Source organism: Leopardus geoffroyi, chromosome X (genome assembly GCF_018350155.1).
Source record: "Leopardus geoffroyi isolate Oge1 chromosome X, O.geoffroyi_Oge1_pat1.0, whole genome shotgun sequence".
Lineage (NCBI taxonomy): Eukaryota > Metazoa > Chordata > Mammalia > Carnivora > Felidae > Leopardus > Leopardus geoffroyi.
In genome coordinates, this window is record NC_059343.1 from 121,918,783 (window position 1) to 122,040,678 (window position 121,896).

The 121,896-nt window shown below is 39.6% G+C and overlaps 1 pseudogene; it reads right to left on the reverse strand.

The window, feature by feature from the left end:
* Positions 1-76,172: 76,172 nt before the first annotated feature.
* LOC123594472 lies at positions 76,173-116,653 on the reverse strand (annotated as a pseudogene).
* Positions 116,654-121,896: the final 5,243 nt, after the last annotated feature.

The window sequence follows — 121,896 nt, forward strand, 5'->3', positions numbered from 1 at the left end:
ACTTCCTTGTTTAAAACCCAAAGACATTTTAAAAATGTGTCTAAAAGAACTCCAAAACAGTTTTCTGTGTTGATCTGAACTGGCAAGGTATTAACAAGATCTGTTCAGTCAAAATGCACAATCCAGAGTGCTGGAGTTCCCAGAGACCTTGGGGTCTCAAATTTGCTCAAATAACTTCATCTCTCTGGGTAAGGAAATTGACAGGGGACTTGCCAAAGATCACCCAACTAGATAAGGGTAGAACTGAGGCTTCAGCCTGGATCCATAAATTCCTGATTTTTCTTTCCCTGTTTAGGGGAAAAGTAATCATTTGTAAAAAAGTTTCCTAATACATGAGAAAGTTTCCCATAATCCCATCATCTAACACAATTACAGTATTTTTTTTTTGCCATATTATATTCTATACATAATTTTTACACAATCACAACTGTAACGTACAAGGGAATTCAGGACAGTGTCAGTTTCAAAAGGCATATTCAAAAATTAATAGCTTCCCCATACAAATGTAAAAAAGGAAATCAAAAAGGGGCCCCTGGGTGGCTCAGTTGATTAAGCGTCCAACTTCAGCTCAGGTCATGATCTCACAGTTTGTGGGTTTGAGCCCCGCATCGGGCTCTGTGCTGACAGCTCGGAGCCTGGAGCCTGCTTCTGATTCTGTGTCTCCCTCTCTCTCTGCTCCCCTGCTCATGCTCTGTCTCTCTCTGTCTCTCAAAAATAAATGTAAAAAAAAAATGTTTTTAATAAAAAAAAAAAGGAAATCAAAAAAGTATTAAAAGAAAATATGGGTAAAGAGTCATATTAATATTGGGATGAAAAGATTCCTTCTAAGTACATATAAAAACCATGAAGGAAATGTGCACAAGACTTTACTACATGAAAATGTTCACTTATTTTTGAGGATTAAATAAAGCTATTTCAATAAATATAATAATGTAAAATTGAGATTACAAATGATAACTACAGCAGGCTGAGCATCCAGTATATTTTGTTTTGATTTTAAGGACTCAAGGAAGCTTTAATTCACAAAGATAAGTAGTTACATTAAGTTAATAGTTCTGATGGTTTCTTTATTTTTACAGCCTGCTTTCCCATCCAGAATAGTTTTCTATTAAATTGATCTAGAAGCTAGAAAAGAGAGTGGTAGAAATTGTTTAGACAATACATAACAATAACTCAGAATCTCTAATTACAAATGGTTTTCTTTGAAGAGAGTTAATGAATACGTTCTCAACCAGTCTAAATCTTCATTGTTTAACAGCAAATATTTTTTTCAAACATCTTCAAATACTTTTAGATGTTTAACAATGCCACTTGATAAAATTTCACATTCCTCAGTGGTTGTCTTTATCAAATAGTTCTTCAAAGCTTCAAAAGCATCTAATTCATTTATTTTGATTGTGCCTATTGAATAAAATTTGACATCAGTTTCAACACTGACACTTCATTGCAGTTACAAACACAATAATTCTTCAAGTCTACAATGTTAAACTGAAGTTGTTCCACTCATTAGAAGTTTCACACACACACAAAAAAATACAAGTTGGATTGACCATTTTGTATTTGAGAAAAATTGATTTAATGGAGTTGTCAAAAGGGTAGGGTTTGGGTTCTCTGGGGTTTTGTGGGGAGCGTTTATTTTTTGTGCCTAAATGAAACATTCATACCCTTGGCTCAGTATAGCCAATGAACTTGAGCATGAAAAATAAACTCTGGAACACACTGCCCACATCATTAGGAATCACTGACAAATGCTGGGCACCTGGGTGGCTCAGGTGGTTAAGCGTCCGACTTCTGCTCAGGTCATGATCTCATGGTTCGTGAGTTCGAGCCCCGCGTCAAGCTCTGTGCTGACAGCTCAGAGCCTGGAGCCTGCTTCAGATTCTGTCTCCCTCTCTCTCTGCCCCACCCCTGCTTGCGCTGTCTCTGTCTCTCAAAAATAAATAAATGTTAAAAATTAAAAAAAAAAAAAGAAATCACTGACAAATGTCAAATTAGTCAATGGTGTCATGAAAACAACAAATTATATGCCATGATTTTACATAATTTTGAAACTTATTTGATAGAGAAAACACTTGTGAGGAAACAGAGAGAAGGAGCTGGAGGAGGTAGGGAGAGCCTCCTACCATGATGCAGGTCTGAACCTTATAAAGAAGAGAGGGAAGGAAAGAGAGGTAGGGAGAGTTTAAGAATATAGTCCAGCTCTAGAAAAGTTCTGACGAGACTAATGAGGTGTCCTCTAGCCAAAGCCTTCCATTACAGGAATCCTGCATCTTCGAGGGATGGATCTACCTCAGCATCTTGGCTGTGCTCAGTCATTGCCTGAGAACAGTCATGAGAAGCATGGCCTTGGCATAAACCTAGCAACGGATTTCAGAGCACAGCAGCTGGAACTGTAAATTCTTCTCTCTGCAGCAGGAGATCTCTGAAAGCATTTGCATGACTGCCAAAGTGGTGGCATATAAGGACAGAGAGATAAGAGGGCCAGATCACATAGGTCCATATAGGCTATCGTAAGTACTTTGGTTTTTATTCTCAGTGACATGGGAACCATCGGAGAGTTTTAAGGAGGGTAGTTATGGGATTTAAATTAACAAGTCATTAGTGAAATTAAATTAAATTTAGAGGAGTTACGTGATTTAAATGAACAGGAATATTATGTTATGTTGAAAAGAGAGAAAGGGGATGAAGGAACAAAGGAGGGAGACAAATCAAAAGCTATCTCATGAAGGTGGGAGACTGCAGTGATAGACTATGACTTTAGCAAAAGAAGTAGTGACAAGGGGGTAGAGCCTAGATATGTAATTTAAGTATAGTCAACAGAATTTGCTTATGGATTGGATGTGGAGTGTAAGCAAGAGGAGTCAAGGATAATTCAAAGGGTTTTGGCCTGAGCAACCGGGAAAAGGGAATTTCCATCAACAGAGATAGAGAAGACTGTAGGAGGAGCATATCTGAGGAAGAATTATCAGGTTTTCTGTTGGACTAGGTTAAATTGGAGATATTCAAACAGAGGGGCAAAAGTTAGATATGTGGGTCAGAGGAGAGATCCAGGCCAGAGACCGAAATTTGAAAGTCATGGTTGTGTAATGGTACCTAATGATATGAAACCAGATGGAATCACCAAGGCAATTTAGATAGCCTAAGTGAAGGCCAAGAACTGATCCCTGGGACATTCATCTTAAGAGGCCAATACGATGAGGAAGGACTAAGAAAGTATGATAAGAAGGAGCAAACAGTGAAACTAGAAGAAATGTGGTAACCCAGAAGCCAAGACAAGAAAATGTTCCAAGTGTGCCCAACCATGTCAGATACTACTGCTACGTCAAATAAGAGGACGACAAATTTGAGCACAGATTTCACAACACTGGTGATCTTGACAAGAGCAATTTCAATGAGGGTAAAAGCTTCGGTGGAGTAGATTTAAAAGAAAATGTGAAGAGAAGAATTACAGACCGTACAGAAAACTGTTTTGAAGAGCTTTTCTTCAAATGAGAGAGAGCAAAGAAACGTCCTGGTAGCTGAAGGGCTACGTGGAGTCAAATAAAGGTATCTTTTCCCATATGCTACAGGGTAACATTCTTTAAGTTGTACTTTACACCAGGGGTCAAGAAACTTTTCCTGTACAGAGCCAGATAGTAAATATTTTCAGCTTTACAAGCCATATGGTCTCTGTCACGACTTCTCAGCTCTGCTATTGCAGCGCACAGACAATACACAAATGAATGAGCATGCTGTGTGCCAATAAAACTTTATTTGCAAAATCAGGCAATGGGCCTGATTCGGCCCATGAGCTGGGTAGTTTGCTGACCTCTTGTTTACACAATCTAGCTCTAGTAATTATTTACAATGGTCAAGCTGCAAATATTTATTAAGTCCTTAAAATATGGCAGGTATTTTTCTAATCATTACAGATATAGGGGTAAAGGAGAAACCAGAGGTTCTGCTCCCAAGAGCTTCCGCCTTAGCTGGAAGAGCGTGACACAGAGCTCCAAGGCAAAATACAGGCCCTCACTCCCTAAGCCTCCTCACTCCTCCAGCACCCTGCCCCCAGGCCACATCCAAACTTAGTCAAGTGAGCCCATCCTGAGGCTGCTTTTACCCTTGCCAGGGGTAGACTCAGAGCTCCTTTTCCCACTCATGTTGCCCTTTCCTGAAAGAAACAATTCCCTACCTTCACAAAGCAGCAACTTTTACATAACAACCCTGCGACATCCTTTGCATTTTTAAAGAAATTATGAAAATGTGGCATTTCTTTGTCTCTTCCAGCTCCAGAGACTCTCTCTCACATTACATGAGCACAGGCATCTGTCACTGTACGAATGTGACAGCCCAGCTTGTCTCTTCCGGCTGACCTGCCAGAGCACCTCATTTATCTCCTGTGGCAGCAGGTGCAGCTGTGTCTATAGAATCCAAGTTCTTTGTATGCTTCTAGAGCAGTCTTCCTGAAATTACGTGGTCTCTGGGAGGTCACTCTATGCGGGCAGCGAGTACAAAAGCGTGGCTCTCTCAGAATCAGTTTAAACTGCAAATTGCAGGTTTCAGGGCTGCTTATGACAACTTCAGGAGGGATATTCTCTTTTCCTTCCCCCCCTCTTCCATAATCCCTGAGTCCCCAGTTATGATCCCTGACATTCAATGAAGCTATGGATGTGAAAGCTCTTTGAAAATGGCTGACTTCCACATAAGGTCAAGGTTAGAACCCAGAACATGGCTATAAACCACACATTTTAGGGAAAATGATTCTAATCTTTCGCAAGAGCAACAACAACAAACAAAGCAGGCTTCGCTCACACAATGGAAGAATTTTGAAGTTAAATCTCAGCTCTCATCACTGTGTGACCTTGGGCAAGTCCCTTTAACATCTGATTTTCCATTTCTTCAGTTGTCGAAATAGGACAGAGCCTCCACTAAAGTAGGTAACCTTGGCAAATCCACAGGCCCATAGGAAGACATTCAGTAGGACATCCGTGTATCAATGAGCGAAACAATCAAGGAGAATCTGGTGTGTGGGCTGGTTTAAGTTACAGCTGCCTGCTGAATCAAGAAGTCACCACGATAGCTGCTGGTGCCAGAACCATGTCAGTGGTGCTCCAGTTCTCGCCAGCCAAAACAGATGTCTCACACACTCCTCTCTCCCCCTTACAGCAATCCCAAGTTCAAGTCTCCTGGGAGTACATCTGATTAGCAGAACCTAAATCACATCCAGAACCTCAGCTGCAGAGGGAACGGTACAGGGAAATGTACTCCAAAGAGGCTAGAATGGCTGTCAAATGAGTCAACTCACATTCCATGTGGTATGTTTCCTGCACATTCCATGTGGTAAGCCCAATTTTGACCCCATGACATTTGCCCCCTGGTGTCATGCCTGTGGATACATTACGTTACCTGGCAAAAGGGACTTTACAGATGACCTCAAGGTAAGGAGATGGGCCTGGATTATCTGGGTGGGCCCAATGTAATGATATGAGAGCCCTTAAAGCAGAAGAGGAAGTAGAAAGATGCAGCAGAAGTGGAGTTGAGAGAGATTTAAAGCCTGAGAAGTACTCGACCCACATTGCTGACTGGAAGATGAAAGAGACCATGTGGAAATGGTAAGAAGGAACTGAATTCTTGCCAACTGCCTCAATGAGCTTCAAAGCTGATTTCCCCCACCCGAGAGCCCCAAGACAAAAGCTTAGGTGAGCCACCATTTTGATTTTGCCTTTGTGTTGCCCTAACAGAATGCCTGGTTAAGATTGCCTAGACTTCTGAACTTGTAGAATTGTGATTTTGACAAATGGATGTTGTTTTAAGCTGCTAAATTTGCTATAATTTGTTATGGCAACAATCAAAAACTAATGCATTCTCTATCCCATTGCTGAGCTGCACCGTGTAGTACATCACCTTCTACTGCTCTTTCTTTCTCACCCCCACGAAATATATTCACCACCAAGTCCTTTTAATGCTCCCTGGGGAATGGGTCTCACATTCAGCCTTTCCTATACTCATTCCTACTGCCCTGAGTCAAACATTCTTCTCTTAAGCTATTGGAACAGCCTCTTAACTGCTTGCCCACCACCTGTCTCTCCCAATCTGGTCAAACCGCTCCACAACCACCAGTTATCCTAACAAAGTATTGACATTGCACATTTCTTAATTATTTACTTACATGTTTACAAGACGAATATGTTTCCTTTGTAATTAAAAAATAATAAACTCACATCACTCTGACAGGAAAAAATAAATCAAAAAGCAAAGCAAAAGCCCTGTTCATTTATTCATTCAGCAAACATTTAGTGAGTGTCTATTACTAGGCACTAGAAACACACCAAGAGAGTGGCATACACTGGCTATTCATTATATGCATTTGTCCTACCCCTGGGCTCACAGACATTTCCCAGACTCCCTTGCAGTTAGGTACAGCTACCTGACTGTATTCTGCTCAGTGGAATGTGAGAAGTGCCAAATATCACTTCCAGGCCTGGTCTCAATGTCTATCTTCCCATAAGCTATTTTCCTTGCTCTTTGCCCTTCTGCCAGGGTGATACAAAAGAGCACAGCAATGTTGGAGGCCATGTGTTAAAGATTATGGAGCATCAAGAAGAAAGTCAACACTTGGAGTAGAGTCACCTCTCAATCGGAAGTACAGCTTTGGAATATACGTGAGCAAAAAATAAACTTTTAGTATATTGTGCTCAGACCAGCGTATATTTTGAAATTCACTATAACAGGCAGTGTTAAGAGTATCAGCTGTCCTGGAACTTAACATTCTAAACTTCTTAACATACAAGTCCCTTCACAATCTCGCCCAACCTACCTTTCCATTTATCTCTTCAAACATTCCTCACTATGTACTCTTACCTACCTCAACTGACACAATAGGCCCTTTCCTAACTCCATGCCTTTCTGGATATTGCTCTAGTCCCCTCAAAAAGTCTTCCTTACCTTCGTATCCTGGATAAGCCCTACTCATCATTCAAAATCTGGTTCAAATACTACCTCTTGCCTGCAATCTTTCTTTATTTCCCCAGGCAAAGTTACGTGGTCCTATCGTACATATCTTTCTAATAGCTCGTACATGCTGTACTGTAATTTGTGGTATATAGTAGATACAGTGATCATCTCAGAACAACGTTTTCTTCCTCATTGAGTATCTAGTGCCTGGAATACATTAGGTGATCACTAAATCTTTGTTGATTGGATTTGCTGGAAGTCCTATGTATGATGTATGCCACTAACCACCATGCTTCGTATAGCCAACTTCTTATTCTATACATTAGATGCTTTATGGCATGTCTAGTACCCTGACTCCATGTTCTTCCAAACATGTAAACTGAATTTATTTCATCCCCACATGTCACCTCAATTCTGCCCTGACCCCGGGACAAAACCTGGTCATAGGCATTGAGGTCCTAGAGTGCTCGCTGACTCAGCTACTGGTTCCACTGTGAACTTGAAGCTCCGACCTTGTACTACCTAGGTTCTCCGCCTCATAGACATGTCTCCCAAACATCGGGAACCCTACATTTAACCTGGAACCTTAACGGATAAAATGTCTGCCTTATATCCCAGTCCTCTTGTAACTAAGTCTCTGATATTTGCCATACCTCTCCAACAAATGGCTGAAAACTGAACTTCTACCAATTGCCTGCCACATCTGTCCTTTGGATAGATAGATAACACATATACAGGCTTCCGTTTGGACTCTGCCAAAATATTAGTGCCCTGTGTGTCCTTTCCCATCTGGAATGATCTTGTTTTATAGAATGATGTTTTGTAGATGTCTACAGGCATAGACAGGTAATATATGAGTCAGGGACTGCTGGAAGCTGAGCTATCCCAGCCTGAGTGGCAGGGCCCGGGCCGTGGACGGATTGGTGACTGCGGGGCGGCCCACGGACAGGGAAGCTTCTTGTCCTCCCGCTTTTAGGTAATTCGGCCTTAAAACTACCTGGGGTATTGTCTGTTGGGGAATGGCCCTCGGCAGGCCCCCTGGGAAAAGAACCGTTAGGGAAGAAAATAAGGTTCCGCAAGAAACTGTGCGGCCTTACGTTTAGCCCTTGCCATTCCCTATGGAGACTCCTCTACTTACAGGAAGGATGGCCTCGTGCAGTTGCCAGCAAAGGCGGCCAACGAAGGAGAGACATATGGATCCGAAAGCCCCACTCCGGCAACTAAGGAGTGTATCTGTGGACACAGGCCACTCTGACCCCTGGGCCCACTTGGCCCCCAGGAGGCATTCCAGATGATGATTGAACCTAGTCGGTTAAAGTACAGAATGATTCATTGGTTCCTAGGTGCATTGTCTCTCTGAGAATGTATAAGGCCTGGGTTTCTAAGGACCTCTTGGCCCCCTTCCTGGCACCTCGGACCCAGGTGAACACTTTTGTTCTTCAAAACCACGAATGGTACAGGGAGACAACTAAGAGGTCGTGTCCCTATAACTGTTCCACTTGAGGTGTTGAGAGATAAATGACCTTTCATGAAAACAGCAAAGCAAATACTTTATAGACAAACATAGATACATAATAAAAACAATAAAAGAAATCAGTCAATAAGCAAAGGCCAGGAGGAAACGTTATGACAAAACAATCATGTTACTCCTTATTGAGTGATTATACAAAGGAACAATTTTAGAATTGAGTAATGTTAGAAAAACCTAGATGACGTATGTTACAAGGAAATCACTAGCAAATATAATGCCACGCTTGCTACAATAAATCGGCCAGTTCAACACACTGCTGTTGTCTGTGTCCATTTTTATTTTAGTTTTTATTTTAGCTTTTTATTTTAGTTTTTTATTTTTATTTTTATTTTGTTTTATTTTCACTTTTTCGCCGACGCCGTTCATCCTTCGGGAACCCCTGGTTGCTGGAGCTGGTCTCCGGCAAGGGACATTATGAGACAATAGGAATTCACGGGAATTGGACTCAATGATACCACTATTTGACTATACATTGAACTCGAGTAAGTTGCCCCATCTGGTGTATAGATGATTAGCAATCCTTAAGGCTCTTCAAAGTAAGTAGTCTTCTCTTGAGTAGTATTAATATCTCTAATCAAGCAGTATTTTTCTATTTGATTTTCATTTGAATTAGTAATACTTGTATTATGATGCCTCCCATTAGATTTTCAAAAGTAATATACTTCTTCTCTGATGCATATATTATGAAAAGCTGTCATTCACAGTTCCTAATGCCCAATAACATTTGATAAAGAAACAAATGGCAAAATGAATGAATAAGTAAGAACAAATGTGGCAAATGGTCCACTGAGTCTACTGACTTCCAAAAGTAGTCTTCTGGCCTCTAACCAAAACGAAGCAGTATCATTAATTCTAAAGTGCTTATATTTCTTATCTTCCAATGGCATTTTAAAACATTCTGTCTTTATCCCTCCCTCCCTCTCTCTCTCTCTCACTCACTCTTCCTCTCCCTCTCTCTCTCCCCAGGCACAAAATTTGTGGATACATGAATGAGTAGTTCCTAACTATTGCTTGTTCTGTTCACTGAAAGCTCTTGGGTGGTAGCACTAGTCTGGGAACCAATTAGTATGAAGTTGTGGAATATTAAGCCTGGAGGCCTGGAAAGTTCATTCATGAAATCAATAAATATGAATCGGACATGTACTCACCGTCCAACCTGATCTCTGTCCTGGCCCACAGCCTAGCGAACATGAAACCAGATGGAGAGGTACCATAATAGAGACAGAACCAAAAAGGCCAGGGAAACAGAAAGAAGGAGATTAGACAAATCTGAAACCAGGCCAGAAAAGAGAAAGTAAACTGTATAGGGCCTTTGATCCTGAAGAAAGAACAAAATATATCAAAGAGATTGTATGTTCAAAAGATATCTTAGTAGACCTGATGGATTCTAGTGTCTCTTTGTAGATAAATATTTTAATATAAAGCTGCTATGATCATGATGATTAAACGAATAAACGCCATAGAATTACAGATTTTAAGAACCAGTAAGCATCTTTTTTTTTTTTTTCAACGTTTATTTATTTTTGGGACAGAGAGAGACAGAGCATGAATGGGGGAGGGGCAGAGAGAGAGGGAGACACAGAATCGGAAGCAGGCTCCAGGCTCTGAGCCATCAGCCCAGAGCCCGACGCGGGGCTCGAACTCACGGACCGCGAGATCGTGACCTGGCTGAAGTCGGACGCTTAACCGACTGCGCCACCCAGGCGCCCCAGAACCAGTAAGCATCTTAAAGACTGCCCAAAATTGCTACCCTCACCACCCCTACATCCCCTACCGCTGCCGACACTCCAAATACCCCTTACCTGACTCTACTGCTTTCTCCTTTCTATAGCACTTACCACCTGCTAACATAATATAAACATCGTAATTTATTTATTCTGCTTATTGTTTGTTGTCTGCCTCCCACCTGCAACTAGAGTGGAAAGCCCATGAGGACAGGGTCTTTGCCTGTTTTCTTCACTGATGCAGCCCAAGCACTTATAACAGTACCTGGCACATAACAGCTACTCAACAAGCATCTTTTGATTTTTTTTTTAATTTTTAACATTTATGTATTTTTGAGACAGAGAGAGACAGAGCATGAACGGGGGAGGGTCAGAGAGAGGGAGACACAGAATCTGAAAGAGGCTCCAGGCTCTGAGCGGTCAGCACAGAGCCCGACGCGGGGCCTGAACTCACGGACCGCGAGATCGTGACCTGGCTGAAGTCGGCCGCTTAACCGACTGAGCCACCCAGGCGCCCCAACAAGTATCTTTTGAATGGATCAAACCCAACTAAAAGCCCCACTTTACATTTAAGAAAACAAAGTTCCTAACAAGCTTGTCAACCACAGGGGTATGGCAAGAATCCAGGTCTGGTCCACTTTGATACTACAGTTCTAAATAAAGGAATGGAAATCAGTTTAAGTGGCCCTCATTTGGCCCCCACGTCTCTCCCTCCACATGCACTTTACCTGTGACAGGTAATAGAACTCAAAGGCTTCTTCCCTCCTAAAGAGCCCCTTATATATCATAAAGGCTTGGGTGGTGCTACCATGCATCAAACAAGAAAAAAATGCATTCATATGTTTCCAAACGGAGAGCTTCCTAAATATGGTAAATGACATTTTCGGAAAACCGCACGGTCTCCCTTTGAAACACCCCAAGTAGCACATCATTATGCAAGCTGCCTTACCCAGCTAGTCAGTCACTGTCTCATGGGTCAGGTAGCAAAGCAACTTGTTGGCCAGGCAACTTTCTAAATATGTTTCCTTGCTCTCCTGCACCAGTTTCCGATCCCCTAAAGCATCTATGGCTTTCTTTCAAGGTGAAGAACAAAAGAGTTTGTTTGACATTTTTTTGCTAATGATTTGTAGAGAAATATCCTGTAAACCACAGAGCTGGGAACATCCCCTAATCTAATTGTCAACAGGGATAATATCACAAATTCTCTTTGTTGAAACAATTTCCTGACTCTTCCTGGTGTAATTAGCTTGGGTCTTCTATCAGGGTTTAGCTTTCTAATTGTGGCAATTCTCAGTACATCAAAAATGCATTCACACCTGGGGTTTACTGCCTTACCTGAGTTGCTTTTGCATCTGTTATACAGAAATAAAGCCACATATTTCCTGCACACATTAGGCAAAGAGGAAGTGATATTTTTAGAACTGAAGCAATAGAAATAATTCAGCTCAAATTTCTCCTCTGCATCAGAGTTAGCAGTATAATCTCTGGGCACAAGAGGGAATCATATCTTCCGAAATACTGCTATAGGTGTGTGTTGGGGGGTGGGGAATTGGGGAAAGAGAAAATGCACACAAGAGAACCACTAGGAAACCAGAAAGTGGGGCACAGGCAAAATCCTTACTGGTGACCTCAACTCAGAAGCTGGCTTGAGAATGCATGTGACATCAGCATGTATTTTCAATGATATGAGGTGACAGAAAATACCCACACTTTGAAACCACACTAGTTACGTGCCTGCCAATGAATAAAGGCAGAACAAATCCTCTCCCAATATGCAGACACAGTCTTAGGGGAAAAAATTAATTATGCAAGGTGCCCTTTGAAAATGGGGAGAGCAAGGGATTTTCCTCCGTGTTCACATGCTTGAGCTGGTGGGTTAGGCCTGACCACAAACAATCTGAAATAGCAGCACCATCGAATCCTGTTTCTTGAGATTCTCATCAAAAAATCTCTGTGCGTAGCTTCATGAATGGCCTGGCAATAAGAGCAGTCTTCCTCTCTCAGGATTCTCAGGTATATTCATCTTCCTAGCCAAAATAGTACTCCAAACCCAAAAATAATCATTTACCTGTGTATGGTGCTTACATCTGGCAAACTTCCACGCACCCCCTTCCTCCACTTGACCCATAAAAATCATCTTCAAAATATCTAAAGTCTGACCCCTTCTAACCCCCTGCCCTGCTGCTAACTGGTCCACCTCACCATCATCTCTCACTTGGATTACTGCAATAGCCTCTTCATGACTTTCCCCATGTCTACCCTTGCCCATCTACCATCCATGCTCAAAACCACAGCCCCAGTTATCTCTTTTAAAACTTTGGGGCACCTGGGTGGCTCAGTCGGATAAGCGTCTGACTTCAGCTCAGGTCATGATCTCACCACCTGTGAGTTCGAGCCCCACGTCGGGCTCTGTGTTAACAGCTCGGAGCCTGGAGCCTGCTTCCGATTCTTGGTCTCCCTCTCTCTCTGCCCCTCCCCTGCTCACGGTCTGTCTCTCTCTGTCTCTCAATAATAAATAAATGTTAAAAAAAAAAACAACCACTTAGATTACACTACTCTTTTTTCTTTTTTTCTTTTTTTTTTTTTTTTTTTTTTGCTTATAAGTGACAGAAATTTATTTCTCACAGTTCTGGAGACTGGGAAGTCCAAAGAACCAGGAAATTTGATGTCTGGTGAGAGCTCATTTTCTGGTTCATACATGGCTGTATTTTCAAGGTCCCGACATGGTGGAAGGGGCAAGGTTACTCTATTCTCTTCAAAACTTCCAAAGGCGTCTTGTTTCACCACAACCTATAAATCCCTACATGATCTAGCTCCACCTCCATTACTCCTTAACTTTATCTCCTATTCCTCTCCTTCTCATGCCCTTTACTCTGCAACGGCTTCCCTGTTTTTCCTTGATCATCAAAGTATGCTCCTGCTTTTAAGCCCTTGTTCTAGTTGTCTGTGATAGCAATTATCAATTCTCTTCCTGTATGAGAAATCCCACAACCTTTTCCTTAACCTCGGGGATTCACTAGAAAGAATCGCAATTCAATACCAGGTTTATACTCTGGCTAAGATTAATCACAGAAGAAGATAGGAGTGAAAGTAGCAAAGAAAAAAGATACGTATTGACAGAGTCCAGAGAGATCCAGCATAGGCTTCTGATATCTCTTCTAATCCAAGGCCATCCAGGATGGACTTTCCTCTCTGGCAAAAAACTACAGGGACAAGTGTGGAATGTCTCTACCAAGGGAAACACGCTCGAATCTCAGGGCCTGAGGCTTTTACAGAAAATTGGTCACTAGGCACATCTTGCTAGCAATTGGCCATGGCAACTGAAACTCAGGACCAAAATAATGAAACCAGATGTACATTATCAATCTTAGTATTTGTGCAAAGCTACTGTGGTATGCTTTATATCTCCCAAGTATACACAACCAAATAATCAATTCATCAGCGATACAGAGAACATTCTGAGGGCTATATTTCTATGGATTGGCTAAGAGTAAATCCAAGACACTTGGAGACATTCAAGGAGCAAGCAACCAGCCCTGGCCATGTGAACTCTTTCTTCACACTCCCTAATCCTGCCATGCTTCCCTGTAATGGAATATACAACCTGGCCCCTGACACACTTAAATAACTTATAATTATGTCTTAAGAGAGGAAAATATTTATTTTGTTTGGTTTGGGTTTTTCCTTCAAATTTTTATTTAAATTCTAGTTAGTTAACATATAGTATAATATTGTTTTCAGGAGTTATATTTAGTGATTCCACTTACATGTAACACCCAGTGCTCAAAACAACAAGCATCCTCCTTAATACTCCTCACCCATTTACCCCACCCCACACACACGTCCCTCTTTCAACCCTCAGTTTGTTCTCTATTATAAAGAATCTCTTATGGTTTGTTTCCTTCTCTCTTTTTACCCCTTCCCATATGTTCATATGTTTTGTTTCTTAAATCCCACACATGAGTGAAATCATATGGTATTTGTCTTTCTCTGACTTACTTATTTCACTTAGCATAATGCAATCTGGCTCCATCCACATCACTGCAAATGGCAAGATTCCATTCCTTTTGATGGCTTACTAATATTCCTGTGTGTGTGTGTGTGTGTGTGTGTGTGTGTGTGTGTGTGTGTACCACATCTTCTTTATCCATTCATCAGTCGATAGACATTTGGGATCTCTCCATAGTTTGGCTATTGTTGATAATGCGGTTGTAAACATCAGCATGCATGTACCCCTTTGAATCTGTATTTTTGTACCTCTTGGGTAAATACCTAGTAGTGCAATTACTAGATGGTTGGGGAGCTCTATTTTTAACTTTTTGAGGAACCTCCATACTGTTTTCCAGAGTGGCTGCACCAGTTTGCATTCCCACCAATAGTGCAAGAGGGTTCCCCATTCTCCACATCCAAGAAAGGAAAATATTTAAAACAGTTATGGGAGTGGCTATTGAGCATATAATATGAGCAAAACCTAAGTGTTTGTGCTTGTGGGAGCCTAATATATGTTAGGGTTCCATTTTGCTGCAGCAGAAGCTAATACATTATTCCTTCAAGTCTTTACTCACATCTCATGTCCCTCATTAAGGCCTACCCTGATTATCAAGTTTAATACTGTTACTGGCCCCCATGCCCCCGCTGCAAATGTCTGATTCCTCTTAACCTGTTTTATTTTGTTCTTTAGCATATACCACCTCTTAATATACCATGTAATTTACTCAGTCATTATGTCTCCTTTCCCCACCACTTTCTCCCTGTCACTCCTGCCCTGGCCAGAATGTAATCATCGAGGAGGCAGGAGTCTATTTTGTCCACTAATTTATTCAAAGAACCTGGAATAGTGCCTAAGACATAGTGGGTGCTCAATAAATATTTAGTATTTACTGAATAAGATACATAGAACATATCAAAGATTATTATTTCCATTTTTTAGATAAGGAAATTGAGGCACAGAGAGGTTAGGTGATTCAGGCAAATCATTTACTAAATTCATAGAGCTGAGTCTAAAACCATTCAGTAGAATGACTTAGTAAGTTGTGACCACAGAAAGGACAAATTCAAAGTAATATACAAAATTAAACTGGATATAATTTTAATATCCAAGGAAATTATATGATTCAATAATTATTAAGGATAGCAAGATTCCTCTGAGTTCAAAGATCGTCAAAATTAAACAGAAAAGACAATCTTAAGATACTTCCAGTTCAAAGATCTTTAGAGTTTGAAGGAAAATACATGTGATGATAAATAACAGTTAACGCCTACATAGCCTGTACTATTAGCCAGGGACTATTCAAAGACTTTTACATATATTAACACATTTAGGGGCACCTGGGTGGCTCAGTCAGTTGAACGTCCAACTCTTGATTTGGGCCCAGGTCACGATCTCATGGTTTGTGAGATGAAGCCCTTTGTCCAGCTCTGTGCTGACAGCGCAGAGCCTACTTGGGATTCTCTCTCCCTCTCTCTCTCTGCCCCTGCTCGTGCCCTCTCTCTCAAAATAAATAAATAATTTTTAAACAACACACATTTAATTCTCATGACAATCCCATGAGATGATTTCTAGGATTATCCACACATTACAGATTAGGAAACTGAGGTACAAAGAGTTTAAATTCTTTGTTTAAGATCACACAGTTAGTAAGTGGTAGAGCCAAGATTGAAACCTAGGCAATCTGGCTCCAGCGTCCATCCTTGGGCACTAAGCACTATAACGTATCTCAAGAAGCACCAAATTGTAAGTGATCAACTTGGGTGGGCAGTGGAGGGCTTCTTCGAGAAATAAAAAATTAGGTAATGTGAGTTAGGAGGCCTATTCCCTATTAAGTAGAGTCATCTGAGACATGGTGACTATATAAAAAAGGGCTCAGAATGACAGCACGGGTGGTCCAAAAACCTATATAGCTCCAGGTCCCATACCTGCCAACATCTCTGATTGTAAGTAACCAGGATTTAGAACAGCAACTATTTTCGTTAGTGAGTATAGATATTCTAAATGTGAGAAGATTTGGAATGAATAAAATAAAGGTTTGAGAGAACCAAACTATATTATTATATTTTTGTACATATTTGACATCTATGTACTTGATATTTAAGATAATTTGAACTTTTAGAGTGACAGCCTAGTAAGTCCAATTTAAAATGTGAAACTGAAGAACTGATTATACTTATGATTTTTTAAGTGAAGGCTTTTATTTTTTATTTTTAAAAGTTTATTTGTTTATTTTGTGAGAGAAAGAGAAAGAGAGAGAGAGAGAGAGAGAGAGAGAGAGAGAGAGAGAGGGGTGGGGGAGGGGCAGAGAGAAGGGGAGAGAAAGAATCCCAAGCAGGCTCCACACTGTCACTGCAGAACCCAATGTGGGGCTCAAACTCACAAACCATGAGATCATGACCTGAGCCAAAGTTAGACACTTAACCAACTGAGCCACCCAGGCACCCCTATAGTTACGATTTTAAGTGGAATTCTACTGCATTCTTTAATATTATTGGAGAGAACTTATCTAAGAGAACTTTTGGTTCACTTTATACATAAATTCAACTTATTATGAGAATTTACTTAATATTCAGAGGCTTTGTTTACCAGACAATTAAAAGGCTTAAGAAAGGAAAATGAATACTATATATTAAGTATATAAATGCAGTTTAAAATATTTGAGGATGTTTAATTAACTATGTTGATAAATGCTACTATACATTATTTAAAAGCACTGTGAAAGGTTATTAAAATCTATTAGATTTATAAAGAGAATGATAAGATTTGTATGCAGAACTCAAAAGGGAAGAAAAAACTAGGTTTCGGGATTTATAAGCTTAATAAATTGAATATCAATATTTAAAATCCAAAGAAAACTTCTGAATAGTCTGCCTCAAGAAGACCAAAAATTCCCCTTCAGAAAACCTAGGCTCTCTGAATTGGCACTAATGTCCTCGAGAAATCACCATGTTCCCAGAAATCACACATCACAGCTGTACATTTTCTTTGAGATAGGGAAGGAGAACTTTCTTCACTTCCCAAGCTATTTCCTCACAAAATTAAAGTGGGCAGATTCTTCCCCCATCAGGAAAACTGGTTGTAACCCATCTGTTGTGTAGTACCAGGCCATACTGAGCAGATCTAACTTACGGAGCAAGATGGCATTTTTAGGAAAACCTCTGAGAAACCTCAATGAAATCCAGGAATCTTCAAGGAAACTTCAACCTCAAAGAACTTCAGTGAAATCCAGGAATCTTCAAGGATAAGGACGGTTTATTTATGTTTCTCTTTGCTTCCTTTTCTCAACCTACTCACAATCTACTCTGCCAATAAATTATCTTCATTATCTAGTTAAATGAAAGAATTGCAACCGCTGTAATACAGCCCGTTTTTGTGGCACATTTTTCCTCTGGGGATGAAGTTATTTAAATAATGTCCTCTGGCTCTGGTAATTCATATACTCAACAATCAACACTTTGGACCTCAGTATTGATTCGCTTGAATCTTTGGGCTGTTGTTAATGTCACAATCCCAGGAGGGTTGTTTGTGGCAGAGAAATCTTCTTCCATTAAAACTCTAGGTGTCGGGGCGCCTGGGTGGCGCAGTCGGTTAGGCGTCCGACTTCAGCCAGGTCACGATCTCGCGGTCCGTGAGTTCGAGCCCCGCGTCGGGCTCTGGGCTGATGGCTCGGAGCCTGGAGCCTGTTTCCGATTCTGTGTCTCCCTCTCTCTCTGCCCCTCCCCCATTCATGCTCTGTCTCTCTCTGTCCCAAAAATAAAAATAAAAATAAAAATAAAACCTCTAGGTGTCAATTTACTAAAATAATTTTCTTTTAGATTGCTATTGAATTGAAGGAAAAGTTTTTCTAAGCCCTTTCTAATTGAATCATAAATCTGAAGAACAACCTTCTGAAAGCCATGAAGGATGCTCCCTAAGTGAAGAATATGTCATTCTTTAACCTAAAATCTTGTAAATCAGAATATCCCCCGGTATCTAATGTATAATGAATGTGGAAGGTTATTTAAATTCAGAAAGGTAAAGCTATGTTGCACACATCCTAAGATAAATTTAATTGTGAATCTGTATGTAAGAGCACAGAATTTGACATTTAATAAAATTTATAGCTCAATGCAAAGCCAAAAGTATATGTTTGGTGTCAGGTGAAATTCAAGAATCAAAGAAAATTAAAGATATGTCCTGGGAAGACCTGAACGTGAGAATTAGTCTTTAACTCCTCTTGGGCAAGTCATTTGCCTCTTTGAGTTTCAAACTCCACATTAAAAAAAAAATAGGTGGGGTGGGGGGCACTGTTGAGGGATCCCTCACCTGCCTACCTCCCAAACTTATGAAAATCATATGTTCTCTCTGCACTTGGCCCTAATCTAACTTCTGGCAGTGATTCTGGTTTTGAAGAATATGAAGCCCATTATGATGGATGAAATCTTCCATAGACTAATCTGATATTAGATCACAGAATGACAACATGATGAAAAATAGTAGATTACATGCTGGATTCCATTATCACTTTTTTTGGACAATGGAAATTACTCTTCTCAATTTTCAATTAGCTCTATTTCTATCTCACCAGTCTTTTTTTTTTTTTTTTTTAGCTATCTTACCTAATTGCTCTGTATATGAGACAGAGGCATCAATAACATTCAGATATGATATAGCCCATAATTTAGCAGGACTCAAAAAGATTTGCTAGCACACAAAAACTAATTACACAGAGTTTATAAAAGGGTCTCAGTCTTCATTAAAGGCACAACTATTATTATTTCCCCAGCTACTTTCTAATTGCACTCTTTATTATTGTTGACAAATTCAGAAGCTTAAGACTCAATTATGGAGACAGCCTATTGACTGCAACCCTCTCTCTATTAACTGTTCCTATTATAAGGAATTAGCAAAACTGTCAGATTCTCTCTAATTCATGAGGAATAGTTCTCTTTATAGATTAGAACTTGAACTCTCTGATTAATGGCCTCTTGGAAAGACATTCTCCTAAAATGATTTTCAAGTCATGAACTGACAATCTTCCTGTATTTAGAATTACGACCAATGTAATTCTTTTATTTTTGTATCTTACTCCTGACACTATGATTGAATTCAAGGTTGGTTATGACTTTTGGCATATACTGTAAGACATTCTGCTGGTACAAGAATCAGAGAATCAATAAAAATCAGTTGGCACTGTATATTTTTAAGTTATCATCTCTGTATGTGTAAAAAAGTACTCTGAATTGAGTGAAAGAGATAAAAGAATAGTAAGAGGCATAATGCAAAAATCTGGTAGACGAGGTCCCAGATCCTGAGACTTACACTTGTCTTCTCATCCCAACTTTACCATGAACTTCTACAACTGACATCGTAACCTTGGTTTCTTCTTCTACCAAATGAGAAGTTGAGACTAAGTGATTACAAAGGCCTTTCCAGCTCTATAACTGAATGGTGCTGTACATGTAATGAAAACAAGGTGACACTGTTACAACAAAGTGTTCTTTATCCTTAGCATTCCAAGTCTCCAGTTTGTGACTTCTCCCTAGAACAAATCTGTCTTACAGTCAGTATTTCTTCTTTAATAAGTTTTCATTTTCCCCCCAAAGTCACCAAAAGATCTTTATCATACATTCTAGAAGAATGAACTCAGATTAATAGTCAAAAATAAGCAGCACATTAGATTAAAGCCCACCCAAGTGCATTCAATTTTTCCATCTGTTCCTTCCCAAATCATTAATACTGGCATATACAAATCACATCAACAGGTCTGATAGAAGACAGAATTTGTCCTTCCCATTTCATATAACATAGAAAATGGAGAGTTTCCTAGATCATTCAAGTTCCCTTATACACATAAGTACACACTCACATCCCTTGCTTCAATTACGCAGATATTTCAAGAGAAAATGTGAGCAGAACAGACTCAAAGTTATGTTAAACCTGCTTTCACAGATTAGAAGAATGCTGGAGAGGAGTTTCAAATACTTTAAGGCAGGAATAAGACAGAACTTCAAGGTCTCAGACAGCTCTAGAGTAGTGGACAGCACAGTGGATAAGGAACCAGAATTCCTTAGTTCAAGTGCAAGGTCTGCCCCTTATTAGGTATGCAAAGCTCTTCACTCCTCCAGGTCTGAGTTTATAAAAAGAGGATGGTAACTCTGTCACCCTCACCAAATCAGGCTCAAGGACTGAATGAAATACGTGTCTGTGAGAGCCCTGTGTGCTATAAAAGTGTTATGCAGTATGACCCCAACCCTGAAAATCTAAGAGCCTATGAAAAATCTTTTGCATCTCAACCATATGGAACACCTACACTCTCCTGCCTTTAACACTAAGCAATACAGCTGAGGGGGAAAACTTTGAACTCATAACAACAGAAGACCTAGATTCCATGTCCCACATGGTTCCTCACTAACTATGTTTACTTAGATCTCCTAAGTCTGGTAATATTCCCATTCAACTTCTCCCTTATCCACTAAGAGAAATCCAGAACCAAACAGTGATAACTGGAAACCTACCTAGAAGAAACTTACAGAACGGCTAAAGCAAATTCTAGACTATTGTATTAAATTTAAAGGCCTATAAGAGACTCTTAAAAATTGAGAACAATCTGAGGGTTGATGGGGTGTGGGAGGGAGGGGAGGGGAGGTGATGGGTATTGAGGAGGGCACCTATTGGGATGAGCACTGGATGTTGTATGGAAACCAATTTGACAATAAATTTCGTATTAAATAAATAAATAAATAAATAAATAAATAAATAAAATTTAAAGGCCTATGAATCAGATCTATGGAATGGTGAGTGTGAGTAATCTCTTTAGATATGCTCAGAGCCAGATGGAACAGGAATTGATCTTTAGAATCAATTCTGTTGAGTTAGATCAACAGAAGCATAGGGAAGGATGACTGAGTTGGAAAAGATGAAACTCTCTTCCTTGGAGAGAAACCGCTGATAGCATTTTTGAATTTCATTCAAAATATTTAAGATACAACCTAGTAAACTGCTTTAACTATATAAATGATTGAAGAAACTAAAATTCAATACCTTCTATTCCATTGGTTGTACTAAGGGGGTTGTCCCCTTGAGATCATGTGACAGTAGCTGACTGATTTGACATTTCTTAGTAATAATCATGATACCACCCTTGTATATGTCCACATGGTAGACTGAATAATGGTCCCCAAAACTATCTACATCATAATCCCTGACACTCATACATGTTACTTTATATGGCAAAGGGATTTTGCAGATGTGATTAAGAACCTTGAGATGGGGGCAGTGCGCCTAGGTGGCTCAGTCGGTTAAGCATCTGACTCTTGATTTCAGCCCAGGTCATGATCTCACAGTTCGTGGGTTCAAGCCCCGTGTCAGGCTGTGCACTGGACGTGAAGCCTGCTTGAGATTCTCTCTCCCTTTCCCTCTCCCCCTCCCCCATGCATGCTCTCTCTTTCCAAATGAATAAATACATAAATAAAAAGATAAATAAAAATATTAAAATACTGACAATAAAAACCTCGAGATGGGGAAATTGTCCCAGATTATACAAGTGGTCCCAAAATGTAGTCAGAAGTGTGCTTATGAGAGGGGGAAGCAGAGGGATATTTAACAAGAAGAGAAAGTAGTACACGTGACTATGGAAACAAGAGGTTAAAGTGATGTAGGCAAGAGGCCAAGGAATGCAGACAACTCTGAGAACCAGAAAAAGGCAAGGAAACAGATTCATTCCTTGAGTTTACAGAGGGAGTGTGGTTACCCTGCCAATACCTTGCTTTTAGCCCGGGGAAACCCATTTCAGACTTCTGACTTCCAGAACTGTAAGATAATAAATTCGTGTTGCTTGAGCCTCTACGTTTGTGGTAATTTGTTACAAGGAGCAGAGGAAGCTACTACAATATTCACTCTCGCTATTTCCTTTTGACACACTTGACTCTTGACGGCTGACTTCATTATCACCTGTAGCTACTCTCAGAAAAGCTGGTCAGCATGTGGGCCTCGGATTCTTTCCAAAGAGGCTCAGCTGCTTTCCTTGCAGCAAAGAAAGCCAGCTCCAGCCTATGTATACTTCCTTCCGGTGGGGTCTGTTGACTGCTGAGGCTACTCAGTTGTCTGTGGTTATACCATGGGTTGGAAGCTGAGAAACATGACACTCTATCTTTCAGACACTGTGAGAATAATTTCATTCAAAATATTTAAGATATAACCTAGCAAATTGTTTTAACAGTTACAAATAACTGGAAAAAGTAAAGTTCAATATCTTCTAATCCGGTTGGTTTTACAAAGGGTGCTGACCCCTTGAGATCATATGTGACACTGGCTGACGAACTTGACATTTGTTAGTAATAGTCATGAAGCCACCATCTTATATGTGGAGAGCAATTTACAGTTTGTATATATTTCTTCATCTTCACTATAATCCTTCTGGGGGGAAATATTATTACCCCCATTTTATAGACAAGGAAACAGAGGCTGAGGGAAAGTTTCCCAGTGTGTCAAAACCCAAGGAAGTCCCAGACCATGGACCCCAAACCTGGTGTTGTAACTACAAAGTACACAAACTAGTCACTATCCAAAAAGATAAGTGAGTTGCCCCCAGCATTTCTAGTGGCAGGATGAATAATATTTTATAAATTAATATATACTTGCTTAAGCTACGATATTTTATGAATTCATATGTACTTGCTTCTTTGTTATCTTCACAACTCAAAATCACTTCACTGAAGAGGCACTGTCATGCTCTAGAAAGAAAGCAAAATGTAGAATAAGGCACATTGGCCTTGAGACCTGACTGTGCCTCTTTTTATCTGTATGATCATATGACATCCAAAAGGTCACCTCATCCTCCAGGCTTCAGTTTCCTACAAAGTGTGTAGTATGTGGATAATCAACCCCATTTTACAGATGAAGACATAAACTCAAAGAGGTTATTTCCCCAAGTTCATATAGCTAATAACTAGAAGAGGCGGGACATCAAAACAGGTCTTTTGAAATCATTCGTTTATTAAACAAACCATTAATAAGCATCTATATCAAGGTAGGCCCCGGAAAGACAAAGAGGAAAGGCCAACAATGAAACACCCCTCATAGAGCTTACAGTCTGATAAGAAGGGACATAAAGGCTAACAGGCAATTAGAATGAAGTGTGGTAAGTCACAGAGCCAAAGCATGTGGGAGGACTTCTCAGAAGAAAACACACAGAAATTGAGATGCAGAGAATAAAATGTGACAGGCAAAGTGGGAGAGGGGAGGGAAGGGTTTTCCAGACAATCTGCACATCTTGTGTGCAAAGCCTATACACACTGCCCAGTGCACATTCTGACCTTTCAGCTTAAACAAGTGCTCCTAAACACAGTTTGGGATGGCAAGCAGGGCATTCCCATGAGCCCGTGACGTTTAAAACTGCCAAAATGCGTAGAGCACACAGAAAATCGGTTTGCTAGCTCTAAGTGTCATATATTCTCTTCTTTAAATTTGTTTAATATTTTTGAAAGAGAGAGAGAGAGAGAGAGACAAGAGTGCAAGCTGGGGAGAGATTCTGTGTCTCTGTAGCAGGCTCCAGGCTCTGAGCTGTCAGCACAGAGTCCCACGCAGGGCTCGAACTCACCAACCGCAAGATCATGACCTGAGCTGAAGTCGGATGTTCAACTGACTGAGCCACCCAGGCGCCCCTATATTCTCTTCTTTAAATATTGTTTGTGGGATAGGGATACCAGTTGGCTATCACATTTTGAAGGGATACCACCTTTAAAAATCAATGAAGACTAGTTTTGAAATCAAAGCAGACTTAACACAAACATTCAGAGAATTCATACCAAGAGGGAACAGTTCCTGATTTCTTCAATAGGAAAAGCAATTGTGACTGCTATTCAGGACCACCAGGTGGGCACCTGGGTAGCTCAGTCATTAAGCATCTGACTTCAGCTCAGGTCATGATCTCACAGTTCCTGAGTTTGAGTCCCACTTAGGGTGAGCTCAAGCGCTGCTTCAGTAAAGCCCCCCAGTGAGCCCCGTTTCTCTCTCCATCTCTCTCTCTCTCTGCCCCTTGCTCACTTGTGCCCTCTCTAAAAGACCACCAGAAATATTTTCTACTAAACAAGATGCAATATATAAAAGTATCTGGAAAAGTTAAAGACAGAACTCAATAATTTTCATTTTTCACATGAAGAACACATTTCTCTGCTTTAGACACTTTCCCATCAGATCCAAGACAAAAAATAAATCAACTAAAACACTTTTTTGAAAGGTTTAATGCATCATTCTAGTGGATGCCTTCTTTCATTGTGATCACATTATCCCCTTTTCAGTATGGTGCATATGCCCTCAAATTTCTGAAATATATCTTTAAATTATAAAAGTGTTTTTCCTTTCCATGTAACTGACTTGATTTAAAGATAGCAAATTCTATATTCCAGAGTAACATAAAAAAAAAAGAAAGAATTAGAGCAAAGCAGCACTGATGTGTTCACTTCATTATTCAACCTAATTTCTTGAAAATGAATGATTTTTTTTAATGAAAATGTCCTTTTCCATGACTGAACCCTTTAACAGACTATATTTGACTTTTGAACATGTGCGATCTGAACTGAATATTGAACATCTGTTTAATCTTAGACCAACTGGAAAGCCATCAAAGCCACTCCTCTGTGTCTCTGCTTGCACAGAAAAGAAAATGAATTGTCCTTTTTTGAATACTAAGTGAAATGATCTTTCCTAGATTCTTTCCTATATCTTTCCTGGGTGCAAATGTGAATAGGCCAACAGTGTAATCCAACATTTACCAAGTGCCAGAACAATCTCTGTCCTAATTCTAAAATTAGAAAATCAAACAAACAAAAGACTTGAAGCCTACACAATGCTGATTAAAATATTCATATTTTTTTTTTATCCTCCAATTCAGGGGTAAAACAGTGATGATTGTTACGAAAATGTATAGACCCAACTAAAGAAACATGCCTCATCAGACTCCAGACCACGAGCTGGCAGTTTGAGCAAGTTACAGGCAAGGCGGGTGGTATTTAGATGCAGCTGTTTTGAATGAGCCGTTTTTTTTCTTTTTTGTCTTCCACTTTAACACAATGATTTTGATGCCTGGAACAAACCATTAAACTTTCAGCTTAGAAAAATCACTAAATGCGTGAAGCGGATATCCTCACCTCATTATGTATAGGCTTCTCCTTCTGGCCTACCTCCATCCCAGAACATGAAAGAAGGATGCAGGACGGACTGAATCTCAGAGATGGGGTGAGGTAGGGGACGGAGAAATGCCACACGGGGTAGATATCATGTGGTAGATAACTCACATAAAACCAGGAATCATATGCTTACCGCACATTCACTCCTCGAGTGAAGTGTCATTTATCATTTTAGCAATTTCTTGGAACACAATGGTTTCTGGCATGGTCTGCATCTCACGTTTTCAGATTCTGCCTTTGAAGTTATAATGCTCACATGAAGTTATTTTCTGAATATAGATATGGATATACATATAGAGGTAGGTGTGGAGACAAAGAGAGAAAATCTAGTTGTCCTAATGGAACTATTTATTTGAAAAGATTCCTGAATATGAAATTTTATTGGTCATATGTATGACAGTGGGATAGAAGTAGAAGTAGGAATGAGAAAAGCTATTTGGACCCCAATGTAGTCTCTTATTCTCTGCTCCTGAGGGCACAGGAAATCCTAACATGAAATGTCTACCATTTCTCTCAGTACGCAAATCTCAGCCACAAACTCTTGTCTAGGAGATACAGAATTTTACTTTTCTTCAATTCAAGTTGATTTCTACTTTGCAACTTCCTTCTTCCCAGTTGGTAGAAATTTAATCTCAGTCAGTTCATGAGTCCATCTTCTTTCACCCCTGTCATATCTGAGTTCTATTAGGGACCTCTATTCCCACTCTGCCATAGTGGGGAGTCCCGCTAGTTTTACCAACACATCCCCCAAATATTTTGTTTGTGCCAGGAATATTCTCTTCCCCTAAGACTTAGGCTTTTGTAAACCATAGTCAGTTACCTCCTTTGTTTCTATGGCCCACTGTGTCAAATCCTTCCCCTGAGGCAACTTCATTCAACAAGTATTTACTGAAGTTCCACTACATTCCAAGCACCATTCCAGCAGTGAACAAAATAGGAAAAAATAAATCCTTGCTCTCATAGGGACAAACAGAAACTCTGCACACGACTACACAAAATGCAGTGTCTCAGTTGCAGATGAGGGCTATAAAGAAAAATCAAGCAGGGGAGGGCTGAGGAATGGAGGGTGCAATTTTGTAACTTTAGATGAGCTGGAAGGCTTCACTATCAAAGTGGCTCAACAAAAACCTGAAGAAAGGGAGGGAGTGTGCCCATGTGACTATCTGGTGGAAGTGCATTCCAGACCAGCGACCAGCCAAGTAAAGCCAGGAACAGCAAGGAGAATGGAACAGGTCAGTGAGGCAGCAGAGGACCAGATGGGGGAAGCCATCCGCACAGTATGGTCTTGCCCAGCTCTGTGCAAAACAAGTATAATGCGAGCCAGATATTAAATTGTAAATGTTTTAGTAGCCACATTTTTTGAAAGGGTGGAGGGAGGTGAAATTAATTTCGATACATTTTATTTGATCTACTATATCCAAACTATTTCAACAGGTAAGCAATATAAAGATTATTAAAGAGCTACTTTGCTTTTCATATTAAGGCTTTACGACACAGTATGTGTTTCACACTACTGGCACATCTCAGTTTGGACTAGCCATATTTCAAGTGCCCACTAACCACATGTGGCTTGCAACGATCATATCGAATCGTGCAGTTCTGGATACCTGAACGAGGAGAAGGACAAAAAGGGGAAATATTAGGGGAAGAAAACAATATATCATTGACATCGTCCTGTCTACATACTACTTTCTATTTCCATATTCCTTTATTTTTTTTTAATGTTTATTTATTTTTGAGAGAGAGACAGTGAGAGCCGGGGAGGGACAGAGAGAAAGAGAGAGACAGAGAATCTGAAACAGGCTCCAGGCTCTGAGCTGTCAGCACACAGCCCGAGGCGGGGCTCAAACGCACAAATCATGAGATCATGACCTGAGCTGAAGTCGGACACTTAAGCGACTGAGCCACCCAGGCGCCGCTCCTTTTTCCTTTATGATGCGGGTCTAGAAGGTTAGGAGTACCACATTAGAGGCAGAATTTTCTTAAATCTTTTCCTTTTCTGAGTATAAAAGTCATATGTACCCATAAATATTCAAATAACACAGAAGTGAAAGTGGATATTTGTTCAAATCAGGTAAAGGTTAGGGATGGAATGAGGGTCAGGCAGCTCGCGGCACACATTACACGCTCAGTACCTGCAGCTTGACATGTTGACCCATTGTTTTGGCGTGACAGTTTCAATCCATTTTTTTAAAGTTAAAGTTGAGAGAGCCCAGGTGCTAGGGACAGAAAATCTTTAATGAGAGCATGTAATTTGCCATTACGAAGACATACCTAAGTAACTGCAAACTGATATACTAGAGTATTATCTAGAGATTAAGATAGTATTTGCGTCTCCTCTTTTGCACATCTAATACATTCGGGGCACCTCGGGCTCATGGAGGGGTGGACAGACGCTTAAGGTCGCCATGCCTAGAAGCCGGAGGTGTGTGAGGTGGTCAGGGGAGTCAAGCTGGAACTTCACTGCTCAGGAGCGAGCCCTGGATGCATAACTGACCATCAAATGCCCAGACATGATCCCGCTCTTTTCCTCCAGCAGGCCTGTTTCAAGCCTTCTTCTAGCTCCTCAAACCTTGCATACCCACTCTTCCACACTTAGCTCCACTAGAATTTAAATTCCACAGGGACAGGGATTTTAATCTGTTTCATTCCCTGCATTCCCCAGAGCCTAATGCAGTGCCTGGCACAAAGGTGGTGCTCAAAAATGTGTTAAGTGAATGCACAAAGCAGGTCGCTTTTGGCTTGAACTCCATCATCTTCCCATGGCCAAATCTGCAAACCCACCCACGGCGGCATCCTTTTCTATTTACTGTGGAGACCCTGTCTCCAGTCCTCCCTAAGGTAACACTTCCACTGGGGTTTTGGGTCCCATCCCTCTTCTGGGCTTCTTAAGGCCTGCAAGTCCTTCCCTAACCACCACCACACCCACCCACCCCCCACCCCCACTCTTTCTGGCATCAGTATCTCCCAACTTAATGAAAAACCCCGTCACAACTACATAGTCCTCTCCACCACATGCTCCCAACTTCTCACCTCCCATTTAAAGCTAAAGTCTTCAAAAGATTTGTCTATATTCACTGTCTCCAGTTCTACTCCCATTCTCTCTTTAACCCACTCCTGTCTTTTGCCCACACCAAGGACACCCGGGCTACCACAGATCACCAGTGACATCCATATTGCCTAACCCGAGGGCTATTTCTCTCTACTCATATATCTCCTCAGAATCCCTGACAGAGGGAACCACACTGCTGATTTTCCTTTTATCTCAAGAGCCACTCCATGCTCACATCCACTGGCTCTCCTCCTGCAGAGGTCTCTAGAGGTTGGGGTGCTTCCCCCACCCCCACAGTCATACTTCAGGGCTCTCTTCCTCTCACCACCATGTTCGACCCATTAGCAAGCCCTGTCACCTCTATTCCCAAAACAGACGTAGGTCCCGTCAGTGTCACTCCCTCTTCGCCACCACCCCTGTAGCCCAAGTCACCATCCTCCTCACCTCAATTGCATCCTCCCATCTGTTCTCTCTCTGCTCCCATCCTGGCTCCCACAGTCTATTCTCAGCCTGCATGCAGTGATTTCTTTTAAAATCCAAGCCAGACCAGTCACCATCCCGCTGCGCGGCTTCCAATGACTCCCCGTTATGATAAGAGTAAAATCCAGGGTCTTTACTGTGGCCCCTCCTATCTGCCCAGTCTCATCTCCTACCATTCTTCTCCCCTTGTTCATTGGACCCCAGCCGCACTTGGCATTCTTGCTATTCCTCAGAAACTCTAATCTCTTTCTTGTCTCAGAATTTTTGTATACACTATTCCTTCTGCCTGCAAGTCTCTTCCCATTTTCTCCGTCCGGCTGGCTCCTTGTCTCCTGCAACTCTCGGCACACGTGTTTGCTCTGCAGAGGCCTTGCCTGATAACTTTAACTCCCCTCCACCTTCCAATCTTCCCTCCCGAGCTAAGCTGTTCATGTGTTAACTCCATTGAACTTAAGATAATTCACAATCATGTCACTTGTTTTTTTCTCTGACTCTCCCACTAGACTGTCAGCTCTTTCAGGTCACTATCTCCCAATCTTGTTCACTGCTGTATTCCCAGTGTCTAGCTCAGTACTTGGCTCATTCCATTCTAGGTGCTCAGTAAATGCTTGTCGAATACATGAACAAATGAATGAATGAATGGGCACGTGATGACCTAGAAAGGAACTGGGGGAAAGGGGGCAGAAGGGAAGGGCGCCAAGTTCCAAATTCAAATAGTTGATCTTCATCCCTGAGACTAGCCCTCGCATTTGGACTGTGACAGGAAATGCCAGAGCCAGTGGCTCAGTAGGAAAACTGAAGTGAGCACCTATTAGCTATTCTCAATCAAGAGTAGACACAGTCCACGGGCCCTGCCTTTATCTCAAGCCTGCACCTATAAACTGTCCAGTCATAGTTTGATGGTATTACTAGTCCACTGGTGCTTCCAAGCCTGAGCAACCAGATGTTTAGACACCTGTCAAGACAGTTTCTGCCTTAGGACATTCATAAGCTATTCGAATCAGCAAACGGGACACAAGGGAAAGAGAAATGAGAGAGAGACTGAGACATCCTTAAGCTGGAGGTAAAGGAGATAGGCACACTCCTATCATGATTAAATTTCAAGAGAATGCCCTTTTAGAATAAAAAAGCAAAAGAATGAAGTGTCTAGGTTCACTCAGTAGTCAATCGGTGTTGCCTCTACTTCCCTAATGCATACTCTGCAAAATAGTGGCATTCGCTGACCTTAATATTTGTAATATGGAGTTCATAATAACAAGAGCTACCAAAGTCATGAAGATTGAGGTAATTCATGTAAAACAATTATCGCAGTGTTTGGTACATAACAAATGCTCAATAAAATTTATAATTTTTGATTATTGGTAGTGGTAATGGATACACCAAATGGAACGTTTCTCATAGCATGAGACACAACTAGATGATGAATGTAACTAACCTAACCGAATGCCTACCATGTAGTAAGTGCTCAACAGATGATAATAATCCCTAATAATATTTACTTGTGTATTATTTTATTATTATTACTCTCTCAACAGACATGTGAAGTAGGTACGGGAGGTAATGCCATTTTAGATATGCAGAAACTGAGGCTTAAAAGGGTCACACAGTTAGTAGATGACAGAGCTTGGACATGAGTCCAGGTCTTAAGTCTCTTGGGCCAATGCCATTATGATTACTATGTGACTGTGTCACAGGTTATATCAGTCTGGCTGTCTTGTAAATAAAGTTTGACTAGCACACAGCTACACCCATTTGTTTACATATTACCTACGGCTGCTTTTATGCCACAACTGCAAAGCTGAGTAGTTGTGACAGAGACCATATGGCCCAGACTGCCTAATATATTTACTATCTGGCCCTCTCCACAGAAAGCACAGACCCCTGCTCTTCTAAAGTTTATTGAAAGACACCGTGAACAAACCTATACGTTGTAAACAATCTATACACAATCATTTTGTAAATTACCAATTACAAAATGAAGTATTAGAAATGGATCATCACCTAAATTCAGTCTTTTCCCCAAAGCACAACAGAATGTGATAACATCCCTTGAGGTCAGTGCCTCTTGATGCCAAGCAGGGAGAGCCAAAGCATAAACAACAGCATTTTTCCACGTAGACCTCTCAAGGCTTCTAGCCCTTGGTGACTGGAGGTGCCCTTTGACCCCAGGCATAAGCGGCGCCTGCTGTGAACCTTCTCAGACACACCTTCAGACTAAAATCCACATCATTCCCCCCTCCTTTCATTCTATTCACTTTAACAGCAGTAGTAGTAGTAGTCATCCCAGCTTGCTTGACCCCAGGACTCCCAGTTGGCAGCACTTATCACTTGGCCCCAGCAAAAGAGCAAGAAACAAAGAGCACTGTAATTTGTTGTAATGGTGCTGGTCGCTCGGTCCTAGATGCATAAAATGTTTTTGATTATTAACACAGGGCCCTGTCCCATCTGGAGGTCAAGAAGCCACAATTCAATTAAACGTTCTGAACCCACAGAGACCACACTGTTCCCATCAAAGAAGAGCTTTCCTGGCTTAGTGTAAAACAGACTTGGCCCTTCCTTATACATAGCTGGGATGGAGAAAGCGTCTTATCAATCAAATCTGTAACTTCACCAGCGGCCCTAGACAGCAACTTATGAAGAGGGATCTATAAAGTTACTGAGAATGACTTTAACAAAAGTCATTATGATAAACCCACTGACAGTCAACATACAGCTTGGAGTGTTTGAAGCTGTGATATGCGTCACTGAGAGTGATATCCTTATCACTGTTATCGAGCTTTTCCTTTGGGAACTTCCTGTAATTGTGCTGCACAGGAAGCTATCTTCTTCACTCTAACACTCTAACAATCAACATGCAGTTGATTGTGTAAGGAATATGCGGGCTGGGTGTCTTTCCCCCTAAATAGGTCACTATAAGAGAAAGTTAATCTATTGGTAGTAGGGATGAGAAGGCCTTTTCTTCCTGGGTGAAGGAACATACCGATGTATGAACGCAGTTGAAATTGGAATGTTTACACTGACTTACACTCTGTGTGAGAAATTATTAGTACACTCAGAGAGATACAGACTGAATTCTGTAGAAGGGCCATTCTTGAAAACATAAGAAAAATTAACTCCAAGTAAAAGACAGTATCAGATCCTCAAAGGGGTCATCTTTAAAAAATGCAATGCAGTGAGATATTTTGATTCCTAAATATCACTCATAATCCAGACATGGCACCACTAAGGAAGCAACTGAGTCATATTTTACACTAATTATCTGAGCAACATTCAGGCCTTTGTCATATTTATTTTATCGTACTTCTTGAGGGCTAAATTCCGGTTCAGCTTCTTCCTGCTAAAATGAGATGTCAACCAGAATAACATTCAGGAGCTCATCCACAGTCTCTCTCATCGCCAACTCAGGTCAAGCACCCTCCCCTTTTTCTTATGTGTACAGAGACAAAGACTAACTTAAGAAGCAGCAGCAATGTGGTTTTCTTGGCAAAGACGTGTGCCAAGAATTGATGTTTTAGTCACAATTAACCTTTTGGAAGAAAATACACACTCCATTTAAAGAAACCCAGGTGTCAACAGTGAAACCGTGTGGGAATGCAACAGGCATTCGTCATTCTTTCTGGAAGTCCGGGATATGAACCCCCTTCCGATGTATGCTGGGAGGCAGGGCCCGCCTTTCCCTTAGAGAGGCTGGAAATGCCAGACATTTGTCTTACCAGGCTCCTTGCTGCTGGAGTATGGTCATGTGTCCCGGAAGAGTACTTTGCTAACTAATGATAAGAATCACCTGAAGTTCTGGGCACCTGGGTGGCTCAACCATTCGACTCTTGATTTCAGCTCAGGTCATGATCTCACAGTTTGTAGGTTCGAGCCCCACATCAGGCTCCATGGTAGCAGTGCAGATACTGCTTGGGATTCTCTCTCTGTCTCTCTCTCTCTCTGCCCCCCCCCCCCCCGCTCATGTGTGCACTCTCTCACGCAAAATAAATAAATAAACTTAAAAAAAAAAAAGAATCACCTGATGGGGCACCCGGGTGGCTCAGTCGGGTAAGCGTCCGACATCAGCTCAGGTCATGATCTCACAGTCTGAGAGTTCGAGCCCTGCGTCGGGCTCTGTGCTGACAGCTCAGAGCCTGGAGCCTGCTTCGGATTCTGTGTCTCCCTCTCTCTCTGCCCCTCCCCTGCTCATGCTCTCTCTCTCTCTGTCTCAAAAATAAATAAAAACATTTAAAAATTAAAAAAAAAAAAGAATCACCTGAGGTTCTTGATAATGGCTACATGGGCTCTTGTCATAGAGATTCGGACTTAGTGACTCTGGGATTAGGCCAGGGAATGTTTACCTTAACAAGTACTCAGGAGATTCTTCTAATCAAAAAAGCCTGGTAACCAAACATTGGCGTGAAGTAGACAAGTGGTTCTTTACCTTGAATGCACATTAGATCCACCTGTGAAACTTTTCAAACCTAGGCTTCCTGGACCCCACCCTGGACCAACTGAATCAAAATCATCTGCAGGATGGAGGGGAGGAGAGGGGAGGGGAGAGAAGTGGAGGGGAGGGGGAGACAGGGGTGGAGAAGAGAGTGAGAGAGGGAAGAAGAGAGACACAGAGATGGAGCCAGAGAGACAAAACCGGGGGGGGGGGGCTAGGGAGGGGGAGAGAGAGAAAGAGAGAGAAGCTTCACAGATGAGTCCACTGCACAGTGAAGTTTAAAAAACCCCTATTTTAAACCAATGTCACCAAACAGGTGCTGGGACTTTGCTGTAGGAGTGACTCCAGAGGAGAGTGCGGCTATGAGCAGGGATTAGTAGTGACTGCAGATAAGTGGGTTGCTGAGGTAGCAGGGACAGCAGTGCCAGCGACAGCACCCATCCTCAGTGGTCCTGTGTTTGTGGACCTCAGTGAAAGCGATAGCATTCAGTAATGTCCTCACTCACTCCATTCTTTGGTCTGAATTTGAGTGAGCATTGCTCACGGCTGCATAGTTCTGAGACTCATATTCCAACATTCCTAGTGATTAAATCCCTTCTCCGTCTAAATCTGCCAGAAGTGTTTCTGTTGCTTGCAAATAATGCAAAGTACTGCAAATAGGGGAGGCTCTGACTCTGCAGTAAGGGTACCTGAATTTGAATCCTATGTGACCTCTCTCAGTCTCTGATTTCCTTATCTGTAACATGGAAATGCTACTTAGTCTTACAGAGTAGTTGTGATGATTAAATTAAATGGTAACTCAAAGTATTGTTGGCAGGCCCCAGAATCTCTCTGAGAGGGGCTTAGGAACAGCAATCTGGAAAGGGGGTGAGGGATGTGTCTTGAAACTCTATTTGCACAGCAGACACAATATATTTACTTTGACCATATATTTACCTGCGGTGACTTTGAGGGTGGTTTTTAGAGATTGGTACCCAAAGCCACACCAGAGAACTACCACTGGAAAGAGTTTGGCACAAGCCATTAAACGTTATTTTCCTTCTTTCATTCCTTTATACTTAACCTGCAAATCTAATCAAAGAACTAGATCCTAGGATAGTAGGATTTCAGAACTTGCAGGAAACTACTGTTAGTTACCTAGTCTACTGAACAGTTTTAAGTTACAAAAGTTCCAGTATACTTAAAGAACATAATTTACACACCCCACATATTTTCTCTAATATGCTTAACTATCATCCTATTTCCTATTTATAGCCCTTATTTATGTGATTTAGAATCCAATATGTGGCCAATTTCTTCTAATCAGAAGGCTATATTTTGACATATCAAACGATATTAACTCACTCAATAAGGTCCTGCCATTAGTTGGCTGTTGCTATAGCAAAATGGAAATTAAAACTTGAGAATTCTAAATCTGATATCTGCCAGACGGGTAGGATGCAGACAAAATATATTTCCATTATGATGATGATTTTTTTTGTAACTTGGCTCTCTACTCCCTCTTCTCTCCCCCTCACTCCATATGATCCCCAGCCCCTCCTCACAGGAAGATAAACCACTTTAACCACCTAGAATTTGATCATCCATATTTTTCCCCACTTAGTTCTATACAAACACATGCCTATATATACATCTCATATAGAATTTTTTTTCTGTTGATGATTGTTTCACATAGATAAGATCATCAAAAACATAGTCTTCTGCATCTCGCAATTTTCATTTAATATTACTCTGTGGAAACCCCTTCAAATATTTTTTTCTTCATGGCTGCATAATATTCTATGATTTAGATATACCATATTTTATTCAGCCATTCCCATATTGATAGATGTTTATTTTTCTTCCACCTTTTTACATTATCAAAAAATTCAGTGTTTATGTGTATATATATATATATATATTCATATGTTCATATATTATATATATATATATATATATATATATATATATTCATATGTTCCTATATGTAGAGGTATCTAGTAAACCTAAAAAGCGGGAGTTGTTCAGGAGCTTGACACATCCCACTTCCATGGGGACAGAAGCTCCTATGCTCATGATCCTTCTAGACCTCACCTTATGTACCTCTTCATCTGGCTGTTCATACACATCCTCTATAATAAACTAGTAAACAATCTTGTGCTCAAGATCCTTCTAGATCTCACCTTATGTACCTCTTCATCTGGCATGCATCCTTTATAATAAACTAGTAAACAATCCTGGAAAAGCCCAGGAACTAGAGATGGGAGGTATGACTGGTGGTAGGATGTGGAAAGTTCTGAAAACCAGAAGGATTAATTGAAAGTCTAATTGAGAAACCCTTACATATATTGACTGTGGTAGACTGTGGAGAATCTAGAGAAACTCTGGATTTTTAAACACCAATCAGAGCTAAGGATGGAAACACCAAAAGAGGAGGAGAATTAAGGAAAAGATAGCACCCTGAGCAGAGATACCCCACTATGGCTATCAATGAACAGCTAAGTAGCACCATACACTTGAAGAACATGAAAGGATCATACAAAAAGAATAATAAATTTAGAAGAAAGATGAAGAGGGGCACCCGGGTGTCTCAGTCGGTTAAGTGTCTGTCGACTTTGGCTCAGGTCATGATCTCACAGTTTGTGACTTCAAACCCCACATCAGTCTCTGGGCTGACAGCTCAGAGCCTGGAGCCTGCTTTGGATTCTGTGTCTCCCTCTCTCTATTCCTCTCCCCTGCTTGTGTTCTGTCTCTGTCTCTCTCTCTCTCAAAAATAAATAAATATTAAAAAAAATTTTAAAGGAAGATGAAGAAAAGAATGAATACAGGAAACAATATAAAATTATAAAACAAAAATAGAATCCTATAAGGCATATCCCAAAATAGCTTTAGGAAATTAAAATATGGTAACAGAAAGTTTAACAGTCGATAGAAATACTGGAAGATAAATCTGAGGAAATCTCCCAGAATCTATAACAATAAAGCAAAGACACAGAAAGTAGGCAGTTTTCAGAATATGAGGTTGCAGAAGTTTAATTCCTTCAATAACTTAGGTGAAGCTACCAAGAAGAAATATACCTATCTTTTAAGAGAATATGATGGTATAACAGTGACAGGTATATGAGAGAAGAAAAGATAATTGTTAAATTCATGGAGATTAGAGAGTTACATAAGAAAGGAAATATAATCATAATATACTACATGATTTAACCATCATTAAAATTTCTATGATAATAATAATGTAAATAGGGACTATAAAATTAAATATAATTGTAATATGACCATATTAGAAGGATGGGATAGGAGGTATGTATTAGGCTAGGAAGTCTGCAAGCTATGTAAGAAATTCAAGTCCTTTTATTCATATTTGGAAGAAAACATGTGAAACTTCAGTATAAAGAAATATAAGTAGTACATGTTATTTATACATATGGAGATAAATATGACAAGAAAGAGCTAAAAGAGTTTAAATTAACTACATCTGGGAAATGGTAATGAGGTTTGGGAAATACTGGATAGTTGACTGCTATTTTTATAGAATTTATACAACTATTTGATTTTAAACTATAAGTACATAAAACTTTGATAAAAATAAAATGAATTTTCAAAATAACACTGAAAAGAAACAAACCAAAATGTTAATAGCATATATCTAGGTGGTAAGATTATGAGTATCTTTAATTTTCTTCATTATACTTCTCTGTATTATGAAATTTCTCTTTAATGAAACTGGATTATTATTATAAGCAGATAAAAAAGACTGAGAGAAAAACTGAGGAAACTCAGCAATTACAATTATGAATACCTTACTATTGGGGTTAATATACAAAATATAGTAAGAACTTACACAAGTCAACACCAAACAAACAATCCAATTACAAAACAGGCAGAGGACCCGAACACCTTTCCAAAGAAGACACATAAAAACATGCTCAACATCACTCGTCATCAGGAGAATGCAAATCAAAACCATAATGAGATATCACCTCACACCTCTCAGAATGCCCAGTATCCAAAAAACAAGAAATAACAAGTGTTGGCGAGGATGTGGAGCAAAAGGAACCCTCTTACACTCCTGGTGGGAGCGTTAAGTAGGTGCAGCCACTGTGGAAAACAGTATGGAGGCTCCTCAAAAAATGAAAAAAAGAATTACCATATGATCCAGCAATTCCACTACTGGGTGTTTATCCAAAGAAAACAAAAACACTAATTTAAAAAGAGATATGCACCCCTATGTTTAGTGAAGTATTATTTACACTAGCGAAAATATGAAATATGGAAGCAACCTAAGTGGCCATCTATAGATGAAACGATAAATAATATGTGGCCTACACACACACACACACACACACACACACACACACACACATACACACACACACTGGAATATTGTGCACCCATAAAAAAGAATGAGATCTTGCCATTTGTGACAACATGGAGGGAATTAGAGGGTATTATGCTAAGTGAAATAAGTCAGATAAAGACAAATATCTTATTATTTCACTTATGTGTGGAATCTAAAAACCAAGACAAATGAACAAACAAAGCACATAGACCCATAAATACAGAGAACAAATGGTGGCTGCCAGATGGGAGGTGGGGGGATGGGCAAAATGGGTGAAGCAGAATGGGAGGTAGAGCTTCTAGTTGTGAAATGAGTAAATCATGAGGATTAAAGGTACAGTGTGGGAAATAGGGTCAATGATACTGTTACAACATTATATGGTGACAGATAGTAGCTACACTTGTGGCAAGCATAATATAACCTATACAGTTGTTGAATCACCATGTTGTACCCCTGAAGCCAGCATAACACTGTATGTAAACCATACTTCAATGAAAAAAATAAACTAAAAATGCCTTACTATTATGAGAAAATTATGATATTAAAGATGAGTGTATTCTGAAAATAAAGAAATATCTTGACTTTATTTTTTTTTATTTTTTAACATTTATTTACTTTTGAGAGAGAGCATGAGCAAGGGAGGGGTAGAGAGAGAGGGACACACAAAATTTGAAGGAAGCTCCAGGCTCTGAGCTGTCAGCACAGAGTTGGATGCATGGCTTGAACCCATGAACTGTGAGATCATGATCTGAGCCAAAGTCAGACGCTTAACTGACTGAGCCACCCAGGTGCCCCAGAAATATGTTGATTTTTTTAAAAAGGAGTTGTTCAGGGGCACCTGGGTGGCTCACTTAAGCATCCAACTCTTGGTTTCGGCTCAGGTCATGATCTCACACTTAGTAAGATCGAGCCCCGCATCATACTCTGCACTGATAGCGTGGCGCCTGCTTGGGATTCTCTCTCCCTCTCTATCTGCCCCTCTCCCACTCACACTGTATCTCTCAAAATAAATAAACATTTGGAAAAATGTAGGAAAAAAAGAGTTGTTCAATGTGTGATGCTTTTGGCTGCAAGTACCAGAACTCTAACCAACAACAGGTTATGCCAGGAAGACATTTATTGTTTACTGAACTAGAAATCTAGTGGAAAACGTCCCAGGGTTTGAGCGCTCAAAGACATGATCCACAATTCAAGCCCTTTTTATCATCCTATTATACCATTCTCAGGTTTGTTGCCTCTTGGTCACAAGATGCATCCTCTAGCTCCAGACATTCATACAAGATTCAAAGCACAATCAGAAGGAAGAGGGCTCCCCCCAAAACCTTTTTATACAACTCTGTATAAGGAAGAAAACTCTTTCTCACATGGCCCTTGTAATCTAGATGGCCAAAAACTGTGTCATACATACTTATCTCTAGATCTTATCTAGTCAGTGGTCAGTGGTAATTGGTTTAGACTGAGTCCATTATCCCCTGAACAAGACCCAGGATTCTGTTAGCAAAGGAAAACAAGGTGGGAGAAAGGACTGTCAGAAAGGACATCAAAAATGCCTGCCACAGCAAGGCATGGAGCTAATATACTATTTTAGAGATTCTCACTAAAATATCTAACCAATGTATATCTGGAAGAAAATGATGATTCCATTGCACCAAAAAGACACACACCAATATTTTAGTACAGCATGTTCTCTAGAGATTGAGAACATAAGGAACATTTCCTAAGGAACTGCTAACTGCAAGGCACTGTGCTAAGCTTATCAGTGGGAATAAAGATGAATAAGAAAGAGTCCCTGTCCGACACAACCTCAATATAGCTGTTCCAGAAGAGACATGATAGATCGAGTGATGGTTCTCAACGCTGGCTGCACATTCCAATCACATGGGAAGCTTGTAAAATTCTGACTCCAGGGCCATGCCCTAAATCAATTAAATAAAATCCGCACAGGCAAAGTTGGGCCAAAGGTTAAAGCTCCAGGGCAATTTTAATGTACTGAGAACATATACTAAGACTGAGAACAACAGCCCTTGCAACAGTCAAGAATCAAAGCTTTCTGGGACATCTGGGTGGCTTAGTTGGTTAGGTCATGATCTTGTGGTTTGTGAGTTTGAGCCCCATGTCAGGCTCTGGGCTGACAGCTCAGAGCCGGAAGCCTGCTTCAGATTCTGTGTCTCCCTCTCTTTCTGTCCCTCCTCTGCTCGTGCTCTGTCTCTCCCAAAAATAAACAAACGTTAAAAAAAAAGGTTTAAAAATTAAAAAAAAAAATCAATGCTTTCTATCTTGTTTTTACCCCTTTCCTTTACCTGGCACATCTCTTTATGAGGGGCTCTCACACACAACTTGGAACCCCCACCCCTGGTAATACCCCAGGATTTATTTACTTTCCAAACTCCCCAATCCCTTTCATCAAAATGACCTATCCTGTAGCCATGTCCTGTCACACATGTGATGTAACAACAACTGACCTACTTCATTAATTCCCATTTTGCATTATATGGCTTACTGACAGAGCCAATGGGCACCCTTAGCCAAATGGTAGGAGCCAAGGGTAGGGCTTAGAGCTGGGTGAGGGAAAAGGTTGTGGAATGTGACTTGCCAGTGTTCAGGGCAGAGAGATTACTGCTGTTTGCTCTCAGTGGATCAGTACTCTCCTGCTTTTCTTCCCCTGGCCAAGATTTTGCCCATCCGTCAGAGGATATTTCAGATAGACTGTGTGGCCTTTTGGATGACCCTCAGGCATGATTTACAATACCTTCCTCTGTGATCCCATAGCACTAAATTCCTAGCACTCAGCTCACGCTGTACCGCCACACTGTAGCAGACTTGTTGCCACCCACAGTAGGCTTCTTCTGGTAAGGACCTCCTCTCCCTGCTCTTTGTCCCCCATTCTAGTACTTCTGACCAAATTTCTTTTCTTTTTTTTTTTTTTTTGTTGTTAACTTAGATTTTAAATCTCACCCTACACAAACTCTAAGATCTGACATCAACTCTCCAACCACTGTTGTAGAATTCTCCACTGCAATAACAAATCTTTCTTTGCTCAAATTTTCTTTGAGATTCTCTTACTTCTTTCATAGGTTTTCTTAATTCTTATATTTTAATATCCAGCCGACTTCAGCAACATAAGAGGTGATGGGAGAAATGAGACATATGTTGCGAGAACTTGATAATTTTTGCATCTGAGTAATCGGTATGTGTAGGTTTATTGTATATAATATTGTTATTTATTTATAATTACACATATCAATTTACATATAATATAAAACATTTAAGTATATGCTAAAATATATAGGGGTGCCTGGGTGGCTCTGTCAGTTAAGCGTCCAACTCTTAATTTCAGCTCAGGTCATGATCTCATAGTTTGTGAGTTCGAGCCCCACATTGGGCTCCATGCTGACAACGCAGAGCTTGCTTGAGATTTTCTCTCTCTCCCTCCCTCTCTCTCTCACAAAATAAATAGTTTTTTTAATAATGAATAAGATACATAAAGTTAGATTTATAGATATAAATGTAAAATATATACATATATAAATAAAAATATACAACATATAAATATTTTCAAAGTAAAATTATATATACAACATTTTGATAGTAAAATAATTTCTGTTCCTAGATACTTATAATTGCTTTCTAGTGTGTTAATACAAGTTATTTTATCAGTATTTACACAGTCTTACGACCTTTTTTTAATAGCTATATTATCTTTGGGGCTTAATTATTTTCTGCTAACTGTGTAAGGCTCAAAGGAGTTCTTGTCATTTTTTCTAGGTTTTAGGGATTTTTTTCTTGGCATTTTATTATTTCTAAATTACTTCTTAATCTCATAAAACATTATAAGCCTACTTTCTCTTTCGGGTTGTTTTTAGTAACACTGAGTAGATACAAAACTCTTATGAAACCTACATATAATGAAATAGAAGTTACCAAACACTGTCCATCACCTGATTTAAGTATCACTGATACTGATATTCCCTGTGGGATCCTCCCTGCTCTCCTCCCCCTCCCCTGGCCAGAGATAGCCACATTGAATGTTGTGTTCATCATTCTCAGAATGATTCTTTACCGGTTAACCACACGTTTGTCTCTAAATAATATGTTGTTTAATTTTGCAGATTATGAATTTCCTGTAAATAAATCTATACCATATGCATTCTTTAACAACTTGCCTTTGTTGCTCCAATTATGCTCTGTTGCTGCGTGAGTACTTTTATCTCTTCAAGGACAATGCATAAACTCTATACTAAGGTTTTTGGGTATTTCAATTACATGTATATTATATATGTGTGTGTATGGAATAGATATGCTACATATATATACATGCAATATGCTGTTATTATTGTTATTATACTTGCTTTAAAATGTTCATTCAGATTAACCAATGTTTTCTACTTTTATCATTCTTTATTCTTCCCTGCATCTCCACACCTTCATTGGGGATTATTTCTCTTCTGTATAAGTATTACCCTTTAAATCTGCTTGTAAGAGTTTCTTTGTTTTTGTTACTCTGAGATCTTTATTTTGTCTTTATTCTCTTTACATGTTTTGAAAAATTCTCAGCCATTATCTCTTCAAATATTGCTTTCTCCCATTCTTGTTCTTGGACATCAATTTTGAATATACGTTCAAGCTTTTCTCTGTATCCTCTATATCCTATCATCTCTTCTATTTTCCATCTTTTTTGTTTCATTTTGGATAATTTCTCCTCAATCATTGTCTATTTCACTCACCAATTCTCTCTTCTAGATGTTAAATCAACAACTGTATAGCTTAATTTCACTTACTATTTTTTCTGTTCTAGAATTTCTATTTGGTTCTCTTTCCAATATACATATATACATATATATTCTCATTTAATCTTCATATCAATCCTATATGGGAAATGCTGTGATTGTCCCTTATTTTATACATAAAGTAACTAAAGCTCAGATGGTAAGTGATTTTTCTGAGGTCACATATCTTATATCCCCAAACCCATATGTAGCTACTCATTTCCCAATTTGTAGAGCTAAAAGCCCTATCCTCAAGTATAAGTGAGAGTTAACTTCATATAGACTACCTAGAAATTGAAGTCATAACCTGAAATCTTACATGGCAATACATTAAAACCCATCTTCCTCCAGAACATCCAGTCCATGCCACAACCTAATGTATAACTATCTTCATCCCACCTAACAGCAATAGACAGAAACTGGCCACAGGCCTCTTCTGGGGAAAAAGAAAGCCCTAGCCTCTACTCATTACTTAGACAAACAGTGGGCCCTGACTCATAACCAATAAATATATATTAACCGGCGTTGTATGAAAGTGCAATGATAATTCACTAGACCAATCAGTCTCATCCCCAGAATGGAAATTAGAAAAAAAAAAAAAAAAACAGGTAAAGCCATTCGGTACTTTATACATTCATTCAACAAATATTTATATTTATAAATTAGTTGCTGTATTCCAGGCATTCTTCTGGGAACTGGGTTTGCAATAGTTAACTTAAAAAAAAACAAAAACAAAAACAAAAAAAAAACAAAAACAAAAAAAAAAAACAAGATCTTCGACCTTGCAGAGCTCACTGTATAATGGGAAAAAGCAAAAATAGCATCATAGGTGATATAAAAGCTATGGAGAAAAGGCAAAGAAAGTAGAGAGAGAGATCAAGAAAACCAGAGTGGACTAAGGTGGAAGTGGTAGGTGATGAAATGAAAACATTCGTTTTTAGGAGAGGTAACAGATGTCTTGTAGGCATTGTTGCCTGTTTGAGGTGGTAAGCTACTGGATGCTTTGGAGCAGGAGACTGATATGATCTGACTTAAAATTTAAAAAGATCACTGGATGCTACATTGAGTAGATTATAGACAGAAAAGGTAGAATAAAGGAGACACATCAGCAGGCTGTTACAATTAACTCAGAAAGAAAGTAGTGGACATTTGGACCAGAGTGGTCCCAGGGTAAGAAGTGGTTGAATTTTTGGGTTTCAATTGGCAGTAGAGACATAAGATTTGCTGACATATTGGATGTGGGATGTGAGAGAATAAAAAGAAGAGTGAGAATAATTCCAAGATTCTGGCCTATGCAACTAGAATAATGGGCTTACCATGTCCTGACTGTAAGAAATGCTACAGATTGCTCAAATTTGGAGCAGAACATCAGGAGTTCTGTTTTAGATGTTGTCTCACTCTGTTCAGGCTGCTATAACAGAATGTCATAGATTGGGTGGCTTATAACAAGAGACAGCTACTTCTCACAGTTCTGCAGGATGGGAAGTCCAAGATCAAAGTGCCAGCAGATTTGGTATCTAGTAAGGGTATCCTTCCTGGTTCACAGATAGCTTTCTTCTTACTGTGTCCTCACATAGCAGAAGGGCTGAGAAAGCTCTCTAGGGCCTCTTTTATAAGGCATTAATCTCACTCATGAGGGCTCTGCTCTCATAACCTAATCACCTCCCAGAGGCCTCACCACCAAATACCATCACATTAGGGATTTTGTTTCAACATATGAATTTTAGGGATACATAAACATTCAGTCAGTAACAGAAGAATAAAGTTTAAAACGTCATTATCTATTAATGTGAAGATGTCAAGGTCACTGGATACATGAGCTGAGTGATTAGGGAAGAGGTTTTGGGCTAGAGGTACAGATTTGGAAATCATTAGCATAGAGATGGTATTCTAAGCCATAGAACTGGATAAGTCAAGAAGGATTAATATACAGAGAAGAGATCTGAGGACTTAGTCCAAGGCAACCCAATCCTTAGGGGTAAGAGAAATAGAGGAATCAGCAATCAAAACGGATAAGGAGTGGCCAGTAAGATAGAAGGAAAACCAGGAAAGCACGAGTCCTGAAATCCAGGTTGAAGTGTTTCAAGGAAGAAGAAATGATTAACTGTATGAAATGCTACAGATAGGTCAAGCATAATGAGAAATGATAATTGACCACTGATTTCAATGAAAAGCTCTTTGACCTTGGCAACAGCTGTATTAGTAGAGTGCTGAGGATTAAACCCTAATTTGAGTAGGTTCAAGAGCAAATGTGAAGAAAGGAAATGAAGACAGCGAGCACAGGCAACTCTTTTCATGCATTTTTGCTACAAAAGAGAGCTGACAAATAAGACAATGTCTGGAGATGGAAGTAAGGCCAAGTTTGTGTTTTGTGTTGTTTTTAAGAATGGAGAAATTACAAGATATTTTTGTGCTCACAGGAATGATGCAGTTGAGCTGGGAAATGCTGATGATAAAAGGAAGAAAGGGAAAACTGATGGAATGTTGTCTCTGAGCAAGCAAGAAAAGCAGCACATATGGAGGGTTTGGCTGTAGTAGGAGCTCATGTGGGTCCTCCATCGTACCAAAAGGAGGCTGACTGAGTATATGGACACAGATACAGAGGCTGGGAGGTGGGGTTCATCAGATAGTCTATTCTGGTATAGGATAAAAGAGAAGCAAAAACTGAGAAAGTAGCAGAGTCTAGTTAACAACAGAGTTCTGGAGTGGAGATCCATGAATAGTTTCATCTAAGGGTATATGACAAGAAAACCCACCCTTGGAGCAGCTTTCTTGGATACCGAGTGACAGCTGTCAGCCCAGTGAGGTTACTCCTAGTCTATAGTCTTACAACAAACCCTAATTACTTAAGGTATCTCGAGTGCTTCTCTGCTCTTCAAAATCAAGAGAGATTAACAGACCTGCAGAAACTTTAGTCCCAAGTGTGGTATCTGAGCCTGCCTATTCTCCACTCTACAGGATCTTGAATTGCATTTATCCCAATCCAATATGTTACGGTTTTCACATCAAACTAATAATGTTAACTGCATGACTTTTTGGCCCCTCCCAACCCTGTGAGACTTTGATACTAGGAATATCAGGCATTATAGCAGGTACATAATGAATTTAAATCTGATATTCTGTTGTGGCTATTTTGGCACTATGCTATTCTGAGTGCCACTGTACCCTTCTATTGCCATTATAATTTTGCCGCAACTCGTCATCCATGCAAAATAATTTTAAGAGATGAAATTTTTTGTGCCCAGATTTTGATGATGGTGAAGTTCCCATAAATTTTGGTGTTTATGATAATAATTTTACACTAATACAGAGCTCTTTTAGTACACCAACAGCATCTGACATCTTTTATACAACTCATCAGTGGTTTTCATATCAATTCACAGTGTATTAACAGCAATTTGGCACAAATTTTGACCATAAGTAAAAGGGAAAAATTAGTTGGTTATGACCATGAATTAATGGGAAATTCTTTAGCCAACAGAGGTATCTGTTGCATTTCCTCTATGAGTTAAATAGTTGAAATTTTTAGGATCTGCATTTTAGTGTCACCACAGAGTAGGCATGAAAAATATGGTGTATGGTATTTTTTAAATAGAATTTATTGTCAAATTGGTTTCCATACAACACCCAGTGCTCATCCCAAGAAGTGCTCCCCTCAATACCCATCACCCACTTTCCCCTCTCCCCCAGTCCCCCCATCAACCCTCAGTTTGTTCTCACTATTTAAGAGTCTCTTATGTTTTGCCTCCCTCCCTCTCTGTAACTTTTTTTCCCCTTCCCCACCCCCATGATCTTCTGTTAGGTTTCCCAAGATCCACATAGGAGTGAAAACATATGGTATCTGTCTTTCTCTGACTGACTTATTTCACTTAGCATAATACCTTATTTGGACCTCATCAAGATAAAAAGCTTCTGCACTGCAAAGGAAACAATCAACAAAACTAAAAGGCAACCGACAGAATGGGAAAAGATATTTGCAAATGACATATTGGATAAAGGGCTAGTATCTAAAATCTATATACAACTCACCAAACTCCACACCCGAAAAACAAATAATCCAGTGAAGAAATGGGCAGAAGACATGAATAGACACTTTTCCAAAGAAGACATCTAGATGGCCAACAGAAACATGAAATGGTGTATGGTATTCTTATACGTAGGATGACAATCAATGCCAATTAGCCTTCATCAAATACCACATTTCCTTTTCTTCTAATTTTTTTGAGTATAGTTGACATACAATGTTGTATCAGTTTCATGTGTACAACACAGTGATTTACTTTCTCTATACATTATGCTATGCTCACCGTACCTACCATCTGTCACCATAAAATGCTATTACAATATCATTGACTATATTACCTAAGTTGTCACTTTTATTTCTGTGACTTATTCATTCTGTAACTGAAAGCCTATATCTCTCACTTCCCTTCACCCATTTTGCCCACCTCCCCACCTCTCTCGCCTCTAGTAAACATCAGTTTGTTCTCTGTGTTTATAAATCTGATTCTGCTTTGTTGTTGGTTTATTCATTTGTTGTTGTTTTTTTTTCTTAGATTCCACATATGAGTGAGATCATATGGTATTTGTCTTTCTCTGTCTGACTTATTTAACTTAGCTTAATACCTTCTAGATCCATTCATGTTGTCCCAAATGGCCCAATCTCATCCTCTTAATGACTGTGTAATATTCCATTCTGTATGGAACATCTTCCTTATCCATTCATCATCGATGGATATCTAGGTTGCTTCCATATCTAAGCTATTGTAAATAATACTTCAATAAACCTAGGGGTGTGTGTATTTTTGAATTAGTGTTTTCATTTTCTTTGGCTAAATATCCAGTAATGGAATTATTGGATCATATGGTATTTCTATTTTTAATTTTTGAAGAATCCCCATACTGTTTTCCACATTGGGTATACCAATTTGCATTTTCACCAACAGTGCATGAGGGCTCATTTTTCTCCACATCCTTACCTGCACTTTTTATTTCTTGTCTTTCTAAATTTAGCCATCCTGATATGTATAAGGTGATATCTCACTGTGCTTTGATTTCCATTTCCTGGAGGATTAGTGATGTTGGGCATCTTTTCATGTGTCTGTTGGCCATCCATATGTATTCTTCACAAAAATGTCTATTCAAGTCTTCTGCCCATTTTTTGATTGGATTGTTTGTTCTTTGCTGTTGAGTTGTATAAGTTCTTTATATATTTTGGATAGTAACCTCTTATTAGATATAACAGCTGCAAATATCTTCTCCCATTCAGGTTGCCTTTTTGTTTTGTTGATAGTTTCCCTCACTGTGCAAAGCTTTTTATTTTGATATAGTCCCAATAGTTTATTTTTGCTTTTGTTTCCCTTGCCTTAGAAGATAGATCTACAAAAATGTGGCTATGGCCTATATCAGAGAAATTATTACCTGTGTTCTCTTCTAGGATTTTTATGGTTCCAGGTTTCACATTTAGGTCTTCAATCTATTTTCAGTTTATTTTTGTGTATGGAATTAGAAAGTGGTCCAGTTTCACTCTTTTGCTCATAGCTGTCCAGTTTTCCCAGCACCATTTTTTAAAGAGATTATCTTTTCTTCATTGTATATTCTTGCTTCCTTTTTCATACATTAATGGAGCATATAAATATAAGTTTATTTTGGGGCTCTCTATTCTGTTCCATTGAGCTATGTATCTGTTTTTGTACCAGTAACATTCTGTTTTGATTACTATAGTTTTGTAGTATATTTTGAAGTCTGGAATCGTGATACTCCCGGTTTTGTTTTTCTTTTCACGATTGCTTTGGCTATTCATGGTCTTTTATGGTTCCATACAACTTTTAGTATTATTTGTTCTACTGTGAAAAATGCTGTTGGTATTTTGACAGGGATTGCACTGACTATAGATTTCTTTGCATAATATGGACACTTCTACAATATTAATTCTTTTAATCCATGAGCATAGAATATCTTTTCCTTTATTTGTGTCATCTTTAATTTCCTTTATCAGTGCCTTATAGTTTTCAGAGTACAAGTCTTTCACCTCCTTGGGTAAGTTTATTCCTAGGTATCTTACTCTTTTTGGTGCAATTATAAATGAAATTGTTTTCTCAATTTCTCTTTTTGCTATTTTGTTATTAGTGTATAAAAATACAACAGATTTCTGGGTATTAATTTTGTATCCTGCAACTTCAGTTAATTCATTTATTTCTTGTAGTAGTTTTCTGGTATAGTCTTCAGGGCTTTTTATGTATAGTATCATGTCATCTGCAAATAGTGACAGTTTAGCTTCTTCTTTACCAATATGGATGCCTCTCATTTCTTTTTCTTATGTGATTGCTGTGGCTATGACTTCCAGTACGATGCTTAATAAAATTGGTGAGAGTGGACATCCTCGCCTCATTCCCAATCTTAGAGGAAAAGCTCTCAGTTTTTCACCATTAAGTATGATGCTAGCTGTGGGTTTTTCATGTATGGCCTTTATTACATTGAGGTATGTTCTCCCTAAACCCACCTTGTTAAGAGTTTTTATCATGAATGGATGTTGGATCTTGTCAAATGCCTTTTCTCCATCTATGGAGATGAACATATGATTTTTATACTATTTTTTGTTGATGTGGTGCAAATACAAGATTTCTTTATTAGTGCAATAACACTAGGCTATGGTATCAAATATAATCCAAATTTCCATGTACTTAACACATCATAAGTTTATTTCTTGTTCATATAATAGTGAAAAGTGAGCATATCTGTTTTTACTGACAGCTTTCCTCCATGCAGTATTGCAAGGACTTAGGCCCCTGCTAATCTGTGTCTCTGTCATCTTCAAGATCTTACTATTTGCATCTAGCCAATGAAAAAAGGGAAAGAGGATAGAAAAGTCATCCATTTCATAAAAGCCTTAACTCTAAAGTGAAATACATAATTTTCATTCCCATTCCAAATAATTAGTCAATGGCCACAAGAAGCGATGAATTCTGGAAAATACAGTTTCTGACTGGTCAGCTACCATTCAGCAACACCTGAAGGGATATAAATTGTGCTGCCCAGCATGGTGGTTAATCCAGAGATGGCTCCAAATGAACAATTCTTCACATTACTCATGAATTTGGGTAGGCCCCACCCATAGCAAATCTGGGATGTTCTGTGTCTTGTTTTAATCAACAGAATACAGAAGTGACCCTGTACCTGTTCTGAAACAAAACCTTAAGAATGCCTTACTGCTTCTGCTTTTGTGCTCTCGGATGTACTGAGACACCATGTAAGAGGTCCAGCAACCATGATGATGAGACCACATGAAAAGCCCATGTGGAGAATGGGTGACTTAGATGTCCCCTCAGCCCAGCCAAGCCCAGCCTTCAGCAATACCCATCAAGGTATCAGACTATGTAAGTTAAAACAGCTTCGATAATTTAGCCTCAACCATCATCTGACTGCAGTCATGTGACAGAAGCCAAGAAAGTCCAGCAGAAAAATCACTAGACTGAGCCTAATCAATCTACAGAGTCATGTGAAATAATAAGATGACTATTGTGCTAAGTCACTGAATAGGGGTAGTTTGTTATACAGCAATAGGTAATTGAAACACACAGCTAAGCTATCTTTGCTACAATTTCCAGACAAATGACCATCCTTTACTTGAAACGTTTTTCCTGACAAAGACCAAAGACCATATTTTTCTCAAGAGAGAATAAAAAAACTCTTCCTCCCCAGAGTAAAGCTTCAGTATCACACAAAAGTACCAAAATACCCATGGCATCCAATGGCCACACCAAAATGTCCTTCTTTGGAGGGTCAGGCAGTTTTCTTTGGGAGCAGAGGGTCCTATTGATATTTTCTAGTACTACTTCACAGGTAGCTGAGTAAATTGCTTACTTGTAAGCCCAGTGAAGGAAAAAAGCAGCAGGGAAGAGAGAGAGAAAAGAGAAAACAGGAGAAGAAGTAAGAAAGGGGGGAAGGAGAAAAGGACAGAGAGAGATCTCATGAATTGCCATGCAAATCTCCTGAGGAAGAAAAAGAAAAAAGAAAACCAAAGAAGAAAAGAGCTACCTATTGAGTCAAGAAGATGAAAGAAACTTAATGTCATGTTATGTAGTTCAACATGGGAGAGTAAAAGAAAGAGAAATAGTGTATTTTATTTATCTCTGTGTAGCCTGAGTTATAGTAATCTGAACCGAGTATGACATACACATTTCTCTGTAGTGTGTAATAATTTCCAGTAAGTATGCTCAATTTTGAGGGAATTTTCCTGTTGAAACTCTTTTAAGCCTGTTTAGCATTTCTCTGTAGCCTACTGCATGTTTGCCACAAATCTGAAACAGTAGAGCAGCTTCAGTTAAAATTCAAAGATTGACGATAATCCATGCGTTGAAATCCCACAGCACCAGGATGAACCCTATGTGAAAAGTCCTACACTATACTCTGATAGGAAAAGCCCTATCAGACTAACATTATCTTGATGAATTACCAAGGTAATTCAAATGTCTGGACTTCAATGTTCTAGACTCTGAAATTTGATTTTATCTTGTATTAGCCCACCTGAAATGGAATGGATTCATCTCCCCAGGGCAAAGCCACATTAAGCAAATCCACAGATACTGACTTATAAAACCAGAGGCCAATATACTAATTTATAAGGAATAATATGATTATCGCTAGTACATCTTTTGTTAAGCTTCTACCACTAACAACACAAACAGCTTTTGTACATACACATTCTTTCATTTGATGTGTTACTATCAAGCTACATTCAAGTCCTGCTGACCCATGAATCATTGCATTACTTTAAGGTGACTTTGCATGTCATATCTCCTTTATTCAAAGGCACCTCTGATTGAAATGTACAATTGATTCAATAACAGCTCCTAGGAAATAAAAGAAACACTACATAGAATGTACACACTGTAAATGGCATGCAAACTTTCAGCTACATTATTTATACCTCACACTAGGTAAAGGGTTATTGGTTATATTTACCCAGTACATACTATGCACCAGATGTTTTACAAGGCTCTAAGCATACAATATTGAGCAAGAATTTGCATGACCTCTGCCATCATGAAATTTATATCCTAGTGGGTGAGTTAGACATTATATCAATCACAATGTAGAGTAGGAAACTATAGTAAATGCCACGAAGGAAGCCAATGGAATGCTATGAAACATAAATTGACTGAATGGAGGCATAGACTATGGCCTAAAAGATAGGTAAGAGCCAGTGAGTAAAGAGCGTTTCTAAAATATGTTCTCCACAAAACTCCTGAGGCAGGAATTGGTCACCTTGAAGGAACTGAGAGGCAGCCAGTTTAAATGGACCAGAAAGCGCATGGAGGAGAGGATGGGAGTTAAAATGACCACAGGATAACTATGTAGGGATTTTGAGGGACTTTGGCTTTTAAAAACACTGAGTGAAATCAAGAGCCATGGCAGAGATCTGAGAAGAGAAGTAACACGATCCTGACTGCAGTTGCTAAAGAATCCCTTGGCTACTCCATGCATGTTAGACTGAAGGGGCACAAATGAGGAAAAAGAAGTTTAGTGAGGAGGCCATTGCAGTAACTGTAAAAGAGATGATGATGGCTTAGAATATAAGATTGAAAGAAGGTTAAGATGTGGCATGGATTTAAGATAGTTTCAGGAAGAAGTGACAAGCCAATATCCACTCAACTGATGCTAGAGGAAAATACTTGCTCAATCTTAACTAGTACCTTAGCTTCAATCCACTGCTTGCAGCCTTGCAATTAGCAGGCATTCAAGAAATATTTATTGAGTTGAATCTCCTGAATATTAGGATCTACCCTTATAGCAGCACGCCTTCCTCACAAATGTAGGCTTAATGGCTTAGTGAAGGGTAGTGGGCAGAGAAGGCAGGAAAAATCTTTTCCTCCTTTTTCTTTCTCTCTTTCCTTCTTTCTTTCTTTGAGAGAAGGCACAAGTGAGCGAGGGGCAGAAAGATAGGGAAAGAAAGAGAGAAAATCCCACAAGGGGCAGAGAGAGAGAGAGAGAGAGAGAGAGAGAGAGAGAAGTGGAACTCGTGCTCACCCAATGTGGGACATGAACTCACGAACCGTGAGATCATGACCTGAGCCCAAGTCAGATGCTTAACTGACTGAGCCACCCAGGAGCACCCCCCTCTCCTTTTTCAAGGCACTGAAGTGAAAAGAGGGGCCTGTCCAGAGTCTTTCTGCTATCAAGTCTATCAAATTGTCTGGTATCATTTGTGTAGCAGAAGGGACTATGATGCCCCACTGGATCCCTCCCCAAAAAGCCAAACACATACTTCACAACACAGACCATAATGTTTCTCAAGGCAAAACGCATCGCATCGAGATAACAAGCAAATTTTTTTAGTGTCTCAAATTATCTAACTCTGGTCAAGACTTAACTACTTACTCTCTTGACTTAATATACCAAATATGCAAATATGCTGCCCCCATCACTTCGAAATCCCTCTAAATTTTATCTTCAGTCAAGCATTTCCTGCATTCCTATTTTATGCCTGTGGTGCAAGATGAACAAGACACAGTCCTACTCTTTCAGAACTTGGAATCTATGAAGGTTAGAAAGTATGCTGCCCTTATCAATATTAACTGCAGTTTATAGGTTTTATTACAAGGCTGTGATCTTTTTCACTTGCTTTCTCTCAAGGATTGCCAAGGGTCTGGTATTGGACCCTACTCTGGTATTTTAACTTGCTCCCCAATAAAATGAAACATGTAAAACCTAACTTCTAAAGTCCATTTACCAGTATGATTTTAGATTTGCTTTGTCTTAATTTCTGATTGACATTTCTTCAGCAGGGGCTTTTGGTTTCTTACTCAGTTGAGTAATTAATGACCTACAAGCAAACATTTGAGAGGTCCTTATTTTAAAGGGCCTGCCATCCCTTTTGTAATGAGAGAAATCCTTTTGTTAGGTGACTACTTTCATCTTCATAATGCATTTTCTTCCAGCCAGCAATTAGCCAGACTTTTACCCCCCCCCCCCACTTCTCTTTATCATTTACTCAGGAAGCCTGCATAAAGAGCAATTAATTGGGTTAACCCATTCCTCCTGAGAGCTCAGAGACAGCTACAAACCATGAAAGCCAACTCATGGCTTGTGAGTGGTGGGGCACCTCCGTGAAGGACACCTGTGGCAACCTCTTAGGCACAGAGCCCAAATCACTTCCTTTAATGTTTCCAATTCATATTTTCTTGCTATTTTAGACTTCTTCCTTCTAAACCAATTATATCTCTTACAGAATTTATGTTCTGAGTTTCCAAATTTTTTCTGCCTCTTCCAGTTTTCCTTTTGATTTCTCAAAGAAACATCTCCAGTAAGTGGATGTAAGACAAAAATAACAAACATACCTTCCTAGAAGTGCCTGCTCTCTTGGCAATAACAGACTGGCAGTGGATGGAAACATGCTTTGGAAACTGTTAAGCCCTAAAATAATGTATGTGCTTATTACAATGACAATGATTATAATGATGAAGGCAGCAACATGGTCCTGATATCATTGCTGATCGCAAAACCCCACCTTTCCTTCATGGAATGTCCATCACATCCTTACTAAGGCTTTGAAAACAAAGCAGTACAACCATTGGACCAATACTACTTTAAACAAGTCAGTGAAAATACACTGCTATATACCACTCATGCTGTTTCTAATCACACAGTGTATGCTACACTCTGTCAGCTGCATCCAAACCTGAGAATTGAGAATGTCTGACTCTTGTAACTGACCTTGATGACTTACATACACTCCTAAAACCAAAGTTCTGTACAAATCACAACAAATGAATAGAATTATCAAGCAGAACTACTAAATCATACCTCTATATCAAACCAGGTTGAGAGGGCATTCATTTGTTTCACAACATGTTTTCCTATTTCAGCTAAAAAGCAATTTCATAACAGCCCTCTCTTATGGGTGCTATCATAGTGAAGGCTCTTCTGCCATTCCTGGAAGCCAAATCCTGTACTTCTGAGTGTGTGAAAAATGGAGATGGTAAAATGCACTTCCCAAGTGTGCAATTAGATCACCTGCCCTTGCTTTCTCACATGAGTGTCCCAGCAAGTCAAAATGAATCCTCTTGAAGATAAGCCATATAGTACTTTATGTTTTCTATCAGACAGTTTGCATGACTGCAAAGTTGGGAATAGGGTTTGTTCTCCAAGGATGAGAACATTTCCTTTGTGGTTTCAATGAATGGAATGCCAAGCATGAATAGAGAAGGATCTATAAAAGTAGTAAGAGTCTGATAAATGTGTTGAAATAATGCAAAAGAATTTCACAGGAACAGATTTATGGTTCCTCTTCTGGACAGGAATAACTATGGACAATTCAACATTCAAATTCAAAATCATTTACTGAACCCCATGCTAGGTGCCATGCACTGTGCTGGGATCAGGAACGCCTACATCATTTACAGATCCCAGGGCAAAATGAAGATGAAGGGCCACTTTTTCAAAATCATTATGAATTTGAAGACGGTGACAGCAGAGCATGAAACCTCGTGAGGGACTCCTCTATGTGTAGGATGCTGTGTGACCATAAAGATCATACCCTCGGACTGAGGTTCTGTAAGAGTATAGAGAGGGAGTGAGGAAAACTGACTTGGCTCTGTCCATGGGTTTCAGGCAAAGTTGCTCAAGGGAGGTAGTAACTAAGCAGGATCTTGAGGAGGAGGCTTTCTCTAGAGAAAGAAAGGAAGAGGACCCTGGGAATAGAGAGGCATTCTACAAAGAGGGAACAGCATTTAAACATTCATTTACCAGCTACTGAGCTCCTACTTTGTTCTAGACACTATGAGGACCCAAAGATGAAAAACAGCTCCTGCTCTCCAGGAATTTATAGGCTAGTAGAGAAACCACACAGAAAACACAAGCTTATATGGAGGCTACTACAGACTGAATGTTTGTCTCTCCCCGAAATTCATATGTTGAAACCACATCTCCAGTGTGATAGTGTTTGCAAGTAGGGCCTTTGGAAGATGAATACATCATGAAGGTCAAGCTCTCATGAGCGGGATCCGTGGTCTTATAAGAGATTCCAGAGACCTCCCTTGTCTCTTCTGCCATGTGAGGACACAACAAGAAGACAGCCATCTATGAACAGGGAAGAGTGTTTTCATCAGATACCAGCACTTTGACCTTGAACTTCCCAGTCTCCAGAACTGTAAGAAATACGTATTTGTTATTTATGCCACCCGGTCTATGGTATTTTTGTTGTAGCAGCCCATACGGACTGAGACATTCATCCATTCATTTGATAAATATTGAGCATCAACTGTGGGCCAAGTACTGGGATAGGTACCTGGGGTACCATTGTAAATATCTAGACTTGGTCCTAGAGTCTATTGGTAAAATAGAGCAAGCAATTTAGCAAGCAATGATAATGAAGTATATGTGCTATGATTGGAGAATCCAGAAAAAAACATCTTAATCCAGTGATGGTAGGCATGGAATGGGAAATTAAGGAATGCTTCCTACAAGAGCTGGGAGAGGGGAGTTGTTAATCATGTTTTAAAATGTAGACTTTATTCTAAGGACAATGGGAAACATTGAAACTTTCAAATAGGGGTAGGACATAATGATTTTTAAATCATTCTGGCTACTATGTGGATTGACAGGGAAAAGCACAGTATACTTGAGGAATATTCTGAAGGGGAAAAAATGCACATTTCTATCTTCCTATTAACCACTAAGCAAAAACGGCTTCTCTCTATAATCTGCTAAGAAAAAAGCATCACCATGGCGCTTGGGTGGCTCAGTCAGTTAAGCGCCCGACTTTGGCTCAGTTCATGATCTCAGTTTGTGAGTTCAAGGCCTGCGTCGGGCTCTGCACTGACAGCTCAGATCCAGGAGCCTGCTTCAGATTCTGTGTCTCCTCTTCTCTCTACCCCTCCCATGCTCATGCTCTGTTTCTCAATAATAAACGTTAAAAGAATATATAGAAAAAAGTATCACCTATGACTTTGTGTCATATTAGCCAGGCTTGGACAAAAAGAATGGCTGTGTGTGTGTGATGTAACAAACCTTATGGTATCATCAAAACTCATCATTAGCTCTTTCAAAATGCAGGCATTTTGCCAGATTCATAAGTGATTACAATGCACATGCTGAAATAAACATGGTGCCCAGATAGGTTGTAGACTAGATCCAGTCATTCTTCAGCAAGGGACCAGGTTTCTTATTTTTGTTTTCACAAGTACAGTCTTTGACAGAAAAGGGGTGCTCAATAAATGCTTGCTGGCAAATTCATCTGCTTGGCATTTAAGAACACTGCTCCAAATGATTTGATGTAAGATTACATGGTCATGCTTGCAAGCTATTTCTACATCTCCGTTATCTAACACAACGGGAGAATGTCTGCCATGATATTTGAACAATGTTTTCAAAGAAATTGTTCATGAGAATCTCCTTTTAAATCAGTGACAGATGTGCATTTGGCAACATTATTTATTAACAGTCTTTATGAAGAGATAATATGGTTTGTGATGTGACTGCTGTCAGGACCGGGATAGGGTAGAATTGTAGTAAAACACCCCTAAGAACTTAGAAATGGGGAAAATAAGGCTACCCTCTGAGTTAAACTTTAAAATCAAAACATAATGAATCACAGCAGGGATATGCAATCACCTTTACAATACAGAAGACCTCCCAAGCCTGCAGGACTATACAATAACCAGAATGAACCCATTAACATGACTAAAGAATGTGTTAGTCAGAAGAGGACTTGGTTACCTAGGAAATCAGGAAGACATTAAGAGTAGGTGAGGCAGGGGCGCCTGAGTGGCTCAGTAGGTTGAGTGTCCGACTCTTGATTTCAGCTCAGGTCATGATCTCATGATTCATGAGATCAAGCCCTGTTTCAGGTTCCATGCTGTCCACAAGCATTGGGATTCTCTCTCCCTCTCTCTCTGCCCTTCCCCCGCTTGTTTCTCTCTTTGTGTATCTCTCAAAAAATAAAATAAAAATAAACATTAATAAAAAAGAGTAGGTGAGGCAAATGTTAGCTGGATCATCCAAACTCTGTCACAAGCTAAGACTTTCTAACCCCATCAACAAGGCCATCCAGGCCACCCTTGCAGTGAACATGAATGCCTGAAAGCATTATTCATTCAATTCACATAACTCATCCACTAGGTTTTGGTTCCATTCTCACCATGTAACTTTCTGATTCTGGTCTACTTCCCCTGGAGACTGGCCTATAGCTGCCATTCTCAACCTTGTTTGCAAATTGGAATTGCCTTGGGAACTTTAAAAAAATACAGATGTCTTGGTCCTACCCCAGAGATTCTAATTTAATCTGCAAAATGATCTAGTTTAATCTGCAAAATGACCTGGGATGAGGATTTTAAAAACTCCCCAGGTTATTCTAATATGCGACCAGGGATGTGAATCACTGAGTTAATAAAAAAGAATATGTGCTTCTACAGACTTAAGGTACTCGAAGTATATGCTGTGACAGGTGGCAGGTATGAATTACTATCCACAAACTCAGAAGTATGGTAAAAAAAATAATTGACTTTACTTTTTTCCATAGCTATGATTAATTGCTATTTTGAATCCCAGGTGGGAGTATTTAATCTTGGCTGCATCCCTTTCTCCTGAGTTGCTAAATTGGTGAGAACATAATAGCATGATTGGTTCAGTCTTGTCCTTGGTCTCATGTTCCTCACTCACATCCACTGAGCCATCTTCATTTCCAGCTGGCCTTTGGTCCTCCCTCTGTCCACACAGATCACTGCCACATCCTCCTTGCCCTGACCACAAGACTTCTTCAGGTTTACCATTTCTCTGTGCCAGGTCTGTGTATCTCCCATGTACTCAATAAATATTCTGCTGCTCCTGCACTGCACTGGACTCTGGACTCTGGACTCTGGACAGTCTATGAGGCTGTCTCAAGCCCACCCACTAGCCATACCATTCAGACATTTCTATCTTGGCGTGTCATTGATTCACTGGACTCTATCTGGGAAAAGGGAGTGGAAAGCGCAGGTCCTCTCTGCTCTCCAATAACCCAAAATTATTTACAATGACAACTGTGCTCCTCTACCTGGAGGACTCAACCTAAAGAGGCAAGCATAAGGCCACTTACTCAAAGAACGCACCAAAATCGAAACTCTGGCTTCACACTGACTTCCTGTCCCTCAGTCTGAAGAATCCTTAGCTGAGGCAAATAGTACTCTCATCACAGCCAAATTTAGTGTTCACTGTTACTGCTCTGGTACTTATTTCCCACCCACCACCCTCCCCAGGGCTAGACTTTTTGAAACTCAAAAGCCAAGAATAAATTTCTCCAACCTAGTCTGTCATCTTTCCCCTAAAGCAAAGAATGGTACAGCTGGAGCAAACAAAATGAAGAGGAGAGGGAGTGTTGAAAATACCAGAAAAATAAGCTAAGGTTAATTTTTCAAAAACATTATCTTGTCATACCATTAACAGTTCTCATTAAAGTAAGAAAGCAGGGGCGCCTGGGTGGCCCAGTCGGTTAAGCGTCTCACTTTAGTTCAGATCATGATCTCGTGGTTCATGAGTTTGAGCCCTGTGTTGGGCTCTGTGCTGACAGCTCAGAGCCTGGAGCCTGCTTTGGATTCTGTGTCTCCCTCTCTCTCTGCCCCTCCCCCACTTGTACACTGTCTCTCTCAAAAATAAGCATTAAAAAATAAAGAAAGGACATTTAGGCTCTTTCCATAATTTGTCTATTGTTGAGAGTGCTGCTATAAACATTGGGGTACAAGTGCCCCTATGCATCAGCACTCCTGTATCCCTTGGGTAAATTCCTAGCAGCACTATTGCTGGGTCATAGGGTAGATCTATTTTTAAGTTTTTGAGGAACCTCCACACTGTTTTCCAGAGTGGCTGCACCAGTTTGCATTCCCACCAACAATGCAAGAGGGTTCCCATTTCTCCACATCCTCTCCAGCATCTATAGTCTCCTGATTTGTTCAGAGCCTAAATGTCCATCAACTGATGAATGGATAAAGACATTGTGGTTTATATACACAATGGAATACTACTTGGTAATGAGAAAGAATGAAATATGGCCTTTTGTAGCATTGTGGATGGAACTGGAGAGTGTTATGCTAAGTGAAATAAGTCAGACAGAGACAGACAGATACAATACGTTTTCACTCATATGTGGATTCTGAGAAACTTAACAGAAGACCACGGGGGAGGGGAAGAGGGAAAAAAAAAGTTACAGAGAGGGAAGGAGGCAAACCATAAGAGACTCTTAAATACTAAGAATAAACTGAGGGCTGATGGGGGGTGGGAGGGAGGGGAGGGTGGGTGATGGGCATTGAGGAGGGTACCTGTTGGGATGAGCACTGGGTGTTGTATGGAAACCAATTTGACAATGAATTTCATATTAAAAAAATAAAGAAAGGAATTTAAATTATAATTTGGATTTTCCTGTCAGTGTACCTACAGTGATTCTTAACCTTTACATCATTCATAGACCTCTTTAGGAATCTACTAGAACTATAGACCCTCCCTCAAGAAAAATGCAATAGACATATATTTTGCATACCATTTTCAGATGTCCTATGATCATCTGAACCCCAAGACGCCAGATTAAGAAGTGCCAACCTAAGGGAAAAGAATATGGTGGTCATGCCATTCCATATTTTCACTCCTGTGAAGATTATTTCTCATTGTATATTAGTAACTGCTCATTCTGGCTTTATACATCAGTCTTATGAACTTGGTTACTATGAGTTCAGCTCTGAGGACTGAATTTGCTCTCAGTGAGCTAACTAAGCATGTTCCTGTGCTTGCAAGATTGACAGAGGGCAATGGACTAATGCCAAACACTGTAAAGCCTCCTGTGTTAGAACAACAGCCTTGCCTCCAGCACACATAATTTTCCTCTCATTTGAATTGTTAATGAATGAAGCATCTTATCCCCATGGCAAAGCCACCTAGCACCAAGGATGCATAGAGCACTGCTATGTGTCAAAGACCGTGCTAGAGAAAATAGTCATGGCCCTCAAGGAGTTTACAATCTAACATAGTAGGAAAAAATAAACTACAGTCCATCTAGGACACAGCTTGGCCAACTACAGCCTATAAGCAACATACAGCCCAGCACTACTTATTTCTGTAATACACTTTTATTGAAACACGGCCACACCCCTTCATTTACACGTTGTCTGTGGCTGTTTTCATGCTACAAGGCAGAGCTGAGTGGTTGCAACAGAGACCATATGGCCCGCAAAGCCTCAAGTATTTACTATCTAGCCTTTTACAAAAAAAAAAAAAAAAAAAAAAAAAAAAAGTTGCTGACATCAGCCCAGAGCCATATTTCTCTGACTTTCATGAGCCTATGACTCACCTAGGGAATATTGTTGAAATGTAGATTCTGAGTCAGTGGGTCTGAAGTGGGAGCAGACATTCTACATTTCTGACAAGCTCTCAGATAACATCCGTGCTGCTAGTCCAAAGACCACCCCTTGGGTAGTGAGGATTTAGAACTCTGAACTGCTTGTTGGGTTCTTCACTGAAGACTTCCCCTGTGTCTGAGGAAGTTCCATAAGGAGATTTTCTCATCTTTACAATAGGGCAAAACATTTACCTTGCACAGTTGTTGATTATATACAAAATATATTTAAAACCTCACACAGTTCCTGGAACATAGTTGTCTCTTCATAAACAGTAGCTAGTGCAATAGAATGTTTTGCATTTTATCTCTCCTTTTCCTAGAAGAAGTGATGGAAAATTCTCACATTGGGAAGGACAAATCACTGTAGAAATATTAAATAATCCTATTACTTTCCATAGATCTAGGCTTTCAAGGGGTAAGTTCTACTATCCAGTTTTCTAGACCTTTCCCAAAATGGTTGAGGGTCTTGAAGATCTATCTTAACCTTTGTACTATAAGCCCAACTCAGGCCCAATTTATAGAAAGAGAAAATATTACTCCTGACTTCGGTTTTCCTTTTCAACTACTCTTTCTATTCTTTTAGAACATATTAAAAGAGTCTTATGGCCCATATATAGCCCATAACACACAAGGTACAGGTGTGTATAAAATGCCATATTCAGAACAGGCATGACAAAATATATACTGTACCCTGAGTTCAAACGTCTCACACTGTTCCCTATCAAATGTTTATGGCAACTAAAAACAAAGAAAAAACTGCTTTCATATGTTCTGAAAATGATGCCTCAAGTTGTCTCAGTTGCTAGTGAATGGGGACAAAAAGTATTTTGAAGTATTAGGTTATCTAAATAACATGACCTTTCAGTGGACCTTGAAGGTGATACACCCCCTTAACATACTAGTATCTGGGAAAGGCATGTCTGAAGCTGTCCCTTGGTAAATAGCAGTTCCAAAAGCCTCAGTAAAAAATACATCAGATATACAGAGTCCCAGCACATGGCAAGCCACAGACCTCAACATGATACTGGTCGAATTCCACTAACCATAGAAAACTAAAGATCTTCCTGAATTTAATGTATTCTAAGAAATAATTATGAACAATCAATCCAGATTTGCCAAACCATTTCATGACTGTATTCATTATTTCCCAATTTTCTTTGATCTCCAAGCCCACCCTTCTACAGTTGGTTCTATGATTCTGGGGCTGGGAGTCTGCATACCATATTTTCCAGATTTCCATGCCAGCTGGTTCCTTGATGGTTCTGCTGATGAGGAGAACTAGCAAGAGACTAGAAGGTAGGAGGAGGGAAGAACACACTTCTTTATTGTTTGTGCTTACCACTGGCATGGCTTCAACAATAGAGAACAACTTTGGGTCTAGCATCCTGCTTATTTGGGAACCCCAACATTGCTATAACCAGTTCCCCATATTAAATCCCTGCTATTTGAAACACCTAAAGTGGATTGGTTTTCCTGACTAGATCTAAGTCAAAGTTATCCGGGCAAGACCAGTAAACCAATAAAGGAAGAAGTCCCCAGGACAAGATTCTCAGCCTCCTCAGGCTCTCTCCAACTTCTTCAGAGGGAGAGAGAGGTCTGTGATCAGAGGTTCAGACAGTGATAGGATGTTGTATACAGGCATACGTTCTAGCACTAATGGCTCTACTAAGTCCTGCACTGTGCACATAGACACCAAATTTGAAAGTTTAGATGGGTTGCTCAGCCACTAAGACAAAGGGAAAGGCGCTGAGAGTCATTCACTGTGAGAAATACTTCGGCTAGAAAAGGTATGGAAATCCAAGGTCACTATTTACCACACACATGAAATCTCCAAACACAAAGGTTTTTCTTAAAACCTGTAAATTAGGGGCACCTGGGTGGCTCAGTCGGTTAAGCGGCCGACTTCGGCTCAGGTCATGATCTCACGTTCCGTGAGTTTGAGCCCCGTGTTGGGCTCTGTGCTGACAGCTCAGAGCCTGGAGCCTGTTTCGGATTCTGTGTCTCCCTCTCTCTGACCCTCCCCCATTCATGCTCTGTCTCTCTCTGTCTCAAAAATAAATAAACGTTAAAAAAAATAGAAAAAAAAACCTGCAAATTAAATTGTGGGCACAATCCCAGACTGAGCAAAAAGAAACCAACATGACATTTTAGAACATGACTGATAAGTACCTGGAATGATACCACAGGATTTACCTCATATTTCTTGATATGTAGGGGGGAATCTGTGGCTGCTATTCAATTTCTACTTTGGAGTAAGTAAGGCTAGAGAGACTTCTGGGAACCTGACTCAGAATACGTAGGACCTTAGAGACCAATTATAGGACTCATGTTGGCCAACTTCTGAAAGAACACATCTAATTCCTGTGTTCAGGTAGCCTCAGGAGCCTTCCTGTGCTCAAATACTAAGGAGTGAGCGAGAAAGGTGAGAGCCAGCCGCAGAAATTGCTTCACGCCCCAAGGAGAACTAGTAGGGGAAATTGCCCCCCACCCATATATGATGAATCAGAGTCAGGGAGGTATCTGGGTGCAGCCACCCAAGCAGAACTTGAGGGTGTGCTTCCAGACTGAGGGTGTGGGAAAGAGGAGTGAAATTAATAAATCAGTAAGGAGATTAGGGTAGGAAAACTACCTTTGAATTATAGGAATGCTATAGAGGTAAACGGAGAACCATATAAATTAAAATTCTGGCCCCAAGTGGCAAAGGAAAGCAAGAAAATCATCCAGCATCCAGGCTCAGCTACACAGCACTTGGGAAGCCTGGGGAAAATACCACCCACATACCAGAGCACTGCTTTCTATGTGCAAATTTCCATTCTAAGGATCCGGATGGAAAATAGAGCTAGGAAGACCTTGGGAAAAATGTTTTCCATTCCCTGAAGACAAACTAAGGAGGGAGATGAATACAAAAAGATTTTTAACCTGGGTTTTAAGTGAGAAGGGTACCAAGAAGTCACCTTGGTCATATCTCAAAAGACAATCACAGTAAACAAACAAAACAGAGATAGGCAGAGATAGAGAATCCACTGTGCCCTTCTTCCCTCACCCAAACATGTTGAAAATGTGAGTCCCATCTTTTAAGAAGACATAATAGGATTCTGAGGCAAGAATGCAGGGCGTTGCTCAGGACAGTAAAGGATGGGCATTTGAGTGCATCTGGCCCTGCACTGTAGGCTGAGGCCCCAGAGACAGATGCCAGCACCTGGGGGAGGGGACCTATGCTGAGTGCTGAGCAATATCACAGCCTGGGTCATAGCCCGCCAAGGCAGTCCACCACCATAATGACCCTCAACCAGGGCAGCTGCAGGAGACAAAGCCAGCCCATCAGCAGTCACTACCTCCCCGTGCCTGTACTTAGGTGGCCGTGTTCACTGTTTCCCTTAGTCGCTATGTGTGCTGGGGGCTGGAGCTTACCTTGCACACTCTAGGGATGACTGGAGAACACTAGTGCCCCCAAAGCTGGCAGAACAAAGGAATGGCCATTCCTTTCTTATGGTGACCCAGCATGGTTTAGAAGAAAGCATACAGCCTCCTGAGCTACAAGGAGCTATTTACATGTAAAGAAATTCAATTCAAATTTTAAACGAAGTTCCTCAGTTGCACTAACTAGTGCATAAGCACTACAGGAGTTAGTGTAAAGATAGAACATCTCCCATCATTGCAGAAAGTTCTTTTGGCCAGTGCTGCTCCAGAATCTGAAATCCTAGCCCTGCCACCTCTTAATTATGTGTTTGGGCAAATGATTTTGGCTCTCTGAGCCTCAGTTTTGTCTGTGAAGAAAGCTAGGAGGAGAAGCAAACTCACAGAGAAGGATCCAGTGAGGTCACAAAAGTGAAGTACTCAGCAGAATGTCTGGCACATAAATAATAACAAATCATTAATCATCTAAGTAAACTAAAAAAATCCTTGAAAGGAAATACCATGCAGTCTGGTTCACTGGCATGTTCTCCGGAGTCTTGCATAGGGCACACACTTGGCAAATATTTACAGGATGCCCTGCTAGACAAAACAGTTGGTAAGAAATGGAACTGCCCTTTTCAAACTGTACCCAAGCAGATCAGGCTGCCTTTGACACTTCCTATTTCACAAACTGTGAAGGCTTCCAGTGAGCCGCTGTTCATTTTGAGAAGTGCCAGATTATTCCAGTTTCATAAGAATGAGCTTTTAACCACGAGCAAAGCAGAAAACCAGCCAGGTTTAAGATAAGCTTGGAAATTCTTAAGTAACAGATAAATTACCTCAGATAAAAAGTGGCCAAGGAAAGAGGTAATCTCGTGGGAATGATGAGCTTGGAGCATTTGTATTCAGGCATTGACATTTTCCCCAAACACTTTTAATTATCGTTATTCCCAGTACATTTGCAAGAGAAAGCCTCAAGCAGACTCCGGAGCTAAGAGGAAATATTATTGGCAATCCTAGCAGCATCGATTGGGACTGGAGTCCATCAGCTGTGGCTAGTCACATTTTGCAATACGGGGGTCAAGCTATGTGACTTCCTCCACCCCCTCCTCACTCTATATCCGTAGCATTTGTCCCAACCCGCAATCCTAGCCCCGCATTCAGAGTATGGCACCCACTGTCCCTCATCCCACATCTCTCTTCAACTGCAGCTGCACTTCTCTGCTCCCCTTAACAGCAGGACCATGTTTTCCTCAACCTGCTCCAATCAAGCTCTCTGTCTCCATTTCGCCATTGAAACCATTTCCAGAGCAATGACTTTTTCCACATTGCCAAGTCCGATACCAGTTTCTGATTGAGAATCAATCATTGGACGTAACCTCTCACTAGCGATCAACACAGTTGCCCACATGCTTCTTTTTGAAACTCTTTTTGTGGCCTCTTCAGCTCCTGGTTTCCCTTCTCTGCTCCCTTGCTCAGCTCCCTTCTTCACATGCCAGTCAGTGGAAACTTGCTCAGAGTTCATTTAGATTATGTTATTTCCCTGCTTGAAGCCCTCAAAAATCTTCCTACTCCACTTAGAACGCAATCCCGACTCCTTAGCTAGGCCAGCAGGGCCTTCTGTGATCTGAGTCCTAACTCCCTCACTAACTCCCTTCTGCCCCTTTCATTCTTGTCTGTCTTCAGCAACACTGACCTTCCCTTTGTTCCACGTGTGCCAAGTTCATTCTCATCTCTTGACTTCTGCCCTAGCTTGATCCTTTACCTGATCCTTTACCTTCCTCGTGATCTTTACATGGCAGGTGCCATCTTGTCATCCAGATCTCAGCTCAAGTGTTACTTCCTCCACAAAGCAAAGATGTGACCTGATCACACATTAGGCTATTTATAATGTCTATCTCACTCATTGTGAATATTCATACATTTTGCTGCAGAAATATTAATGTATTTGATTACAGGATGTTGTCCCTAACCCTGTTGAAGGTGTTACATGATACAAGGTGTATTACCTTTTAGTATTCTGGAAAACTTTGAAATCTTCTTCATATCTGGCAAGAGCTTTGGGTAAAAGACAACAGATCTGTATAACTCCATATTTATTACACCCATGAAGAAGCCAAAGTTCCAGAAAAAAGGGAAATGAATTGTTTAAGGTATCATAGCTAGATTGAGAACTCAGCTCTCCTATTCATTATATCAATGTTATCTCCACTATACCATGATACCACCCTATGGACCATGCTACATACCTGGGGTGTCTTGCAAGAGAAATTTGTCTTGTATCATTTGAGAAACAGAAAAGCAGGTTAAAAGAAGCCAATTCCCTTAATCCCCATTGTTCACTTAATGTTCTCAAGAGACAAAGAAGACAGTTATACTTCCAAGAGGTGATTTGTGGATGGGAAAGGAGAAGTGAAGATGTTAGAGTTTAGAGAAAATACTATTCTTCTCTCTCTTTATCCTGTCAGTTTCCATACGGGTGAGGACGGATCAGAATATTGAGAAAAATTAAGTCCCAAATTGTGTACATGGGAAGAAGTAGAGGCAGTGCCATCCACTGTCTGTAATGACAGAGCACTGTTACCACAAATCAGTCTGGAACGGTACTGGGGAACTAGGTGGATTTTAGCACCAGGACAAGGTGGAGTCATCCCTTTGGTAGCTGGCTGTCTCTCTATGTCAGCTGCTCATGAAGCGGAAGGCCCTAGGCTGTCCTCTCCTTCTTCTACATTCCTCCTCTGAAGTTCAGACTTCATCCTTATGAAGCTTCTTTAACTGGACCTACTATGCCTGGTCCAGCAGTCAGGACAGAGAACCATGGCCAACTGTCAGAACTGGAGCAGGTTGAAGCCATGGAAAGCACAAACCATCTTCCAACCAATGGCCATACTTCAGAGGCTTCTGAACAGAGAAAGGATTCAAAGGTACAAAGATAGAACATGGGCTTTTGTTCTGAGACAGAACAGTTAGAGTAAGTAGTTAGTTAGGCTTTAACAGGATGCATGGAGCCAACAAAGGGAGGGTCAAGCCCCATTATTGAGAAAGTTAGCAGCCTGTTCTGGCAGTACTCTACAAAGTCACAAGAAGCCAGATCAAACCAGACAGGCCCAAGACAAAGAAGGCCACGGAATCCTTGACCAAGTAGAAGAGAAAAGGTGTGAATCCCTGCTGGCAAAGAAATCTCCTTTCCAAATACTAAATATTCCTCCCCTTAGTTAGCAACTCTCAATAAAAGATAAAGAGCCAAACCCCAGGCACAACCCTCCCTTGAGCTCAGTGCTCTCATATCTCGAGAGTGTATTCTAATAAACTCTTCGCTTGTTCCACTCAAATGCTGTGTCTGGTCCATCCTTGAATTCTTTTCTCATCTATCAGACTAAGAGCCTCCAGAAAAGTCCCAGGGATAGACTAGCAGAGTTGTGAGGGTCCAGAGGTCTCCCCAGTTCGCCCAATACCAAAATGAGAAACCGAATAAATCAAGGCATTCTCCTGATGATTATAACAATAAGGCAGCTACTGTGGATTGACCATCTGCTTGATGCCTGTCAGGTTCTGTGGTGAGTGCTGTACACATAGTATGGATTTCATCCTCACAACCACTCCAGGTATCTGTTAGAGCTTACCAGGAAAACAGAAATTCTGTATGCTAAATAGAAAGGTTGAATGCAGGGAATTAGAACCTTTGCAACCTTTGGCAGGGCTAAGGGAGTGAAAGTCAGGAAGGCCACTTCCCAGAAATCCAAAAGCGCAGAAATCTCACGAAGGCCACTGTGACGATGTCAGCTGCTACAGCACTTCGGGGTGGGAATCTCTGGAGGACAATGAAAACTGAGGGAAGCATCTGCAAAGGATCCAGCTTCTCTTCCTCTTTCGCCTTTCAAAGCTCACACAAGTCCCTCCCAGTGGAACATTACAAACCCAGACTCACATCAGAAAGGCATTCTGTGAAATGTTGCTCTAAGTGTCTGTGAGCCAGAGAAATTTTAGAGAGTGGCGAGGATGATGCTAGGTTGAAAACAAACAATCCAACCTACTTATAAGGTAGGCATCTTGACCCCAATTGACAGATGAGGAAACTAAGTAAGTGTCAAAGGTCACACAGCTAGAAAGCAATAGAGTTAAGACCAGTCTTTTCCTATTTTGTCAAACTGTCTTTCTCAAAAAGAAGACCAGCCAGTGATCATGTTTACTGGATGTGAGAGGCTACAGGGACCCCAATCAGAAACAAATACAGTCCACGTTCAATGCAAGTTTAAAGGAACTTTATCCGTGAATGTAATGGGTTTTCCTAAATTGAGTCAAACATAAGATGCCCGGTTGTCCAGGGAAGTCATAGTATATACCTATTGTTCCAGAACCCCCATGTAGTTTAGCATTCGCTCTGGTGATTTTTAAATGAAGTATTAGTAGTAGTAGTTGCATTAAAATAAGCTGGGATGTGTTTGGTACCCTCTACTTTGTGGATCCAGCTTCTGCCATGGTTTCCTCTCGAAGTGTGTGAGAGGCATGTACCATGCACGGAGTGCTCACTTTAAAAAACTGTTAAATCTCGGGGCATCTGGGTGGCTCAGTTGGTTAAGTGTCCCACTTCAGCTCAGGTCATGATCTCACGGCTCGTGAGTTTGAGCCCCACGTCAGGCTCTGTGCTGACAGCTCGGAGCCTGGAGCCTGCTTTGGATTCTATGTCTCTGTCTCTCTCTGCCCCTCCCCAACTCATGCGTGTGTGTGTGTGTGTGTGTGTGTGTGTGTGTGTGTGTGTGTGCGCGCGCGCACGCTCTCTCTCTCTCAAAATTAAACGAACATTTAAAAAAATTTAAAAACTGTTAAATCTCAAACATAACCATCTCTGCCGATCCATGATCAACATTTCCTATTCAAGGACATAACTGGAGCACAATCACTGATGAAATGAAGTATTCTCTGACATAAGGGCTTAGTAACAGCTCCTTCGGCCTAGCTAGACAACTTGATGTACAAGCAAGTTCTGCTGTGGCCCAGGCCTTGACCAGCAAGTGGGTCAAAGCAGGATATGTTAGGTGTATATAAACAGGGAATAGAGACAGTAGCCTTGCACTAGTGTATGGAAAGTAGCCTGATTGCTCCTGCTACAGTGAATCTGTTATTTATTGTATGGTGTAATATTGTTTGGCAATGCTTTTTTTTATTTTGCAAGAATCCTTCTGGGAATCAATAAACTCAAAATATCAAAGTGCATATTTAATGAAAAATTAAGTACCAAATTTCTATTTCTCCAAAAAACTGATGATGAATGGGAAACTTGCACAAAATGCTTGACAGCATTTACTCTCCACCATGGGAGCCAAAGTGATATCACTGTGCCCACAATGACAACCAGAAGACACAAATATGCTGAAGAAGCATCAGCATCTCCTTCAAAAATGAGTAGTTATTTTAAGAAGAATCTGCCCAAAGAAAACGTGCAGCTGCAGAAGGTAGACTTACATAACACTGTGAAATGTAATTTTCATTTCGATCCAATGACTGCTCTTAATTCATATAAATCATTTTCCATTCCAAATTTCCTAATACTTTGAGGGAAAGTACAGCTGTTAATATATCGGTTCCATTAGCAGAAAAACTTCACAAAGAGTTAAAAGATGCTAGTTGTATCTGGGCCACCAAATGCTTCAAATAGAATATCCAATAATTATTTGATTTCTTTCATTCAATTCACAGAATCACATTAAAGATATAGAAGGTGATTCTGGTGAAATATCTGACTTCATTGTGAATTTGTAAATTCCATAAGAAGTTTCAAGATTGAACATAAAATATTTGTTTTTGAGTGGCAATACACAAGGCACAATGTCACTGTAAAAACGTGGTTTTCACTAATTCAAAAAGAAACCTATGGAGGATAAAATGTACTCTGATTTATTTGTGGTACACACATCATTCATATGTACACCCAAAGGAATCAGATGTCTTCCAGTTGAACTAGAAGCTGTACTTCTCAAAATGTATAAATAGTTTTACATATACACAGTTATACAAGTCAACTATAGCATTTTCATCAAGAAGCCAACTGTAACACCAAAAGTTACTCCACTATATTGGTATGTGCTTTTTCATTTTGAACACCTTCATCTATTACATTTTAGACATTTTTGAGCCTTTAAAGAACTACATTTTAAATCAACCTAAGTATCCTCTACAAATTGAACTTTCTTATAAATTAGTTATCTAGAGTTTGGTTGAATTTTGTTCAAAATCATCTAAAAATTTTATCTGAGTCTTTAAAGGGACTGATAAAAACTTTACCTTTTGAAGCTTTTCGTGAATTCTGTTTACTGAAAATGAAGTCTGCAAAAGATACTAAAATATATTTCCACAAAAGCAAGGAAGAGACTGAAACAAATCAAACAATGGCAGGGCATATGGTGAGAAAATTTTGATTTTTAAATTCTATAACTGGGTTTTGGATTATTCTTATTTGTAAGAAGAGTTATTTTCAAGGAATTCCTTTTTTAATTGGATAAATATACATTATGTACCATAATGGAATGAAACCTAGAAGGCCTATGATCTTGTACCATTTAAAATTGGCAAAGAATTCCCAAAATATCATAAATTCAGACAACTTACTTAACAAGTTTTGTCTTATAAAATATTTGCTTAAGAAAGCATCTCTGAGAAGAGATAAAAAGTCAGTACCTGTGAAAAAGTCTGGATGAAAATATTTACAAAATTAAATATGAAAACATAAGAAGATTATCCTCTATTTAACAGAATTTGCTCTGAATTTACCATATACCGGATACCTCTGCAACCATGGAGATTGAATGTTCTCAATTAAGAATTTTATGGCCCACAGAGAAGAGGTCATTAAAGGTATCAACAGGACCCTCTCTATTCCCTGCCTCTGGCCTTCTTTGCTCATCTATTGTCATCTCTCACTGCAAACTCTATTTTTTCATATGGCAGAAAACCTAGCAACCAATGTTCCTATATTTTACATCTTGTAGATGTTTTACATCTTGTAGCTTCAGCCATTAAGAGGCCCTCTAAGTCCCAAATCCAAAAATCCAAGAGAATGGATTTATTGAAGATTTGGTCAGGTGCTTTGGGCCACGCAACACAGAATGTCACTGCGCAGCCATGTAAAGGGCTGAGAGAAGTAGTTTCTGGAAAAGTGTGCTAGGCGAGAAATTTATAGGTGCCCACTACACTGAAGACTATGGTCCTATTGGCAAATCAGGAAGGAAAAGCTGGTGTGGGACCAGTGAAGAGATTATAAACATTTTGCCCAATTAATTATTATTAAATTTTTTAAACATACCAAAAAAAGTCACACAATGGTACAATGAGCACCTCTCTATAGCAACTATCTAGATTCCACAATTTTACCATTGTGTTATATTTGCTTCCTGTCTCTATGCATGTTTGTGTGTATGTATATCTTTTCTCAACTATTTAAAAGTATGTTGCAGATATCATGACTATTTACTCAATACTTCAGCATGCATCTCCTAAGAATAAGGTTGTTTTCTTATAAATCCACAATACTACTATCACACCTTGAAATTTAGTAATTCCCTAATATCGGAGTTAGTTCATATCCAAATGTACCTGATTTTACAAATAATGTCTTTTATAGTTGGTTTTTAAACCAGGATCCAATCAAGTAAAATATCTGTTTTTAGATATGTAGTTTCGAATTACTGTTCAAATTTAGATGTTCAGCAGACAGTTCAAAGTGCAGGCCTGGAATTAATTCAAAAGGCAGTCTCCAGTTAGAAAGGACATTAGAAAATGATGAGCTTCCATAAGAAAGGGGAGAAAAGAGATGAGAAGCTATTGAATGGAGTTTTAGTGTATCAAAGGAAGGAAAAAAGAAGCTGACAGTATCCAATATTGCAAATCAGATGAGGTGGATAAGGTCTGAAGGAAAATCCATTCACTTGGTAAGCCAAATCCTGTGGACCGCAGTTCTGGCAACACAGGAAGTCAGTCTACAAGGGGTTAAGTACAAGTGAGTTGTGAAGAACTAGAACTGAGTATAGTCCTCTCTCCAGAAGTTTCCAGTAGAAAGGAAGTAAAGAAGTTACGTGGACCAGAGTTCCCATTTTTTTCCGCACCATGAGCCTTTTTCATATTTCTCTCCCCTTACTAGCACCACTACCCTGGAGGCAATGTTTGCAAAGTTACTGTTTATCAAATGGTGTTTAATGATAATGGAGTTCATAATTTTTCTTAATCTAGGCTAGTTGCTCACTAGAGCTTCTCATTATCACAAATCAGAGTTCCCCTGAAGGGAACAGTTGGTAAGCAGTATAGTTAAGCCCTGGCAAAAGGGGAAAAAAAAAAAAAACATCATCTTCTCTAAAACACAATGGAAAGAGAGACAAAATGTTGAGGTAGAGAGGGCACCCATAGAGACAAATTTAAGCTGTAAGCATGAGAAAAAAGATGTTGAGGAAACACTGTCAAAGGACCTCAAGCTAAGTCATGTGATGAGGGTATGAGGAATATGTTGAAAATATATGGAAAATAATTGAGAAAGCGTCTGGGTCAACTATGAGAAAGTAGAAGTCAGATTAGCAAGTTGCCTGTTTCAATTCAACAAATATTCCTCGAGCTTTTGTTACAGCCCAGGCACTCTGACAGGCCCTAGGTTACAAAGACACACAAATCCAGATTTCACCTCCTTTCTAAGAAGACATAGCACCTCCCTGCCTTGGTACTCATGACAAAACACTCTGCTGCTTTTCTTCCTGGTTCTTGACCCTCCTTAATTCACTTGGATGGCCCTTTTCTTCTGTAGCTCCCTTAGAATTTAAGGCTTAAATGTCTTTGGATCACAGGTTTTCGTCCTAGGCCACCTGCTCTTCTCATTTTACACGTTCTCGATGGGTGCTCACATCTACTTGTACTGCTTCAAATAGAAGCTCTCTGTTGTTGACTGTCAAACCCCTACCTCCAGCCCACTGTCAAGAGCCAGAGTTATATAACGAAGGGAAACAAATGAATATTTAAAATAAAAACGAGCTGTGGCCATTTCTCTTCTAGGGAGTACTATTCTTATCAGTGGTGAAATAACTCATACCCCTTCTTCTCCATACAGAGATGTGGTGGCTGGAGGAAGAGAGGAGGGACGATTGGGGAGAACTCAGAAGATACAGACCACTGTTAGCAGAAGACATTATGAATCTTTGGGTGTTCAAATATGGCTTGAAGAAAGCAACTATAAAGAAATTTTGCATAATAAAATAGGAGGCTTGGTTTTGTTTTACTTGTGTTTGTTTGTTTGTTTCCATTGCTAGGAGGCACTGAGAGAGACAAACTAGAGAGGTCAAAGCAATTTAGGAGGAGGCTGCCACTGAGGTTGACAGGTTGGCCCAGGGCTTCTCAAGAACAAGGATGACAGTTATTCATTTTAAAATTGCTCTGCATTGCTGCCACCGAACCCCCTTGCATCTCTACAAATCACTGAGTCAAACCTGCTGCATATACAATGGCCTTGTGTGATTGAGTTTTTGGTCTGGGCTTTGTGAAAATTAAGGCGAAGTAGCTGAGTTCAACAGCTGGGGTAATGTGGCACGAAACCAGGGCAGAAAAATGATCCATCAACTGAACCAACTCAGCAGAGGCAAGAATTGAGGTCTAGAGGCAAGGAGGAAAAACATTAATCACCCCCTCAAGAATCTACGGAGACTTAGGGAAGGATGTAGAGCTCCCACTGCATGTGGAATGTGGTTTGAATCATTTCCATTTGAATTTCAAAGGCCAGTGTATCTCAGCAGACTCTAGTTACACAGAAATCCAACCAACTGCAGGACATACACACTTGGAGCCTGCCCATGGGACACCAGCTGCAGAACGTCCACAAGTGACCTCATGCTCTCATCACCCTCTCTAAAACCTGCTCCACCTGCACTTTTCTGTATTTTAATGAATGGCAGTTACCACCATTTACCCAGTTTTCCAAGTCACTCCTCCGTATCCCTCTCCCCTTACATCTCATCAAACACTAAGTTTTATTATTTTTACCTCCATAAATACCTATTAAATTCTGACCCCCTCCCTTCAGTCCCTTGGTTCAAGCCCCCAGTGTCTCCAGCCAAGGCCTCACTGATTTCAATGCTTCCATTCTCACCCTTCCACAGCCCCTTAACCTTGAAGTCACTGAAGTGTTCATTCCAAAATGCAACCAGATCATGAAAGCCCCCTGCATAAAATATTGGGATGATCACTCATTGTCCTGGGGATAAAATAAAGCCCAACTTCCTCTTTATCGGATGTCATTTGCAAATAATTTCTCTCATTCCATAGGTTACCTTGTAGTTTTGTTGGTTGTTTCCTTTGCTGTGCAGAAGGTTTTCATTTTGATGTAGTCCGAATATTTTTGCTTTTGTTTCCATTGCCTCAGGAAGCATATCTTAAAAGAAGTTGCTCCATCCAATGAAAAAGAAGTTATTGCCTGTGTGCTCTTCTAGGATTTTAATGGTTTTAGGTCTCACATTTAGGTCTTTAATCCATTTTGAATTTATTTTTTTTATAGTGTAAGAAAGTGGTCCAGTTCCATTCTTTGGAATGTTGCTGTCCAGTTTTCCCAACAGCATTTGCTGAAGAGATAGTCTTTTTCCCATTGGATATTCTTTTCTGCTTTGTCAAAGATTAATTGACTATACAAAATTGTGTTCATTTCTGGGTTTTCTATTCTGCTCCAATGATCTGTGTGGCTACTTTTGTGCCACTACCATACTGTGTTGATTACTACACCTTTGTAATATAACTTGAAGTCTGGAATTGTGATGCCTCCAGCTTTGCTTTCTTTTTTCGAGGTTGCTTTGGCTATTTGGGGTCTTTTATGGTTCCATACAAATTTTAGGATTGTTTGTCCTAGTTCTGTGAAAAGTGCTGTTGGTATTTTGACAGGGATTGCATTAATGTGTAGATTGCCTTGGGTAGTATAGACATTTTGACAATATTTGTTCTTCCAATCCATGAGCATGGAATGTCTTTCCATTTCTTTGTGTCTTTCACATCTTCAGTGTCTTTCATCGGTGTTTTATAGTTTTCAGAGTACAGGTCTTTCACCTCTTTGGTTAAGTATGTTCCTAGATATCTCATGTTTATTGGTGCAATTGTAAATGGGATTGATTCCTTAATTTCTCTTTCTGAGGCTTCATTATTGGTGTGTAGAAGTGCAACAGGTTTCTGCACACTGATTTTGCATCCTGCAAGTTTACTGAATTCATTTATCAGTTCTAGCAGTTTTTTGGTGGAGCCTTCCAGGTTTTCTATATATAGTATCATGTCATGTGTGCAAATAGTGAAAGTTTTACTTCTTCCTTACTGATTTGGATGCCTTTTCTTTCTTTTTGTTGTCTGATTGCTTTGGCCAGGACTTCCAGTACTGTGTTGAATAAAAGTGGTGAGATTGGACATCCTGTCTGATTCCTGACCTTAGGAGAAAGGCTCACAGTTTTTCCCCATTGAGGATGATGGTAACAGTGGGTTTTTCATATGTGGCCTTTATTATGTTGAGGTATGTTCCCTCACAACCTACTTTGTTGAGGATTTTTATCATGAATGGATGTTGTACTTTGTCAAATGCTTTTTCTGTATCTGTTGAAATGATCATATGGTTCTTATCCTTTTTCTTATCGATGTGATATATGACATTGATTGATTTGTGATTAGTGAACCACCCTTGTAACCCAGGAATAAATTCCACCTGATCGTGGTGAATGAGTTTTTTAAATGTATTGTTGGATTCGGTTTGCTAGTATTTTATCAAGGATTTTTGCATCTATGTTCATCAGGGATACGGGCCTGTAGTTCTCTTTTTTAGTGGTGTCTTTACCTGGCTTTGGTATCATGGTAATGCTGTTTCATAGAATGAATTTGGAAGTTTCCTTTCCTCTATTTTTTGAAATAGTTTAAGAATAATAAGTATTAATTCTTCCTTAAATGTTATACAGAATTTCCCTGTAAAGCCATCTGGTCCTGAACTTTTGTTTGTCGGGAGGTTTGGGGAGGGCATTTTTATACCTTTATTTGAAAATCAGTGGGTACTTTTCATCCACTTTAACTATCTGTAGATTTTTTTTAAGTTGTCACAAGTACATAGGTAACCAACGTATAGAGCTTGTTTGGTGCATCTTCATTATTGATACATTTTCTGGACAACTGCACATGAATACAGTATGAAACATTCTTTATTCCTTTGGCCCAGACAGCTTTGTTGAGTCTGGTATCAATGTGTACATCTGTAGTTCCCATCTCCTTAATGGGAAATTTCCAGTTCTTTGAGTGCCCACGGGGCATGCTTCTTGAAACCCATTCCACGGATGCAGTTGTGAATGTTGATTGTATATTCCCTGGTCATTACCTTGTCGATGGCAGAATAGCCCTCCTCGCTGTCCTTCTTTGCAGGAGCAATTCTGCAAGGCCCCAGTTGGAAAGGAAAAGCACGAAGTATTGTGGGAGAAGCTATTGGGAGGTTTTGATTACTGACTCAATTTCTTTGCTGGTTATTGGTCTGTTCAAATTTTCTATTTCTTCCTTTTTCAGGTTTGGTAGTTTATATGTTTCTAGGAATTTATCCATTTCTTCCAGGTTGCACAATTTGTTGGCATATAGTTTTTCATAATATTCTCTTATGATTTATTTCTGTGGTGTTTTGTTGTTATATCTCCTCTCTCATTTGTAATTTTATTTATCTGAGTCCTCTCTCTTTTTTTCTTGATAAGTCTAGCTAAAGGTTTACCAATTTTATTGATTTTTTTCAAAGAACCAGTTCCTGGTTTCATAGGTCTGTTCTATGGCTTTTTTAGTTTCTATATCATTTATTTCTACTCTAATCTTTATTATCTCCTTCCTTCTGCTTGTTTTAGGTTTTCTTAATTGTTCTTTTTCTAGCTCCTTTAGGTGCAAGATTAGGTTATTTGAGATTTTTCTTGCTTTTTGAGATAGGCCTGTATTGCTATAAATTTCCCTCTTAGAACCACTTTATCTGCATCCCAGAGGTTTTGGACCATTATGTTTTCACTTTTATTCAAAATATATAAATAAGTTATAAAACTTAACACCCCAAAAATCAAATAATCCAATTAAAAATGGGCAGAAGACATGAAAAGACATTTCTCCAAAGAAGACATCCAGATGGCCAACAGACACTTGAAAACATGCTCAACATCACTCATCATCAGGGAAATGCAAATCAACCCTACAATGAGATATCACGTCACACCTGTAAGAATGGCTAACATCAACAATGTAAGAAACAACAAGTACTGATGAGGATGTGGAAAAAAAGGAACCCTTGTGCACTGTTGATGGGAATGCAAACTGGTGCAGCCACTCTGGAAAACAGTATGCAGGTTCCTCAAAGTGTTCAATATAGAACTACCTTATGATCCAGTAATCACACTACTGGATATTTACCCAAAGAATACAAAAACATTAACTCAAAGGAATACATAGGCCTATATGTTTTTAGCAGCATTATTTACAAAAGCCAAAATATGGAAGCAGCACAAGTATCCATCACAGAAGTGGTGTGTGTGTGTGTGTGTGTGTGTGTGTGTGTGTGTACACACACATGCATACATACATACATGTATATACATACATACAATATATATATACAATACATACATTATACACACACACACACACACACACACACACTGGACATTATTCAGCCATCAAAAAGAATGAAATCTTGTCGTTTGCAATGACGTGATGGAACTAGAGAATATTATGCTAAGTGAAATAAGTCAGTCAGAAAAAGACAAATACCATGATTTCACTCCTATGTGGAATTTAACAAACAAAACAAACATAAACAAAGGGGAAAGAAGACAGAGAAACCAAGAAGCAAGCTCTTAAGTGTAGAGAACAAACTGATGGTTACCAGAGGGGAGGTAGAGGGGATAAAGGAGAAATAGGTGATGGGGATTAAGGAACGCACTCGTGATGAGTACCAGATGTCATATGGAAGTGTTGAAACACTATATTGTACACATGAAACTAATATGACACTGTATTTAACTAACTAGAATTTAAATAAAAACTTTAAAATAATAAACCGGTAAATAAATCCATAAACCAACAAACCAACAAACAGATGAACAAACAAAGTCAAACTTCCTTAGGTCCTTTATGATCCGGTTCCTACTGGCCTTCCCACCTTCACCATGGTTCCTTCTTTCATCTGGACTCCCTACTGCAGTAGCACAGAACTACTTTCCGTTCCAAGAGAACTTCATGTTCTCCTTCTCACCTCTTAGGTTTTGTGCATGCTGCTTCCTCTTTCTGAGGCATTCAGTGCACTCCTTCACCTGGCTAACTCCAAATTAACTTGCAGGTTTCAGCCTAGATGTCATTTCTTCCAGGAAGGCTTCCCTGACTATCCTATCCAACTAGTCTGAGTTATATGGCTCTCCTATATGTTTTCTTAGCAACTGGAGTTTCGCCTATCATATTGCTTACCACCCTCTACGTTAATTCCCTATTTATTTTCCTGTATCTCCCCACCAGCTTGTAAGCTCCTGAGGGCTGGGGTCATGTGTGGCCATCTGGTTCCCAGCTATATCCCTACTATCTACCACAAAGTTTGGCTTATAAAAGCCAGTAAAGAACTCCTTACTGATTGAGTGAATAACATGCATGAGATATTTTATAAGTTATGAAGCACCTTGTCTCATTTTAACTTCACTGCCCTGGGAGACAGTATCACCGCAAAACAAAGCACCATGTTACTGTTACATTTAAGCTGACATAGACTATATTTGTGAAGTTTTATTTAAGTAACAATTAACTGAAATATTAACAAATCACACTTTTGGACAACTTTAAAGGAAATCTGACTTATACAAATCCTTCAAAAACAGTGTAATAATAACTAACTGCTTACAAAGTATCACAAAGGAAACGTTACCCTGTTATGCCTTTTAATGAATATAGGACACTCTGCTATGCATAACAGAATATTTTTGCATTCATAAATGTGCTAAAGTCCCCAAAAATGCTTAATACTCTTAAGTGGATTAAGCATGCCTTCTGTGATCTGATTTATATGGTGAATGTGCCAAGTCAAACCTTTCTCCACAGAGCAATCAGACTGTAAACTTCAGCTGAACTCTGATAAAATTATCATATTTCCAAACTAGTGGAGCCCAAATTAATGAGATTTTGCTTTAAGCTCTTCCTATGAAAGGGCCAGCCAATCTTTGTTGAACATTTTAAATGTATCAAAATGTTCTAAAATCATACTATTTAATATAGTAGTCACTAGACACATGTGGCAGAACGTGGCTAGTGTGAATGAGGAATTGCATCTTTAATTTTACATCATTTTAAGTAATTTGAAGTTAAAAACTAAAGCAGTATGATTTTTTACATTGATTATATGTTAAAATTAAGATATTTTGGATATACTGCGTTAAATAAAATATTAAAATTATTAGAATTATTTTTGCCTATTTATTTTTACTTTCTGACATGGCCATTAGAAAATCTTAAATTCCATACCTTAGTTAACATTACATTTCTATTGGACTTCACTGTTTCTATTGGACTTTTACATGCTCCACTGTTCAACTCAGATAAGAAAAAGAAATGTACAGTTTAGGTAAAATGGTACTTGCAATTTATTTTTAAGTTAATTTTTTTTAAAGATTCAGAGACAGCATGAGTAGGGGATGGGAAGAGAGAAAGAGAGAGAGAGAGAGAGAGAAACAAGATCCTAAGCACGCTCCACACTGTCACTGCAGAGCCCAATGTGGGGCTCAAACTCACAAAGCCATGAGATCATGACCTGAGCCAAAACCAAGAGGTGGACGCTTAACCGACTGAGCCACCCAGGTGTCCTGGTACTTGCAATTTTTAAATGTTGTGTTATTTATCCTCAAAACTGAGTTAAACTCTTTGGACTAGATGACATCCTAATACCTAGAAAATGCTAAATGCCTTTCCAACCCATAATAACAGCAGGTTATAAAGCATGCTCTAGGAGAGTGTAACTGAGCATTTATTTACCTAATTATACTACCACATTAGTTATACCAATTTATCTTTTTTCTTTATGTTTATTTTTGAGAGAGATCATGTGAGTGGGGGATGTGCAGAGAGAGGGAGAGAGGGAGAGAGAGAGAGAGAGAGAGAGAGAGAGAGAGGAAGCAGGCTCCTCACTGTCAGCACAGGGCCCCATGTGGGGCTTGAACTCACAAAACCACGAGATCATGAGCCCAAACCAAGAGTCAGATGCTTAACCAACTGAGCCACCCAGGTGCCCCCCCCCTTTTTCAAGGAACATAAATTGTTTTATTTTTGTAATTGTTGCTTTTGTTTTGTTTTGTTTTGTTTTTTTATCATCTGTATGTCTGTTGATGAATCTTACCTTCAATGTGCAAAATATGTAAAGGGATACTGCTCTGGTTAGAATGGACACAGAGTGTGATCAATGGCCTCCCTCTGCAATAAGCCACAACCATAACACTGCAACCGTCCCCCTACACATACACACACACCTCTCGTGCCTCTGGCACCTCAGCAGAATCCTAGAGCCCTGCCATAATAAACAATGTAAACAACACTTCTCTACAACACAGCCTAGAATTGGGAAGGAGACAAAAAGAAACCTTGAGCATTCAAATGGGATGTGTCAAATTTCAGATGTTTCTGTTCCCACGCTTCCTTCTTATTAGTGCTCTCTGCAACCTTACAGAATCTGTTCATTCCCTCTTCCTGCATGCACAATTCTAACATGCTTGGTTGTGGTTTCCCAGTGAACAGAATATCAGCTGCAGGAAACTGGAAGATGGACACGGTGTAGTTGGGAGGGGGAGGGGGAAATGTCGGGGGGCCATGTAGCCAACGAGGAAAGAAGAGATTCTTGCAACTGGAAGCTCCGAGGAATGAAAGCAACATGGATAATTTCCCAAAGCAGGAACCAGAATTTACATACTCTAGTATGACAAGCTGGGGCCACTGAGAATAGGGAGTTGTCTCACACCCCTTAATAGTTCCTTTGGAAAGCACTGTCTCAGGACACAATTAAATCACTGATGCTCATATTCACCCTTAAGCTTTAACAACAGGATCAGTATGGTCTATTCTATTCAGTGTATAAGTCAGAGGAGTATACAATTCATTTAAGCAACCTGTCCATAAAAGAGACTAAAATAGGGGTGCCTGGATGGCTCAGTCGGTTAAGCATCTGACTCTTGATTTGGGCTCAAGTCACGATCACATGGTTCGTGGACTCGAGCCCTGCATCAGGCTCTGCACTAACAATGTGGAGCCTGCTTGGGATTCTCTCTCCCTCTCTCTCTGACCCTCCCCAGCTTGTTCTCTCTCTCTCTCTCTCAAAAATATATAAATAAGGGCACCTGGGTGGCTCAGTCAGTTGAGCATCTGACTTCGGCTCAGGTCATGATCTCACGGTCTGTGAGTTCTAGCCCTGTGTCAGGCTCTGTGCTGACAGCTCAGAGCCTGGAGCCTACTTCAGATGCTATGTCTCCCTCTCTCTCTGCCCCTCCCCCACTCATGCTCTGTCTCTCTCTCTGTCAAAAATAAACATTAAAAAATTATATATATATATATATATATATATATATATATATATACACACACACACATTTAAAAAGGAGAGAAACTAAAATAAGTCAAGCTTTAGTACTTAAAGAGTAACATCCTACCTGAATAACTCACATATGTAAAATAGCTCATTTCCTACCAAAGTTTGACAAATGAGGTGTTACAAGGAAGGAAGGATGCCTCTATGAATCACAACATATAACATACATCTCCAGTCAACACATGCTTGAAAGCATTCTGTGCTTATGGACTGTGAACTTGGCAAAAGAACAGAAGACTTGCTCCTGTAATTCATTCATCCCAAATGGAGATAAGCTGAGTCTGCGTTCTGACAAGTATCTCCCGAATCAAAGTATCTGTCTGGGAGCTGGGTCCAAACTGCTGTAACACTGCAGACTTGTGTAATACAACAGATAGCTTTCAAGGCTGGGGGGGGTGCAGGGAGTGGGGAGAGAAAGGGATGGGGGTAATCATGGGAGGCCCAAAAGGGAGACCATTTGGGAATGGAAAAGAGCATGCAAGGAAAGTAATAGCAACTTGTCTGCCAATAAGAAATCATTGTGGGTCTATGCGTTTAGCCCTGGAGCCCACCAGCCCACCACAGCTATTGGCATAAAAGGAATATGTTCAAGAAACAAAATGTCCTTCAGACAGCACTTATTATTCTTTCCCCTGGGAGTATGCTGAACATGTGGGCAATATTATGCAACCTTTGATATGATCCAGATTAGAAGCAACTGGCAATAGAACTTGACATTTCTCTTTTGCTGGACTTATATTTCAAGACCTCTCAGGTGGTGTGACATAAACAGGAAAGAATGTGTTTGGTAGAAGGGTGTTGGCACACAATGAGTCAAGATAATTGGTCTCCTTAATAAAGCTACTATTCTTTTGGATATGACCACCACAGCAGCCTAAGAAAAGTGCTATTATATGGCCACTGTGATGGCAATGATTTTCCTTCTGTATTGATTTTCCTTGTATATATTAAACATACAGTTTAAATGCCTTATGAGGTATGTTTAAGGAACACAAGCAAGAATCAAAATAAGTTATTTCTTATAGTAGGAAGATCATCAGACTAAGAACAGGAGGTTTGTTGTGCATCTTTGGGTAAGACAGCTTGCCAATATCTCCTGCCATACAATGAAGAGACCTGATAAAATGAACTCTGTGTGTCTCCTGTTACAGTTCTGGTAACATCGAGGATACGGTGCACAGAAACCCTCATGACTGCCACAAGACAGAACTTGTGCCATGATCCCATTGACACACTACCATTGCTACATGGTGTCGGCTTAGAGTGTCTAGGACAGAATGTCCTTTGTGACTGATGGCAGTATACTCTCTGGATGTCTAGATGTGGCTGGTAACATGCCAAGTTTTAATGGACTGTCCAATTGTTCTGATGGATTTTATGAAAAGATTAAGAATATCCTATCTCATAATGCCTTCCACATTCCCCTCCCTGGGAGTCCCCTCAGTTACCTTGTTTGGGGACAGTCTTACTTCCCTTGTGACTCACATCTCAACCATTAATTCATACAGGGCAAGGACAAACTGCTGCTAGTATCTTCTGCCTCCATCCAAGCATCACTCACATATGAAGAGGGCTTGTTTTGCCATTCGTACATTTTAACTCTTTATCCCCTTCCTGAATTGAACAATTCCACCGTAAGACAACAAAACTACAACTAACAGTTAATGGAATGCTAATGCCTAGGCTTGTACATGACACCAATTTACATGAACACTTACTTCCAATTGAAAGTTTATTTTAATACAATAAATTAGAGAAATCCTTCCTTTGTCTCCCCCTAAACTGATTAGCACCAGCAATTCCCCAAACCCTAGTCAGTGAGGGTGAATTTCAAGAGAAATTCAATCCATGGCAGCCAAAATTCATCTGAGAGCTTTGAGCTTCCTATGAATTGATACACCATGTTCTTATGATTGTTTTCAATATAAACCTGCATATATATGAGTAGGTATAACATGGTTGACATTAGTCAAATAATTAGTGAGGGGGCACCTGGGTGGCTCTGTCAGTTAAGCATCCAACTTCAGCTCAGATTATGATCTCACAGTCTGTGAGTTCTAGCCCTGTGTCAGGCTCTGTGCTGACAGCTCAGAGGCTGGAGCCTGCTTCGGATTCTGTGTCTCCCTCTCTCTCTGCCCCTGCCCCACTCATGTTCTGTCTCTGTCTCTCAAAAATGAATAAATGTTAAAAAATATTTTTTAAAAAATCAGTGAGGCTCTCATGCTGAATAAATGAGCTCCCAGGATGGGATTAACTATTTCAGGAACTGCCTTAACTCTTTCATTCCACTAAGTTTCCATGTCATAATTAGTAATGTTCAATAAATTATATATCTTTTTAATTAATTTATTTTTTAATTTACCTCCAAGTTAGTTAGCATATAGTACAACAATGATTTCAGGAGTAGATTCCTTAATGCCCCTTACCCATTTAGCCCATCCCCCCTCCACAACCTCTCTGTTTGTTCTCTATATTTAAGAGTCTCTTATGTGTTGTCCCCCTCCCTGTTTTTATATTATTTTTGCTTCCCTTCCTTTATGTTCAGCTGTTTTGTCTCTTAAAGTCCTCATATGAGTGAAGTCATATGATATTTGTCTTTCTCTGACTAATTTCACTTAGCATAATACCCTCTAATTCCATCCACATAGTTGCAAATGGCAAGATTTCATTCTTTTTGATTGCCGCATAATACTCTATTGTATATATATATATATATATATATATATATATATATATATATATATATACATATATATATATATATACCACATCTTCTTTATGCATTCATTTGTCAATGGACATTTGGGCTCTTTCCATACTTTGGCTATTGTTGATAGTGCTGCTATAAACATGGGGGTGCATGTGTCCCTTCGAAACAGTACACGTGTATCCCTTAGATAAATGCCTAGTAGTGCAGTTGCTGGGTCATAGAGTAGTTCTATTTTTAGTTTTTTGAGGAACCTCCATCCTGTTTTCCAGAGTGGCTGCCCCAGCTTGCATTGCCACCAACAATGCAAAAGAGATCCTCTTTCCCTGCATCCTTGCCAATATCTGTTGTTGCCTGAGTTGTTCATGTTAGCCATTCTGACAGGTGTGAGGTGGAATCTCATTGTGGTTTTCATTTGTGTTTCCCTGATGATGAGTGATGTTGAGCATCTTTTCATGTGTCAGTTGGCCATCTGGATGTCTTCTCTGGAGAAGTGTCTATTCACGTCTTTTGCCCAGTTCTTCGCTGGATTCTGTGTTTTTTGGGTGTTGAGTTTGATAAGTTCTTTAGAGATTTTGGATACTAACCCTTTATCGGATATGTCATTTGCAAATACGTTCTCCCATTCTGTTGGTTGCCTTTTAGTTTTGTTGATTCTTCCCTTTGGCGTGCAGAAGATTTTTATTTTGATGAGGTCCCAATAGTTCATTTTTGCTTTTGTTTCCCTTCCCTCCAGAGATATCTTGAGTAAGAAGTTGCTGCGGCCAAGATCCAAGAGGTTTTTGCCTGCTTTCTCCTCGAGGATTTTGATGGCTTCCTGTCTTACATTGAGGTCTTTCATTCATTTTGAGTTTATTTTTGTGAATGGGGTAAGAAAGTAGTCCAGGTTCATTTTTTTGCGTGTTTCTGTCCACTTTTCCCAGCACCACTTGCTGAAGAGACTGTCTTTATTCCATTTGATATTCTTTCCCGCTTTGTCAAAGATTAGTTGGCCATACATTTGTGGGTCCATTTCTGGGTTCTCTATTCTGTTCCATTGATCTGACTGTCTGTTCTTGTGCCAGTACCATACTGTCTTGATGAGGACAGCTTTGTAGTACAGCTTGAAGTCTGGGATTGTGATGCCTCCTGCTTTGGTTTTCTTTTTCAAGATTGCTTTGGCTATTTGGGGTCTTTTCTGGTTCCATGCAAATTTTAGGATTATTTGTTCTAGCTCTGTGAAGAATACTGGTGTTATTTTCATAGGGATTGATATTCATATTTTTAAAGGCTTCATAATTTACAAAATCAATTCCCATTTTACAGATGAGAAAATCAAGGTACAGAGAACTGGTGAAGTAATTTCTTCCATTTGTTAATGTTCTTAATATCTTTTGTACTTGGAGCAGTGCTGACTGCTATTATCAATAACTCAATACCTCACAGCATGGAATGGCACCAGCTCATTTTAGATTCTTTTTTTTTTTTTAGAGGTTTTCAGTTCCTCATCCCGCTTCAGTCAATTAATAAGCTCTACTGGAATAAAGCTCTCCTTATGACATTACCAGTATTAATACAACAAAGAAACAGCCAAATCATATATTGGTATGAACTGTGCGACTCAATGTTCCTACTATATTGCATGGCTCTGTGTCTTTACACAATGAAGCCATTTCCTCTGCAGCTTCTATCCATTCCCAAACAACAGACGGCACAAAGAATCAGTCCTCAGTGCAAGTGTGACGACACCGGCAAGTCTTTCCATTGCATCTCAGTGGCATTCCTCCACTTCTTTATGTTCCCTGCACTTCCTGTTCTAAACTTTCTTTCCATCAAAGCAGAAAAGGACCTGATATTGTTTTAGGAGACAATAGAGATGTTCTGGAAAGGCCCTTTCAGCTTTGGCTTATGAGGAACCTCTCTCCAAATGTAGAAGCCAGAATCCAAGGCCTACTGGCTAGCTCCTGTTCCCTAAGAATGTTAGCAATATTAGCATTTCTGTATAAAGGGCTAAGGAAAGGGAAAGTAAAAATTAGCATATCAACTATTTTTCTCTCCCTGGTCTGTGCGTGGATGCTTCACTGGCCCAAATTTTGCTTATCAGTCAGTGCTATGCTCCTCTTAGGGCAAAATATAGCCACAAGAATTTTCATAGTAAGGGGTTTAGAATAGAAATAGAAATTTTGAGCTAGAAATGATCGTAAAGATGTTCTAGTCCAGGCTCTTCATTTTAGAGATGAGAAAATGTGAGACTCCCAAGATAGAGAGTAGCCTGCCCACACACGGCCTAGTGAGTGGCAGGGAACAGACAGCATTTGGGTGACCCAGGTTTGATCTCATACCCTACCTACTCTGACAAGTCAGAGTCTCTCTGGGGCTTGGTCACGAGCCAACTGAGGCTCTGGGGACTGCTGCAGATCTATCCTAAGGATGGAGGCCAACCTTAGGTTTGTCTTGTTTGGCAAAAGAATTATGTTTATTATTAAACAAGAAAACAGAAAATATAGAGAAGCAAAAATAAAAGTAATTCCTAATCCCACCACCTCTGGAATTGCCACTGCTAACATTTGCAAAGTTTTTCTGACAGTGATTTGAATCTCTATAAGGCTTCTCTCCAGTTAACAGTGGCAGGGCCATTAGGTCATTGCATCATATTCTATCCAAAAAATAACACTTAACCAATCATCTTTCCAACACCTTACAGCACTAAGTTTATTTCTGCCTCAGGACCTTTGCACAAGCCATTCCCTTGGTCTGGAATACTTCTCTTACACTTTCTCAGGCTGGTTCCTTCTTGTTATTTCAGGTTTCTGTGCCTTCAGAAGAACCTTCCCTTGCCAGCTTCCTCACATTATAGCTCAATCATTCCCAATCAGATTACCCTATCCTATTTTCAACATAATATTTATCATCACCTGATATTTTCTTCTTTATTTCTTTAGTCCTTTATTGTCTGTCACCTTAACTAAGCTGCATAAAGACAGAGCTTGTATGTGTCTTGTTCATCATGAGACTGTCCAGCACCTAGCACAGTACCTGATACACATTACGTAGTCAGTAATGGTTTGAAAAATATGAGTGATAGTTTGAAGTAAAAGGTTTGAAATAAATGAGTAGACATGTACTTTCGGTTGTACTATAATTTAATTTAAATTAGCCATAGCATTGGAAACATCTTGAATTCATGGAATACCACATGATACAGGCAACCTGAATAAACACGAATGGTGAAGTTTGCCTTTTGTAGTACTTCTATATTCAACTGAAGCATTTTTGAACAAGCATGTTTCTCATAAATAGTTATAATTGCTACACCTTTTAATCAAAACTATTATGGTATGAGGTAAATATGAAATTCTATCCCTAAAAGTGTACTGTAAGCCTAAACATTCATGGTCAAATTTGACCTGATCTCTAGCACAATAAGAACTCAAACAGTTTCTCTTCCTTCAGGAAGCAGGACTTTTTTTTTTTTTTTTAATTTTTTATGTTTATTTATTTTTGAGACAGAGAGAGACAGAGCATGAACGGGGGAGGGTCAGAGAGAGAGGGAGACACAGAATCTGAAGCAGGCTCCAGGCTCTGAGCTGTCAGCAGAGCCCGACGCGGGGCTCGAACTCACAGACCGTGAGATCATGACCTGAGCCGAAGTCGGACGCCCAACCGACTGAGCCACCCAGGCGCCCCAGGACTTTTTTGATATATAAAGCCAACTTGTCTAAATCCAATCTAATATGAGGGAAAGACAGGATAATTTTACCTTTGAGGCCTATATTCAATTCGACTGTAATCTTTTAAAAAGTAACAAACATCAGAACTTTCTTTAAAGGCACAAAATTATCCCATTGTAGGTAGGTATTTGGGAGTCATGTCTAATCTAACCTTTAGAGAGTAAATGGCCAATAACCATTGGCAACAACTGAAGGCATGGGCTTTGTAATCAAGAGTCCTGGCTCAAGTCTAACATTCACCATTTACTGATACCTTGGGCAAGTGGCTTTAACTTCTTTTAAACTTAGTTCACTTATGTGTAAAATGAGTAATAGTGCCTACCTCCCAAATGGGCTGTAAAGATGAAATAACATATACATCACTCTGGAAGGTACCTACTACACAGCAAATACTCAACAAATAGTAGCTAGTATGACTCTATGGATAGAATATATAAATATATATACATGTATTTACATGTATATATATATATATATAAAATATGGTAAAGAAGTTATATATATGTGCGTGTGTGTGTGTGTATATATATATACATACATACATAATTTGGTAAATTAAAATGCTTATTAAGACCCACTTGGTATGAAGTAGGATTCATCTAAGACATAGGAAGAGTCTGTCGTGATTCTATTTCTCAAGAAGTTCACACCTACGTGCAGGTGTGATAAGATGCACACCTACGTGCAGGGGAGATAAGATGAAAACACAAATAACTAGAATCCAAGGTAGATCATGGCTAAATGCTCTAAAAAGTAAAGTTGTATGGTTAGAATTCTTCTGGTTGCAGATGCCAAAAACCCAATCCAAACTAGCTTAAGCATAGAATGATAGATTGGCTCTCAGAACCAAAGAATCAAAGAATGGGCTTAGACTGGAGACCTCATGCTACTGAGTTACATAGGTTCTCTCCCTCTCCTATTCCTGCCAAAGATCACAGATTTTTGCTTGACTCCATTCTTTCCTAATACAGTAAGAATTCCTCTTTGTTATAGAAATTAGAGCTACAATTGGCCTTCAATTCTAATCCTTCTAACTTACCCCTGACAGATCAATATGGCCAGGATGATGGAATATTATGATTGGCTTGGTTTTGATTATCTATCCACCTGTAAACTGCAATGAGGGCAGAAAAAAAATTCCCCAAAGGAAGGTGGGACAGGTTCCTGAAAAGAGATAAATAACAAATGCGTGAACAAAAGACAAGTATTGGTAAAAATGTGAAGCAATTGGATGCTAAATGGTGTAGCTGCTATGGAATATAATGTGGATGTTCCTTAAAATTTTTTAAAGAGAACTAACATATGATCCAGAAAGCCCACTTCCAGGTATTTATCCAAAAGTATTAAAATCAGAAACTCAAAAGGTAATAATAGCACTCTCATGTTCACTGCGGCATTATTCACAACAGCCAAGATGTGGAAACAATCTAAATGCCCATCATCAGATGAATAGATAAAGAAAATTTTGTGTATACATATAACAGAAAATTATTCAGCCTTAAAAAAAAAGGATAAAACTTCAGGACATTATACTAAGTGAAATAAGCCAGTCACAGAAAGACAAATATTGCATGGTTCCAATTACATGAGATATCTAAAATAGTCAAATTCACTGAATCAAAGAGTGCAGTGGTGGTTGCCAGGGGCTGGGGAGGGGAGAAAGGTGGGAGTTACTAATCAACAGGTATAAAGTTTCAGTCAAAGAAGATGAATAAGCTCTAGAGATCTGCTGTCAAACATTTTACTTATAGTCAACAATAATGTGTTGTTATACTGTACACTTAACATGGGATCTATTCACTCAAATTTTTAAGTATTCTTAGCACAATAAAAGTTTATAAAAGAGGAAATGTCAACTGAAACAATGACCGGATAATACTAGTCATATTACATCATGCCAAACAGTCCTGCATTTTTAGTATGAATATATTTGTTATTATTATATCACTGAGAAAATGCTTAATATCAAAACAAGTGATATTTCTCTCATTTTCTTGTCCATTATTTATCTGGGAGGAGCTGGAGAGAAATCCAAAATTTAAAAAAATATCCTGACTATAACAGACTCAATCTCTATCAGATTCTTGGTGATCTGGAAGTCCTGTGTAGTCAGTGCATCAATTAAAAGGTAGAAATAGGTTACGTTTCTCTTAGAAGACTTTTAACCAAACAGAAAAACCAGTTAATTCTCTCCAAAATCAGTCATAAGCCAGCTAGCTGATCATGAAGAATACTGCTGAGAAATATTTATGCCCAGGATGTGAAACAAACTTCACATGGCCATGAAAGGGGGGGAAAAAGTCCAATCACCCCAGAGGCATTGTTGGAATTCAATAGAATCCATTGTAGCTCTGATGAAGATTAATGAAATCATCATGTAAAGACAACATGAGGCACGCATTCTTTTCCCAGCAGTCCACTTGGATAAGGGACACAAAGGCCTTCCTTGGATAAGGGAAAGACCATTTGCCTTCCATTCTCTCCTTCTTTCTTAATAAAAGAATCCCAATTTTTAAGCTGGATACATTGTTGCTTAGCTAAGAAAACTACATTTCCAAGACCTCTTTGTAGTTTGGAATAGCATTGTGACTGACTTCAAGACAACCAGAAGTCTGCCATGATACTTCGAAGAAAAATGGAAGTGGTACCCTTCTTGTTCCCTCTTCCCCTTTTTTGCTATAGGTAATGTGGATGCAATGGCTGGAGCCAACTTGGTCTCTGAGGTGACATTGGGAATCTAAGTCAAGCATGGCTGAGCATCAAAATAAGAGAAGTTTGGGTCCCCAACACCATGCAGTTGCCATCTTAGCCCTGAAATGCCTCTGTCCAGACTGAAATAAATCCACATCTTGTTTAAGGCACTAATTTTCACATATTTGTTACTCATAGACAAACCTAATCCCAATTGATGTAAAAGATGTCCTTAATCAGTATACTTTATTTCATCTGAATTAAAATTCCTAATAGCCTTTTCTCTGTGAATACACAGCCTTATACCATGTTGAAACCAGAAGACAAGTGCCTAATATTCTTTGTGCTATTACACATCTTTTGTAAGTTTAATGCTACTGTTACATGAATGAGAAACCTAAATTAATACAAATGTTTCTCATGAAGAATGTTTTCATTTTTTATTTTAATAATGTTAAAATGCAAAGGTAAATATAAAAATGAAGCTTATATTTTATGTCAGCTCTTTATAGATTCATTGTATAACTAAATCGTTTAACATCATTTTAGATGAGTCAGCTCCCAACAAGCTAGCCCTAAGAGCTGAATTAATCTAATTGTTCTGTCAATGATTACACATTTTATGTTAATATTAAAAGGTTCTTCTATGGAAATATTATATTCTTATTTTTAATATGCTGGCAGCCCTCCCATGGAGGCAATATAGTTTGCACCCATGACAATGAATGAATGGAAAAGCTGGAGTTAGGGAGTTTTTGAATTATTTAAAAAGAGTGACAACGCTGAGGCTATAACCATGTTAAACTAGGAAAGTTACATTCCCTTCTTCATAGATGAAACTGTACAGGCCAGTATCAGTGAAGGATACAGCATGAATCCTTCAACAGTGTAGATGGATTTAACTTTTGTGTATACCACATGGTCAGGTGAAGTTGACAAAGCAATGATCTGACTGAATTTAATGAACATTTCTAGTACATCGGTGACTCGTTATTCCTTCGCCAACCCATCCAAACTACTATGAGTACTTACTATATGACAGGCAAAATGCTAGGTGTTAAGGGTATAAGGATAAATAATACATGAAGAAAGGGAAATAACCCAGGGTGACTGGAGGAGAAGGCACATGGGAACATAAATCAGGAGATTTTTCTATTCATCCATTCAGCCAACTCCCTCAATCGACCAACAATGACTGAATATCCACTATGCATCTGGTTAGGAGCTACAGATACAGAATCAAATTCAAGCATAAATTTGTCCTACAAAGTATCTAATTGACTCTAAGGCTCAATTAGAGCCCACTACTACCTGTGTAGTAGCTAAAATATTGTTTATATATGAAGAGGACTTTATCTGGGTCTTAATAAAAATATTAAGTCCTTATCACCAATCCCCAAAGGAAAAATCCTCCATCTAACTGGGAGCAGACAACCCTTGCTCAGAAAGTTTTTTGGCACCTATCATATGTTCAATAATGATGACAAATAATTATCATTTGTTGTGTAAGGCCTAACTCTTCCTACAAAAATGTGCCACAGACCTCATTCTCAGGAATACAGGCCATTCCTTCATTCAGTAAGTAAATACCAATTGAGCATCAGTTATGCAAGGGGCACAGTTTTAGACAGTTGGAATACAATGGTGGACAAAACAGACAAAGATCCCTGCACTCAAGGAGCTTATATTCTAGTGCGGAGAAGCAGGCATGCATAAACAACAAATTATATAGGATATTTTAAAAAGGATAAATACTATGGAAAAATAAATAGAGAAGATAAAGGGGGTGAGAAGTGTCAGATTGGGGGCCAATTGCATTATTAAAAAGGATGGTCCAAGATGCCCCCACTGACAAGGTGACATTTGAGCAAAGATTTGAAAGAGGTAAGTAAAGTGAACTAGTTAAACAGAGAAATGGTAGGAGAATAGAACTGCCAAAGCAAAGGCAGGAGTATCTGAAGAGCACCACAAGGTGTGGCTGGAGTAGAGTGACTGGGAGAGTGGGAAAGAATAAGATCCAATAGGTGATGAGAGATCAGATGACTGAAGGCTTTTAAGCCATTTTAAAGACTTTAGGTTTTACTGAGTGCACAGTGAGCCACTGGAGGGTTCTGAGTTAGAAGTATGGTATGGTAAAACTTAGGTTTTTAAAGGACCATACTGGTGTCAAAACATTTAGAATAAATTGAAGAATAGAGGAAAAGCAGGGAGACCATTAATAGGCTATTATAGTAATCCAGGGAGATAATGATAATGGCTTGAACAAGTATAGAAGTAGAGGTTGTGAAAAATGGTGAGATTCTGTATATATTTTGAAATCAATAAAATTCGCTAAAAAATAAAAACTGGAGGCAGGATATAAGAGGAAATTCAGGAAGTGATCCTTAAATTTTTGGCTTGAGTGATTACAAAGATGGAATTGCTCTCAATAGAGAAAGGAAGGCTATATTGGAAGAACAGGTTTAGTCATGGAAACAATCAATTTAGGTCTGAACATGTTGAATTTCAGACGTTTATTAGCGAACAGTTTGAATATATTAATTAGAAAGTTGAGTCTGGAGTTTATGAGATGTACAGACTGCAAGCATTCCTTCAGTCTTTGGTATTTTGTTATGGCAGCCCTCACAAACTAACAAAGAGGGACTACCAGTCTATCCCCCTCCTGAAGGTAGTGGCTCACCCGGTGTTGTCTAGGTTACTTCCTTTGGTTGCCAGACGGTGGGGGCCAGTAAATGTTGGGTTTGTGTTGCCTATGTTGTTGGGTAAGGGAAAACGTGGGATGTTGGGGGCCAAACACCAATTTCTGTTCTTTTTACCAAATCTCCCTACTTTTCCAAGTTCCTGTTGGTTGCCTCTTACATTATTTCCAGAGATTAAAGCTGTACTTAGTAAAGAGAAGCAGGAAGAAACCTGCTCCAGACTGAAGTCCAAATCCAATCATTTACTCAGTAACATATATATAGAAAAATAAAGACAAGCGCAATGTCTTCCAGTGCCCTAAACACCTAACCTAGTGTTGGACATCTAGTGGAGTCTCAATAAATACCCTTTCTTTGAAAATTGATGTCAGTTTTCAACTGAAAACTGAATTTCAATTGAACTCAATTGAAATTGAATGCCTCTAAATGACTCTTGTAACTTTCTGCAGTCCAATCCCCTAATAGCTAATACATGTTAATAGCTCTTCAGTTTATGAAGCTATGGTTACTTAATCCTAAACATACGCTCAGCCCCAGCCAAGGCTTTGGGACCATGTAATTAACAACCTATTCTGATCAGGAAATGTAAGGAGCTGTGTGCCAATAACTGGATATGAATAACTTTGTCTCTGATCTTGCTTTAACTTTGTACCCTGGTTATAATAGCTGAGACCTTACCATATATTCCCACTCTAAAAACTCGGCTCTGTTCAATTACTACCTAACTCCTGTGGGCTGCCTTAATCCAATGATGTATATCTCAATTTCTTTCCCACTGAGGTCCTGTTTTGGTCTGAGGTCCTTAGACCTTGAAGCAGTATCCTTATTGCTGGATCACCATGGTCATGCCTGTCTACCTGCCTGAACACCTGTCTATAATACTTACTCTCATACTTTCTACCTGCCACATGCTACCTAATGTCAAAATGTCTTCCTGCTGTTGGACCAGATTGATACCAACTGCCTGCTAACTGCTTGCTCCTAAGACTTATACTAGCCACCTAGCCCAAGAGACCTAGCAAAGCTGGGAGTTGGTTTGCCAGATAAATACAGAATACCTAGTTAAATTTGAATTTCAGGAAAGTAATTTTTTTGGTAAATGTATGTTGCAAATATTACATGGAATATACTTATACTAAAAACTTATTTGTTTATTTGAAAATAAAATTTAACTGTATCCTGTGTTTTTATTTGCTAAATCTGGCAACCCTAGCTGGAACCATGAAAACCAGAGCTCCCGGGTGCTTAATAATATTTTTATTCAAAAGTGTTGTTCTCTTCAGGCTTTAAGATGAGGTTTTCATTTATTCCAATTGGTAATAAGAAACTGAATCACCATGCAAGTGGATTTAAAATAATGTTTTCATTTTCCATTTAAAAAAACCCTGAAAAATAGACAACTGCTTGTATCCTTCTAGGCACTCCTCAATGAATTCATTATGGGTAACAGTGTAAGTAGAATTGCATTTGGTTCCAGACTGAAAACTGAAAATTAATGAAAGAGGATGAGGGGTGAAGCTTGACATCACCTTCAAGAGGGATGTTCTATTTAACTAGTCAGGTTCATTTCATTTTATACAGCAATCTGATTGATTAGAGGACCATTCAGGGTACATTAATGTCACCTCATCACTGTAGTCCTAAAAAGCTAGATGTGCACATATTTGGACAACACAAACTATACTTATACCTCAGATTCCAACTTGGGAAAGAGATCAAGAGTTATAGACTTTTCCCAAAGACAATGTCCCAGGAAGTTATATCATAAGGACCTTTATCAAAAATGCCTCAAACTATGATCCTTCTCTTTTATAACTGGTAGAAAGCACCTAGTAGAGAAAACATTTTACTCTTTTTTGAAGGATAATTAGCATACATTGTTAAATAGTTGCAGATGTACAATATAATGATTCAACAATTCTATACATTTCTCAGTGCTCATCAAGATAAGTGTGCTCTTATCTCTTTTATCTATGTTACCCATCCTCCCACCCACCACCCCTCTAGCAACTACCGGTTGGTTTTCTGTATTTAAGTGTCTACTTGTTTGTCTCTTTTTTCTTTGTTTGTTTGTTTTCCTTCTTAAATTCCACATATAAGTAAAATCATATGGTATTTGTCTTTCTCTGGCTGATTTCACTTAGCATTGTACCCTCTAGCCCCTTCCATTTTGTTGCAAATGGCAAGGTTTCATTCTTTTTATGGCTGATGTGTATATATATGTATACATATACATACCATGCTTTCTTTATCCATTCATCTATAAATGGACACTTGGGGTACTTCCAAATCTTGGCTATTATAAATAATGCCAAAATGAACATAGGAGTGAATTATGTTTTGGAATTATCGTTTTCATTTTCTTTGGGTAAATACCCAATAGTAGATTTACCGGATCACATAGTAATTCTATTTATAATTTTTTGAGGGAACTCCATACTATTTTCCACCATGGCTGCACCAGTTTGCATTCCCACTGACAGTGCTCAAGGGTTCCTTTTTCTCCACATCCTCACCAACATATGTTATTTCTTGTCTTTTTTATTTTACTCATTCTTACAGGTGGAAAGTGATATCTAATTGTGGTTTTGATTTGCATTTCCCTGATGACGAGTGATGCTGAACATCATTTCATGTGTCTGTTAGCCATCTGCATGTCTTCTTTGTAAAAATGTCTATTCAGGTCCTTTGCCCATGTTTTAATCATGTAATGTGTGTGTGTGTGTGTGTGTGTGTGTGTTGAATAGTACAAGATTTTTATATATTTTGGATATCAACCCATTATCAGATATATCATTTACAATTATCTTCTCCAATTCAGTCAACCCATTATCAGATATATCATTTACAAATATCTTCTCCAATTCAGTAGGTTACCTTTTTGTTTCCTTGATAGTTTCCTTTGCTGTGCAAAAGCATTTTATTGTGGTATAGTCCCAATAGTTTAATTCTTCTTCTGTTCCTCTTACCTGAGGAAACATATCAAGAAAACTGTATCTGTGACTAATATCAAAGAAGTTACTGCCTATGTAGTCTTCTAGGGGTTTTATGGTTTCATATCTCACATTTAGGTCTTGAATCCATTTTGAGTTTATTTTTGTGTATGGTGTAAGAAAGTTGTCCAGTTTCATCCTTTTGTACCTATCTGTCCAGTTTTCATAGCACCATTTGTTAAGGAGACTACCTTTTTTCCGTTGTATATTCTTGCCTCCCTTGTCATAGATTTATTGACCAATTAAGTATGGGCTTATTTCTGGGCCCTCTACTCTGTTCTACTGGTCTATGTGTCCATTTTTGTGCCAGTACCATACTGTTTTGATTACTACAGCTTTGTAGTATATCTTGAAATCTGGGATTGTGATATCTCCAGATTTATTCTTATTTTTCAAGATACCTTTAGCTATTCAAGGTCTTTTGTGGTTCCATACAAATCTTAGTATTATTTGTTATAATTCTATAAAAAATTGTGTTTATATTTTGATAGGGATTGCATTAAATCTATAGATTGCTTTGGGTAGTATGGACTTTTTTATGTATGTATGTATGCATGCATCTACATATTTATTTGTTTACATATTTTGACAAAGTACAACATCCATTCATGATAAAATTCTCAACACAGCAGGTATAGAGAGAACATACCTCAACATAATAAAGGCCATATATAAAAAACCCATAGCTATCATACTCAATGCTGAAAAACTGGAGATTTTGCACTAAGATCAGGAATAAGACAAGGATGTCTACTCTTACCACTTTCATTTAACATGTATAGTACTGCAAGTCCTAGCCACAGCAATCAGGTGAGGAGGAACAAAAGGTATCCAAATTGATAAGGAAGTAAAACTTTCACTATTAGCAGATGACAGGATACCATATACAGAAAACTCTACCAAAATACTAAAACTAATAAATAAATTCAGTAAAGTCACAGGATAAAAAATTAATGTACAGAAATCAGTTGCATTTCTGTACACCAATAATGAAGTAGAAGAAAGAGAAATTAAGAAAAAAAAATTCCATTTATAATTATACCCAAAATAATAAAATACTTAGGAATAAACCTAAACAAGGGGGTAAAAGACCTGTGCTCTGAAAACTATAAAACACTGATGAAAGAAATTAAAGATGACACAAAAAAATTGAAAGATATTCCATGCTGATGGATAGGAAAACATTTTACTTTTGTATGATGGAGGATTATCATTTAAAAATTCACAGCAGTTGGGGAGGCAGGAGAATGGCGGCAAAGTAGGAGGACCCTAGACTAGCCTCATCCCACAAACACAAGTAGATAATCATCCTAAATATCCCAGAAAGCAACCTGAAGACTGAAAGAACAAACTCCACAACTAAAGGCACAGAAGAGGCCACATCAAAGAAGGTAGGAAATGTGGAGATGTAGTTTAGGGGAGATATAGATCACAGCTGCTACAGAGGGGAGGGAGCTGTGGTTGCAGAGAAGGGCAAGAGAGAGGAGAGCACACAGGGGAATGCACAAGGAGAACATTTTCCCAAAGGCACTTGCTTGGAAAATGAGAAGGACTAAATTTCGTGAGTTCTTGCAACCAGTGGGGATTAAAGCCTGGAGTGGGGCTTGGCTGGGATAGAGCCAAGAGGGCACTACCCTGATCCTAGAGAGAAGGCAGGCAAACAACCTGGGATCAGAGAGTATGGAAAGAGTGATCTGAAGAGCACCTGAGGCACAGGGGGAAGAGTATTTGCTCTTCTTGAAGCATGTCCCCGAGACACAGCATTCACAGAGACATCTCACTGAGAACAGAGGAGCTTACAGTGCCATTATCCTCCCCCACCTCTTAGCATAAACACAGAGTCACATATTGGAACCAGCACGGCACCAGCACTGGCTGCCTAACTTGCTTACATTAATCCCACCACCCTGTGCTCCAGTGGGGCTGCCCTTCTCTGTACCGCTTGCTTCAGTCCCAGTTCAGTGGGCTCCTCTCCCAGAAGAACAGTACAAACCCCTGCCCACAACACATCTCCCAACCAGAGAGTTTTGCAAGGCCTCAGCTCTGGTGGAAGTGATGACAGGTCTCATTTCACAGGCAGACCAGAGAACGCCTAGTTAAAATTCCCCCACATTCAGGCCAGGTACCAAATACTGCCCATAGCAGGCAATTAGAGCCTCTGCAGATGACTGGCATGAAGGAGAGAGCAGCCAGAACACAACAGCAGAGCACATACAGCACACACCAGAGGCAATTCCTGAAGTGGTAGGCCCTGGGCACAATACGATATCTTCTTCATAAAGCCATTGCTTTCAGGAGCAGGAGACATAACTTGCTTCTCTAACAGAGAAGAATGCAAAACCTTAGACAAAATGCAAACATGGAGGAATTTATCCCAAAGGAAAGGAAGAGATAAGGCCACAGCCAGAGAAACAGATTTAAGTAACATTCTTAAAAGAGAATTGAAGGCAACAATCCTAAGGATATTCACTGGGCTTGAGAAAAAAATAGAAGACATTAGTGAAATCCTTACCTCAGATAAAAGATAAAAAAAATCAATCAGATATGAAGAATGCAATAAATGAGAATAAAAACACACTTGATGCAATGAACAGCAGGACTAAAGAAGGAGAGGAATGAACAACCAGAAGACAAAGTAATGAAACATAACACAGCTGAACAAAAGAGAGAAAGAAGAATTATGCAACACAAGAATACACTTAGGGAACTCAATGACTCCATCAAATGAATAACATTCGTATTATAGGAGTCCTGGAAGAAGAAGAGACAGAAAGAGAGCAGAAAATTTATTTTAAGAAATAATAGCTGAAAACTTCCCTGATATGGGGAAGGAAACAGATATCTACATCCAGGAGGCACAAAGAACTCCCATCAAAATCAACAAAAGCAGGCCAACACCAAGACATATTATAATTAAATTTGCAAACCATGGTGATAAGGAAAACATCTCAAAAGTAGCAAGACAAAAGAAGTCTGTACCTTACAAGGAAAACCCATAAGGCTGGCTTGAGATTTCTCAACAGAAACTTGGCAAGCCAGAATGAAGTGGCATGGTATGTTCAAAGTGCTCAGTGGGAAACATCTACAGCCAAGAATACTCTATCCAGCAAGGTTATCATTCAAGATAGAAGGAGAGATAAAGAGTTTCCCAGACAAACAGAAACTAAAGGAGACCATGACCACTAAACCAGCCCTGCAAGAAATATTAAAGGGGAATCTTTGAGTGGAAAGGAGAGACCAAAAGTGACAGTATAAAGGCAAGAAACATGAAGTAACAAAAATGAATATCTGTGTAAAAATCAATCAAGGAACTCACGGAAAATAAGGATATAAAACATAATAACATATACCTAAAATGTGGGGGGGAGAGGAGATAAGAATGGGTTCAAACATGAAGGGCCAACTTAATATAGACAGTCTATATTAAGGTTTATATACAAACTTAATGGTAACCATAAATAAAAACCGTTAATATACATGTAAGAATAAAGGGAAAGAAATCCAAATATATCACTAAAGAAAGTCAGAAAAACAAGAAAGAGAGAAATACAAGAAAGGATCAGAGAAGGTCTTCAGAAACAACCACAAAAGAAGTTTAAAACTGGCAATAAATACATACCTATCAACAATTACATGGACTATAAATGGGCTAAATGCTCCAATCAAAACACATAGGGTGTCATAATAGATAAAAAAAGACAAGACCTATCTACATGGTGCCTATAAGAGACTCATTTTAGACCTAAAAACACCTGCAGATTGAAAGTGAGGGGATAGAAAAACATCAATCATGTAAATGGATGTCAAAAGAAAGGTGGAGTAAGCAATACTTATATCAGACAATCTAGACTCTAAAACAAAGACTATAAGAAGAGACAGGGGTGCCTGGGTGGCTCAGTCAGTTGAAGATCTGACTCTTGATTTCAGCTTAGGTCATGATCCCAGGATTTGGGACTGAACCCCACTTCAGGATCCATGTTGAGCATGGAGCCTGCTTAAGATTCATTCTATCTCTCTCTCCCTTTGCCTCTCTTTGTCTCTCTCTCCCACTCAAATAAAAAAAAAACTTAGAGAAGAGACAAAGAACACTATATAATAATAAAAGTGACAATCCAACAGGAAGATATAACAATTATAAATCTTTATGAACCCAACATGAAAGCACCCAAATATATAAAAAAATAACAAATGTAAACAAATTAATCAATAATAACACAATAATAGTGGGAGACTTTAACACACCACTCACATCAAGCCACAGGTCATCTAAACAGAAAATAAACAAGGAGACTATGGCTTTGAAAGACACACTGGATTAGATGGACTTAACAGATATATTCAGAATATTCCATCCTAAAACAGCACAACACACATTCTTTTCAAGTGCACATGGAACATTCTCCAGAATAGATCACATATTAGGTCACAGAACAAGTCTCAACAAATTCAAAAAGATTAAAGTCTAAGATGCACTTTTTCTTACCACAATGCTATGAAACTAGAAGTCAATCATATGAAAAAATCTGAAAAGACCACAAATACATGGAGGTTAAACAACATGCTACTAAACAATGAATGGGTCACTCAGGAATCAAAGAATAAATTAGAAAGCACATGGAAACAAACAAAAATGAAAATGCAATGGTACAAAACTTTTGGGATGCAGCAAAAACAGTCCTAAGAGGGAAGCTTATAGCAGTAGGGGAATACCTCAGGAAGCAAGAAAAATCTCAAATAAAAACCTAATTACACTTAAGGGAACCAGACAAATAGCAAGAAACAAAGCCTAAAGCCAATAGAAGAAAGGAAATAGTAGAGATTAGAGCAGAAATAAATGGTATAAAAACTAAAAAAAAAAAAAAAAAAAAACACAAAAGAATAGATTACTGAAACCACAAGCTGGCCCCTTGAAAAAATTAATAAAATTGATAAACCTCTAGTCAAATGTATCAAACAGAAAATAGAAAGTACCCATGAATAAATAAAATCACAAAGGAGAGAGAAATAACACCACAAAAATACCATTATGAGAGAATATTATAAAAAAATTTGTGCCAACAAATTGGGCAACCTAGAGGAAATGGATAAATTTCTAGAAACATATAATATGTCTAGAAACATATAAATTACCAAAACTGAAACAGGAAGAAATAGATAATTGAACAGACTGATACCAGCAATGAAATTGAATCAGTAATCAAAAAACTCCTAACAAACAAAAGTCCAGGACCACATGACTTCACAGGCAAATTCTACCAAACATTTAAAGAAGAGGGAACAGTATGGTGGTTCTTCAAAAAACTAAAATTTTAACTACCCTATGATTCAGCAATTGCACTACTAGGTATCTACCCAAAGGATACAAAAATACATTTTTTGAATTTAAGGGGTATGTGCACCCAGGTGTTATATAGCAGCATTATCAACAATAGCCAAACGATGGAGAGAGTCCAAATGTCCATCGACTGATGAATAAAGAAGTGGTATATACATACAATAGAATATTACTCATCCGACTAAAAGAATGAAATCTTGTCATTTGTAACAACACGGATGGAGCTAGAATGCATTATGCTAAGTGAAAAAGTCAATCAGAGAAAGACAAATACCATATGATTTCACTCAAATGTGGAATTCAAGAAAAGAAATGCAGGTATATATGGGAAGGGGAGGGAGAGAAGAGAGGAAACCAAACCACAAGAGACTCTTTTTTAAATTTTTTTTTAATGTTTATTTCTGATAGAGTGAGAGAGACAGAGCACTAGCGGGGGAGGGGCAGAGAGAGAGGGAGACAGAATCCAAAGCAGGCTCCAGGCTCTGAGCTGTCAGCACAGAGCCCAATGCAGGGCTCAAACTCATGAACTGTGAGATCATGACCTGAGCCAAAGTTGGATGCCCAACCTACTGAGCCATCCAGGCGCCCCAAAGCACAAGAGACGCTTAATGATAGAGAATAAACTGAGGGTTTATGGAGGTGGGTGGGGGATGGGCCAGATAGGTGATGTGTATTAAAGAAGGCACTTGTGATGAGCACTGGCTATTATATATAAGTGATGAATAACTAAATTGTATTCCTAAAACCAATATTTTACTATATGTTAACTAAAACTTAAATGAAAAATTATTTTTAAAAATTTATCCAATGAAGGTTGCCTGGGTGGTTCAGTCAATTGAGCGTCTGACTTTGGCTCAGGTCATGATCTCATAGCTCCTGGGTTCAAGCCCCACATCGGGCTCTGTGCTGACAGCTCAGAGCCTGGAGCCTGCTTTGGATTCTGAGTCTCCCTCTCTCTCTGCCCCTCCCCTGCTCATGCTCATTCTCTCTCTTTTAAAAATAAATATTTTAAAAAAATTTTTTTAATTCATAGGGAATCATAAAAAAAAAAATAAGGAAGAGTGATACCTATTCTTCTCAAACTATTCCAAAAATAGAAGAGGCAGGAAAACTTCCAAATTCATTCTGTGAAACCAGCATTACCATGATACCAAAACCAGGTAAAGACACCACTAAAAAAGAGAACTACAGGCCCGTATCCCTGATGAACATAGATGCAAAAATCCTTGATAAAATACTAGCAAACCGAATCCAACAATACATTTAAAAAACTCATTCACCACGATCAGGTGGAATTTATTCCTGGGTTACAAGGGTGGTTCACTAATCACAAATCAATCAATGTCATATATCACATCGATAAGAAAAAGGATAAGAACCATATGATCATTTCAACAGATACAGAAAAAGCATTTGACAAAGTACAACATCCATTCATGATAAAAATCCTCAACAAAGTAGGTTGTGAGGGAACATACCTCAACATAATAAAGGCCACATATGAAAAACCCACTGTTACCATCATCCTCAATGGGGAAAAACTGTGAGCCTTTCTCCTAAGGTCAGGAATCAGACAGGATGTCCAATCTCACCACTTTTATTCAACACAGTACTGGAAGTCCTGGCCAAAGCAATCAGACAACAAAAAGAAAGAAAAGGCATCCAAATCAGTAAGGAAGAAGTAAAACTTTCACTATTTGCACATGACATGATACTATATATAGAAAACCTGGAAGGCTCCACCAAAAAACTGCTAGAACTGATAAATGAATTCAGTAAACTTGCAGGATGCAAAATCAGTGTGCAGAAACCTGTTGCACTTCTACACACCAATAATGAAGCCTCAGAAAGAGAAATTAAGGAATCAATCCCATTTACAATTGCACCAATAAACATGAGATATCTAGGAACATACTTAACCAAAGAGGTGAAAGACCTGTACTCTGAAAACTATAAAACACCGATGAAAGACACTGAAGATGTGAAAGACACAAAGAAATGGAAAGACATTCCATGCTCATGGATTGGAAGAACAAATATTGTCAAAATGTCTATACTACCCAAGGCAATCTACACATTAATGCAATCCCTGTCAAAATACCAACAGCATTTTTCACAGAACTAGGACAAACAATCCTAAAATTTGTATGGAACCCTGTATAGCCAAAGTGATCTTAAAAAAGAAAAGCAAAACTGGAAACATCACAATTCCAGACTTTACGTCATATTGCAAAGCTGTAGGAATCAAAACAGCATGGTACTGGCACAAAAACAGAAAAAAGATCATTGGAGCAGAATAGAAAACCCAGAAACGGACCCACAATTATATGGTCAATTAATCTTCAGTATAGCAGGAAAGAATATCCAATGGCCAAAAAAACAAAAAGCAGTCTCTTCAACATATGGTTTTGGAAAACTGGATGGTGACATGCAGAAGAATGAAACTGGATCAATTTCTTCCACCATACACAAAATTAAGTGGCTTAAAGACCTGTATGTGAGACTTGAAAGCATAAAAATCATAGAAGAGCACAAAGCCAGTAACTTCTTTGACAATGGGCAATAGCAACTTCTTTCAAGACATTTCAGGATATGTCTACTGATGCAAGAGAAACAAAAGTAAAAATAAACTATTGGGAGTTCATCAAAATAAAAAGCTTCTGCGCATCAAAGGAAACAATCAACAAACCAAAAGGCTACCTACAGAATGGGAGAAGGTATTTGCAAATGACATATCTGATAAAGGGTGAGTATCCAAAATCTATAAAGAACTTCTAAAACTCGATACTCAAAAAACAAATAGTCTGATTAAAAATGGGCAGAAAACATGAACAGACATTTTTCCAAAGGAGACGTACAGATGGCTAACAGACACACGACAACATGCTCAACGTCTCTTATCGTCAGGGAAATGCAAATCAAAACTACAATGAGATAGCACCTCACCGTGGTCAGAAAGGCTAAAATCAACAACACAACAAACAACAGATGTTGGCGAGGGTGTGGAGAAAGGGAAACCCTTTGGCACTGTTGGTAAGAATACAAACCGGTGCACTCACTGTGGAAAACAGTTTGGAGGTTCCTCAAAAAGTTAAAAACAGCACCACCGTACAGTGCAGCAATTGCACTACTGGGTATTTACCCAAAGGATGCAAAAGGACTAATTCAAAGGGATACATGCACCCTGACATTCATAGCCGTATTATCTACAAGAGCAAATTATGGAAACAATCGATGTGCCCATCAACTGATGAATGGATAAGGAAGATGTGGTATCCATACACAATGGAATATGACACAGCCACAAAAAGAATGAAATCTTGCCATTTGCAACAAAGTGGATGCAGCTAGAGAGCATAATGCTAAGCAAAATTAAGTCAGTCAGAGAAAGACAAAGACCATATGATTTCACTCACATGTGGAATTTAAGAAACAAAACAAATGAGCAAAGGAACAAAAATGAGAGGCAGAGACAAACCAAGTAACAGGCTCGTAACTATAGAGAACAAACATAGTTACCAGTGGGGAGGGGAGTGGGGGATGGGGGACATCGGTGATGGGAACTAAAGAGTGTACTTGTGATGAGCACCAGGTGACATATGGAAGTGTTGAACCAGTATATCACACACCTGAAACCAGTATTACAGTGTATGTGAACTAACTGAAAGTTAAATAAACACTTAACAAGTTCCTAGCAGTTACTTTTCTTTTTCCAGAGTTAGAGAGCAATTCACTTCTAAAACAGTTTTCCTTCATTCTGGAAAAAAAATCATGAACTATCCTCTTTAAATTACATAAATGAAATCAGTATTCTACCATTGTTCTTAAATAAGGACGTAATTGGATACTGCCATAGAGTGGGAGAGGTAAACGAGACAATGGTTTCGTTTTTCATTAATCTTACTGAGTGATAGTAGATAGTGTTTTTCTTATCATTCCCATGCATATCGATGTGTACCCACAAGTTTATGTAGGAACCAAGGATCATTATGGCAGAATGAGTAGAATTTCCACCTCCCACTACACTGCAGTTCAAAAATACAGTAGTAAAGCCAATCTGATGGGTGGGATGGCCCCTAATGAGGCCAGATGGTGAAAGACAAAAAGGATTCCTGAGAGAGAGAGAAAAAAAGTCTGGAATAGTGACTCAAATGCAACACCAGAAGTCAAGCTAGTTCTGGTTAGAGGGGGTTGATGTTTCTACCAGCTTTTGCTGGCTTAACTCTATTGCTGGTTGGACCTTGGGAAAACAACTGGTGTGGGCGGGTGAGCTTGTGCACACGTGTCCTCGTGTGTATGTGTGTGTGTCCGTGTCTGAGAGAGATTATCACAAGTTGTAACTCTTAAGGCCCTTACCAATTAAGATGTAGCACATCCTGAGATGATCATAAGGCCAGGAGGTGGAGTATGTTATCTTTTCTTCCAAGTTTGAATGGGGCAGAGACAACAGCAGCGCCAGCAGCGGGAAGGAGAGCTTAGCTTGCATGGAGATCCTAGACCTTCAGTGTAGAATAGCAGCAGCAACTAGAACACCTCTTTTCACAGTTTGTTCAATCTTCAGCAACAAATAAGAACATTAGGGATTAAGCCTTTGGACCAAGAACCCTGGGAACTTTGGGAACTATAAGAGGCCAAGTCCCAGAGAGAAGGGTCCCGGAGAGAAAGATCAGACTGCTTGAGCATTTGTATGGGTAAGGGTTCCAGGTCATTGTAATCTAAGGACAAAATAGGAAAGAAAACACAAAGTGCACTTATCTAGGGACCACAGACATAGATGTGGTCTGGCATCTATGACTGTTCTGGATATCTTACTTCTCTGGAAGGTAGAAGCCTTTCCTCAGAGACCCTTTCACTTGCATTCTCCCACCTGGCACACCATGTGCAGTGGTCAGGCTACACCCTAAAAAAGTGTACTATACTTGGTTTTGCTATAGGAAAGGGTAATATAAATGATCAAAAGGATGTATGCTTGCAGGAGGGCTGACTTATGAAAACAGATTCAAATATGTTCAGATTCTTTGCAGGGAAGGATGAAGACTGAGAAGGGATAGGTTCAAAATCTATAAAACTGAAAATATGGCTTGAGTGACCTTAGACTGGTTAACAAAATCACAGAATACCAGAGCTACAGGAAAACATTACTGTTTCCATCCTCACCCCACCCTAAAACTTTAAAGTGGTAATTTTACTACGCTTCCTTTATGTTCAGGAAGTAGTAAGTAGCATACCCAGCAGAGAATGACAATGGTGAGTTGCATTTTTTTAAATTCCATTTGATGACATAACTCTGTTCCAAAAGATATTCCCTTAATGTGTGGGTTCTTTCCAGACTTGGTAAGAAAGAGTGTGGTGACTACTCACTATCCTTGACCAATGCCCTAGGTCACGTTCTGAATGGAATTTCTCAAGTTCTTAGGAATCTATATAATTTTGGATGTGTGTGCCTTGTATATGATAATTTTTAAATGTACTGGGATTATACTGAAAGAACTACTGATGGGGAAAAAAGATAAAGGAACAAAAGATTTAATAAAGAAAAATTTGCCTATATGGAACTACCTTATAAAGAATCAAAAACAGACCCTCTCCCAGAGATTTTTTATAGGGGAAAAAAAAAAAGCTGAGATTTTTTTTCTTTTATTTGACACACCAGTGAAGAGATTTCCTAAGGAATTCTCTGAGGTATAAAAATCAGGAAACTTTAAGCAGTAGAAAAAAAAGAGGCTCATGATGGTTATGCTAACGTGGCAGTAAAATTTTGCCTTGAGTCTACAGGTCTTTGTATGGGACTCAAAATAAGTCTCATTTTCATGGATCAAGAAAAGAGCCTTCATGTATAGATCTAGCACAGGTCTAGCTAACAGGGGTCACTCTAGTTCATGATCTTTAATCAGCAAGGGGTGTGTATGTGTGTGTGTGTACGTGTGGTTATGACCAATTGTGGTGAAAGTCAGAATTCAGTTTTGATTATGCCTTAGCAAGTACTGCCATAAAGAATTTTCCTCCGGGGCGCCTGGGTGGCGCAGTCGGTTAAGCGTCCGACTTCAGCCAAGTCACAATCTCGCGGTCCGTGAGTTCGAGCCCCGCATCAGGCTCTGGGCTGATGGCTCAGAGCCTGGAGCCTGTTTCCCATCCTGTGTTTCCCTCTCTCTCTGCCCCTCCCCCGTTCATGCTCTGTCTCTCTCTGTCCCAAAAATAAATAAACGTTGGAAAAAAAATTAAAAAAAAAAAAAAAGAATTTTCCTCCTCTTTTCCCAAGTGTCCATTTGGTGAGATAAACCTATCTCTTTCCCATAAAATACAAACAGGCTCATTATGGCAAGATTCTTTCCACCACAAAGTGCTTTCTAATGCACAAGGCTCCTTTGATGCTCTTTCAATTTGAGTCAAAATAGTTTTCAGTGCATAGCATCTCAGTGAAGTAGTCTCTTTGAGGCTGACCTGTGTCCAAAATATGCAGGGTCAATCCCTGGGTCCCCTGAGCTATCTAAAGCCATGAGGATCTGCCCAGCCAAGTTCACCCCACCCAAAAGTAAACGATAATTTTTTTTTTTACTTGTATTTCTCAATAAGTCACCATACCCTTGAAACAATTTACATTCCTTTCTGCATGGCAGTAGGAATAGAGTGTATCCTATCTAAGGAAAGAAACCACCAGGACAAGGTCCCTTGCAGGCAGGATAGGAACTCTGAGTAAGTCTAATGGAAGAGAAGCATGAAGTAAGGTAGGAAGTCTTGACACAGAAGGATAAATTCTAGTAGATTAGATAATAGGTTTTCAAGGATTTTCCCTTCTATTCCCATTAAAAGGATTATGGACCCACACCCATAGTGTCATGTGACTTGCAATGTCTCATATGGGAGGGCTAAGAGGTACACCTTCTCAGTCCATTGATGTAAATGGCCAATGGGATGTGAGTGGACATGACATCTGTCACATCTGAGCAGAAGTCTTAAGCTAAATTGCATCGTATGTCCGTGATTCTTACTTTTTTCCCTAGGCCATGAATGTAACATATCCCAAACAGAATGAACATGCTCCTTTAGCCTAGGTCCTAGAATGAGAAAATGCATGAAGCCACCTCACAGCCAAGAGCAGACCCAGACCCACCAGCATGTAACATGAACAAGAAAGAAATCACTGCTGTAAGTCACCAAGAGTTTGTGGTTGTTAATTACTGCAACAGAGTTGACTAATACGCAAGGGATGCCAAGGCTGTGTCCAGAGACAAGGTGGGAGGGTAGAGGAGAGGACACGGGAGACAAGTATGCTGCAATAGTTTTTTTCTCAATTCCCAGGTCCACTTGGGAAAATTCTATGTCCTTGTATCATAGAATGGCATGACATCTTTTGCTGTTGCCCCCAGGACTGGAGCTTTATCATCTCTGGGGGATCTAGTATTAATTCCTTGGGGTCATTCCCTGTTCCTTGGGTCCCCTGGATGAGGAAATTCATGCCAGTAGAGCCCTGTACGAATTGATTTTTTTCCCTCCTACTACCACCATCTTCACTGTAAAAACAGGAAATCAGAGCTGACTTGTTTCAGCAGTAGTGGAAAACTGATGCAGTTACCCAGCATAGTATCTCCAGTGATTTATTAAAGTTCATTTAAATATTTACTGCCTCACAACACTTCCTTGCATCACTTGTCACTGGAACATGCTATTTTTTTTTTAATACTCAGCAGTAGAAGCAGGTAAGCAGATGTTCTCAAGCTGTTACCAACCAATGGCCAATCAGTGTAATACAAGTCAGCTAAACTTGACCTTACGCAAATGTAGTTTCACATATGAACAAAGATCCTTTTTCTTTCTATTAACATCTCTTCTCTTCTATTTCTCATTCTGGTCCTTCCACCTATGAAGCTATCATTTAGTAGCTACCTATTATATGCCAGGAAATTCACAAATGTAATTTCTAATCTTTACAACAACCCTTCAAGGTAGGTATTGTTCCCAATTTACAGTCAGTAACTTACTATATAAGCTTTCTATGGCTGCTATAACAAATTACCACAAACTTAACTGCTTAAAACAACACCCATTTATTATCTCACAGTTCTGCAGATCAGAATCCAGGTATGGCATTGCTGAACTGGGTCTCCCACTTAGGGTCTCACTGGTTGAAGTCAAGGTAGGGGCAGGGCTGTGCTCTTTACCAGGGGGCCTGAGGAGAATGGGCTTTCAAGTTACTTTAGCTTCTTGGCAGGATTCAGTTCCCTGTGGTTGTAGGTCTGAGATTCCCATTTCATTACTGGCTGTCAGCCAGGAGTTTTACTCAGCCCCTTCAGGCCCCTACATTCCTTATCTCATTGCCCTTCCTTCTTCAAACCAACAAAGGCAGGTCCAGTCCCTCTCACACTTTGAACATCTCAGACTTTCCCTTCTGCCTCCTACATCCTGCATCTTTCTGACTTCATTCAGCTAGAAAGTTTTCTACTTTTAAGGGCTCACGTGATTAGATGGGGCCCATCTGCATAACCCAGGACACGCCCCACCTCAAGGTCCATAACCTCAATCACATCTGCAAAGTCAATTTTGCTATGCAAGATAACATATACACAGGTTCTGAAGATTAGGATGTGGACGGATGCCGTTGCAGGGCTTTATTCTACCTACCACTTTTCCCCAGATTACACATTTAGCAAATGACCAAAGTTGATGCGAATCGGGTCAACTTGGCATTAAGGCTCAACCTCTTCCCATGTGTCTACCCTGCCTTTCTAATGTGTTTCATTTGTTAGAGTATATAATAAATAGGAAAACAAAGGAGGAAAACTGTCTTAAAGCAGAAATGTATTTAGTAAATACAGTCTGTTCCCAATTTTCAACATGACTTACACCTTTGGAATAAAGGACTCAAAACAAAGTTTCAAATAATTCAATGCTGTTTCACTCCATATTCTGAAGGAATAGTGAGTGTGTATATTAAATATACATATACTTTTCACAACAAATGTAGATGAAAATTGTCAGAATCATTCCGCAAATTCATCCAAGACTGAAGATGCTTATTCCTGGCAGAACCGAAAGCACTTTAAACAGAAAATACTCTCTTAGATCCACTAATACCAGAAGATACCACAAGGGTTTCGATACACCAGGCACACATTGCCTCCAATTGTCAGGAGTCACCCAACCCTCACAGTATTTCCCAGAAAGGCACACACTGACTTCCTGGTAGGAGCAGGGTTTGTTTTTCCTCTTACCATGCACTTGATTATAATACCCACACTTCTGTAGATCCAAGTATTAGCAGAACCTCATCAGAGTTAAAACTGTAATGTCGAGCAGAATGATGACTGGGGCCAGGACAAATCACTTTTGAAGTTAATGTGCCTGTCACTAAAGCCCAACCACAGACAAGGGACACACACAAAGTAGGTGATTAAGAAATGCTTGCTTGCAAAGCTGTGGGAACTTCAGAGCAGTAGCTGAGACTGACTCTAACATCTTAAATTTTGATCACGTGTCTCAGTTAAGCTGAGTCTGATCAAAAGGGAGGGAATTGTTAAAAAGAAAACCACAGGCCTAAAATGGTGTCACTTTGGGGCGCCTGGGTGGCTCAGTTGGTTAGGCGTCCAACTTGGGCTCAGGTCATGATTTCGTGGTTCATGAGTTAGAACCCCGTGTCGGGCTCTGTGCTAACAGCTCAGAGCCTGGAGCCTGCCTCTGATCTGTGTCTCTTTTGACTTCACCAATGAATTCCCATATCCAATGATGATTTATTCATTTATTTACTCAATATGTATGTTAGGTATTTTCAAGTGGCCATCCCTGAGCAAGACATTGGAGGCATGTCATGTCTTTGTTATCAAAAAGCTCATGGTCTAGTTGGGTAATTCTAAGCCATGTAAGAGGATAAGGGTGAGTTGCCCAAAATAGGAATTAGTAAATATCTGTTGAATAAACAATAGTTAGAATCACAATGGAAACACGTGAAAAGATGCTACACGTCATTAGTCATAACAGAAATGCAAATCAGAACCACAGTGTGAGGGGTGCCTGAGTGGCTTCAGTCAGTTAAGCGTCCAACTTTGACTCAGGTCATGATCTCCCAGTTCATGAGTTTGAGCCCTCTGTGTTGACAGCTCAGAGCCTGGAGCCTGCTTCAGATTCTGTCTCCCCCTCTCTCTGCCCCTCCCCTGGTCACACTCTATCTCTCAAAAATAAATAAAAACATATAATTTTTTTTTTAAAAAAGACAATGTGATACCACTCACACCCACCAGAATGGCTATAATTTCAAAAAATGGAAAACAACAAGTGTTAGTAAGAATGTAGAGGAACTAGAATCTTCACACATTGTTGACAGCATTATAAAATGATGTAGCCACTTTGGAATATAGTTTCCTCAAAAGATTAACCAGATGACCTAGCAATTCCAGTCCTGGTGGAATTTATTAAAGTTCATTTAATAAAGTACATGAATTATGGAGTATATGCAGTAATGCTATATATATACGCCTAGGTATGTATGTATGTATGTATGTATGTATGTGTGTGTGTGTGTGTATATATATATATATATATATATATATATATATATCCCCAAAGAAAAACAGACATTCAAACAAAAACTTGTACATGAATGTAGCCTTATTCATGATAGCTGAAAAGTAGAAACAATCTATTTATCCATCAAATGATGAATGGATAAACAAAGGCAGTAGAGCTCTGTAATGAATATGACTCTGCAACAAAAAGGGACGAAGTCCTGATACATGCTACAACATGGATAAACCTTGAAAATGTTATGCACAGGGAAATAAGCCCCACACAAATGGACAAGTAGAGTATGATTCCATTCATATGAAATAGTCCAAAGAGACAAATCTATAGAGACCAAAAGTAGATGAGTGGCTGCCTAGGGCTGGGGTTGTTGGGGGGAACTGGAGGGTGACAGTAGATAGAGGGTTTCTATTTGGGATGATGAAAATATTCTAAAGTTGTATCAGGGTGATGGTTGCACAGCTCTGTGAATATACTAAAAACCACTGAATTATACATTTTTAAATGGTCAATTGTGTGATATGTGAATTATATCTCAAATAAAGCTATTATTTAAAATATCTTCTTGAACTCTTCTAATGGCAGGAACTTTGCTAAATTATTTACACCCATCTTCTCACTTAAGTCTGACTATAACCTTATAAGCAGATGTTGTGTTTTATTCCATTTTATAGTTAAAGGAAGTTGTAGCTTAGAACTGATCCCATATCACCTGGCTAATCAACAGTGGACCTCAGATTCAAACCCAGTGAGCCTGGCACCAGAGTCCTCTCTTTCCCTTCCTCTCTTTACTGAACTGAGTAAACTCTTCTGATCAGAGAGGCAACTTGGTAACACAATCTGGGGAGTGAGTCCAGACACAAATGGAGAGCTCTATTAGAAGGCACTTGAGAAGCAATGGAAGGGATCATGGAATCTGGAATCACACATCTGTGCTTGGCTTCTGTTCTTGCCTCCACTCAAGACGATGTGACTTACAGGTGCCAAAGATTTGTAACTTCTCTGACTTCAGTCTCTGACTCCATGAAGGGATACAAATAACCAGAACTGCCTCTCAGAGTTGTTAATAGCAGCCAAAAGGATAATAACTGTGGCCATTCTTGGAACGTAGGAAGCACTGTGCATATGTTAGGGATTATTACATTCACTGCCTCAAATTCTTTCATGCAAAAGTCTGGAGCCATGTGCACAAAAATGTATACATAAGGACAGTCACCAAAACATTGCTACTAATAGCAAAATCTAGGGAGACAATCTAAGTGCTTATCAACAGGCAAATGATTAAATAAATTGTGATACATGCATACTATGGAATACTATGTCCACTGAGTTGGTAGTTTTGCATATAGTTATATTACAAGTGATACAATAACATCACAAAGTTACATGCATGCTACTATCCTATTTTAGTATTTTTTTTAAACTACACCAGTGATTTCTCTCTTAATCTAGATAATGGTTACATAGGTGTATACAAATATAGAAAAAAAAAGGAATATATACTTAATACCTGTGCACTTTTCTTTATATATCTCAATAAAAAGTAATATATATATATGTATATTTATACTTAGTCTGTGCACTGATAAAAGTTTTTAAGTATACACATCAAACCGTCAACAGAGGTTACCCTTGGGGAGTTAGACTGGAGAGGGGGTAGAATGAAAAGGGGCTTTCTTATACTTTTCTATGCCTCAACATCATTTTTAATTTTTCAAATTAACATATATATCTTCCATTACTTTCTTAAAAAGATCTTTAAAAGTAGCCAGGGATCAGGGGCGGCTGGGTGGCTTAGTTGGTTAAGCGTCTGACTTTGGCTCAGGTCATGATCTCGTGGTCCGTGAGTTCGAGCTCCATGTCAGGCTCTGTGCTGACAGCTCAGAGCCTGGAGTCCACTTTGTATTCTTTGTCTCCTTCTCTCTGCCCTTCCCCTATTCATGCGCTCGCTGTCTCTCTCTCTCTCTCAAAAATAAATAAACATTACAAAAAAATCCTGAATTCTATTCAAAGTTAATTCAGAGAGCACCTGCCCTCAGATACTTTCCCCAAAGGGCAAAATCTTAGCTAGGTGGAGGAGGTGCATGGGCTTATAAGGCCCCTCCTTCTGCCTTGGCTTGAGGCACATGTAAATGGTAGTCTCTGATGCCGAAATACCCATTTTTAAAGGACTTCTGTTCACAGCCGTCAGACTGTGGTGGTACCTTCAAGTACCTGCCACTCATAAGTATTCAAATGAGTGTTTATATATGCCTAGAGGAAACCACAGCTTGGATTCAGATCTCCAGTGGGTTTTCCAAACTCCTATGAGGGCAGACATCTTCCAAGTTGGTGGCCAGCCAAGGTATGACAAAAGGCTACAGAACAAACAAGGCATTAGAGTCCTGTCTGTTGGTAACCACTAATGAAGCACCTTTATCAGAGGCCATCCTTCGATCTCCTGCTAGAACTTCAAATGAGTACGACTGGCTTCATTTGAGTGCTTAGTAAATAATCACTAGTGGGGCTCTGCCAGAATTTGCATTTTACCAAATATTGACATCTGCTCAAACGAGAAGGATAAGTGATTCCTGAAACACTCTCCTTTCTTCTCCCTTAACATTAATCGTTTATGTGGTAAAAACCAGCCCTGGACTCATGTCAACCGTCAGGGTGATTGTGGGCTCAAGCACATTCCAGCTGTATACCTTGGGCAAGCTCCTTATTTCTCTGAGCTTCAGCTTCCTCTGCTGTTTAGTGGGGATGATGTTGCATGGGGTTGCTGAGAAGCACAAATGATGTGTGTGAATGTGTTTTACATCAGAAGGACATTGACTGTAATAATAGCAGAGGTTATTTCTGCATAATGGGACTATAATTTCTTTCTTTTTTTTTTTTTTTTACATTCTTCACTACGCTCATGTAGACTTCGGAGATTTCCACAGAAAGCTAGAGAGGAAAAGAACATGCTCTTATAAAATACAATGCAAATAATAGACATTGCTTCTATTTAATAAATTGGATTAGGGAATCCAGCGAAATAGTTTCGGGGTAGGGAAAATGATTTGGGTTTGGCACACGAGAGAGAGTAGGCATGTGGGGAGCAGACACACTAGTCATATAACCTTGAGTGGATCACTTAACCTCAGGGATCCTCAGTCTTATCATCTGCAACATAGTGATAAGTCCTACCTAAAAATATTTTGTGATGACTAAATGCATGTGAAAGCCATCTTCTAGCACAAGGGCTGATTCATACTAGGTGCTCAATATATATGTCTGTTCTCTATACTTGGAAGGAAAGAGGGAGGGAGGGAAGGAGTTTAGCTCCATAAATCTACCCTACCCAACTTAGTGTAAGTACTTTTTAATTAATAGAGAGGGCTCTAATTGAGAAAGTGTAAAGCATTCTAAATCTCTCAGATAAAAACACATGTCATCTATTTCATGTGTCTAGGAAAAGCAAAATCAATATTTGAATTAATGGAAGAAATTAAATGGCTGCAGAAATAGTTTTTGAATTTAACAAGTTTCAACAAGAAAGTGGTTGGTAAATGATGATACAGAGACCCACAGAGCACTTGCCTTTAAAACAGTCTTCACCAAAGTTCAGAAAGAAAAATCAATCTATCTATTGCCTGGTGGGTGCTCTGGCAGATTACCAAAGCTAATAGACCTGGGGTAAGCCCAAGCACCATTACTCACTTAAAAGTCAAGCCACCTAAGGAAATGTGATAAAAAGAAAAAAAAAAAAAAAACAGATTAGCAGTTTAAGTACTGAGCTGACTGGGTTTAGGCTCTGTGGCCAGGTAGCACATAAAATCCTAGACTATCACTGCTGAACAAGCCCACAGAGACAGAGTCCACAAGCACTTCGTCTCATTTTGGAGATGGGGGAATAAGACCCAGAGAAAGGAAACTAGCAGACTCCAGGTCCTTGAGCTACGTGCAAGGGTTGGGACTCCAGCCCAGAACTCCAGACACCCAGTTTGCTCTTTTTAACTCCCATTTGGAGCTTAAGGCCCAGCCAACACAAAAAGACGAGGTGAATACATGCCTGCAATTATTCTCAAGGTCGTTAGAAGGAAAATGACTTACTACTGCTCCCCGCTCCCCTTTGTATACTTCTTGGAAGTCTATCTCTGCAAGTCTCACCTGGAATATGCTGCCCGGGGCTGAGCCCTGCCTCCCAACCAAGCTCCCGGACACTCACACACTCGACGACGTACTCCCTACTCCCGTAAGTGCCTGCCTTGCAGGGCATTTCAACCCACAAGTCCAGGAGCAAAACAAAGGTAGAAATGGGAAAGGAAACTTGAAAAGTCAATAGCCCCAGAAGATCCGAAGCTGGATAAAATCCAGCGGATTTAGGAAGTGGTTCAGAGCTAAGCCTGGGAGGGTGGGCATGGTCTGAAACTGTCCTGTCAGTGGTTAGTTTGTGTCCTAGCGCAGACAGTGGCACTTAAAGGAGGCAAGTAGGCCACACGCAATGCCTGTCTCGTCAGATGCTGTGGCTGTGTTCATCAGACAGATGTGTGGATCCAAGGGTAAACTTAGAAAATGAGAACTCTATGGTAGCTTGTTTATTGCTTTGTTCTGATTTCAGTAATGGTCCATGAGACACTTCTTCAAATTATACTGGTGTTTATTTCACCCTGACAATGGGGAAAACAAATCGTACCGACCACATCTCAGTTTCAAATGTCCTGGTCAATAAGGTCTGGCCACCAAAGCTTGGCTTCATCATATTAGTTAACTTGGTCTCCCTGTGCAAGATAAAGTGGCTGAGATAACTTCTCTGAGCAGGTCTTAGGCATAAATAGGGCAATAAGAAATAGGTCCCTTCTTGTCTCTTGCTTAACTAGCTCAGGTGACATGGACCCTGTCAGAGTTCTGAGTCATAGCCACCAAGTGAGAAGTAGTTTCCCCAAGAAGGAGGGTGCTGAATAATTGATATCCTGTTACTCCCAGTCTGGTCCTCAGGCTAGAAGACTTGGTATCACCTGGGAGCTTGTAAGAAGTGCAAAATGAGGGGTGCCTAGGTGGCTGAGTCAGTCAGTTGAGCACACAATCCTTGATTTTGGCTCAGGACATGATCTCACCGTTGTGGGGGATGGAGCCCCATGTCAGGATCTGTGCTGCTGATGGTGCGGAGCCTGCTTGATTCTCTCTCTCCCTCTCTCTCTGTCCCTCCTCCACTTGCTCGCGCAAGCGCGCGCTCTCTCTCTCTCAAAGTAAATAAAAAACATTTTTAAAAACCTTTAAAAAAAAAAAAGAAAAGAAATGCAAAATGCTCCCCAGACCTGCATTTTATCAAGATCCCCTGGTGATCTGTATGCGCATTAAAGTCTGAGAAGCCCTGGTCTAATAGTAATAATACTAGCAACCAACATTTATTTAGTGCTTAGTCTTGCCGGGCTCTGTGCTAAGTGGTCCCCACACATTTTCCTGTGGTGAAATGGGCTTTCCTGAATGCTAAGAGAGCTAGACGTGGACACAATGCTCAGGAAGCTCAGAGAGCCTATTTCTGTGTTTTAAGCCAGGTTTGAAAAGCTGTTACCTGGTTTTGGCCTGAGGACCAGGAAAGGCCAGAAGTCTCCAAACCTTCCTTGAAATGGGCAAATTTAGTAGGTAGACTATTTGAGGCAGTTCTTTAGGAATGACTCCCAAATATAAAAGGACTCTGATTCAACATAATGCTGAAGGCTCCAGCCAGTGTAATAAGGAAAGAAAATAATAGTCACACAGATCTTAAAGGCTGAAATAAACTTAAAAACATCACTATTAGCAAATGACATGATAGTCTTATACAGAAAATCCCAAGGAATCTAGGAAAAAAAATACCTTCTAAAACTAACAAATTCAGCAAGGTCACAACATACAAATAATGTTTGCCTATGAAAGCGTATCACTATGTACAAAATTTCCTCATCACTGTAGCATGGGGTGGAGTTGAGACTTGGATGGAAGACTAAGCTGGAGGCAGGTCAACAGAATGTCATTGCCAGGAGTGGTGTTGGTGGGTCTTATCCTTTAGAGTTTTTAAGATATAGCAGCAGGCTTTGGGCTCCTCTCCTTCTCTGTGTACCCACTGCACATCCTATGAGATTTTGGATCCTTCAGGAAATGACCTCACTGGGAACAAATGGACTTGTATGGTCTTTGCCCACACTCCACAGCCCTCCTAAAAACGATGCGACCTTGTCTGATTCTTCCAACAATACTCTAAGATATAGTTACTATTCCCATCCCAGTTTTTCAGACAAGTAAACTGAGGCTCATGAAGAGTAGGCAGGTTTCCCAAGGCTCCACAGCTATTAGGAATCAGAGTCAGGATTCTAACCCATTTCTACTTCCAAGTCTATGCTCTTAACCATCTGACACGGTTTTAGTCGTTCTTTGTTCTTCACAGACATGAAAAGAAGTCTTAATTAAACTACGGTATCTCAGATCCCTGGGGGTTTTTTTTAAGCTTTAATGGGAAAAGACAGGGTTACAAGGTCTGCCTCATGAAGGCTACCCTTAAAAACAAAAGTTATTGGAATATCAGATTCCTCCCCCAGCAAAAAAGAAAAGAAAAAGAGGAAAAAGGCACCGTACCTCTGCGTCTTACCCAGAACACTGAATTTAGGAATAGTAGAGCTAAAAGGCTCTCTAGGGTTATTAGTCCATTTTCAATTCACAAACAGGGAAACAGGCCTAGAGAAGGGTGGATAACCCCGCATGGTGAATAAACCCCAGTCCCAGGGCAGTGCTCTTCCTGTGCATGTTCTCCAGGTGCACGCCAAAAGGTAAGTTGCCACTAGATTTCCAATTGTATGCTTAAACAACAATTCCTGGAATCGTGCATCCTAGGAGTCTAAAAGCTCTTCCATATGTCGAGGTGGAATTCTGCTTCCCTCAAACTCCCTCCCCATCAGTCCTGGTTTGACTCTTTGGAGACATATTCAGACATTCTTCAGACATTCCAATTTTAAAGCCAGGAAAATATCTGAGTTTGGGATATAAATTTAGCTGTCTTATGCCTCCCATGTGCTCATTTCCTCATAACTTCTGCAACTTTAATTTATGCTGCATAATGACAGTTTGTGCTGTCTGCTTTGCTATGGCCCAATGGATACTTTCCTGGTCTCAAGTGACCAGTGTAATGCAATCTGACCCAGTTGGCCTTTGGGCAAGGCAGACTAGAAAATCACTTCTTTCCAGTAGGTACAATACACACGGAGCCCACAAGCAACACTTTCCAAAATTGCAAAGTGAGCAAGGTTTCAGATTCCCAAAATGCAGCAGTCACTTGGGAAAGAGAGGGATGCTTGTAGGGACTGGCGCTCTTTTGCACAAGCTCATTTTCCAGTGCCTTCTGCACTTGATCTGTGTAGCAAAAGCTATGTTCATAAGGTACATTATGAAGTTGAAGTTTCTGCCTCAATACAGGTACATGTTGCAACCACTCAACTATGCTCTTGTAGCATGAAAGCAACTATAAACAATTCATAAACAAATGAGCCTTATAGTGTTCTCATACAATTTTATTTGCAAAGACAAGCAGCCAACTAGATTTGACTCAAGGGCCATAATTTGCCTACCCCCGGCCTAGAATGAATAAATTCACTTTCCAGGGGTGCCTAGGTGGCTCAGTTGACTAGGCATCCAACTTTGGCTCAGGTCATGATCTCACAGTTCATGGGTTCAAGCTACGCATGTAGCTCTGTGCTGCCATCTCAGAGTTTGGGGCCTGCTTCAGATTCTGTGTCTTCCTGTCTCTGCCCTTCCCATACTCATGCTCGCTCTCTCTCTCTCTCTCTCTCTCTGTCAAAAATGAATAAACATTTTAAAAAATGAAAAAAAGGGGCACCTGGGTGGCTCAGTCGGTTAAGCCTCTGACTTCGGCTCAGGTCATGATCTCACAGTTCGTGAGTTCAAGCCCCACGTCGGGCTGTGGTGCTGACAGCTCAGAGCCTGGAGCCTGCTGCAGATTCTGTGTCTCCTTCTCTCTCTGCCCCTCCCCCTCTCTCTCTCTCTCTCTCTCTCTCTCAAAAATAAATAAACATTAAAAAAAATTTTAATGAGAAACTGTTAAATTCACTTTCCAGAAGTTTGGCATTAAAACTCTACCGTAAATCTATAGCCTTACCAACATAAACCTTATTTTCTAAACAAGCTATATGTATATTATAGCTCCCTGAACATACTTTCTCAACCCCATGCCTTTTTTGATACTGTTCCCTCTACCTGCAATGCTCTGCCCTGCAGTCACTATCTCAACAGGCTTTGAAATGTGGGACATTAAATGTGCTGTCAGTTTTCAAGGACCAAAAATCAAAGCACACTAAAAGACATGATTTGTGAAGTTCATAAGCCAGGACTCTAGAGGGTGCTCACATTAAAACACATACGTGGCATTGTTGATGAGCCCAAAATATTTCACCTGATTTATCCCATACATCATGGAACTAAATATCATACCCGGCACTAGATTCCCCAATATTGACAGCGAGCCTATAGAATGTAACGGACAAAGGAGAGACATTTTGCTTTCAGGTGAATGTAATGACTGTACAATTTTGTCTATATTGTGAATTCCTTTTTTCCTACCTGCTTATGTTTCCAGTGTGCTTTCTTTTCTTTTTATTTCTTTATTTATTTTGAGAGAGAGAGAGAGAGAGAGAGAGAGACAGAGAGAGACAGAGCAGGGTAAAGGCAGAGACAGAGGGAGAGAGTGAGAATCCAAGAGAAAGAGTCCCAAGCAGGCTCTGCACTGTCAGTGCACAGCCTGATGTGGGGCTCGGGCTCACGAACTATGAGATCATGACCTGAGCCAAAATCAAGAGTTGGACACAACTGACTGAGCCCCCAGGTGCCCCCAATGCTCTTTCTTTTAAACATGAACATATTATTGTTTATTCTAGGAATACCACAAATGTAGAGAAAATAAGCAAATATGATTGTGAATTACATGAAAAGCAATAAGTTATTCCTTAAATACTTTCATGTGTAATTTTACCTGATAAATTTTCATAATTAGTACCTGTAAACAATAGCAGACTTACTTCCACAGGACTTCCAGAAGCTAAACAAATTGAGTGTGAAACTATATTACTCACTGAGTAAAAGATCCATTCCAGATATGCCAGTTTGAAAAGATTTCCAGCTCACTATAATCTATTTGGAGAGCAAACAACCATGGCATCCACATTTGGCTAGAAGTCCTCAAGTGGTCAAGTTCACAAAGTGTACTCAGCACTGGATTCTCTGAATGTTTCTCTCTTCATCAAACAGAAAGAACCACCATAGCTCTTAATATCTAATTCTCAATGGAAAGTTAGATATCAACATCAAGTATTAGTTTGCTTCTAATAATCACTTGCACCACAAGGAAAGATATATCCCTTAGGACAGTTCCATAGAACACAAAATAGATTTTGATTTTAAGCATTTCAGTGACATGTTTTTAGGGCTGCATAACAAACACCAGAGTGGACCTAATTCTCTTAAATTGAACTAATT